General features: G+C 45.5%; 8 protein-coding genes and 1 long non-coding RNA gene across 15 annotated transcripts; 5 read left to right on the forward strand and 4 right to left on the reverse strand.

Moving 5' to 3' along the window:
• Positions 1–7,757: 7,757 nt before the first annotated feature.
• Positions 7,758–24,335, reverse strand: REST (RE1 silencing transcription factor). Of its 2 annotated transcripts, none has more exons than XM_027899930.1 (4): positions 24,296–24,335; positions 22,228–23,138; positions 16,137–16,220; positions 7,758–13,216 (listed from the first exon to the last, which is right to left on the reverse strand). In XM_027899930.1, exons 2-4 carry the CDS (start codon positions 23,126–23,128, stop codon positions 11,511–11,513), a joined length of 2,691 nt encoding a protein of 896 aa, XP_027755731.1. In that variant the 5' UTR covers positions 23,129–23,138; positions 24,296–24,335; the 3' UTR covers positions 7,758–11,510. The 2 variants fall into 2 exon arrangements, with proteins under 2 accessions (XP_027755731.1, XP_027755732.1); XM_027899931.1 differs by having other exon boundaries at positions 11,511–13,216; positions 24,292–24,327.
• A 12,964-nt stretch (positions 24,336–37,299) lies between these two features.
• On the reverse strand, positions 37,300–46,633 carry SARAF (store-operated calcium entry associated regulatory factor). Of its 2 annotated transcripts, none has more exons than XM_027899933.1 (6): positions 46,540–46,633; positions 45,761–45,936; positions 44,129–44,522; positions 41,274–41,382; positions 39,394–39,512; positions 37,300–38,888 (listed from the first exon to the last, which is right to left on the reverse strand). In XM_027899933.1, the coding sequence occupies exons 1-6, from the start codon at positions 46,616–46,618 to the stop codon at positions 38,863–38,865; spliced, it is 903 nt and encodes a 300-aa protein (XP_027755734.1). In that variant the 5' UTR covers positions 46,619–46,633; the 3' UTR covers positions 37,300–38,862. The 2 variants fall into 2 exon arrangements, with proteins under 2 accessions (XP_027755734.1, XP_027755733.1); XM_027899932.1 differs by having other exon boundaries at positions 39,394–39,515.
• Positions 46,634–46,858: 225 nt separating this feature from the next.
• On the forward strand, positions 46,859–52,334 carry LEPROTL1 (leptin receptor overlapping transcript like 1). The gene is made up of 4 exons (XM_027899929.1): positions 46,859–46,950; positions 47,187–47,262; positions 48,589–48,775; positions 49,849–52,334. The coding sequence occupies exons 1-4, from the start codon at positions 46,935–46,937 to the stop codon at positions 49,963–49,965; spliced, it is 396 nt and encodes a 131-aa protein (XP_027755730.1). The 5' UTR covers positions 46,859–46,934; the 3' UTR covers positions 49,966–52,334.
• Positions 52,335–53,810: 1,476 nt separating this feature from the next.
• Positions 53,811–67,653, forward strand: SRP72 (signal recognition particle 72). The gene is made up of 19 exons (XM_027899926.1): positions 53,811–53,963; positions 54,922–55,042; positions 56,841–56,964; positions 57,735–57,878; positions 58,645–58,756; positions 59,794–59,825; positions 60,391–60,515; positions 60,610–60,667; positions 60,849–60,980; positions 61,378–61,506; positions 62,013–62,085; positions 62,639–62,703; positions 63,693–63,788; positions 64,255–64,358; positions 64,948–65,025; positions 65,670–65,807; positions 66,070–66,107; positions 66,422–66,581; positions 67,397–67,653. The coding sequence occupies exons 1-19, from the start codon at positions 53,861–53,863 to the stop codon at positions 67,569–67,571; spliced, it is 2,007 nt and encodes a 668-aa protein (XP_027755727.1). The 5' UTR covers positions 53,811–53,860; the 3' UTR covers positions 67,572–67,653.
• Positions 67,654–69,372: 1,719 nt separating this feature from the next.
• On the forward strand, positions 69,373–75,454 carry ARL9 (ADP ribosylation factor like GTPase 9). 2 transcript variants are annotated; one of them, XM_027899921.1, is made up of 4 exons: positions 69,373–69,558; positions 70,333–70,501; positions 73,018–73,193; positions 74,270–75,454. In XM_027899921.1, the coding sequence occupies exons 2-4, from the start codon at positions 70,486–70,488 to the stop codon at positions 74,447–74,449; spliced, it is 372 nt and encodes a 123-aa protein (XP_027755722.1). In that variant the 5' UTR covers positions 69,373–69,558; positions 70,333–70,485; the 3' UTR covers positions 74,450–75,454. The 2 variants fall into 2 exon arrangements, with proteins under 2 accessions (XP_027755722.1, XP_027755721.1); XM_027899920.1 differs by lacking the exon at positions 69,373–69,558 and adding an exon at positions 69,752–69,933.
• Positions 75,455–75,652: 198 nt separating this feature from the next.
• THEGL (theg spermatid protein like) lies at positions 75,653–83,648 on the forward strand. The gene is made up of 8 exons (XM_027899919.1): positions 75,653–75,704; positions 78,698–78,748; positions 79,735–79,857; positions 80,329–80,442; positions 80,753–80,864; positions 81,980–82,111; positions 82,626–82,801; positions 83,366–83,648. Exons 3-8 carry the CDS (start codon positions 79,784–79,786, stop codon positions 83,478–83,480), a joined length of 723 nt encoding a protein of 240 aa, XP_027755720.1. The 5' UTR covers positions 75,653–75,704; positions 78,698–78,748; positions 79,735–79,783; the 3' UTR covers positions 83,481–83,648.
• A 1,874-nt stretch (positions 83,649–85,522) lies between these two features.
• On the reverse strand, positions 85,523–93,064 carry HOPX (HOP homeobox). Of its 4 annotated transcripts, none has more exons than XM_027899925.1 (3): positions 92,819–93,064; positions 88,156–88,331; positions 85,523–85,774 (listed from the first exon to the last, which is right to left on the reverse strand). In XM_027899925.1, exons 2-3 carry the CDS (start codon positions 88,297–88,299, stop codon positions 85,697–85,699), a joined length of 222 nt encoding a protein of 73 aa, XP_027755726.1. In that variant the 5' UTR covers positions 88,300–88,331; positions 92,819–93,064; the 3' UTR covers positions 85,523–85,696. The 4 variants fall into 4 exon arrangements, with proteins under 4 accessions (XP_027755726.1, XP_027755725.1, XP_027755724.1 ...); XM_027899924.1 differs by lacking the exon at positions 92,819–93,064 and adding an exon at positions 89,850–89,980; XM_027899923.1 differs by lacking the exon at positions 92,819–93,064 and adding an exon at positions 88,622–88,740.
• LOC114065777 lies at positions 88,754–100,433 on the forward strand. The gene is made up of 3 exons (XR_003573046.1): positions 88,754–89,047; positions 91,659–91,825; positions 100,394–100,433. It is a non-coding gene; the product is annotated as an uncharacterized LOC114065777 (long non-coding RNA).
• A 5,892-nt stretch (positions 100,434–106,325) lies between these two features.
• Positions 106,326–110,806, reverse strand: SPINK2 (serine peptidase inhibitor, Kazal type 2). The gene is made up of 4 exons (XM_027899934.1): positions 110,751–110,806; positions 110,383–110,420; positions 109,708–109,817; positions 106,326–106,492 (listed from the first exon to the last, which is right to left on the reverse strand). Exons 1-4 carry the CDS (start codon positions 110,797–110,799, stop codon positions 106,417–106,419), a joined length of 273 nt encoding a protein of 90 aa, XP_027755735.1. The 5' UTR covers positions 110,800–110,806; the 3' UTR covers positions 106,326–106,416.
• Between the last annotated feature and the right edge of the window lie 28,505 nt (positions 110,807–139,311).

The raw sequence follows: 139,311 nt of genomic DNA on the forward strand, positions 1-139,311 counted from the left end.
AGTGGGTTTGTCTGAGGAGATGGGTGGATTTAGCCACCCTCAGAATCAAGGTCTTTGTGAATCCAGATGGGCAGCAGAAGTATGATGGGCTTGGCTTCAGTTCAGTCCTTAGGTGGGAACCTGCACAGACTCTGCAAGCTGCATCCACATATGCGGATTACTTAAAAGTTGTGGATCCCAATCCTTCAGTTACTGCCACAGTTCAGAGGCAGCTACAATCTGCATTTCCTATCCATAGGCAGCAAGTGTTTCCAGAGCTGCCAGAGTTTGGAGGAGTGATGGCATTCTAAATCAGCAGGACCAGTGCTCAAAGTGTAGGTTTGGTGATGTTGATAACCAAGGTGTCTCAGTCACAGCCCAATAGCAACTGCTCAGTCTGTGCATAAACTTTGTGTCTGGATCTCTTGTTTGTCTGCCAGCTGGTTTGCTTTAACATATGGAAGAAAAGACCCTCAAACCAAAAGCTGGATGAGCAGTCCAGCGGCAATTCTGAGTAGCTATCATTGAAGAAATACCAATGATCTCTTCTTGCCTTTCTGAATTGGACTGGCATGGACCTGAGCATGCAAGAGGCCCTGTTCTTTAAAGTCAATTTGAAAATGGCTGTGAACAATTTGAGCTCTCTCAAAAGCTTTGGAAGTTTCCAATCTGTTCCTCTGGAATATTTCAAGGTAGTACAGCAATAACAGCCCTAAAAAGTTCTCAGGCCAAACAGCTGCTAGTTGTCACATTTCCATATTTTTCAAATGGTTCTGGGGACTATTTATGACCAGTGCTTTGCAGCTTGGCATGGAAAACAGACTTTAATTTGGGAACTACTGCACCTAAGACAAACAGGCATGGGCTAGTTTCTCCATTACTTCAGAATGGAGAAATTACTCCATTATTTCCCGTGGAGCTGAAGAGCTTAACAGGGACAGAAGAGCAACTATCACTGTGGTACCCACACAGATGACTGATACTTTCAAGAGAACGATAACTCGATCTCCCTTACCTCTTAAGAAAGACATGCTGAAACACCAACAATCTGTTTTGCTGGTGATCTAAAACTGACCCCATGTAGGCATAAACAAGGTGTGAGCAGACAATATTAGAGCAAGACTGGAGATTTTTTGCCCTGAAGTTAAAGGTTTTTCTAGTAAGGGTTTTCTTGGTCAGACAAACCCCCCAGTCTCCTTATCTGATGCCTTAGCTGATGATTTTCCAACAGCAAGGCTGCATGACTTCTGAAGGCTGTGCAAGGAGTGCAGCAACCTTGCCCCCAAAACAGGGAAAATGGGAGCACATGAACTCTTCAGGGAAGCTGCGCTTTAAGCACTTTTTAGACACACTTTTCCCCTTGAAGATCACAGGGCATACTGATAAGGATGACCTAAAAAGACACTGCAAATGCTTGACCGGTGACCCCACCAGCTGCAGTCTCTTTCTTTCTGAGGTGTTTGGGTGGCTTAGTAGATCAAAACAGCAGGCACACATTTATTGCTGATCAGCAATTACAATGCACACACACAAAAAAAGTCTGATATTCTTATGCACTAAGGTGCTGTTTGGCAAATCCTGTGCAGCAAAACCTGTCTATATACTGGTTAATTCAATATGGTAATATAATCCTTTTTATCTGATTTTTTTTCAGCGCTTCTTCCCCATGCTCAAACACAGGTGACTTGCATGCACTTGCAGCTTTTTAGATCCTCTGATAAAATGCCACTTCCCCTCCTGGAGGTATATTTGTTACTATCAATGCCTGCCAGCCACAGGGAGAAGCAGCATTTGAGTGGGCTTTGGTGGTTGGTTTTGGGGGGTTTTTTGTTTTTGTTTTTGTTTTTTTTTTTTTAATTAGCTGGAATTTTCTCGTGTTGCTCTCCTGTCACACCACCCAACCTCCTGCTATAATCCAGAATACAGCACAGGCTGCGGGTGGCGCTCCCGCCTCGCCACCACGTTCGTCGCTCAGCGCTGTGAGAAGGAACTCCTGAGCGGGAACAGCCTCGTCACAGATCGCTGGAATTTCACCGCTGAAATAACAGACTGGAACAAAACAGCGTCAGCACAATTACACAGGCGGGGGGGGATAAAAAAAATCCCCCAACAGCTGTCGGTTTTCCTCAGGCTCCGCGGTCCCCGTGAACACACTGACTTCATTCTTGCAGAGCTTTGCTGGCGCTGCCCGGCTGGAGACTGGCCGCAGGGTCTCTTGTCTGAGGGGGGCATTGACTCAAACGAGCTCCACAGAAACCTCTTCAGCTGCGCAAGTGTAGCAGAAATACATAATCCCTGCCCTGTGACTGCCTGGCACAGTTGCCGGTGTAGGTTTGCAAGCTTTGCTTCATGGAACACTCTTGGGAAGGAACTGCGTGCAAAAGGCACAATATGATTGCTCCCATCTCCTATAATTACTCTAATCAGTCAGACCTTTTAGGCAAAAAAGCACTGTGACAGCATCGTTGATAATATCCCCCAAATTATCCCCATATTTTCCAACTGATTAGGTTTGGTGTCCAGCCTTAAGAAAGCAGCCTTAAAACTGACAAATCTCAGCTTTAAATTCAGAATGCCTGATCTTTCTGCTGCCTTATATACAGTCTGGGACATCAACTTTTCAACTTGCCCGTAAAATAAAAAAATAAAAAAATCTATTTGTTCTTTCTAGATTCGCCTTGAACCTGACTCTACCCTCCCTATATTTTGATTTAGGATCAGAGCACCTATATTTTTGGACAGTGGAGTAGGAACCAGTTGCAATTATGGGATATGGTGTGAGCAGTTCCTCCCTTTACTGCAGCCACAAAGTTGTAGTTAGGAATTATGGGCAAGGGATTGGTGGCCTGGGAAACATGAACATTTAGTGATGACCCAAGAACCTTCTACAGTGCTCTAGCAGCCAGTGTTCCCCATTGCTATAAACTGTACCTGACGTTATTAAAACTGTAGATGAGGTGTCTATAAGAAAAAAAAAAGAAAAAAATAGTCAAAAGGGTAATTTTGTTAATATGGTGAACAATGAATCTCTAATATTATAAACATGATAGAAATGAGTATTCACATTTCAGTTAATATATGCTGTTGGGTTTACTTTGAAATCAACAGGCCTGTATGAATCAAGTTAACAGTATGAGTGAATCTGTTCTGTGACCTAATTAAAAAGAGCTAATAATCTGATAAGCGCAGAAGAAGTTTGCAAGGATTTTGTAATCAGTCCATCAATTGCCTTTTTGTTTCCTTTAGTGGCTATTCTAAACTAAAGGTTTTATAGTGTTCAGTTTGACTGTAATTAAAATGCTAGTGTATTTCATGTACCCATTTTAGTATCAGAGCAAAGATGTAAGACTACACAGCAGAATACCTTTTTAAACCAAGGGCCTGATTTCCAAATGTGCTGAAAAATTGATGGGAATTAGAACTTCCTAATGTGAGCAGATGGAGGCTTACCACCTTGGAAAAGCAACCCCTACAGGTTTAAATATCAGATTCATGTGCTGCAAATAGTCACTGGCTAGCTCCATGTGCACATAAATGAATACACACCTTAGAGGCATTTACAAGTGGAAATAACTACAGATTAACCACAGAGGTTGAGGCTTGAAATCCAAGCTGTGTAACTTTATCCCTCATCATTTCTCTCTGCTCATTTTCTATTCTACTTCCTTTCTTTTTTCTTTGTTTACTTTTTTTTTTAAGAAAGCCAGAAGTGTTTTCGTTACGTGCATGAAATTCATCAAGAAAAGGGTTTCTCTCAGATTACTGCTGTATTTTCTCTTCCTTGCAAACATTACCACTGACAGCTTTAAATTTTTTTCTTTTTAACATTCAAAAATGCAAACTTGTCTGAAGCATGATACTTACAAGGCCTCAGCAGAAAGTCACCATCTCCAGTAGAAGTCACCATCTTTCCTAGTAGGTCCTGGCACCGCACCAGTCATGTCAGAGGCCTTCAGCCGGACAGACCTTCTGCAGCAGATGTAGCTCTGGAGCTCTCAGGTTGCCGAGAGGACCTGATGCTGCTCCATGAAGCTGGATCTGACAGTCATCCCTTCTGCAGAAGGTGATGACAACAGCCCTGGGACAGCTATTCTCTGTTGTTCATCTTTAAAAGGGAATATTGAAATGCTACTCAGATCTGACCATTGTAGGGGGTTAAAGTGGACACCGGCATCCATAGGGCTCCTGGACGGTCCTCACCCAGTTGGCTTTCTCCCCTGGTCACCTGGCTGCCGGAGCGCTGTCACATCCGAGGATCACGTACATCTGCAGCCACAGTCCCTTCTGCTCGACCCTAACCCTTTGATATCCCCAGTGGGATATGTGGCCAGTGGAGAATGAAGATTAACAGTAGATTATCCTTGTCTAAATAAAGTCACATTGCCACTGAGTGCTGTCATTCTGGACATGCTGGAACTTCAGTGCCAGCTGGAGTCAAAGACAGCCACAAATGGTATCACTGATGTATTTTTCTCAATCTCTTTAGCGGCAGAGCGCAGGCCACAGTTCGCTTTCACTTGGAGAGGTGCCCAGTGCACTTGGAATTGGCTGCCCCAGGGGTGGGAACACAGCCCTACCATCTGCCATGGTCCAATCAAGACTGCACTGGAACAGGGTGAAGCTCCAGAATACCTGCAGTACATCGATGATATCGTCATGAGAGGCAATACAGCAGCAGAAGTTTTTGAGAAAGGGAACGGTCCAAATCCTTCTGAAAGCTAACTTTGCCATAAAAGGGAGGGCTGCATCTCCCTGCCACACTGCAAGCATGGATGTAGTGCCACGAGTGGGAGCCTGTGGGTTGGTCTGCTTTGGCACGCATCTGATGTGCTGACAGCTCACCTCCCCCCAAAAAAATCCAAAACCAAAACCGCAGGTTCTTTTCCCACCCAGTGGCTATTCCCTTTTCAGAGCTGCTCATGGCAGGGGACTCACAGTCTACAAAAATGGCTGCTGCTCTTTCTGGCAAGAGCTGAACAAGTTCCATGCAAGATTTCAAATGTTGCCCGCTGTTAACACTCACAAAATAACCCGTAATGTCAGGAGAGACCCATTGGTCTGGGAGCCTACTGAACCACACAGCTCGAAATTTGTCCACAAACACCCCTCAGCAGCAACTGTCTTCACTGATCGTGTAGCTAAAGTGTTGGGGGTTGCCTAGCATGACATGCTGGATCAGAAACCCATGCCCTGGCAGTGCACTGACATGTCCTGGTGGTTCTTCTACTGACAGAGGAGAATTGTGCCTGTGCAGATCAGCTAGCAGCCTCCTGAAGCACCACGTGGAGTTCTTGACTGCCTGCTGTTGGGGTTGAGTCAGTGGTAACATCCCATGTCACCTATTGGGTGCCATGTTGTGGCTATGGCCGCATCTTTGAATTATTCTGTGCCTCAGGTCTCCAGTCCAGCCTTATCAGGCAGCACCAAATCAAGCAACAGGACAAAAAGCAAGAAAGAAAATAAAAAGCCCTCCAATCATCAGGTTATTTTGGCCAGCTCCAATCAGACTCAGTGCCTGCTTAGTGCCTTTTGGGAAGACTGGAGGAGCATATGACCCCCAGCACAGCAACACGAAAAGCCCCTGGCACTCTGCAGCCACTGCAGGCACTGTCAATGTCCCTGTCCCTGGCACCCCCACCAAGGGACCAGTCACCATCTTCCCGCTCAACTTTTTGCTGCAACTCTCCTTTGGCTGTTTAATGATGGAAACAAACCCAGCAACAAACTCACCTGTCCCCTCACCTCCAGTACAGCCTCAGCTGCAGGTGACAGCAGCTTGAGTGTTCTGACCTGTATAGGGCTAAAGGAGACCATGAAGGCTCCTTGGACCAGCTCGTGGGCAAGGAATGGGTTTGGCCACGTGGCTTGAGCCCAAGGGTGTCGGAGCTACAACATTGTGTTGCCGCAGGTCTGGTGCTTCCAGCAAAGGAGGGAGATGCAGAGAACTCATTTTACCAAGCTTAAAAATACAGTGTGGGTGAGAGAAGGATCCTGTCCTTTTAGATTTACCTCTTCCTACACGTAGCTTATATTGCACATGAACAGTGGTAAAGCCCCTTATGTCAGCATGGCTAATCTTTCAAAACAAACAAGAGACAACCACCAAACCAAAATCAGGAACCTAGCATTTTGCCTCCTTCAGAGCATTAGCAAGGCCTGAATTAAGGCAGCTGAATTAAGGCACAAGCTTGCTCTGTCCCCATATAAGCCATCAGGAAGCCAAGCCATCCTTTTGGGCATCTCCTCCTGGCCTGCAAGGTACCACAGAGCCATCCATGCCTTTGGACTTAGCTACCCAGTTCTGCTAAAAAACAACTTAGCACAAAGCAGATTCTTAGCATGCTTTCAGCCTAGCTGTTTTTATCCTGGTTTTCTATCAGGAAAAAACTAGTAGGCTTTCTGCCAGGGTGCAAGGAACTAGTCAAAGATAAGGATGACCTGACTGTAGGTTTAAGGGAAAATGATTTCTCAGGTTGCCAACCCACTTGTGTTCTCTTGTTTCAGCTAGCTTGTCACCAAAACGCCTTCCTGGGGTCGGGGGGCAGCACTGGTTGGTGGTGCAAAGGGCAGGACCTCCTCTATTGATCCAGTTTGAAATCATTAACTTACACAGCACAGGCAGAGGCACATAGGTACCCAAACCCTGCCATCTCTATGCCATGCTCTTACATCTCCCTTGCGGTCCCTGGGCAGGCTCAGGTATCGCTCCTGTTCCCTGTCCTCACCATAAATTGCTTACATGTTGCCTACAAAAACTTCTAAGGGGAGCCACCCCAAACCCGCCCCTTATCTGAACACCGACAGCCCCTCCCACCCTGCAGCCCCCCAAGGGTATGTCCTGTGGTAGTGGTGCACCCTACTCTTTGCTGCTTAACTAGTAACTGCATGGCTTGGGAACCCAAATTTCCACTAAGATGTCACAGTGCAGGGGGGGTGGGGGGGCTTTGCTTACAGGAAAACATTATAACAGAGAAAACTAAAGCTTCTTATGCTTCTAGGAGCATCCCAAACTGTTCAAAGCTGCAGCAGCTGCATACACAAGTATCCCCTTAAGTTCATCAGATGTTTGCCTTAATCCCTTAGGAATTGTTCTGTGCTAGTACGAGGTAAGAATGACCAAGCCCCAGAAGGTAGCTTAGCATCCAGTTCACGCTTTCTAAAATGGCCAGGCTGGCAGAGAGATGAAATGTCACCCTTGCAGGTTATCCTGGGCTCCACAGCTCTCAACATATTTTCAGTATCTATACAGACAGTACTGCAGCCACAGGGATGATGAGTGAAAAATTTTTATAAACCTCTTGCTAATTCCCCAAGTGACACAGCACCAGAGATCCTTCTGGAATGCAGAAGATATTGCCTCCTCATTACCTCTGAAACTGAAATTTAAATTCCTCAGCTTCCATCAAGTTGCATTCCTTCCCACATGGCAGGGAATATTGCCTTTCACGCCCATTGGGTCCATCTTCCAAAATCACCAGCAGGTTCAGCATTCCACTGCAACCTCATCTGTATGAATGCAACTCCCACCTTGTGCCCTGCCCTCACTGAAATGGAAACAGTACATTGAAAAGGAAAAAGAATGGACTTCTGGAGCCACTGTCCCTGTCTGCAGCCAAGCCTGTGTGTGCACACACCTGGCATCTCTGCACTGGCTACCCCACACCCACCTGGCCTGGCTGGAGGTCTTCAGGAGTTCCACCAATGATGCTCCCACTGCTCCTGCCTCTGTTAACAATGGCTTCCACAGCCATTAATAAGTGGAAGATAGAAGCTGCGGGTTCCTTAATAAAGTTTATTTAATCATAACTATGCTTAGGAAAATACACTTGGAAAGGTTAATATAATGCAATTTAGTTTATACTACATTTTGGACAAAAGACTTCTTATACATGATTTAGGTAAAAACAGGATGTATGATCTGGCTCGTTTTACATCTATTACAAACGTAGAAAAGACTGTCATGCACTACAGTAGAGAGCATGAAAAAAAAATTACCTTTGGTTTATTTCAGAGAATACAAGTATTGCACTGTAAAAGCATCAAACATGGTGCAACTAAACATCATAAACATGTTTCCATGCCAGCTTACAAAAGTTTGTTAGCTAGTGTATTTTTAGAGGGGGAAAAAATTTATGTACACATAAAACAATTCCATTAGCTATTCGGATTCTGTTAATATCGTATGCATGCCACTTATCTACCCAACTGACATTCAAGAAAACTCTTGAATTTGATTTAATACCTTTCAGCTACATTAAATCTGTTGAAATCAATGACATTATCATACCTTAACTGGCCTGTCAGCTGTTAAACATTCTTCTTCTTTAAATTACTAAAGTTCCAGCCTAGATCATCAAAATCCAGAAATAGCAATTACAATACCATGGATTATAAGTGCCTAGCTACCTATTTCTTGGCTGTTTCCCAGGGCAGTTACTTTGAGTGTACAGATTCATATAGCAAAAGCCCAAAACACCACATTATTCAACTGAGGGCTGGCAGTGTAGGAGTATCAGTGTGCTAATCCTTCCAACCACGTATTGGAGGTTAAACACTCATGAAGATACTATTGTCAAAAAACCACAAAAACTCTAGCATTGGCAAAACCAACACAAAATAATTTAAGAATATTGAAAAAAAGACCAAGGAAAAAAGAAAGCGTTGTTTAAAGGGAGATACAGCAATGTAAGACCACCATATATGGTGAGCTACCTGACCTGCACTCCTTCTCAAATACTCAACATTAGCAGTGCTTAACATTTTAGATACACATAATGCATTACATCCTTGCCTCTTTACTGTAACATAATCCCAAAACTTGCAGAGAATTCCAACACAGTTCTGCACCAACATTAGGTATTTCAGGACATTGTTGATGGGTCTCAGATATAAAGAATCAACTTTTCTTCTTAACATGTTAATAATAATTTATTTTCAGTTTGTCATCCTGTGGTAAGAAACACTGCCAAAGAGGAGCCAACTGTTGTCTTCAAAGAGTTCTTGTCAGATCAAGCACTGAAACCTTGACCACTTCACAGAAATGTGCAGCACAGTATTTCAGAGAACCACCTTTGTTCTTATCTCACAGAGAGAGATTTAGAGTCAGTCAACAGCAACATTTTCATTTAAAAACAAACCAGAAAAAAAATTATCAGGCCAGTCCACGAGTTTATCTGAACATAGCTAAAGTCCTTGAAGTCTCTCAGAAGATGGCAGAGGCTCTTCGCAAGGATATGAAGGGAGCTACACCTCTACACGGTACTGGAATTCCCAGTATCTACTCACATCGCTCACAAATGGTGGCAACATTTATATATAAAGAAACACTATTATGAAGAAAAAAAATACATCTAAGACTATTACAACTGGTAGTTTAGGAAAAAAATTCAACTAGGTTTATTTTCTTAAGGTTTAACATAAATATAGTTGCAACTTGATCTTGAGTTGACAATGATTGTCGCAGCCAAGGTAAGCACTGAACACTATCTATGCAAACAAAAACTCACTATACATTATACAAGTTATTTCTGCCGTGAGGGATGCCTTCCCTCTCAAATCTTTGGCCTCCTATTACCAATCTCTCCCAAAAGCAGAAGCAACGTAGCATTGTTGCTCTCTATTCATTCAAGGCAGTGGGTTTCTTTGGAGGGGAAGATGCTGCGGGAACACCCAGTGAACAATGGGGTTTATTTCAGAACTTAAACACTGAGAGTTATTTGCTACAAAGTGCTCTGACAAACACTGTCTGAGCTCTTCAACTCCACTCTCCAAATAACACCCACCTCCAAATTTGCTTTTTTGGAGCTGACAATGAGAGAAGCTGCCCAACTGCTCCCACTGGAAAGGCAGCGAATAACCATCGGAAGAGTGCACAGATTCTCTGCTTCTTCCCACAGGCTTTGCTTCCCTGCTGGTTTGGATTTTGTTTACACTTTACCACGGGTTGGCTACAAGCAGTAAGTATGCAATCTCTCTTGTGTGTGTGTGCTAGAAATGAAATCTGTTTAGACTTAAAAACTCCCAGTATGATGTGTAGACCTGAGATGGCAATCTGATCACTTTACACATTTCTCCCTGCATGGAAGCAGGAGGATGATTTTATTAAATGCAACTTGAATGAATAAGGAGCAGAAATCCCTAGTTTTTTAATGTCAGGTTTGTTGCTTACCAGTTGATTTATCTGTATTTGCTTGATGGGGTTTTTCTGTGTATGAGATGCTAGATTATATCACTGCTACTATTTTAGTTTTTTTAAGCTCATGATGTTTGTCTGCTGTCCACCATAGAAATTAATAGGAAAGGGGAAAAAAAATCATCTGGATGTGCAAAACTCTTTCTACTGAGAGTGATTATTTTCCTGTCCAAATTATTAATCAGAATTTATTACTCTGTATGTGTATTCAAAATACAGGTGGCATTTCCATGATAGAATAAATTCCGTAAGAAAGTGTTTTGAAATTGCATTGGTACACCTTTGCTCAAGGGCTATACGATTTTAAAACCAGTTAAAAATATATAGCCAAGCAGATCAGAATTTCAGCAACTTCATACACAACTAATCACAACCCAGGAAAACAAGAAAAATCTGCAGTAAGAAGCACCACAGGAAACTGCCACAGAAAATTGTCCCATGGTAAGCAACAAGTCTGAATGTTTCCAAATAAAAAAACCTTACATACAAAACCAAACATGCATATATAAAGTGTACATGTTCTGCACAAGCACTATTCCTAAAGGATTAAACTGCATAGGTAAAAATCAAAAACAATGTGCAACATTTTTAAGCCCTTAAAGCACAATCAAAAAAAAAAAAAAAGCAGAAAGTAAAAATAACAAACTTGCTCCCCCACAACAAAGCCAATTACATATCAGTGATTAAGATATTAATCAAGACAGAGGTTCTCCAATTGAAAGTTGGAAGGACTACTCTCAAATTTTGGCTCATCATTCATGCTTAGGGGATCCGAAATGTACGTTCATAATTGTAATTAGCTTAAACAGTTATGTTCATCACTAGCCAACTTTGATTTCTTTTACAAAGTGCTCTTTATGTAATAGAAGCTATATTCCTGGTAGAAAAAAACATCAAGTAGTTTAACACTTTGAACATCAAGACACATCGAAAAGAGCTAAAAAAATGGGGAAGAGGGGACAGAGAGTTGGCTGCTAGAACAAAAAACAGCTAATGCCAGTGGCTCTATAAACACCAAACTTGTGTATTGCCAGCTCCAGTCTTGTTCCTAAAACTCAGTTTATAAAAGAACTGCATATACTAATAGACTAGAAGCTAACACTGAATTTACAGGACACAACCTCATACATCCTACCTGCCTTCTCTAATTAAGAGATCCAATAGTTAATGAGTTCACCATTACACACAAAGTTTTCAAAAATATTTTCAACTTAGGAAAAAAAAAACCAACAATGCAGATACTAAAGGAAACCGTGCTTAAAAAAAAAAAAATCTACAATATCTGTACATAAGCTGTGTAAGATCTTCCAAAAGAAGATTCTCCAAACAACCGCTATTTCTATTCCTGCCCTTTTGCTGCCTTCTCAAGATAATACACATTAACTAGGTGCCGGTTGAGGTGCTTGCTGTATTCACCCTCCTTTTTAAATGAGCGGTCACAAAAAATGCACACATAGTTCTCCCTGGCCACTGTGGTGTCTGGAGCTCCTTGTGATGTCTTTGGACTTGTTTCCTCTTGTACAGAGCGAGCACCATTTAACCCCGAGTCATCACTTCCTTCTGATATGTTGTCACTTATGTCACTGCCTTCATGGCTGTGGATGCCCTCATCCTCATCCATTTCCTGAGATTCATTCACTGCTGTGTTATCCCGAGATAAGGCCAGAGCTACTTTAGGGCTCTGTGTACACCCTTCTGGGGGCACGGGTGCTGGCACAGCATCTCCTGTTGGCTCTGTTGCTGGCAGGCATGTCTTGCTCAGGTCCATCGGGTCTGAGCTGCTCACAGTTTCTGCCACAACGGATTCTTCTGGCTCCTTCTCAGGTGCCATATCCGGTACCACATCCATGAGCACATCCAAGCTTTTTTCAGAAGACACTGCATGGGAAGATTCCTCAGAACAAGTGTCTTCCCCTCTGTCCACCTGTCTCTCCTCCTCTTTTGCACTAATAGTGTCTTCGCTCTCTCCTGCTGCAGCAGGCATTTCTTGGTCCTCCACCTCAGCTTCTGTGTTTGCATCCTGAACTGGCAGACAAAGCTGCTCTGGATCTTGGACGCAGTCTCCTTTGGGATCAGTGCTCTCCCCCTTGAGAGCATGACCACCATTGTTGTTTAATGCCACTGCCACTGTGTCGGTGGGATCTTGCTCCTTCTGGTTACTGCCCTCGGTGTCTGGCTTCACACATCTACCTTCCTCTGTGATAGGATGCTCCTCTGGCATCTCCTTTTCCTTGATCTTTTCCTGATCGACTTTACTGCTTTTTTTACCATGCTTAATTTTCAGAGATTTCTTTTTTCTATTTTTCTTGAGGCAAAAAGTTTGCTTTTTAGGCTCCTCCTCTGGTACAATATCACTTTTTTGAGCTTCCTGGCAGTCTCTGGGTTTAGCTTCCACTTTCTTTTTCTTTTTCGTTACTACTGAGGTATCATTTGCAGGCTCTTGCTTTGAGGAAGTTGCTTCAGTCTCTGCCTTTCTTTTGACCTTCTTTGTTTTACACGTTTTCTCAGTACTTTTCTCAGTTTTAATATCCATCTGCTTGTTTTCTGCAGCTGATTTCCTACTTCTGGTTGTCACCTGACCTGCAGAAACATTGCTTGTTGATTTCTTTTCCTTTGCCGAGTTATCTTTTTTCTCCACCTTCACAGTTTTCTCAGTTTTCTTTGCAGTTGCATCCCCTTTTGTTGGTTCCTTCTCCACTTTGTCATTAACGCTCTCAGAAAAGTCAGCTTCGCTCTTTTTAGTCCGTAGCTTCACCTTTGAAACATCCATGGTGATGTCAGCACAATCGGGATGCCTGGATTTGATGTGATACTGCAGGTTACATTTTTTAGACGCTGCATAATCACAAACAGGACAGAGGAACTGGCGCGGATTGACGTGGAGCTCAACGTGCTTTTTGAAATTGCTGCGGTCAGCCGTTTTGTAGTTACAGTGCGGGCAAATCAGAGGCTTTGGCCCATTGTGAACTTGCCTTGCATGACGAGTTACTTCATGCTGGTTTGAGGCCACATAGCTGCACTGATCACATTTGAATGGCTTCTCACCTAGGGAAGGAAGGACGGAAGGGAACGATGGTGATTATTTAAGTATGGGGGTTGGGGAGCATTCGTTTCCTACTAATACAGATAAAGAAATATGAAACTCAAAAAGGATTAAAAAAAATTATCCATGCGCCTTTAAAATTAAGCAAAGTCAACATAAGAAATCCACAAGTCACAAACACATTCACAGGACACTAAGAACAAAATACAAGAAAAGAAAGAAGGGGGGAGGGTTGGGAGGAAGGGGATCCAAAACCAAACAAGCAGTAACAACGTTACAGGTTCTGGCTAGGCATACATACCGGCAGAGATCTCTCTACAGTAATATTAGCAAATGGAATCCATACCCAACTGGTCCATTGAATGCATTGTAGAAAAATGGAAATGTAACATTTGATGAATAGCAGTTTCACACAAACGTTTCAAAAAAAGTCCAACTTTACACAGATTTAGCATATTTCATGTTTGCATTGAAAAGGAAATGAGGGAAAAGAAGCTAGCAAAAACCTAAGCACATGAAAGGGGTGCCCAGATGATCTTTAACTCTGAAAAAGTTCAAGTTCACTGTTTTGGTGTCTCAAACACATGATGCATTGGCTGCAGGTTACTCCTGGCAAGCTAACCAAATGCAGCCATCATCTTACTACTGAAATCTGCATTTACAGTTGTGCAACAGCTCTTGTAGAAGTGTTCTGCTTAGTGCATGCCGCTGCAGCAGAAGTGGCTTTCCACTTACACAACAAATAGGAAAAACACTTCTAGTGCAACAACTCAAGTTCAGAAATAGTCTGAGAGCATTTGTGAATTCAGCTGAGGAATCTGGGATGCTCCTGAGCTCTGAACCAGCATCTCAAAACTGACCTGCAGAACTCATGCCTGCCACTTCTTCAGTAAGTTGAAAATGCACTCCAGTCCCTTCTGCTCCCAGTACAATAGTGCTTCTCCCACCCCTGCAACCCACTGCTCTGGCACTGCCCATACTCAAGCTGGTCCTCCAGAGCATGACTCAGGAAGCAGATAGCCTACCTGTGGTGCTTGTCCCTGTGTTAACCACATGGCTGATCTGCAACACCCTCAAAAACTCTAGAAAAGGCTGTGCTGCCTCCTTGGCAGGAAGGATGACGACACTTGTTTAAGAGTCCAGATCACTTCATGTCTGCCTAGAGCATCTCTTTATTATTTAAGTAAGACCTGGTTTGTTTCTCTCCCTCCCCACTTTACATCCTTCCTTTTTCCCTCTCACTTCCTGGTGACATTTTCCACAAGTTTAAACTTGATGTGCTTGTTGCTCATCCTGCATCCAAGTATGGAGCCTTACCACCTACACTTCAAGGCACAGTTACACGCAGTGAGGACAAGAACAACCTGTGTCTTATATACCCATGAACAAGCTGTTCTAAGTACACAGACTGCTCAGAGGTAGTTGCAACAAGGTAGCTCAAAGACAGTGTTTGAAAACTTTGTCCATCACCTCTAAATCCAGGGGGTTTACTGCACAAGTGAAAAGGACATGTACCAACATGGCTAAAACAACAGCTGCGAATTAGGGTCTAAACCACTGTCATTCGCTGTCTGAGACAGAAGAAAGCTATGGCACCAGTTCGCCTTAAAAGGCCAGCCTGTGAACTGCAGGAGTACAGAAACTGCCACAGAAAAGGTTCAGCTGCCTGGGCAATGCAGCAAAACACAAAACAGAATTTAGAAGAGCTAGTAATACAACATCCCTGATAGCAAAAATCATGCCCTCCCTCCCAGACCTTTGAGGCAAAGGTCCCAGGCAGATCCCACTCCTTATCTCCTTCAGATTTGAGACTTCCTTGCATAGAACAACAGGAGTGTAATACGTTCATGAAATGGTTTCCAGGTTCAGTATTGACCAAACTGTCTGCAAATTTGGTCTGGCTGAACCAGAGTTTCAGCCAAAAATGCTTTTTGTTTCTGGAAGCAGAACACTGCATTCACAAAATTCTCAAACCAAAACACTGACATGTCATTTTAAAGTTGACTATTTTCAATGGCTCCAAGCCCCCCACTCCACTACAGTTAAAATTGCCTGCATCCTGGTTTCAATTCAAAGCCACATCTATAGTAATTGAAACAATTACTGTTTAGGAGATCTTCACTCCTGTTTGCTAGCATTAGGAATTCACCTAGGTCTGGTCAATTCACATTTCAGCAAACCAAAAGCACAGGCTAAGATCTACCTGAACTCCCCTGCAAGAGTGATAAACAACAACTGTGCTTGTGTCTATGGTGTTCCAACTCAGAAAAATGCTGCAAGAAAATTAGAACACATGTTTGTAACATCACCAGTAATGGGAAATAAAGGCTAGTGAAAATTGCTAATTTGGCTTTTAGTGCCAAAAAATTGAGTCACTTGTGAACAACCTCTGAGTTTGCTTTTTCTCCTCTGTGTCTCCTTGACATAAGCAGACACTAATTTACATCACCCTCAGAACCCCGGATGAGATGAAATCCCAGACATCACAGAGAGGTTTCTCAGCTACTCAAAATTTTCCCAGCTTCACTGATTTGAACTCAGCTATGGAAGCAGACAGAAGACAAGAATTTGTTCCTATAGCATCACTAAGCTGTATTTATTACTAGGTTACTAGGACTATTAGAGTAGCCCTATGAACCTCAGAACACATCTTGGAAAGTAAAAGGGAAAGAAAAAGATATATTCCTGTTATCACTTTTATTAATGACTTAGCATCTCCTTAGCAAGTAGAGACAACCTTCCCCATTAAAAGAGGAGCTAAAACTCTGGCTGTACTGAATGAGATGGCACCTCACACAGAACTGGGCACCTTGCTCTAGGTGAACCAGGTGACCTCCAGAGGTCCTTTCCAACTTCAACCATGCTGTGATACTGCGAACCACCCCCTCTTCCTCAGTCCCGCTGCTGCCGCGCCTTACCAACCTGAGTGGGTGCGCATGTGCCTGGTTAAATGGGTCTTCTGAGAGCTGGAGTAGGGACACATAGCACATTGATAGGGTCGCTCTCCTGCAAAAACAAATGGCAAATTAGTTGCTGAAACACAGCAGATTCCCAAACCTGGTTACCAAGCCACACAGGTGAGGCTGTCAGAGACCTTCAAGTTGTATTTGAGGGCACGTTCTCTCTCAGCAAAGGGACACAGTGAGAACTGTATGCCCGAGCTGGACCAGTACAATGTGTCATGCCCTATGAACGAGAATAATAAAAGGGCAGAATATGAGAGAGGCACATCCTAATGTCCATCTGGGGTCGGCAATGACCTTGGGCAAAAGGTGATGAGGACAGACACCTTAAGAAGCCTTAAGCCACCAGATCTGACTTTCCTACAGGATTTTCTCCCAACACTCAGAAGATGAACAAAAGATACAGATCCTGTAAGAAACCAGGTATGTTCTTGCTTCACATAACACCTTACCTGAAACCTCAGTGTTTAATTTGGATTAAGAAGGGGCATAACCATCCGTTCAGCGAGGACGTGCATTTCCCAGAACACACGCGCAGATAGAGACCAGGTCTCTACTTTCGAAGTTTTACTGGCAGAGTGAAACTAGCTTGCAGCATGGAAAAGCATGATGTCCTGCTCAGTGAAACTATGCTGTTGGCAAAAGCTACCAGAAGTGTAGCAGCAACATTTATTCTGAAGGCTCAAAACCATCTCCCTGAAGAGAGTTATTAGTTTTGGAGAACGAATGGAAACTAATCTGTCATAAATCATATCTCCACAAGAGAGTATTAGCTTGTAATTGTAGCTAAAAAATATATTAGTACAATACTTGAAAATCCTTTTCAAGTGAAGACAAGTTCCAAACAAAGGCAGACAGTTTTAGAATTAACATCTGTTAGGCAGGTCCAGATAAGTAATAGGGCTGTTTGCCCCAATCTACTAGTACAGCCCAGAGATCTAGGCGGCCTCATCTCCACTAGAAGTTGTAAAAACACTTTTTAGTCTCAGGTGGTCACTCTCAACAAGGAGAGAGGAGGGAAACTGAAAAGGGAAAAGGAAGTTACTTGGTTGTAATATTTATTCCAGTCCTAGTCAGAATTACACTACAGCATTTTGCTAGATTTGCTATATATGAAGCATACAACCAAGGTGCTCTACCAATCATGGAGACCTGGACACCAGCAAAAGCCCTGCACACAAACTGGGTGTTCACTTACAGAGGTATAGCTCTATCTGCAGCAGTAAAGACCTGCATCTGCCAGTATGTGATGTGAGGCTCCACTGCTGGCCTGTGCCAAAGCAGCAGCAGAAGAGGTCTCTGTAATGCAGATTAATCCCACATTTCTTCTCCCATAAACATTTAGACTATCGTTCTTGATTAAATCAGCAGTTTAAAGGTAATTTTACCCTAACAACAACTACTTCCCTCCCTTTCCAATTAAAACAAGGTAGGAGACTGGTGCAATACACACAATAAGATTAAGTCATGTATAAGGGAGGGGTAGTCCTTTTGTTATAAAGAAATGGTTTTGTTTTTAAATGGTTCCTTACAATTAGAAAATATGAGGCTAAAGGTCCTGGAATATTCAGTCATGTCTTCTTCCCATTACCTGAAATTTCACTTCTGTAAAGTTACCTACAACATTAGGAATGTGGAAAAGGCTTTGACTTCCATACTCTTTTTTACACAGGGAAGAGCAACAAAACATACTAGATTTAAGTACAATGAACACAACTAATTTAAAATGTGTTATTCCCACTTGAGAATTAAATGCATGCCTACATTGTAAAGGTTGTTTTATAAAATGTTATTCCCCAAAGGATTTGTATTGTAATTTTATAAGCTCATTCATTACACGCAAACAAGCCATCAAAAAAACCTCTCCAAAAGACACTTACAGAATAAGCCCCAAACTAGCAAAAGCTTAAGCACGCACTTAACTTTATGCAAATGAACAGGCAGACTGACATGAGTGAACAATTTAAAGACCATCTTGTTGAGGAAACTATCCAATCTGACCATTCAGGAGACTCTCTGGCAGTCACACTCCCAAGGCCAGACTGCTGGAACTGAAGGCCCTTCACAGCAGGCAGCTCCAGAGAGCCTACCGATGCCCCGTTTGGCTCCCCCCACACCCCACTCTCACAGTCAAACCAGGTTTCTTTACCGGTCCAACCCCAGGTTTCCCATAGGAGAGTCTCAAGATGTCTCGGCAGTAACACAGCAACAGTCCAAGCTGGTGCCTCCAAGGAGGACCCCCAACAACAGAATCTCTGGGCTTTTATAGCCTCACAATCTACCCGCGTGCAAGTCTTGCTTTTCCTCCCAGGTCTTCTGCTCCTGTTGAGTCCTTCCATGCCCGTCCACCTCGGTGGAATCACCCATCTTCTTCGTCTCCTTTGTTATCCAAAAGGTTGGCAAGTTCATGGCTCCTGCTGTGTCTCTCAGTGTCTATTCATCTGGCTGGCCTCACCACTAAAGGGTTGGCTCTGTGGACTCCCACCCTGAGCTCAACCTGCATCTCAAATGGCAGCTTGCAAACCGAACTACCTGCTCCAAACGTATTCCTAAACGATCTCTTTATAAAGCGTTTTTTACAATGCCATTAGAACTTCTATCTGCTTGAAATGAAACTGCTTCCATCAAACTTCCAACACAGTGGCAAGCAAGAAACGTAAAAAAAAACCACAACAAAAAAACACCAAAACAGTCCAAAGCTAGACGCAGAACACCGTGACTGCCTGAAGACTGATGTCTTATTCATAGAGCCCTTCAGATTACTTTCAATGAAGTTTTCTAGAAATTGGTTCTAACCAGTAAAACAGGAGAAAAAGGAAGAGAACAATGCTGCACTGTCTTGCACATAGTACAGCTCCAGGAGCAGCAGCACGTAAATCAAGTCAAAACTTGGTCTAAAAGGTCTAACAAGCACAAACGAGCCCAGGTAGGTCTATCCCTGACACAAAGAGTCCTTTCTGCCCAAACAGCAGAGGGATTGCCCTGAACACCTCCACCACCCACTCCTGGGCAGCAGACAGGCTCTTCCAGATGTAGCTTTCCCAGGTGACAAGCTTATGACCATCTGTAGAGTCCTTGAAACACCCCTTTGCCCAAGGTCCCCCCCATTTGTCAGCAGCCTGCCACACAAGCACTGCCACAAGCTGCAAGCCATCTTGCAGTACAGGGCGGGTTCACGGACACCTGCTTTTCAACAGAGATGCAAGCAACAGGCAAGCAGATAACCTCTGCCTGCCTTCCTGTGGTTCCCAAACATGCAGAGGAGAGGTATTTTTCCCAGCTACTGAAGGTACTAGCATACAGCCCCCTTCCCTGCTCCTGGCCATGTGCTCTGGCGTTTCCACGTGCCCCTATTAAGTCGATTCAGTTCACTAACCAGCAGAAAACCAACCTGGGGAAGAGAAAGGGAGTATTGCTGCCATTTTAGTGAGCTGAATCAACCAGTCCCAGGACACAGGGAGAAAACCGAAACTGCCTTTCTGCAGCAGCAAAGGCAGAGCATTTGATCCTGTGGAACTCCACTCTGTACAGTCAGTGTTTCAGAAAACTGTATGGCTCTAACACAGCAGAATCCAATTATCTGCAAGGAGGCATTTTCCTCCACAAAAAAAAAAAAAATCTGGTGAAGTACAAAAAATAGGACAGAAAGATAAGTATTAATCCAAAATTATTTAAACTTCTTAGAAATCAGGAAACCAAAGCAACAAGCAATTACAACTCTCTTCTTCAACATTCTGAACCCATAAAACAGGAAGAAAATCATGAAAGTATCCTATTCATTTTTTTCCCAATAAATATTTTTCTTAAGTTTTAAATGAAAACTACAATCCAAAGCTATTTTAGTATCATTCAGACAGTTTTTATTAAATTCAGTATTGTTATGTGAACAGTCTGTAAATACTTTTGCCTATAAAATATCTGTATGCAATTTTTCAGGTTTTTTGGGGCAGGGGTTGTTTGGGGGTTTTTTTGTGCACTGTGGTTTTGTTTGTGTTTTTTTAAGGCAACTTATTACACATTAATATCAGCAAAAACTTTTAGCTTGGTGTATAAATATACCTGCCACGAACTTATTCATTCTTCTAATACTTTTCCTTTAGTTTTAACACTCTCCCCCACAAAATCAATGTTACTGGGAAGAGGGCACATTGCTAAATCATTGTACTAACATATTTGAAAGCTTTTTATCAAGTGAGAACTGTCTGAAAGACCTTAACTATGTAGTTATGAAGTAGCAAAGAAACACCTACCAGGGTAGCTCATTTCAGCCTAATTAAAATAACGAAAAGACATGGCAAACCAAAGAACCAGAAACCTTGACTGCATCCCTGTTTTTAAAGGAGAAACGAGGAACTGGATTTTTTAAAAAAATTAATACAGTTCACTGGTAAATTGGTCAAATGCAGTGAAAACAAATCACTTCCTCAGCAAACATGCTTTCATGTTCCTGTAAAACTCAACATGTTAGTTACTGTAAAACCCAACAACTGCTTTTGGAGATCAGAAAGGGGGACCTAATGTCATGTACAAACAGAAGCAGGGATGAATTTAAACCTGACACAAATGTAAACCAGACAGGAACCCAGCACTGGTTCACACGTGGCCACGAGTTCCCCACTTGATTTATTTAGGTTTTTTCCTATTATTTTGCCATTTTTACCTGATCACTTTTGTATTACCTCCTACAACACACACAAAGAAACTTAACTGGAGAATAAGCCACACCATTTTGCTAATACCTCTCACCATCTCTGTTTACTTGTTTAGGAAAAAAATATTTATACAGGACTGATTTTTAGTTGATGGTGTCCTCTGAACAACAACACACAACTATTGTTAAGAGAATAATATGTCTTAAAGTACTAAAAATCCCAGCAGACTCCCCCAGCCCCGGCAAAGCAGATACTAAAGCGAGCTGAGCAACTTCTGCACACTTAAGCTGAAGCCCAGCCCCAAGGCTGCTGGAGTGCTCACCCCTTCCAGACAACTAAATCGAAGACTCCAAACCATTCGTGTCACTGCAGTAACAAATCATGATTTGTTTTGGTCAGCCAACACAGACTACAACAAAGGGGATCCAAGTCAGGTCAGCATGAGGGAGGATGGCTAGCAAGTCTGCCCTGTCTTCAGAAAAGGCCTGACATGGTGGAAATGAAAGCTTCTAAGAAGCTGCAAGGAAGGTCTGAACTGCTCTCCCACTTCCACAAAACGCATCAGGAAGCAAAGCATCTCACGGCCCAAATTGGTCAGATGGCCATGATGTCCCCTCCTAGAAAAGAGTTGGACTTCAGGACTTTCCATGTGAGAGGCCGGTGAGGCTCTCTGATGAAAAGTAAGGTATTTATAAGTCACCTGTGGTCCCAGCTCACAGGACAGCAACAACAGAGAAGCTCCTCTGATTCCACTTGGTATAAACCAGAGAAAAAGGGGGCATCACACTGATCCTTCCAATTCCAAATCAAGGTTGGGTAAGTCAGAAAATCAGACCAAAGACTCCCTCGTAGGTTTCCTATAGGGCAACAGAAGTATGTCTACTTCTGGCTACTGCACTGATGCAGGCCCTGGAAAAAATAAAGCCCCTGTACATAAAAATGAATTAATTCACTACACTTCTTCTGAATTGTAGATGCTGGAGGGCTCTTTTGCACGTGTGTATCAGATCTTTCTCCTCTGTAATTACACCATAGTCAAGCACCTTCTGACCACCAGCTTGTTTTGGTTTTAGAGTAAATCAGTTTTTGGTGTTGTAGACCCTGGCAATCATCACAGGCACATTTTGTCAAGCCCTCTTCAAAAAACTGGCTCATAATTACTAAACAGGATGCTCTTTATCTCCTCTTGGGTACCTGACATTTCCTCAGTCCCCTAGAACTGCAGACTGGAGCTCACACCAAATTCCACAGGTCTATAACCTGGTAGCACCAAGAGAGAGTAAAAAGCTTTAACAGGGTGGAACAAATTTTGCAAAGAGAAGACTCTGCTTGCTCCACTCATCACAGATTTCTCAGTAGTCTTACTGCATTTCAGTCAAGAAAAGATTGAATACTTACCTGTGTGAGTCCGAATATGCTGAATATAATTGTTCTTCCTATCTGAAAAATAGGAGCACTCTGAGCAGGTATACACTTTCCTGGGAAAATGATTTCTTAGGTGTTTCTTCCAGTGATATTCACTGACAGTAGTGTAAGTGCATATGGTACACTTGTAGACTCTCTCATTTTCCCCTGCTTTGTTGTGGTGCTTCAAGTGAGCCAGATAGTGATCATATCTGTTAGTGTTATAGCCACAGCGATCACAACGGATTGGGCCCTTAGAGAAATCCACCTCTTCTGCATTGCAAGAATCAGACTCTTTCACCTGTGCTTGCTTTTCTGCATTTTCTTCCACAAAGAATTTCTTAGCACTGTGAACCCTGATATGATGCACAAACTCCTCTTCAGATTCTGCCTCATACTGGCAAGGCTTGCAACGGAATGGCTTGCTCTTCAAGTTCTTACACTTGTCCTCTGTGCTCTCTGGAGTACCCGGTGCTTCCAATGACACATCTTTGTCCACACTGGGTGCCTTAGGAGGGGAACAAGCAGCCGGACCTTGGCTTTCCACACTAGGAACCTCAAGGGAGCTTAATTCCACACTTTCGGGTGCCTCACGGTCACTCTCCGCAGCCTGGGTATCCTCCATACCATCTCCATCACTATCTGAGAAGTTGCTGTCCCCCACCGTTGTCAGTTCTGCCATCTGTCTCTCTTCTCCAACCAGGTAATCACAGCAGTTGCCATTAACTTCTCCTGTTAAGGCCACATTGGCCAACATAATAAGCTGAGGAGCTGCCAGCTCAGCTTTAGAAAGGTCCTGTAAGTCATACATGTCATTGGACAATGCCATGCCAATACTAGTACTGCCAGGAAAGAGGCTGTTCCCACCAGACTGTCCCAGCACTTGAGTTGCCATGGTAGTAATTCTGTTGGAAAAGAAAAGGAACACCTGTAAGTACCAGAGCGTGAAAAAGCCTCTCTGCTATGTACTGTCCAAGCAGCCCTCCAGGGAACATCAGAACATTAGAGCTTTTTGCTGAGGGCAACGGGAAGCAGAACCCGGGGTCAGGCTGCCACAGAACTCGCTCGGCCTCGGGGAAGGTGGGGGGTTTCGTTCCTTGCCCGGTCAGGGGCTGTTTGGCTCTTCCCAACGTGTGGTGGAGGATTCCACCGTGAGGAGGACGAGTGGAGGGCGCTGACAGCGGGTGCCCAGGGCCCAGGCGGGGCTCTGGGCCGTCGAATGGCCCCGGGCCGGACTGGGCCCAGCGGCTCTCGCCACGCCAGACTCGGGGGGCGGCGAAGGGCCCGTCGGTGGGTGCCGCGGCCGGGCCCCGCCGAGCGCCCCTGTCCGGCCGCCGCCCGCCCGACGGGCCTAAGGCCGCCAACAAAGGGGGGCGGCCCGGCCCTGCCGCGACCTCCCCGCGGCCCGGCGCACATCCGCCGGGGGAGCCGGGCCGGGCCGTGCCCCGCCGCCCTCCCTCCTTCCCTCCCTCCCTCCCTGCCTGCCAGGCATGCGGCCATTTTCTGCCTGCCCACACAAAGCACCCTCCCCGCGCCGCCCCCGGCCCGCCCGCCGCAGCCGCCGGGGGGGGGCCTGGCCGGGCACAGCCGCCCCGCCGCTCCCCGGTGGGGACGCCCGGCTCTCTCCTCCCCCCGCGGCGGGCAGGACAAGGCAGGGCAGCGGCGCCGGGGCGGGGGGAGCGGGCGGGGGGCAGCGCCTCGGTACCGGCAAGGTCACAGCGGCCGCGCCCACCCTGTGCCCCGCGGCGGGAGGGGGGAGTGAGCAGCGCCCCAGGCCTGCGCCCGGGCCCACACCCTGTGGCTGCGTCCGGCCCGGCCCGGCCGGAGGAGGCTTCGCCTTCCGGCGGCTGCGCGGCCCGGCCCGGCCCGGCCCGGCGAGCGCCCCCGCGGCCGGCGCGGCTCCTTAGCCGTGGTGCTGATCCCCCCGCGGCCCGGCCCGCCCGGCCGCCCCCGCCCGCCCGGCCGCCGGCCGCAGATCAGCCCTGGACAGCGCCTCTCGCCCGGCTCCCGGCCCCCCCTGCCCGGCGCCGCCGGGCCCCGCCGCGATCGCTCACTCACCCACCGGCGGCGCGGGGCCGCCCGGCCGCGCTGCTGCTGCGGGGCGGGGCAGGGCGGGCGGGAGGCGCTGCTGGCGGCGGCGGCGGCGGGCGGAGGCGCCCCCGCATTCCAGCACACAGCGCGCAGCGGCGGCACCGCCCCGCCCGCCCCCGGCAGGAGGGGCCGGGCTCAGCGAGGTCACCGGGCAGCGGCGGAGGGCGAGGGGGGAAGGGGCGGCCCGGCGGGGGCGGTCGCGGCACCTGCCCGAGGAGGGGTCTGGTGTCCGGCCCCGCTGCCCTGCGCTGCTTTGTCCTGCTCAGGGGCGATAACGCTGAGATGCCCAGCGCCAGGCGGTGCCCGCGGCATCGCCTTCACGAGGCGTGCCCAGAGAAGGGCGACGACGCTGGTGAAGGGACTGGAGCACAAGTCCTATGAGGAGCGGCTGAGGGAGCTGGGGTTGTTTAGCCTGGGACAAAGGGAGGCTCAGGGGTGATCTTATGACTCTCTACAACTGCCTGAAACGCAGTTGGAGCCAGGCGGAGGTCGGTCTCTTCTCCCAGGCAGCTATTGACAGGACAAGAGGATAGAGTCTTAAACTGCACCAGGAGAGGTTTAGGTTGGACATTAGGAGGAATTTCTTCACAGAAAGGGTGATTAGACATTGGAACAGACTGACCAAGGAGGTCTCAGAGTCACCGTGCCTGAAGGTGTGTGAGGAAAGACTGGATGTGGCACTTAGTGTCATGGTTTAGTTTGGTGGTGTTTGGTCATAGGTTGGACTCAATGATCTCAAAGGTCTTTTCCAACCTCATTGATTCATTGATTCACCCTGCTTCACCGTGGCATGGTCTAGGTGACTAAACTACCCAAATACAAAACATAAAGTGCCTCAGGCAGTCGCAGGACTCCAAACCTCCACAGCTATTCCTAGTTCCAAGACCAGGAAAAACCCCAATGAGTTCCTGTTGTGGAGCCTGGCTGTGCATCTGCTGGCTGTGGCAGGTCCCTGTAATGGAGAGCTCAGGAACAGTAGGCAGTCCTGCTTGTGTGACAATCCCAATCCTAAATGAGGAACTCAGATTTCCTAGTGGTTCTTTCTTTTGGACACTCATGTGGCTCTTCAACATGAATATCTGAAAAATTTCCTTGGCCCTGAAACTCCTCAGGCTGAGCTGATTCATAAATCTCAGACCTTTCAGCAGGTGCCAAATACCTAATGAGGTGACATCACTGGGAGGCTGCGGAAACCCCCCTCCCTGTGTCATCTGGCCAACTTCAAAGAGAGCTGTGCTATACTGGGCAGCAGGTGCAGATGGGCCCAGCCTCCCTGCATGGCAAAGCAGCAATTTCTCCTGAAGTGGGGGAAGCAAATTTTTTTTTTCCTAGGTGCAAAAACAGCTGGAGAATGCAAATTACATCAGGAATTGTTGAAGGACTGTAAAGATACTCTGTTGGTTATTTAAATGAGGTATCTAAAAGAGTATCTCTGATCTGTTCCTTTAACAACCTTTCTGACCTGCACAGCAGAGGTTTGATGTGTATGCTCAATGTGCCTTGCCACCTTCCTTAATAACATGCCTGTGAGGGGTGTCCAGCGAGACCAGAGAGGGCCACAAAGATAATCTCAGAGAGGGCTGGAGCACGTCTCCTATGAAAACAGGCTGAGAGACTTGGGGTCATTCAGCATGAGGAAAAGAGGGCTTTGAGGAGACTTTATAGCACATTCTAGTACCTGAAGGGGGTTTATAAAACAAAGGGAGTGAGTTTTTACACAGGGAGATAGGGACAGGACAAGGGGGAACAGTTTTAAACTAAAACAACAGAAATTTAGATTAGGAAGATATTCTTTACTCAGAGGATGGTGAGACACTGGAACAGGTTGCCCAGAAGAATTGTGCATGCCCCGTCCCTGGAAGTGTTCAAGGCTTGAATGGGGCCCTGAGAAACATGACCTAGTGGGTGGCATCCCTGCCCAAGGCAGGCAAGTTGGAACTGGATGATCTTTAACGTTCCCTTCCAACCCAAGCCTTTCTATAATTCCAGGGTTCTGTGACAGGTGCACACCGTTGCCCTTTATTTTCAAACGCCACCATGGTTCTGTCACAAGTCAGCTCTTTGCATGTTTTTTGCAGTGTCTGGTGAAGACCAGCGGTGATTTGGGCTTTATGCCGGAGGAGTTTTTTAGTGTGAAAGTGGTCCCTTGCAACACTTCAGTGCCATTTTTACCTGAAACATGGTCCTTCAGCTCTCAGAAAGCTGCTGAGTAAAACTTATCAAAGCACATAAATAACCTAAAAACCTAACTTATTTTCAATAAGGTTTCATTTTCTAAGTTGTTTTAAAGAAATTTTGTTGCTTCCCACCTCTTTAAAAAAAAAAAAAAGCCTTTTATATTTTATATTCAGAGAAGTTTCCTCATTGTGTATTTTTTCCCCCAAAGATTCTTTCATTAGCAGTTACAGAAGTGCCAAGAGTGCTTGCAAATCTTGCCAACTGGCCCTACTTCTACTTGGGTTTTTCTGTTTCCCAAGGGCAAGCTTCTTTCTCCAGCCTCCATCTATGCCTGTCATTTTCTTCATCCAGAATTCTGTAATACAGGCATGTAATATTATGAATTTATATATTTATATATCTATTATATTACAGCTTTATTTGAAAGAGGTTGCCCTAAAACCTTAATCTGAGGTGTTTTGCCTAAACATCACACTCTTGCTAAGTCAATGTGTCTTTCCTCCTGCTTCACTGCTCCCAGAATACCCATAGTTTGGAGCTGGGTGCTTGGACCACAGCCATGCTCTGGTATTAATACAGGCTGCAGCTCTGAGCTACTCCTCAGGAAGAGAAACTTGAGCTCATGAGAGGATAGACTCACATCAAAGCTTTGCCTTTCCGAAATATATGGATGCAATTGGCTCAAGCTACTTGGCTCTGAAAAGTAGAATCCAACTGTAGCCCAGCTTCTGTAGGTAGTGACCTTGGTGTTGCCTACCTCTGTTCCTGCAGAACTTGCCTTATTTGCAGACAGCTCTTTGCTCAACATTCCCCTTATGCCGGGCTGACACAAAAGACATGTTCCCTGGTGAAAATCTCCTTTGACCTCTCAGGTGAACATTGCTCCTAAGTCAAGCCTGTGCTGTACATAAACCCCCTTAACTCTAGTGGCTGCCCCATCAGATTTATAGGTTAAAACTCAAGTTACACCACTCCTTAGCTGTGCCAGAAGTCAAGTGCTGTTAGTTCTCCAGTGCTTTCCAAAAAAATTCCCCATGTGCACCCCAAGAAGTGTTAGCAGCACACGGAAGTGGCTACATCAATTATTTTGTGGTCAGGATGCTTTTGAGCAGCTCGCATGTAGATAATTCTGCAGTGAATATGTATCATGAAAGAAATGATCCACATCAAAGTCTGAAAAAAAAACGAAATAGTAAATAAAAACTTCTGCCAAAACAAGAAACTTGACGTTAATACTCAGATGGATTGTTTCCATCCTGCATCAGCTGGGGAGCAGGGAGCTGAAACTGTGTTTTTAATAGAAAGCATACTTTAATATTAACATCCAGCTGTTATAAAAATAAAGGCGCTGCATTTAGAACTGTTAAAGCATTTTAGATGACTTGAGGTTCCTAAGGGAACTTTGGTTCTTTCCTTTGTGTATAATTTCACAATTGGATTTGACATAAGTGCCCTTTTAGGTTCATTGCCTGGAAGCGGGTTTTTTGTGCTGTCTGGTTTTCCTCATAATGTTTTTTTTCTAGTGACCAGAATGCTTAGGCTTTCCTGAAAGCACCACTATTAATGTTATCTTAATAGTATTTTAATCTTTATCACTTCAACAGAGATCTCTTTCACCTTTCAGAAACCAGTCTGACCAGATTTCTCATCTTTTGTACTCTGCAAGTAAGCCAGTTTTCCGTAACTATGTTAATGTTGTAAAAATGTGTTTATGGTTCCAGTGTTCTAAAAAACTTAAATATTAATTGCTTCACTGCCAGGCATAGAGCCTACAAGCTATTGCTTTAACAATACAATGTAGGCTCTGCTGAACTTCTAAAATGCTATTCAGAGCCTCACACCATATATATACTTTGCAGTATTGTGCTCTGAATCTCTTTTGGTGCTGGTGGAGAAAAAGCATTGCTGTCTGGGTAAAAAAAGGTCTTGTTTTGTTTTGCTTCATTTGCTACTTGCAAGACATCTCCTGTTTGAAGATCAGAATGGACCAAAATTTCAAGCTCTATGCAGCATCACTTATATCTCAGAAATTCTGGCTTTAGTACTTTTGAACAAGCTCGTTCTACATCTCATGATGACAGGAATCTAATAAATTATTTTGTTTCAAAGAGTCAGTAAAATTCTCTGACTCATAGCTATGCCACTGTGGCACCTCCTCCCTCTGTGCATGAAGGTTTCCCGTGTGGTGAACAGGATCAGTAGTACAACACATACTAAAATTACTCGTCCAAGAAGTTCCTCTTTGGTGAGCAGCACTGCCCTGTTCTACCTTGCAGGGTCAGTGGAAATGCCATGTTAGCTCTTCTGCCTAGAAATGACTATAACTCGGGGTCAGTTTCAGGGAATACGAGTTCACAGGTGGTTATCCGAACTTAGCTACTCACTCTTTGGTCTTTCAGAAAAGCACACAGAATAGATTGCATTTGTTATGGTGCTGCCTTCTTGGATAGCAGTTGATACTGTGAAGGGGCAAATTTTGGCAAAACTATAATTTTATACAGTACAAAACACCATGCTCAAATAAGGCAAAGGGCAAAGTATTTACTCAAAGTTATTTTTTATACTCACAGGGTATTTTTCTATAAGCAATCAGGCTTAATATTTGTACCTATTTTTACATAGCCTTTTCAAACCATCTTTTGGCTTCTAACACATGGCTGTTACCAACTGCTGTGCCTGTGATTTTATCAAGCAGTAAATCCACCGTTTGGGCTGCCATTGCCGGACCTAATCCACCACAGCCATCTGACTCAAAGCACGAACCTGGCACAAAACACATCCTGTCAAGTCCTGTTTGTTTCATGATGCTCTGAACAGTTAATTTTGCGCCATCAGATTTAACACAGTTCCCATTTATGTGGTTGGATTTCCAAATTGTTTCAGTCCATGGAAGGGAGAGGTGGTAGGTACCGAGTGCTGTGGAAAATGTGCTTTCAAGTTTGCAGCTGGAAGCTGTGCAGTCGGGTGTCAGGGCTAGGCACACAGCACCTAATCCTCTGCAGCAATTCCTGGCTTCTAAAACTAAAGTTGCCTGAGTAACTGTTTGGAGGGGGAGGGTAATGTTGTGCTTGGTATTACAGTGCCACAGCCTAAACAGAGGTGCAGCTGCAGCAACTCGTAAACTGTTTTTAAAAGCCTGTCTGGTATGGGAACACTGGTGTAACTGGATCTGGAGCTGTACACCTTTTGTCTTGGGCGATGGCAGGGTAGGGAATGTTGTGCCTGGTGTTTGACAACAGTTCTCTGGGTGAGCAAGTGTTTTTTAAGCAACAGACCTGTGATCTTTGCCACTGGCTAATAGACAACAACAGGGATTATGTGGGGAGAAGAGATGATATAACGTACAATTACTGGGTATGAGGAAGAGTAAGGGAAGGGCCCCTTTGGAAGGAACATGCAGTTGTGTGGTGGGGCTCAGCTGTTGTGACCACAGTCCTGCTTGCTCTCCCCTTCATTCCCAGGAAGTCAAACTCCATGCTGCATGTCTGCTCTCAATAACTCCTGCTGGGAAGAATCTGGTTTATTCACCTCAAGTTCAGAAATTCCACCTAATTTTCCTAAACATCTCTGGGTTTAAGCCACAGTCCTCTTGCTCCTGCTTCTCACCAGGTTTCCTATGCCCCCTGGCTTGGAAGTGTCACTCAGCCAAACCCATTTGGGATGTTTACCCCATCTTTAATCGAGCTCGCTCTTCCTCGGTTCCCTCCTTCACTGAGTCTTCGCCCTATCTTCTCCAGAACAGCAGCCACTGCCAGATCTCCTACCTGCAGCAAGCACAAGCTCACCCTCTGACAACCAGGCAATATTTAACCCGAGCTGGACTCTCTGAAAGAGTTGTACCTTTCCAGTACCAGGGACAAAAGGGGGTTGAGATTGGACAATAGGAAGGGGAGAGTACTTAAAATCATGCAGTATAACTAAACAACATCCAGCGTTCACTCTAGCCCAGCTCTTCTATGTTTGGTGTTTGCACCAGCGCAACTATTCAGGGGAAAAAAAGTTGAAAACACAGCCTACAGAAACATATAAACCTTTCCACTTCGCCTCCAGGAATAATTGTTCAGTCAACAGAAACATCGTTTCACCAGCCTGAAATAATCCCTTAGAATCAATGAAGTGTTATGAGCATTTTCCGGAGCACACTCTCTGTGCACTCTCCTGGAGTTGTACGGACTTTTCCAGCAGCTCAAGTCTTGGCCACGCTGTGCCTCTGCACACTGGGAAAACTGCACCAGGAAGGACGCACAGTTACCAGATGGACAAGGCCCCCAACAGTGTTCCTTGCCTATCTGTTCCCAGGGTAAGTTATGGGGCTCAGGCATGGTTCCAAGAGAGTTTTCACTGATGCAGCCACACCAATCACTACAACACTGGCTAATGTCCATGTTTAAACGAAGCCTAACGTTTCCTTCAAATATGGAAAATGTACTGCTCTGGGCAGACAAAGCGACTTTTTTACTGCCTCCAGTTTTTTCCTAATGGGAAGCTAGAAAAAAAAATGAACAAACAAAACAAAACAAACAGCCCAAAACCAATAGCTGTCCTTAACAGCTCCTCACCACTGACACCACAGGTAAGTCTCAAATCTGTATTATTAATGTCTCCCCTCTCATTCTTTGCTTTCGTATCTCTCCAGCTCATTGTGAGCTAACAAACCTCTGCTACAAGGTAAGAAAGGAACCGGAAAAACCACTTCCCACCCATCCCTGCAGGGTGATCCCCTCCCCCAGACTTTTGTCTGGGGGACCTGCAGGAAGGGGATTGTATCTTACTTGGGGGCAAAACCGTGCCCAGTATGATGCGTTTCCTCTTCCAGACTGAGCTGAGGTGCTGAGGCACTACTGCAGGATAGGAAAATCACCAGTCCTGTTAACTGTGCCCTTGCCAGCCAGCCTGCTCGGAGGCCTCCTCTGGGACAGATGGTGTTGTCATCTGAACTCAGTGAGCTTCAGTGGCATGGTAAGTTGCTAAGGAAAAATGAGCTGGAAAAGCATATTGAAGAAAAATGCAAGCTCTGTTTCATGCTAATAAAAATTATTTCTTCTCCCTACAGTTCTCACATGGCTTATAGAAGTAGACTTCCTGTCTCAGGTGGAAAGGTGCACTGAGATTTTATTTGTTAAGATCTGTGAGATCTTAAGATCTATCTTCTGTAAATCTGGTTGATATGTGAACACTGTAATATAGGACATGCTGTAATATAGCACAGAGCTCTATCTCTTGAAACACAAATGATTAATTAATAATTGGCTGTTTATTTAGGATGTTCAGTAAAAATGGCTGTCCAGTATGTTGACTGTGCCTTTCTCCTGATTTCAGCCGGAAATCATGCCACTTACTGAGATGAGAGAACATGAAATTCTTAACATCCACATTTCATACATGAACTTTCCTGGAAGACAAGTCATGTTACCTGCCCTTGTCTGGCACTTTGAGAAATTAACACTTGTTTAGCAGACTTGTCTGCAAAGTGTGAAAATGTTTGAATGCAGTAAGGGCAACTGCTTCCTGAAATCATCAGTCTAACAGAAATGCTGAGGACAATTATGATAACGTTATTAGGAAGTTTGGGCTACATTTAAATTTTTTGCCAAGAACATATACTGGGACAGGAACACAAAATATCTGTACTCTTCTCTTCTTCCCCCTATACCAGCAAATGCTTTAGTGCAATTAGAGCTATGCTGTTTGCAGAATTTCAGCAAACCGTACTGGACAAAGTGTTTTTCAGTCAGTGTTACCCTTCTGTGCTAGGAAGCTGTGCCTAGGGTAAGTAGATCCTTTTGCCCGTAGATAATGATGTAAGAGCTATCATACTGCCTTGGAGGAAAGCTCTGCCTACCCCAGTACCCCAACTCTGATGGAGGCCATCAAAACCTTCTGCTTCTGGAATTCAAGTTCTAGGGATTTTTGAGCCAGAAGTCATGTAATGGCTCAGTCACCAATGTGTTGTTTTTACATAAAATCACCCAATCCCCTCCTTTTCATCTTTAGGTTTGGCCTTTAAAACATGCTGCAGTGGGAATTTTCATAAATCAGGCCTGTGTTTTGAGGTGCACCTTGTCTCTGAGCTGGAAAGATTGTGAAGATGTGTGCTTAGGCCATGCATTTGGGAGGAGAGCAAGAGAACAGTCAGGACAGCCTGACCCAGCAGCTGAATTAATACAGGGTCTTCATGAGCCACATGCAGACTAGGGGATGCAGCTCCTTCAGTGTGCTGCAGCCACAGTACACAGTACACCCTTCCACGTGCCGAATGGCTCCACCAGAGCATTCTACATCTCTTTTTAAAGCTCTCTTCTGCTGACTGTTCCATACCCTTGCTTTATTTGTCATTCCAGGGCATAAAACATTCCTGCAGCTCAGCTGTCTACCCGGGCCTCTCCTGACATGTTGTCCAAAGGTCATAAAATACAATCTTCCCTCACCCACAGCCTCTTGGCTTGGAGGACTGCCAAGCTGAGGCTAAGTGGTAGCACTCATTGCTCCATGAGGCCTCTCAGGTGCTTAAGCAAACAAAGACTGGAGAGGAACAGATGCCTCGGTAGCACGTTCAGGCTAGAAACACTCCCTGATTCCTGTCTGGGGCTCCCTGCTCCCTACTCTGCTCTGGTTGAATCCCGTTGGAGATGGTTCATGCTGGGTTTCTCTCTGAGCTGCTGCAGAGAGTTGTGTTTCCCAGCTATATCCAAAGCAGCTTTGCAATGTAGAAGTCAGTATCTACCCAAACACTTTTATTTAGCAGCTGCATTACCTGAGCTAAAGGGAATGTATTAGTATCTTAAGTAAAACTGGATTACCTGAATCAAGTGCGATCTTCCTCTCATCACTTATATTTGCGTTGTTTCAGCTCTATACACATTCCTTAGTTACAGCCTAGTCCCCAACTCCTTGTTAAAAAGGAAATAAATCCTTCCACCTGTTATGGAGGAAAGCATGTAGAATTAACCACCCGAGCTTGCCATGACAGATTCACACTGCACTATGACCCAGAGGGCCTGGCTGGTTTTCTAATAGTCAGATGTGGACACGCGGTTTGCCTTCCTAAGGGAAAGAGCACTTCACTGCTGACAGTAGGTGTCAGCAGCAGATGACAATTTGTGCTGAATGGGTTCTTCTTGACTCAAAGCTAAGACAAGTAAAACTTTCTGAGCTGTTTCATCCTGATTGGAGCTTGATTTTTACTTCGGTTTCAGAAACAGCACAGATCAGTGTTTCTGTCTATTCTGCAACCACATGAATTTCTGCAGTGATCTAACTTCATCTGTTACTGCTACCAATTCTTTGCAAGGTGTGTATCAAACTACAAAGACCCCTGAACAGGCCAGATGAACCTGTTAAGAGTTCTAAGTCTCTCAGTCTTGCCAGAGTGGTGCAGAAAGCACTGATGGAATTATTTAAATCCACATCAATAAAGTACTCCTCCAACTCCTGGAGAAAGAATGTTGATAAAGTAATCCCAGCATGAAGGTCAGCTCTGCAAAATTGTTCCAACTCAGCATTTTATCTACATTCATTATACCTTTTTTTTTTTTCTTTTCTTGTTCCCCCAACCATAATAGTTTTCTGTCCACTAAAGCAGATGCAATGCATTTACAGCTGCTAAATGACAGGAAAATGACCACAGGAGTTGACTGGAAGATGAGTAACTCCCATTACTCTGCAGAAGCAGCAGCAAAAGGTATTTTGGATTGATGGTAATTCCAGTGCTGCCTCAATAAACACATCCCCACACTCTAATTACAAGGACACAGGAGGCATAGAGAGGAAGGCTAACAGGGGCAATGATGTCAGGGCTATGATCTCAAGCCCAAATGTCGGAGGATCCTGCACAATGACATCCAAATAAAGTTGCAGAGCAAAGACTGCACGAGAATCTTGATGCCAGGGAAGTCAAAGCAAATGCAGTAAATGAGCTAAAGTTCCTTGTACACATGGACACAGGGCCAAGTCCCCTTTCTTGTGCTTGACACTAACACTGCAGCATTTTCAGAAGCACCTGGCATCTTTAAACATACATCTATCTACAGGATTTGCAATGGCATGCCTGTGGAGTGCCTGAGCTAGCACATCCTAGGCCAGCTTCCTGGTTATACAAGTCTTAAGTAAGGTAGGGTGCAGAGGATGTTTTCAGGTCTTCTCCTTGCTGCCAATTCACCAGCCCTTAATCTGCTCCAATCACCAGCTGCCAATACTGTACCCGCAACAAAAATGTTTCTCTGACAGAAGGCTAAAAAAACGTGGTTTTTTTTTTTTTTTTCCCACAGACATGCTGCCCACAAAGGTCAGTTCACAGATTGACAGTTTGCTTGCTTGACTTCAACTCCATCTACTCCACCCATTCCCAGCTCAGTGCACTTTTTGCAAGTGCTCATCACTTTCTTACTAAAAGAAACATGGACACTCACCAGGAACAGAGGTAACTACAGGATGGAAGACAGTGGGAGATAAGATATACAGGCCACATAAAGGGAATCAGCTGATTATTGACACTAGCACTGGCAAATCACAGCTGGAACGTGAAGACTACGGCATTCACACACGATATTAAGAAAGCAAGAGAATCTGCTGCAGAGGAAGGTTTCAGCAAAATACAGTGAGTGATAAAGAGCCTCTCCCACGCAGCACTCAACCTTGAACTGCCCCAATAGGTATGGAAGAAGGACCTGACATTATGTTTCATTAGACACAACAGGATTGTCCATTGGTAAAGATTCCACTGCTGTGAGATTTTTTTGATTTTTGTGGTTTTGCTCATATACTTTAGTTCATTGGCAGCTGGGCTATTTCTGTACCACAATCACTGGTTGATAGGGTACTCTGAAAATATTAAGAATACTAATTTGCTTTACTAAGGGGGAAAAATACAGCACTTTTAATAGGTGCTAAATGGACAACTCTTATGTGCAAATGCTGCATTTTGAGCTTTTAGATGGCTATGCAGGCAGGCGTTGCTTGCTACTTTATTCCAGCAGTTTCTCTGTACAACAACTCCTAGTGCCAGAAATTGTGCCACTTGGCTTGATTCCCCTTTGAAACTCAGGGATGTAAAGTGATGATCATAGAAGAATTTTACTTTTAAAAACAACAACCTACCATCTCGCCTTGCTAATAAGTCTAACACACACACACAGCACCGAGAGAAAAGAGCGAGGTGCATAGCAAGGCAGTCTGCAGAACTAGCCAAGATCTGACCTGGGAGCTGAGTCACAAGACAGAACAGCACAGAGAAAAGCTTATCTCTGTGCATCTTTTTTTTTCTTTCATCACATGCTTCAGGGGAAGTCAGCTGTAAAACCAGGAGTTTCGTTCCTGTAATGAGCTGTAGCTTTCTGTGAGGATATAAGCCTTGTCAGAGTATGAGCAGTACTAGTTCCAGATGCCAAATAGAACTGCAATTATCTACTACAGCATTTTACAGTTTAAGCATTTGCATATGCCTTGCAACTATGAAGTTGCTGTGAAGATGCTGCCAAAACCCTGCCCAGGAGCAGAAGAAAGACTAGGACCTTCCAGATCTGATGCTTAGGAAGGAAGCTCAAGGCCTCTCACAAGTATGAGCTCTAAGCTGCCTTCCACAAGTTCTTTTCATTTAGGAGCATCAGCCACATCCCTTATGTTTGACCAAGGAAGCACTAGTAACAGAATTTGCAGGCCTCCGTTTAACCCTACTTTACAACAGCCGAGAAGTAGAACTGGATTTATCTGTACACCAGGTCTCTATCCAGCAGTGACAAATTCTCTGTGCAAGAAGTTGATCTGTCAGCTTAGGCTGTACCAGTGTAGAGTTCTGCTACATCCACAACCGGGAACAGCAGTGATTAGAAATTCTTCTGAAAGGTTCAGCTCATCACCTTATAAAACCAGGAACTCGCTGACGTAACACAGCTTTTCTGCAGACTCAGATCCAAACCCATGATTTACAAGAAAGCATTTCATTCCTTACAGAGTTCAGTATTTTGTTATTGAAATTCTAATCAGTACAACAGCTCTATTCCCAGAATTGTTTTATTTTATTGAAACAACATACAGCTTACCCAGTCTGCGTCTGGGGGTAAAGGATGATATTACACCACACGGGAAGTGGATGGAGATAGACAACTCTGAAAAAACAGAACATGCCATCCCTGCAGGCCTCAGGATAGTGCTTTAAAGACAAAAGTACTCCTTATTCACGTATTTCATTACTTTATCAAAGGCAAGGGCAAAAATATCCTACAGATTCAGAAACTGTAGTCAGTAGTCATCAGGTTCATATATCAAATCCCATTTCATGCAGAATATAAATACATAAATACATATGAAAACATTGTCTAAAACATTTCATAGTGCATTGTAATTTGAAAGCAAACTTCAGCTTCAAACTACCCAGTTAGCAAAAATCCAGTTTCATTGTTAGTTAATTAGTTGACAAAGAGAATATTGACTGTGACAAGTTTCAACCTGAATATACTTAGAAATAAGTAAAAACTCCACATTTAAAATACATTATTTTGCTACCCTTTGTCAAAAAGGTAAGAGATTTACCATATACTACTTTTCATTAAAAGTAGAACTTTCTAATACACCATCAGTAAGGTCTTTCCCTTTTTAGATTCATAACGCAGACTCTTAATGCAGTTATTTTCCCCCAACCCTCAGGCAGCTCTGAGAAGAAAACCACCATTTAACCCTCAAGTTATTGATTTTCATTCGATATTTTCAAAATAACATTTTCACTGCAAGCACTCTTTCATAGCTTTTGTTGACTTCATACAAATTTCTATGTTCTTTGTAGGTTTTGTTTCTTTGTTTATTTTTGGTTTTGTTTTCTTCTTTGATTTTGAGTAAGCCAGACACTGAACTTGGGCGTTATCATATGAGCCACTTCTTTCTGTACTCGCAACTGCTTTCTGATCAGTTATGCTGAAGTCACTTTCTTAGAAACTAATGAGACCCGCTAAATCTCCTTGTGGAGGTGCAACTTGTATCAGCAAAACAGTGCTCTGCTTTTGCTGTAATAGTTTATATCAGTTCCCAGACACGGTACTTTCACAATGCCGAAAACCATGCTTCTCCTGCTCTGCCAGCATACAAAACCTGTGCACACGCACTCTATTAGGATGAGCTCTGGAGAAGACCTGGGGGTCAAGCAGCCCATCCTTCACTCTTGCCCTCCTCCCAGAGTCCTGAGAAATTTCTCTACTTCCTTTTCAGCAATGCCTCTCCCAGGGCAGTGTCAATCACACAAGAACTGTATGATACTTCTTAGAGCCCCCAAAATATCATAGAATAAAACCTCTCTGCTTCCCACTCTCTAACAGCACTTTGTTTTTAAAAAGAATACTGGGTAAAGTTTCCATCCCATTAGACATTCAGTTTTCCTGTTTGCTTAGTATCAAGGCCTGCTGTGCTCTAGAGATTCTACCAGCTCTGCATTAAGAATACTCCCTTCCCTTTGCAATAAGCACCTTTGGTTTACTGTGCCCTGGACAGGTCATCTATCAGGACAGACCATTCACATCAGAAGTTTTCACAGCACTGCCAACATCCACCATTAAGAGCGAAGTCTGTGGCCTCAATGCTGGCAAAATGTCTGGTGTTACCTAAATTTATATTATCTCAGTCTTCCAGAAAAAGGTTCAAATTAGAGAAAAACCATCTTGTCTCTTTTCAGGTTACTTATTTATTTGTCCCTAATTTGTACACAAAATCCCCCAGGTCTGCACAGTCACCTTAAATAAGCTCTAAAACATGGAGCATCCTCAAATCTCCAAATTTTAGCTCCAACAGTCACACAGCACAGATACAAACATATTAATGTTAGTCTCTACACAGTTTTACTCTTTTCCACTAAAGAGAAACTCAGCACTTATCTAAGTAGCTGACTGCACTTAGAGTAAAGTTCACATGAATTCTAAAACAACAAACAAAAGTAGCTTCAAACAGCAACACTCCTTAGGTATCAAGTGGATGCTGGACTACCAAGAAAGAGGTGGAAAAAATATGTCAGAAATTCTGGATCAAATGAAATTAAGCCCAGAACATGCGTAGTAAGCTACTTGTTTAAAAATCTGGTAAGGCTATCATTGCCATAATCCCTCAAGTATAGACAGACGTAGTCACTGTAACATCATTTTTCTTAGCTTGGATGAGCTTATTCTGTATGAGAAGATGCTGATTTGAAATAATGGACATTCCAGCACCTGTGATACCCTACACACAGCAGTGACAATCCACATTTCCACAGAGAAAGAAAGGAACTCTTTGCCCAGTCTTTCATACTTCACATTCCCTTCTGAAGCCTACTATTAATAAAAATAAATACGAGTGCACAGGAAGATTTAGTTCAATGACTCCAATGTAATAACATCAAGGATTTCATCTTCGTTTCGTGCCCCCAAAGCCTGCAAAGAAAAAAAAAGTCAGCTCCACTATAGCCTTTCCACTGAACTCTCTAGTTCTAAAAGGGCTAAAGGTGGCAGGGGAGACAAGGTAAACATATTCACATGAAGCAGAACAGCAACCAACTGTGGGCTGACTGGCCTGAGAACTATTCTTGCAGATTAGAAAACCTGCATTCTACAAAGAACATGTTTATACATGTTTGCTAGAGAAGGGCATGTATAGTGTGCACCAGAAGGGAAAGCCCTAAAACTAATGCACCTTGCCACTGAAGACAAACCCAATATCAGTGGTACCATGCCCACCATACACCTGTGGGGAGTTTCACGCCTCACAATGCTGCCCTACTACCATAGGAAACAGAAATATGGGACATTGTTACATACCCACCTACACCAATGGATAAAATAAAACAAAGAATGTTTGCTGAATCTCAACTAATATCTGCATTTTTTGGTAGGTCAAAGTCTCTTAAGCTTCAGGAGATGCAAAGGTGTTTTGCCTTACCAGAAGCAGTTCTTGTTCCTGAACTGCTCCCTTGTGTGGAATTGCTTGAGTGCCCATTCATAGGAGGTGCAGCTGTGGGATCTGTCCACATGCTGTGATACGGGGAACGTGGCTGTGCTCTGACGTGAAACAGAGGAGAAGGACAGATTTGTTAGTGACCTTATGAAAAATTAAAAATATACCGTTCCAAACGAGACAACTGCAGCTCTGAGGACAACTGTAAGCAAGCAGTTGTTTCAAAGCTGAAAATACCCCCGTTGAACATATTTACATGTTGAGAACAAGGATATCCAGTGTTGTTATATTATCACCTGTAGACTTGCAAAAGGAAATTAAACCTCATTCTTTAGAAAAAGCAATTTTAACAATTGCAAATGAGGAAAGTTTTCCCTCTGGAATTCTGACTTTAGATTCTGTCAGACAAGAAAAGAAATTTGACATCAGAAGCTGAGATGCATTTTGGTAACACCTACATCCCAGCCATGTCAGCCAAGAGAAAACATCTGTTAACTATTTTGAAAAGGTTGTATCAGTAACTCTAACATATAGTGATCTTTGACTCACTGATTTAATTTATTTGCTTCCATGGATATGGGATTTCCTGCTGCTGAAATGGACAAAGAGCTGTCTCACACTTTCCAGCACCAGCATTTTGAGGCACATAATTAAAAAAGAAATCAAATTAAATAACAGTGGACCAAAGACTGTTTTAAAAGAAAAGAAGCCCAAGTTAGGAAGCTTGTTGCACGTATTTGAACTTACTCAGTTAGGTCTCTAATCCTGAACAATCAGATGTGGCTATGGAAATGGGGAGGGGTAGAGATGGTGGAAATCAATGAACTAACCTGTTTCTAGATACTACATAAATACTGTGCTTAAGCACAAGGGTCATGTATTCAAAACTTAAAAAATACCAAGACAATAAAACCTTTAACACATTTTACCTTTGAAGAATTGTAAGCAGACTTAATATAATGCTTCTGTTACTATAAAAAATAACAACAAAAAAACCCCTCCACAACTTTACAATCAAGATGCTTTAACACACACCTATCCATATTATCTTAAACTGTCAATATAAAACAAGGTATATGGCAATATTTAATCTGTTATATTGCCACGTTCCTACAGGAATAGACTCAATACACATGCAGTTATTTGATAAAAAGAGAAAACTGCTTGGGCTCTAAAGATTCCCTGCAGGAGTCACATATTTTCTCCAGTGAAGGCTAAAATGGCACTAAATTGCTACAATGAAACCAATGCATTTTAAAAGTCTAAAAGTGTCTAGCGAGTATGACCAGCAGATGGTTACTCCAGCACAAAACTGCTTTTGAATGCTGTTTATGTTATGTTTTTTCAAAATGCAACTTATGTACGACCCACAAGTCCTCTGGAAAACCATACCTCTTGGATTTCCACACATGAGCCACTGGGAGACTGAAGATTAAAGGCTGTTTAATCTAATCTCACAGACTATCACAGAAGAGCAGCTGCTATACAGACTGACCTTAGCAGAGATGACACTGATGGAAGAGACCTATCTACAGACGGGTTTATGCTCAATATGACTATTTGTGTTTTAAGGCAGTCTGCAGGTAGATTGTTTAAAAGCTCAATTTAAAATTGCAGGCCATCATGCCAGGTCAGGGTAATCAGAAGCAGAATGAAGTACTTCAGTCCTCCCAATTCTTCCCCAGAAATTTGCTTATAATGTCTCTGGTGCTGGGGCTAGAGATAGCTCCTCAAAATTCTTCTAGTGGTAGGATTTTATAGCTTGAATGAACACAGGCCTGAAAGCTTAGAAACAATGTTAACACAGCATATGGCATACCCCCTGAAAGCTTAAATACTTAAAATCTGATAGATGCGTGTTTTACCTGTGACTGCCTGCCAAGTAGCCTAGCAAGCCTCCTGCTCCTAATCCAGTCCAAAATCCTGGTCCTGAATTGGTTCCATGATGGGAATGCATTCCAAAGCTGTTGTCATCTTAAACAAAATGAAAATAGGAAACATCAGTTAGTAGCCTAATCCTCAGGCCAGCTGTTGCAAAAAGATTCTCTCCTGTTAAAAGATAATGGAAAATTAAAAAAGTTCCTCCTAATTCCAGTAGATTCTTGATCAAGCTTAACTTGAGAGGCCTCACATTTCAGAAAGCAGGAAAAAACACAGAAACGAACACCGCTTTGAGAAGTTTTATGTTAAAAATCTACTTCCACTCCATCTCACAGCCCTGACGTTCACAAAACATGGAAAGTCCCTGCCTGCTGATCTATAAACAGACAAGTAAGAGTAAAAATAGAAAAGGAAAGGACGAAAGAATAATCTGAAGGTCACATAGCAGGCCAGAGGTAGATGCAGGAGCAGAAATCAAAGAGGTAAGACTACAAAGTGAGCAAACCACAAAGACATACAGCTTCTAATCTCACTCAGCACAGCTGCACCATTTGAGTCACAGTGGCTCAGTGTAATGGCTAACATTACTTGTATTGTTCCTAGTAATCCTAGTCTGGGATTTGTTATCAAAAGGCATGTTAACTGCAATCACATTGCAAAGTTTTTGTTATGCATGAGTCACCAGCTTCACAAATACCTTGATGAAACTGCAAGCATATCAAGTAGGTTGTGGGGGAAGGAGAGTCATATATTTTTTACATGTGACCTGCTTAACATGAGGTTCTGAGTCAGAACTGAACGTCTTCCATTTAGAAATAAAAAGAGAAAATATAACCCCAAAGTAGAATAATTTTCTGGTCTAGAGAAAAACACAAATGCAAGAATAAGCTCAATCACAGGATTAACACATAAGGAAGTACAAAAAGCAAGGAAGATAACATTAGAGTCTCCCTGAAACATGCCCACCTGAACAAGTGGACCAGAGATGATGTAAGTAGAAGTCATGGAGGGTCTGGTTTGTCTCCAAACTGGTATGAAATAATCAGTCTGCATTGGATTTGATATTGAATTTCATTTTGAATGCATGGAGAGAAATATAAACTCTCATTGGGATGATATATTAGTTATGCTGATTTGAATAAAAAAAAAGTACTTCCTTTACTGGAAAAACAACGATAATTCAGAGATGAACCAACTCATTTGTTCAAAAGCACCGTGACTGAACATTGACTCAGTAAACTGAGTCATTTTTTGCTGAAATATCTAGAGTAAACATTAAGAATCATGTCAAACCACAAACAGAGAGAAAGCAGAATTTAATTAAGATAGGCTGGCTAAACTAGTTTCACAGGACACACTCTGCATGTTAAGAGGATTTAAAATGAGGCAAATTAAATATTAACAGCAATACATGAACATTGCTTTCCATTACTGTCCAGATTTCCAAAGATTAATACCTTCCTGGGAACACATGGACATACACACTCAGAGATGTGCTTTTGCTCTGCTGCCAGAGTATAAGGCAGATATTAAATGCAGTGAAATAGCATAACAATTGGTGCAATTAATCGACAAGTAACAGGACAGAAAAAACCAAAACTAACTCTTCACTGTTCCGCCTGTGCCCAGTATGACAGAGCCTGTCTTATGACCAGGGCTCCACTGACTACCACAGTAATGCCAGTGGCAGTGCCTACACAGGGTCACTTATGCACATGAAGCATACACAGACAGCTCAAAATAACTACAAGGAAACCAGTTGGCAAAGCCAACAGTAATGAAGAAGCAGAATCCCTTTAATTTTTTGGTGCAGGTACATCTATCTGAATGTTTCTGCTGGGCATGCCCTGCACAAGGGTATCCCAAAGAGTTACACTGCACCCTCTGTTGGCCAAGCAGCTTGAGCAAAACTTGAAGAAACCATTAATAAGCATTATTAAAATATAAACTAAGTAAACTTAATCTTTGCTATGTATTTTCTTGCTAAACCCTTTCTCTACCTCACTAAAAAAAAAAAAAGATTACGTAACTTGTGAGAATATAATTCAAGTTTCAGTGCTTGTGAGCAGCTTGCATGTGCACAGGGTTACATCAGTTGGTCAGACACCAGATATGCAATGTTTATGTTCCTTAGACACCGTGACTCCCTAAGGAAGACCACTTATTAAGTGACAAAAGTCATCAATTTTCTGGAAGAAGAAGGACACCCTTTCCTAGCTGCAGCCTTGTCATTGCTTATCTATTGCTTACAACTTCAGATGAACAGCCCCCTCTGAGATTCAGATGATGCACCTCTAATGCCAGTTCACAGGCACTGTTCTCTGTTCTGGGAACCAAATCTTTCAGCCACTGGGACTACACTGAAGCATTTGTTAACCAGAGGGCTTTTATATGATACTCAACTCCATTAACCACTTTGTGAATTAAATCAGTGCTGAAAGATCTTTCTGTAAGGTTTCAAAGCACCTCTTTGGAATGGGTTTGCTTCTGGCTGCATAAGACCATTCTTTCTTCCAGATTACCTATGAAAATTATTCTCCCTGTTATAATCCTCCTAAGTCACAGGGTATGAAAAGAACACTTGTAGAGCATGGGAAGATGGGACTTTCAAAGGGCAGCCTGCTGCACAGCTGCCCTGAAAGCCTGTGGAAAACCAAGTCCTTATTTTCTGTTTTGAACAAAGAACAGAACGCAAAGCTGTCTGCGGGCTCTGCAGCCAATTCGGCAGAGTCAACTGCCAATGCTCTGGTTTTAAGTTGGTCCCACCTGCCCCTACTGCAGATAAAACAGTTCAACCCTGCTTGCTCTTTTGAGTACAGAGAACAGGTCAGAGCCCTACCTGTGAAGCTGGACTTAAAGCCAGGAGGAGGAGGCGCCTGCTGACTCTGCCAGAAAGGCCTTGAGAAACCGTCACTGTCACCGGGACTCTGCTGAGGCTGCTGGTTGCTGAGGAAGAACTTGTATACTCCAAAAGCAAGAGCAAGAAGAACTATTACAACAATGGCTCCAGAACCAGAATCAGAAGAATCTGATTGCCTTGACTGATAATAGCTAGAGCCAAAGCTTCCAGAGCTCTTCACTTTCCTTTCACCTTCCTCAGTCAGCTCTAGCCTGAACAGCAAACTACAAGAGCCTCTCAAGATGTAAGGGTCATCCGGGTAATCATAGCCTTCACAGCTGACTTCTATGTGTCCAAAGCGGTAGGCATTGTCCAAGTCTGCTTTGCACTGCCACTGAAAAAACAAACACAATACAAAGTAAAATCTTCTGCTCCAGAGATTAAAACACCTGTCTGCTTTCCCAAATATTCCCAATGAAATAAAGCTGTGATTGCTAACAAATTATCTAAGGGGCCGCAGGGTAAGAAATTTCTGAGCACTTATTTTGAAAGGGAGTAGGAATTTGATGTTAATTACAGATGATTTTTAAATGCTACAACTTAAAAAAAATTCTGATCTTTCAGAACACTAAAGAGTTACGACTGGAAGATTTTGTTTTTCTTCACTGGATAGGTTTTTCAAATACTCCTTCTTTAGACAATGCAATACTTCTAAAAGCATGCCATACGCTGTGCAACAGCTACTTAACAAATGCCTGTCCTGTCCAAACGTGATGGCAGCTACAAAAACACAACATGTGATCCTGAAATCCAGTGTGCTCGATTCAGTTTACGTCTATGCAGAAACCAAAAGAAATCGGGACAGACATCATTAGGCATTCAGATGCAACACTTAACAATCCTACTGCAGGTTCTGCAGTTGAATTTATGTGGGTTCCTCAGCCTCACATTTCCTTGAGGTTACCTGAACTTACCATCTCTAACTGCAAATGACACATATTTTGGAGAGGAAATTAAAAAAAAAGGAGTAATTTCTAAATTAATAATTCAGGACAGCAGTACCAACTGACAATTCAAATTTGACTGTGTCAGTTTTAACACTCACCTTCAACCTTGATTCCTGGTTATCTACTGACAGGAGCTTAGGTAACAGCTAACAAAACAAAGAGGGGTGATGACTTCCTGACAAGTATTAAGATCTTAGGGTGCAAGAGGAAGTCATGCAAACCCGAAACTTAGTGTTTAAAAGGTAGAGTTGAAGTGAAGCAACTATTTATAATCCCTTTCTACTCTAATAAAAAATGGAAATTCACACAGCAATATCAATTCCAAGAGTACCCTCTTAAGGTTTGCCAGTTTGATTTTATAAACTCAAGCACCATTTTATTTAAAACCAATGAAGGTTTGCTGTGCTGTGTTTTTACATCAGCACCTTCAAGGATATTTCAAACATATACATACAGTAGTTCTAGAAAATGCAAGCCTAGAAGTATTTAGGTTAAGTTTTTGTCGTCAAAGGTCATCTAACAAAAAGCAAGCTGAACTGACACCATAGCTCTTTTCTTCTTCATAAATTACCGAGTGTGGGGCAAGATGATTTCATTAAGAGTTTAACAAGTTTTAAACAGTTACCTGTACATCATAGCCATCCCAACCTTTGTTGTAACACTGAACCACCTCGGGAACGCGGGAACACCCCGCAGTGCCTCCCGTGCACTGCAGCTGCGGGACCGCAGGTGTCCGCCGGGACGTGGTGTACTGCCCTCTGTGGAGAGTGAGCGCCTGCACGTCCCTCAGCAAAACCTTCCCTGAAACGGTGGGGGAGGACAAACGTCAGAACGAAGGCGTTAACAGGGTCGGAAAAGACCTCTCAGATCACTTGAGTCCAGCCTATGACTGAACACCACGTCAACTCGACCACGGCACTAAACGCCACATGCAATCTTTCTTTAAACACCTCCAGGGACGGTGACTCCACTACCTCCCTGGGCAGCTCATTCCAATGTGTAATCACCCTTCCTGCGAAGAAGTTCTTCCTAATGCTTGCCACCACTTGTCCAGGTGCGTTCCCCCGGGCCACAAGGGCCCCCTCTCAGGACAAGACTGGCCATACAGAGGCCGCAGCAGTACCCTGCTTCTTCAGGACGCAGAGCCCCAGCAAGCACCACATGCGCAGAGGGAAACACGGCATTTCCCTCCTTCCCTTCCGAGGGGGCCCTGGGCTACTTCCTCTTAGGCACACAAGCACCCCCGACCGCACAGCGGGATTATTGCTGCGGCACGAGCCGCCTTAAAGGGAGCCCCAACCCAAACGCCTCCCTGGCGCGGGCCCCGGCACAGCCCCTCCTTCCCCCGCGCCGGGCGAGGCGGCAGGGACGGCGCCGAGCCCCGTTTCCCCCCACGGGTCTCACCCTGACGGTCCCAGCCCCGCACGGGGCCCGCGGCAGCGCACAGCAGGAGCACAACAAGGGGGACGGGGGCGGCCGCCATGACAGCACAGCGCTACGTCACCGTCCGCCCCGGCGGGGGGCGTGACATAGAGGACGGGGCGGAGCTTCTCCTTGGGCCCCGCCCGCAGCAGTCCGTGGGGCCAATGGGCGACGAGGGCGCGGCGCTTCCCGCGCGCCTCGCGCAGGGGGCGGAGCCGCCGCCGCCTCGGGACCGTGGGGCGCGCGCCCGTCACACGGGCGGGTCACGTGGGCGGCTCACCGCCCCTTCGCAGCAGCGGCTTCCGGTTCCGCCCGGCGGTTCCGGTTCCCGGCGCGCGCCCCTCCGGTGCCGCGCGGCTCGCGGGACGGGCGGCGCCATGGCCGGCATCAAAGGTGCGCGCGCGGGGCGCGGGGCGGGTGGGGCCGCCGCGGGAACCCCCGTCTTCCCCCTCCGTCCTGTGCCCCCCCCTCCCCCCCGCCCCGTGGGAGCCCCCCGTGGGAGCCCCCCGTGCCCCCGCCGTGCCGAGCGGGCAGGCGGGGCCGCGCTGAGCGGGAACGTCGCGGTCGGTGTTTCGTGCGGCGCGGCGCACTCTTCATCCGCGGTCCTCTTGTTGTTTCTCTCGTTGCAGCCCTCATCAGCCTGTCCTTCGGCGGAGCGGTCGGACTGATGTTCCTGATGCTTGGGTGTGCCCTTCCCCAATACAAGTAACGTGCACTCGCTTCCTGTTCTTTGTGTCTTTTATTTTGTGTCAGTAACCCCAGAGTAGTTTGGATTTCGTACTTAACAGAATCATAGAATCGTTAAGGTTGGGAGGGACCTCTGGAGATCATCTATTCCAATGCCCCTGCCAAGACAATTGTGGATTGAGAAGGCCTCTCTGTGTACGAGGGGTCTTCGGGTTTGCCTTTTTTTTGCTTCCAAAGATTGGGGTGGGAAAAAAGAATATCCAGGATTTAATTCACCTTAAAAGTGATGGCAGTAAAAGTTAAACTACCAGGCCTGACTGCAGACTGCTAGAGGGTGCACTGCCCTGACATGTCCCAGCTATTATCTGTGGCTGACAAACAGGACCTCCTGAGGTAGGCAGCAAGTGTGCGTTTTCCAGGGAAGCACCTGCATTTTCCCTCACTGGTAGCTGGGCTGTCAGTGAGTGCCAGGTGGACCTTTGGCTGTGACCCACGCCGGTAATGTGGCATCTGGAGTAGTTGCAGTTGCTGTCTGCACTTTGGGTATGTCAATTCCTATCCTTTAGTTCTCAGGAGATACAAAGTTAAATGACATTAAATGATTGGTTATTGGTTGTGAATTTCAGTTCTCTACATATATGACTAGAATTCTTATGCCAGCTCTCTTGTATTATAAAACCAGTGGTGGTGACACAAACCCTTAGGAGGGAGATCACTGTGCAGTTGCCCTTCAAACAACGCAGCAAAGTTTTATTGAAACAATGTGCACCTGCGTTTATGTGCCTGAGAAATCTAGTCTGGTGAGCTGCAAGCAAAAAAAGAAAGTGTTGCCAAAATGATGGTGTAGTTTTTGTAGGTGTCTGCTGGTTGCATTCACATTTTTAAAAAAGTGGAAAAAAAATGTCTTGGTTCCCCATGGTGGCTCAGTATTGTCTGAGAACGATGCTCTGTCCCACGTGTGTGCACTGAAAGCCTACAGACAAAATGATGTAAGGGCTCTGCAAAGGTATCTCTGCAATTCGTAAGCACAGCTGACAGGATAAAGTTTGGATTCAAGCTCATCTTGTGAGGTGGCATTAGATTTAGGCTTGCATAGTGAAATCTTGCTTTATGAATACCCTGTTAGTGAACTCTGCTGCCGCTGAAGTCAGCCAAAGCCTCTCACAAACATGGTCTGCTGGATTAATGTCAGGTTGTTCCAAAGCAAAGGATTTGCCTCCTCTGGGTTTGTGTCTGTCTGTCCTGAATGTGGATGCTGGATGGGGAAGATGCCTTGTGTTGATTTTAGGAAAGACAGGAAGTCAATCAAGTTAACTTAAACTCTTCTTCTCCTTTCTTTTTCAGCCAGTACTGGCCACTGTTTGTTCTCTTTTTTTACATCCTGTCTCCTATCCCATACTGCATAGCGAGAAGATTAGTAGATGACACAGATGCTACAAGTAATGCCTGCAAGGAGCTAGCAATATTCCTTACAACAGGCATTGTGGTATCAGCATTTGGGCTACCGATAGTGTTTGCAAGAGCAGCACTGGTTAGTAATATTTCAACCTATGATTGTTTGGTTTTTTTTCCCTAGAAAACTTTGTTCTCAATGTTTGTTTTTTTTACTGAAGGTAAACCTCTCATGCACTAAACAGCTCTTATAACGACATACTTATTACGTTTGCAGTGGAAACAGAATAGGAGTTCTTTTGACAAGAAGAACTAATACAGAAATGGGAGCATGGCAGAGCATGGTGATTGCCAGTTGCTTCATGCAGTCATGGAATAAACCCTATCAGCCTTGTATGCAATGCAGAGAAAATGAGATTAAAAAATACTGTGAAAGCCTAATAGGCAAGTAACCAAATATAAAAGTGTAAAGAATACTTTGAAGGCAGTTTGTTGAATAGTTGGGCTAAAGCAGCATGAATAAACAACAGAAAAAAAACCCCAACCCCCAAAAAAACCAAATGCATTTTTTGCACTCGGTGTAAATTATATTGGTGTTATTTTTTTTAAACTTCTGAGTTCTCATTACATCTTTACCAGTATATAGCTTTTCACTCAAACACTTTAAAAGTTCACCTTGTCTGTGTGAATTTTAAAAAGCAATACCGAGTCAAAAAACATGGAGTGCATTTTCATAAATGCCTTTAGGCAAGAACAGCTCAGACGGTCAGTTTGAGTGCCTCACACCCTTTGACTAATCCACTTACTCTCCCTGGGAAACATCCACCTCTTTCTTTGTTGTTGGCATATCTGCTGGTGTTTTGAAGACCTTAAATGTCTGTTTAAAAAGGTCTTACAGCATGGTTGGCAATATAAGTGGGTTGCAGATGTGCTGTAGCCTGGCTCTACTTTATACACCAAAACAGCTGTGCTTGTTAGCCAACACTTTGAATATGGCTAGAAAAAACTTGTGCTGCTTGGCTGGCTGTGAATTGATCGAATAATTTTGGGTAAACCCAGCCTTCTTGGTGTAACCACAAATAATGAGATACCATCTTCTTGCATCACGGGCATGTTACTGAACTTTGTCTAGAATGGGACAGTAAGATGTTGCCTTTTGTCTTGTCAGTATCCAGTTCAAAACGTGTCTAACTAAATTCCCCTTGTTCACAGATTTACTGGGGCGCATGTGCACTCGTTCTTACAGGGAATACAGTCATCTTTGCCACGATCCTAGGATTTTTCTTGGTCTTTGGCAGCAATGACGACTTCAGCTGGCAGCAGTGGTGAAAGGAAGAGAACTATCACAGGCATCTTGTCATGCAGTGGCCATCCATACAAATGAGAGAATGGGCAATAAAGAGAAGTAGCATAGCAAGCCTCTTGAGTATTCTAGATGCTCTTTTTCGCGTTGTTCGTTCTGAGTGTACTACTGTTGCTGATAGGATTTATATGTTTTTATGAAGTGAAGAGATTGTTGATTTCATTTTTATCTATGGTATGTTTTTAGGTGCTCTCTTGGTTTAAAATTGTTATCCTTCTGTCCAGTGTTTTATGTGAAGCTTTAAATCAGGAACAAGAACATTTAAACATGGTTTCAAAGAAGATTTAAAGTTGGAGTTTTTTGGTTGTGTTTTTATTTTTTTTAATTTATTTAAGCTAAGCATTAGTACTATGTTTCAGTTTTCATTTTTTTTTAAATACCAAGGTTAAATTATATACAAGCTGATTGGAGGTAAGAGATTGTCCACCACCATTGTCAATTTCCAAAGCAACAGATTGTTGCTATATTGTAGCTATATTTTTAGAGGCAAGGCTGGTTGGAAAGTACTGGTTGCAGATTTTCTTCTGCCCATACCTCATACCTGGTTATGAATGTTGATAGCCTTCATTTCAGGAGAAGGCTGAGGAGCAGATAGAGTTATTTGGGAGAAAAGTCCTAAATTTTAACACTGCTAGCCCTTTTACCTGCTTTGTTATTGATTCTGTGGATGTGACATTCAAATGCTCTGTAAATGTATTGATGCTGACATACAAAATTAAAGTGTATTGTAGGGGAAGGGAAAATGATGTTTAAATTCCATTTTTTAAAAAAAAACGTATCTTTTGAACTCTTTCTATTTATAAGTATTGTATGGTTTTGAACTTTTATGTCAACTTTTTACCACAAAGATGGTAAAATGTTCATTTATGGAACTACTGGTCTATGTTGATTTGAAGCATATACAAAGCTATTTCCTCCTCCCCCTTTTTAATTTATTTTATACATAGTATATATATATAATAAAACAGCTTTTAAAATGTAGATTAAAACTTTGTGTTAAACCTGCCTAAGAATGATTCCCCCCCCCCTTTCTTTTTTCCCCCTCACAGTGCAGTTGAGTGACTTTTTCGGAAGTCACTGGCTGAACTGATTTCACTTGACTCTTTTTAAGTTCTTATGCACTATGGGTTGATAAGATTTAATGTTATATCTGTAACTGTAGCTTGTGTTCTGTAAGATTGCACATGTAGCTTCAAATATTTAAGACAAGTTTTATGCATACCTCTCAATTGTCTGGATTTTTCATTTGAAGAAATTGCCATTAGACATTCCATCATGACAGAGCTGATGAGTACCACTTAACTAGGTTTGACTGTACCACGTGCAGTGATGAACTTTACCAAACATACTTCTAAACAGTATTTTTCAATTATTGAAAAAAAAAAGTCTAGGAATCTTAACCATGTGTAATTAAAAGCTGACAATTGCTTAGGTTTTGCTTAACAGTATGAAAAGGCACAGAACTGCCGGTCTTGGCTGTAGAATTTGGTTGCAGATTCAAGTATAAAGCTTGAATATATATATATATATATATAAATATTTGTATATGAATATATGCAAAGTTTGGTAGTAATGGTAGTGACTTGCATGACGTGCTCAAGGGACAGACCGGCACGTGGGGACAGCAGGGGTGTCACTGCCTGTGTGCTCTGCTTTGTTAATGTCCTGTGGGTAAAACGAGCTCAATTTTGCCAGTGCTGGTAGAGGAACAAGTAGGTGCCAAGGCTCTAGTGCAGAAGCCAGTCCATAGCAGATGGTGTTTCAGCCATAAGTGGTTCACCAGACTGCCTGCGATGGTGGCATTGGGAGCTGCAAGAGGGCTGTACGATCACGTCTTTCATCCCCTCTTTCATCCCCTCTGTGCCAGTACAACGGAGGCTGCAGAAAATCTCCCAAACCAGTGGCAAAAGTTGCAGTCCTTTGCAGTCCTTGCGAAGGGGGAATGCTTAGGACCTGTACAAATCTGAACCTGTTACCAACTCCTTTTTCATGGTCAGGAACTGTTTTCTCCTTCACTCCTGCTTCTCCATGTGATGCTACCCTCTGGATCACTGGCCATGGAGCTGACTGTGTATATATTGGTGGTTTTTTTTGTTTTGTTTGTTAATTTCATTATAGCACTACCTTCTTTGCTTGCACACCAAGTACAATCAGTATGGCTCTGATTTGTGAGCTAGACACTTGAGAGGTATAATCCTTCCATATAATATGCACTGAGATAGCATTACCATCCTTCTAGAGGGAAAAAATTTGAGCGGTAAAAATTTTAAATAGCAATCTTGAGTTCTATATGTTTAATCAAAAATACTCTAATAAAAGGAGTCTTTTGTTTAACATATTAATTGTGTTTTCTTTTTCATTTCTTTAACGTGGTTGTCGTTCCTGTGGCAGACATGACACCAGATTGCTCACTAGTCCTTCAGAGTGAGTATTTATGTCATTTACCTGGGGCTGCTCTATAAAGAGAGGCATGAGTGTCCAGGGCTGTACTAGTTGCACTGAGCTGGCTTTGCTGGTTGTATCTCACATCTGGAGTTTTATCTCCGAGTTTGTGTTTATAAGGCCAAATCCTGATATGTTGGTGGAATTATACAAAGTCACAGCCACCTTTACTCACTTATTTATAACTTTACAATTTTTATTTAAAAATAACTCAGCCCTTGTGATATTTGAAATGATTTGTGGCATTTCTGAAATCTGAAAAGTGATGCCAGTCTTTAACAGAATAAAGTAATGGGAATTGGTGGAAAATCTTTTTGAGGTGAACCATCATCTCCTTCCCTTTTCCTGCACACACTCGCTTTGGTCATATCTGTTGATTTTTTTCTTTTTCCTGTTTATTCTAAGAGGGGGGGGAAATTGGTTAAAATATTAACTGCATTTCTTAAAACATTGGAAGAAGAGTAAGGTGCTACAGCTGCACGCAGTTTTTTCATGAAATCAGAATAAATCATAGAATCATAGAAAATGCTGAGTTGGAAAGGATCCACAAGCATGATCAAGTCCAACTCCTGGCCCTGCACAGGACACCCCAAGAATCACATTATGTGCCTGAGGGTGTTGTCCAAATGCTTCTTTGAACTCAGACGGGCTTGGTGCTGTGACCACTTCCAGTGCCCAGCCACGCTCTCGGTGAAAAACCTTTTCTTGATATCCTACCGAAACCTCACCTGACTCAGCTTCAGGCCATTCCCTCAGGTTCTGTCACTGGTCACCACAGAGAAGAGTCAGTGCCTGCCCCTCCTCTTCCCCTCCCAAGGAAGTTGTAGCCTGCAATGAGCTCTCCCCTCAGTCTCCTCCAGGCTGAACACACCAAGTGACCTCAGTCGCTCCTCATACGGCTTCCCCTCAAGGCCCTTCACCATAGTCGTTGCCCTCCTCTGGACGCTCTTTAAGAACTTAATATCTTTCTTACATTGTGGCACCCAAAACTGCACTCACAACTCGAAGGTGAGACCACCCCGGTGCAGAGCAAAGCGGGACAATCCCCTTCCTCGACCGGCTGGCGATGCTTTGCCTGATGTCCCCCAGGACACGGGATGGCCATCCTGGCTGCCAGGGCACAATGCCTCAGATTCAACTTGTCGTCGACCAGGACGCCCAGGACCCTTCCCACTGCTCTCCAGCCTGTCGCTCCCTAACCCGTGGGTACGTTCAGGGTCGATCCCCGAGTGCCCGCTGCCCGGAGCCGGGCGGGAGGCGGGTGGGCTGAGGGGGCTGGGGGCGGGGTTTGGGGCGGGGCTGAGAGGGCTGGGGGCGGGGCGAGATGAGGGCTGTCCGAGGGGGGCGGGGCCTCGCTCTGTTGTTCCGGTTCCGGCGCAGCCACCGCCCCCTCGACGTGTGTGTGGCCCCGGTGCCAAGATGGCGGCGGCGGGGCCGGCGGCGGCGGCGGGGCTGTGGAGCGAGGTGAACCGCTGCGGGCAGAACGGAGACTTCGCCCGCGCCCTCAAGTCCGTCAACAAGAGTGAGTGCGGGCCGTAGTGCCGCCCCGCGGATCCGCGGTCCTTGCCCGGGCGGGCTCGGCCTGGTGCAGGGGCGCTGCCGTGTGGCGGGGAACGGGGCTCCGTGCCGGGAGCAGGGCAGCGGGCAAAGGCCCCAGCGGGTCCAACTGTGCTGGGGGAGAGGCGAGAGGGGCTGCCGTGGCCAGCAGGTCCTTCTGTTGCATCGCACGCATCCCTTGGTGTGACCCAAAACCTCGGAGCTGCTCGTGGTGTTTCCTTCTGTCTTCATCGTGGGAGAAAGGAGTGCTTTTCCCCCCGGGAACTGGAGGAGCGGTGCACTTATGGACTGACTGGCTTGGAAGCGCCAACTTGCTCGGGGCCGAGAGTCCACTTTGGGTTGTGTTTTTCTGACGGTTTGGCTTCCAAAACGGGATTGCTGTATAAGGCACTTAACGATGAAAAGTTCTGTCTTTGCTGCTTGTGCAGAGTAGGGACTCCTCTCCTCTCCTGGCAGAGCTGGGATCACATGAAAAAATCAAATAGCAAAACCTGTGCCTCTTTCCTAGTTCTATTTCCCTGTATTCCAGTGGCAGAAAGTGTTGGTGCATAAAGTGACTCCCTGTCTAGAGCCACACTGTTCCTCTGTACCAGCTGTTGGCCTTTCTCTGCGTGCTTTACGTGGCACTCAGGCCTTGGCACTGTGCTCTACCTGGAAGTGAAATGCCAGTGAAAGGTTTGTCCAGTCCCCTTGGTGCAAGCTCTGTTCCAGGCATGTTAGCACAGTGGTCACTGCGGGTAATTTCTGCATTTATGCTGAATTCTTTTATGGACCAAAGTAAGCCATGCCAGGACCCTTTTCAGACTGACCTGACCGCTCTCTGGGGTGGGTTTTTGCAGCTGTAACAACACGTGGCTCTTGCAAAGCCTTGGTATGTTTGATAGTGAGTTGGATCATTGTGTTGAAACTGGTTTCTCCTCCAGTACTGCAGATCAGCAAAGACGACGTGACTGCGCTTCAGTGTAAAGTAGTGTGTCTTATCCAGAATGGGAACTTCAAGGAAGCCCTCAGCATAATCAATACCCACACTAAAGTGTTAACCAGGTGAGTTGTGTTTTGCTGGGCTCTACAAAACGTGATATCCTAAGTCCTTGAGAAGTTGCCACAGCTTCAGTGGAGGGGACTGATAAGGCAGCAAAATGAAGTGCAGGAGGTGCTCAGAGACACTGGGATTGGTCTTCTCAGTGAAACTCTGATTTATTGTGGGTCTGGATGAGTTTGAGGCAGTCTAAGATCTTGCTCTCACTGTTGAAGGGATTGTCCCTGATGTAGCTCAGCCACCTCCATGTGCTGCTGCTGCTGCTGCCTGTTGGTGTGGCTGAGTATCACAGCTGATACAAGGGAAGGGGACAAATCTCAGTGGGATTGAGGAGAGAAGGGAGAAGCCTTTGCCAGTGGCAGTGAACTGTTGGCTTTGCTTGGCTGTCTCACCATACTTCTCCTGGGGGTCCTTATCCAGGACCTTATCCTTTGCCAGCCTGAATGTACTGCCTCAGCCTTTGTGGTGGTGCAGCCCTTTGCAAATCCTCTCAAAATCCGGACCTTGGAGACAACTTGTGTCTGAGGACAAGTCAAGCTTTCCATTTGAGTCATTAAGAAGACTGATTTTTTTTCCTAATAAGGATGCTCTTTTTGCAATGACTAGGGTGAAAATTTCTACCCAAGAACTGCCTGGCAGCAAAATTTTTGTATTTCAGATGCTGCTTTTATAAAGGAACTTCCCAGGAAAGTGTATTGAAGTATCACTGTGATGAAACATAACACTGTTTATGTTCACATCTGAATAATTACCTTATTTGCTAATTCCTTCTTTCCTGGGACAGAAGGGGTTTAACTCAAGCTGTTTTAGCTTAGTTTTTAATTATATGGTAAGGAGGAGGAATATCTTCTTTAAATCCAACTGGCTTCAGAATTCTTCCTATGATTTCTTTAGCCTCACTCTGTTCTGTGTCTGTCTTTGTCCTGCAGAGCAGGGAAAGTGGTGGTTCCTTCTCTGCCTTGAAGTTGTCCCGTCCTGCGCTGAAGGTGGCCCACTGCTTTTCTTTAATTCTGAATACCACTGATTTGTTTTCAAACTTCCTTAATACTTGGTTGAATCAAGATCATTTTAAATAGGCAAAGAAAAGCTGGTAGCAAGTGGCCCCAGGCATGAACTAAAGGAATCACTAATTAATTTTCCTTTGGCTTAAGTGGTAACCCAGGGAGTAGGTGGAACATAGCATTCAAGGCTCTGCTTTTTTGAGAATGCTTCCCTGCTGGTGTGAGCTTGCTTTGAAGCCCGTTTTATGTTAGCAAACCTTTTTGCTGCAGTTCTGCTGCTCTGATGTTTCAGAATAGGTTAATGTTATGTTTGTCTTCATATCAGAATGTAAGAGGGATTTTGTATTTTATACCTTTTCCTTCCTCTCTCTGTGTGAGTAAATTGTCTTTAGAAATTAGCAGTAACGAGCTTTTGTTGTAATGATACACCTTCTCCTTAAGAAGGAGTCATGGAATGAAGTTTGGTATTGTTCCACCTTTTAAGCATTTGATTAGCATAATCAGTAGGAGGTGGGGGGCGGAGAGGACTTGGAATGCTGTTTGTCTGGAGACACCATTAAAAAGGAACTTCTTTTTAGGTGAAGTTTTGATATGCTTTCTCTGTTGAACACTAAGTAGGTTTAAGGTATTTTCAGTGCTCAGCAGATACATAATTCAGTAATCTGGGATCATGTGTTTGGATTTTGGGTTATGTAGCAGTCTGTGACTAATTAGGGCTGATTAAACAAGTGTGCTTATGTGGGTGAATGCTTTTGAATGCAAACTACAGTGCATGCTGTCAGCCTTTGTCTTGTCCTTGCAGTGACATTATTGCCTTTGAGAAGGCCTACTGTGAATACAGGTTGAATCGTATTGAAAGTGCTCTCAAGACCATTCAGAGTGCCAGTCAGCAGACAGACAAGCTGAAGGAGCTTTATGGACAAGTGGTAATTACAAGCTTTTCTTCCTGGTGGGAGTTTCATAAGCTGGATGCCTTGTCGCTCCTCTAACGGGGGGCAAGTATGGGGACAGAATTTCCTTCTCTGCCTTGAAGGTAAGGACAGGAGGTACAGTTCCAACTGCTCAAACTTCTGTGGAGCTTCAGTTGCCTATTGCTGGAGGCAGAGTCATCGTTTTATCCCCACTAAACCAAAGCTATTTGTGACTCCCACTCCCTCCCTGGGTCTGGCCTGGTGTTTGCCATATGGCTGAGGATGCAAGAGATCGGATGGGATTTGTTTGTGGTTGAGCCATTTGTCCAGAAATGGTGTGTGGGGCCTGACATCTTAGCCGTTAAAAGTGAAGCAGGAAAGAAGTTATGTTTTTTCTCTCATTTCTCCCTGGTTGATCAGATCAGTTTTGTGAAGAATTCTCTCAGCTGCATGAAAGACCATTCATTTAATTTCTTTCTTAGAGAGGCGATCTAAGTTGGAAGAAGGCTGTTTGAGGACAAAACTGTGTAAACTGCTGCTTTTAAAGAAGCTGTTTTAGGAGTAAGAGCTGTGTCATTTTTTGCAGGTATCTGGTGTCATTGCTTGAGTCCTTGCAAATATAATCTATATAGTTTGCCCTTAAAGGTAGATGAAATATTAGTAATGTTCAGCATATCGTATGATGCTCTGCTGCCCCTGTCCATGGGGAGGGAGGAAGGAGGCTGTAGTTACCAGCATGCCCAGGAAAATGCTGTTCCGAAGGCTAATCCCTTCCCCTTTCTCAGTTGTACAGACTGGAGCGTTACGATGATTGTCTGGCTGCATACAGGGATCTCATCCGCAACTCCCAGGATGAGTATGAGGAAGAGAGAAAAACGAACCTCTCTGCTGTTGTGGCAGCACAAAGCACATGGGAGAAGGTGGTGCCAGTAAGTGAGCGTGTGTGTCCATGTGTGTGAGAGTGAGAGCCAAGGAATAAAGGATATGGAATTGTAGATATTGAACAGGACAGAAATGTGTTTCTCTCTTAATGACTTCTGAGTGTACTGAAGATCACCTAGTATATTTTCCTGTATGGAGTAATAAATGCTGTTATTGTTCATGAGTTATACTTCACCTTTCATCTCTAGGAGACTTGTAGATGTTACAGCAGAGCAGAAAGTAGATCTCTCTGAGCCTGCATTGGGCAGAACACCTGTGGGTGACTAGAACCTTTTTTCTCATTACCTTCTTGCCCAGGGTAAAAGCTAACTAACTGCTTGGATCACCCAGCCATGCTTGGGAATATTTCTGTTAATGAACAGTGCATATTGTAATGTTCACATTTGTTTGGAAATCTTTGTCCTTCAAGGTGTACATAGCATGCTCAGCTTTCTGTTCAGCACTGTACATCCACTTTCTAACTCCGTAGAGCAGCAGTTCTGCCCTCTTGGCAGCAGTCTAAGCAATCCCCAAGTTCAGGCTGGAGTTTTGTTGCTGCCTCGTCAGTTACCTCTGATTTTGTACAGTGTGAGGCAAGGTCCTTTACACTGAGACTTACTTGCCAGGTGTGTGCCCTGTTAAAATTGCCTCTTAAATTTATTTTACAAGGCTTAGTTTAAGTGTACATGAAAACTATAATTTTTGTCCATTGCTTGTCAGATCTGTACAGATCAGTTGGCGCTTATCGAATGTTACATTTTCTTTTCATTGTAGGAGGATTTGGGCCTTCGAGAAGCTACCTACGAGCTGTGTTATAACAGTGCATGTGCATTGATTGGGCAAGGAAAGTTGAATGAAGCAATGAAAAAACTACAGAAAGCAGAAGGTAAAAACGTGGTGAGGTTAGAGGGAAAGTTTGTGTGATAGGAGTAGTTGCTCTCTGTAGACACAAATCAGAGGAAAATAGGTTTTGAAAATTTGAAAACTGCCTAGCATCAGGATTTGTTGTAAGTTCCTGACACAACTGGTATTTTTGTAGAACTGTTCCTCTGCATCTCTTTTCCAGAGCTGTGCAGCATGTACCATCTCCTGGCTGTCATGCAGCCCCCTGATTTGTGTTCAATAACTTTGTGCAGTGTTTTAAAGTAGGAAGTAGATATGAGTAATCTTTTAAGCGTTAGATGTCTTATCTATTCTAACTCCTGATTTTGTTGTTATGAATGTGTATTTAAACATATGCTATAAAAATTAAAAATACTTCATGGTACGAATTAGGTATGAAATTAATATAAGCAAATAAATGAGCTATTTTTGGAAAGAGGATTTTTTTTCTATGGGGTGGAAGAGGGATTTTATGTGTTAAAACAAAAGGGGTGAGAACTAGGGAGGACTAGTTTCAGTCTGATCTAGTTGCTCTTGCAGATAAGTAGGTCAGTTCTGTCCCAATTTTGATGAAGAACCTATATGTTTTGACAGTCATCCTTTGGAGAGCAAACAAGTGATGTTCTGGTGAAGTATATGAGAAAGTTAAGCGACTAGTATGGGTTCTGAAAACTAACAGAATTGCTGCCCCATAAAGGGTGATATAATCTCAATATTGCAGGCTTGCAGCATTTAACTCCTAAGATGGTGTGCAGTTTTAGCTGAGTGATCTGTATGGAAAGGATCAGGAGCCAAGTGTAAGGAAATTTGCTCATGAGAGAAAACAAGCGTATCACTTTGCTCTCGGAAGGCAGTTCTAGGAGGGACAGTATCTCATGCTCAGTCCCATCCATCATCAGACTTGCAGTCTGCTGTGTTCTTGTAGTGCTCCAGAAGTTTCAGCAATACATGATAATAGTTATCTATTCCTCCATGCTTCTAGCCTTTCTTTCCCCCCTAAAGCCTTCTAAATTGTGGTTTTCAATTTGTTTTTCCTTCTAGAGCTGTGCCGCCAATCGCTGTCAGAAGACTCTGTAAGTTCTTCATGTTCTGGAGAGTGTTTGCTTTGCATCATGTGGTCACAAAGTGCAGAGAGCCACTGGAGAGACAGTGCTCCTCTGCTGGTACCAGCTTGTTAGGCTGGGGCAGAAATCATGAGTGTTGCAGAAAGGTAGCAATCACTGCAAGATGTTTGTAGCTGTGTTCCTTGCAGAGTAGCCTGTGCTGGTGCAGGTAGGATGGGTACAGGTTGTCTGAAACCTCGCTGTAACCTATTCCTGCTATGGATGAACTCCTGCTGAGTGGGTGGTGAGAAACAGGAAATTTGTAATCCGTCACTGGTTTGAGCAGAGGGGCTGATTAAGTGCACAAGTTAGGAGTATTTTCATGTTCTCACAGGAGTAGGTGAAGTTTTTTCTCCTGGTTTAACCCACATATGCTTCTGTTTGTGCTGTGGCTACAACCTTCATCTGCAGTAGCTGAAGTACTTTGCTGCTAATGCTGCCCAAGAGAGCTCATAGACATTTCCCAGCAGACAGAAGCCAGGGTAAGAGAGGTGAGATAGCAGCTTTTTTACTTTTTACTTTGATTTGTCTTCAGGATGTGACAGAGGAAGACATTGAGGCTGAACTGGCCATTATTCATGGTCAGATGGCTTATATCATGCAACTGCAGGGTCGTACAGAGGATGCTTTACAGCTCTACAATCAAATAATCAAGTTGAAGTAAGGAGTTTTTTTAAAAACAAATGCTCAACCTCCCATCTGTAGAGGGACCACTGATTAATAACAGTTTGCTTTCTGCTTTTCTTATTTTCAGGCCAACAGATGTAGGACTCCTTGCTGTCATTGCAAATAACATCATCACAATTAACAAGGTATAGAATTACCTTGCTGCTTTCGATGCAGTTACTCAGCTTGCTTCTCTGCTTCTGTGGAGAGAAGGGAAATAACCAGGAAAGATTTTTTTCCCTAAATAGTAGTTAAATTGCAGACCCAGGGACCTTTTCTTCTTCAAGGAATATAGTGAAATCTTCTCATGATGTGCAATTTCCCCAGGACCAAAATGTCTTTGACTCAAAGAAAAAGGTGAAGCTGACCAATGCAGAAGGTGTTGAGCATAAACTCTCCAAGAAACAGCTCCAGGCAATTGAATTCAACAAAGCCTTGCTGGCAATGTACACTAACCAGGTAGGGGAAACTGATCAGCAGTAAGTAGCTACAGATTTACTCCACGGGAGTTTGACTGGGCAAAAATGGAGATGCAGCTGTTCTCTGTCAGAAGGCAAGACCACTTGGTTTAGGCACATAACTGAGCAGAAAAATAAAATCATCCCTAAAAGCACATCTGGGTGACTGCTTAGTGACTTGAGTATTGCTGCAGGGAGAACTGTGTGGAGACTACTAGAAGGTAAAAGGAAAAAGAGTGGTCTTAGATGCATCTGAAGTGCCACTAGGAGGACTTGTTCTTGGCTCTTTGTACTCCTTTCAGGGAAGTCATCTCAAGCATATCTGAGGTACTGCTGGTATGTTAGCCCTGTGTTAGATGCTTGCAGAGGTTGAGATATGCTCTCTTCCCACTCCTCAGGCAGATCAGTGCCGCAAGCTGTCAGCAAGCCTGCAGTCGCAGAGCCCCGAGCATCTGCTCCCTGTGCTTATCCAGGCAGCCCAGCTGTGTCGCGAGAAGCAGCACGCAAAGGCTGTGGCGCTTCTGCAGGTAGGTTAAAAGGAAGTTTTGCCAAGCTCCATTTAAACTTGTGCTTTGTGTTCTCCTTTGCTGTTTTCCTTTAGTTTGTTTTGTTTAAATTTCCAGGGGTATCTGACTGCTTATTTTGGTTTAGTGCTGTTGGAAGGCCTTCACACCCAACTCAACAATGCTGCTTTTAAAGGGAAATAGTTCCCTTACGCTTCTGATTTTTATGTTTAAGAAGCTGTAGTACCCTTCTTCTAGGGTAAGCAGTAGTCTTAGCTGCTCTGCTTACAAGCAGTTTGCAACACCCTCCTTTTTGGAGGGAATGAGTGGCTTGGGACAGAAAACTGAAAGGACAATGGCTTACTGGCATGCTTCGGGGCCCTCTTCTGCTGTGTGCTGAAGCCTGCCTGTGCTGGAAAGCTTCCCTTGGTTCTTGCCAGCTTGCTGTGACTGAGCATGAGATATGATTCACCAAAGCAACAGCCTCATGCCCACACACAAGTTGAATTGTTCATTTTTCTGACTCTCAGGACTTTGCAGACCAGCACCCTGCTAATGCAGCTGAGATCAAGCTGACGATGGCCCAGCTAAAAATTGCTCAAGGTATTAATTGTCCTCCTTTGTTGGGAAGTGTCTGTATATGATAATGCTAAAATGAAAAACAGACTTCAGGGTAATCTTTGCTGCAGTCACTGTTGTGACAGAGGTGTGGAGCAGAGATGCTTTCAGTCAGGTAATATATATACATGGCTCTGGCAGGATAGTGCTTACAGCTTAATGGCTGGATATGCAGGCTCCACAGACCTCTGCCAGAGATGCCCACAGTCTTTGTGAATAATAGGGGGCAGGAATCTCTTCTGGAGCAGGATAGTCTTGGGAGCAATATGGGGCTCCCTAATGGTACCATTCCTGCCTACAGTCAAGCAGCACAGAGTTGCACCTGGAAGAAAAGACCCTGCTTGCAAAATTCATCCTGAACCCTTGTGGAATGTGGCAAGGGCAGAAATGTCCACTGTGTGGAGGCCTGTCCTTAACTCTGGAAGGGGGGAGATGATCTGAAAAGGGGAAATTGTTCTGTGTTCATTGGCTCGAAGTTCTCTGTGGGGATGAAGTGATGCCATGCCACTGAGTGTGTTCTTCCCTGTCTCTCTTCTAGGCAGTGTCACCAAAGCCTGCATGATCCTGAGGAGCATAGAAGAACTGCAGCACAAGCCTGGTATGGTAAGCAAAACTCAGTCTGAACTGTGAGGTTTTTCCCTTGTAGGACACCTTTGCACTGCCTGCTCCCTTTTGCCTCTTCCCTGTGCTTTTCACTTGACCTGAGCGTTTGCAGGGATTTTGAGCCCATCTTCCTTGTGTTGGAGAAAGGTGGGATTAGAACTTGCATCAGGTGGCCTGAATTTAGCCAAAGAAGTACTCTGCCTGTCAGCAGGGATGCTCTCTGCCTATGTTCCCACTCCCTCATAGTCTCTGAGACCTGCATGTTGCCTGGATTTACTTGCAAAACATGACTGGAGCAACTCCTTCCCTGGTATGTACTGTGAAGCAGCTTTAGGACAATAGGCCTTAGGAAGAAAGTGCCATATGTTTCATCCCCACAGCACCACTCCAATATGCATGCATATCCACACCTGGTATCCAGGAAAGCCTGATGACCTTGTAAGTGCTCACGTGCTCAGCATAAGTGTCTTGAGCAGGGGGTGGATCTGACAGCCGTGGGTGTGCTCCAATTGCAAGGGCGAATGATCAGAGTAATTTGTAGGGGCAGTCAACAATAGCAGCTCCTTGCCCTGGATCACCTCTAGTTGTGCCTGGGATGTAGGCAGACAGATTGTGTCTGTATTGTCTCTTCAATGCTGATTTCTTTTTTCATGGCTCTTGGGGTAGAGAACAGAGGAAGAAAAAGGGTTTCTAATGAAACTGTGTCCAGTGGTAAGCAAATAAAGTGGCAAGACAAGAAAGTTTGTTCAGTGGATGCAGTCGTAGGCTTGTACCATAGGAGAAAGATGGTAGCGACATTTTTCGGGGGAGGGACCTGAGTAGGAAGATCTTGGCCTCGGTATCCTGCCTGTTACCACAGGATTTTTTTAGCGACAGAGCAGAAAGTTCACATTGACTCTACTTTTGGGAAATCCCATCATTTAACTGCTGACCCCATGGCTTTAGACAACTTGCGTGAAGATCTGTATACTGCTCTTGAATGTTTGCAGGTGTCTGCGTTGGTGACAATGTACAGTCATGAAGAGGATATTGACAGTGCAATCGAGGTCTTCACACAGGCTATCCAGTGGTATCAGCAATTCCAGGCAAGTCAGACCAGAGGAGCTAATGTGCAAGGATGTGTCCCAGTTTTTTTCTAACTAGTCCAACTCAGGTTTTCATGTTGGTGCATAGCCCAGCAGCTATGCAGTTGGAGTTACAGAGACCTGTGAGCTCATGTTTTGTGAACATTTGTTTTATCACTGTTACATTATTTTAGATGTTTTGCAAACAGGGAGCAGCAGCTCCTGTCAGATTAGGGGAGTGGTGGCAATGGATGCCCAAATGCAGCAATCAGAACTTCCCCCTGATGAGACAGCATGGTGGAGCAGCAAGCTGCCTTGCCCCATGCAGTTCTGCCTCACATCCCAGAGTGCAAAGGCAGTCTATTTTGTGCATTATAGGATGCTAACTCAGTTCTCCTTGGCCAGGTCTCAGGGACATTAAAGCCAGCTAGAGCTGGGCTCTATGCTGTGATAATAAGGAACTAATTATGGCTGCTATGTCTTTCAGCCAAAGTCTCCTGTCCATTTGTCACTGATAAGGGAAGCTGCCAACTTCAAACTAAAGCATGGCAGGAAGAAGGAAGCAATCAGCGACTTGGAGGAGCTATGGAAGTGAGTTGGGTGGTTGCTGAGCAGCAGGTCTCAACCCAGAGTCCTCTACAAGCTGTCTGGTGGCAGACAGTATCTGACACAATTTTTGTTGACTGGTAACCATCCTTTAGAGTTGCTTCTGCAGAGGGGCTTCAATGCAAAGCCATATTTTGGAAGGAGGAGAGAGAATTAAGTTGATCTATAGTTGATGTTCACTTGAAAACCTGGTAGACTTGTCCCAGAGGCCTCTTGTGTACAGCAAAGACTGCTTTGGGGACTGAGATGCATAATTTTTTCTCGCGCTTCATAGACGTGGATGTTTACAGTTTAGTTTTTATTGTGCACTTGATGGGATTTTGCGGGGGGAGAAGGAACTGTTAATTTGCCTTTGCTACTGGGTTTTTCATCTTTCATTGCCTGCTTCATGACACTGTGGGGTTGTCTGCACCTCCCTTTGTCCATACCAGTGATGTTTGGTGATGTGCCGTGGAGGAGACCACAGGCAACTGTGCTGCAGCAGCAAGCTCTTGTGTGGTAATACCAGTCTTTGGGATGAGTAACATTGGTCACTCAGTCCTTTTCTGTTTTGTCTTTTTTTTCCCCTGCAAAGACAAAACCCAAAAGATGTGCATACTCTGGCTCAGCTCATCTCTGCCTATTCCCTGGTTGACCCTGAAAAAGCAAAAGTGTATCCTTTTGATGGTGGTATCAGACCAAAGAAAGAGGCATTTGGGTACTGCTCCCTTGAATTTTCAGCTCTGTGGGGACTTCAGACTCACTCTCACCTGAGAAAAGGCAAGGAACATCTCCAGAACAGCAGCATATCCAGGTCAAGTTGTCTGGAGCTACATTATTCCCTAATTGGCTTGATTACGGTGAGATCTCGGGCCCCTTTTGTCTTTGGCCACCTTCTCTTTGAGAATTGATAACTAAACACTCAGTGGAACAAAAAATAGGAACACCTTTATCTTTTCTGTTGGAATCTTAAACCTGTGGCAGTAATGCAGGACTGTGCCTGATAAAATATGACTTAGGTCTCACTCACCCAAAATAGGGTTCACACACTGCTTTTGTCACTTGAGCTGCATTCATGGGAAGTTGTTCCTTCTGTCCCCATATTAAAGAGGGAAAAATGAAGCAGATGGCAATTAAGCAGCTCATCCCAACTTGTGTAAGAACCTGGTGAGAGAGACAGAACTAGCCCAGTAGGCCTATCTGGTGTCTGCATTGTTAACAGACAGAATTTATTCAAGCTCAAGTTGCCTCTGGCTGTCTGGAAAAACATGGGTATTTATGCTTGCTGGTTTGCATCCCTGAACTCTTCCCTTGCAGTCTTAGCAAACACTTGCCTTCCTCAGACACCATGTCACTGAAAGTCGACGTTGATGCGCTGGAGAACTCCCATGGAGCAACCTATGTGCGGAAGAAAGCTGGGAAGCTCACTGGAGACAGCCAGCAGAAGGAGCAAGGGTAAACCAGGCTGCTATAGCTCTGATGCATCCTTCTTTGGGGTGGCACAAGAACCAGACCTGGTGTGGTATGGGCATAGCTGTGGAAGGCAGACTGGTGAAAAGGGAGCCTTGTTGTTTAACTGCGAGAAGTTTCATGTAGCAGCAGACCAAGTTCTTTGAGGGATAGTAATGGTTTAGCTTTTTCCAGAGCTAGTTTTTAGTTGACTTGTCTGCTCTGTCCATGCCGTGTCACAATGTCTGTTCCCGTTCTTGCTTTTCAGACAAGGGGAAGTGAAGAAGAAGAAGAAAAAAAAGAAGGGTAAGTTGCATTTCCTAGCTGTTGACATAGCACAGCTCCAGAGAGCCATCCAGATTGTTTCTTCAAATAGCCAGACTCCAGCTCCTCAGGAGCTAGAGCCCCTTGTTAGGACTGGGTCCCTGTGAACACAGATCTTCGTGATCGCTTGTTTGGATGGGGCATTTTTTCACAGAAGTGAGAGCAACACCCTGATAGGATGATGTGGGTTGCTGGGTCCTTTGCACTGCCTGGCTGCATCCCATGCATGTTCCTTGGTGATGCCTGACTAGTGTGTTGACTCCAGTCTCATTCTCTGACACTGGATGTTCTTGCAGGAAAGCTGCCTAAGAACTACGACCCCAAGGTGACTCCCGACCCTGAGCGGTGGCTTCCAATGCGGGAGCGTTCCTACTATCGTGGACGGAAGAAGGGCAAGAAGAAGGAGCAGGTTGGCAAGGGGACTCAGGGTTCAACCACAGCTGGCTCCTCTGAACTGTAAGTACCTATTTTGCAAGGCTTGATGCGGGGAATCACTCTTGGGCTGCTGGGAGGGCTGGGTTTGTGCTGTTTTGCTGCAGCTCCTTCCCCACACCAACTGCGGGTAGCACAAGTGAAATTGTATTTTGCTGCTTCAACCTGCTACCAGCTGCTCTCCCCAAAAATCCCTAGAGGTTGCTGAAAACCAAAGTGATATGATAGGCATATTTGAAGGTGCCATGGTGCAAATAAAATTCCCATAGTTCTTTAATGTGCTGTATCTAGCTTTGATGATAAGATGAATTTTGCATGCTTTCTCTTGAGCTGTTTGCTTTCAAGTCTTTTGGCAGCTGGAGAACCAGTAGCCATGATTTGAGAAAACACTGTACTTCCTTCTAAGTTGACGCATTATTTGAAATTATTTGGAATCAGGGATTACCTTTATCTGTGGACAGCAAAATGGTGACTTACTAGCATCCGAGAGAGAAAGGACGCTGGGTTTCCATTGCCTAAGATTGGGGGCCTGAAAGGCTTCTGTGTTGCATGAGCTGTCACATATTCAAAAGTTAGCCTTACTTTTGTTGTTGAGGACTTAAACTATTAGTGAACATCAACTAGAAGGTGACTGCCTTGTCTTTGAGACATGTTCCCATTATCCATCATCCCCTTTGTATGTTCAAGCTTATTTAAGATTTTGCATGAGTGGCTTCCCCACACATAATGCTGTGTTATGGGGCAGCTGTATATTTCACTGTCAGCTTCCTGCATTAGAACCAAATCTTGCAAGGGGTTGTGAACCCACGTGGTATTTCCTTCTCTTGTTTTCCCTGCAGGGATGCCAGTAGAACTGCCAGCAGCCCACCTACCTCCCCTCGGCCTGGCAGCGCTGCAGCTGTATCGGCTACAAGTAATGTCATCCCTCCCAGGCACCAAAAACCCGCTGGTGCTGCAGCCACCAAGAAGAAACAGCAGCAGAAGAAAAAGAAAGGGGCTAAAGGAGGGTGGTAAATAGCAGGATGTGTAACCTCTCTCCTTCAGTAGGTGATGCTGGTTGCAAAATAAAGATCAAAAGAAAGTGCTGGTGAAAGACTCTTGGCATTGGGATCTCTGTCCTGCCTGTCACAGTGGTCTGGGAGGAGGTGGGCTGGTATAGGTGCCGTGATGTCTTTGTCCACCAACCAGGTTCCCTTGCTCACATTTGCCCCCATCATGCCTTGGATTGTTGCCAAACTCAAATGTAGCCCCTACGAAGAAATCTGTCCAAGTTGCCTAACATTTGAGAGATGTGGGATAATTCAAGTTGTTCTTGAAATGTAGTTTTATGCTCCTCCTGCATATGTTAGGTTAGGCCTTCAGCAGATTTATCTGATAACGCATCTGATGGTGTGTGATGAAAGCACTGTGTTTTATGTCTTGTCCCAGTCAGTCGTTGACCTGCAGAGAGCGCAGGCACAATGCATCTTGGAAAGCATCACTGGTGCTAGATCACATAGGAGAAGATAATCTGAAGGGGGATAATGAGGCTGTTAAAGAGAAAGCATGGAGAAGTGTGTGGCAGCTGACTCGGTGTCCTGTTTTCTGCAAGTCACCTGTCTTATTCTAATGGACTTGGCAAAACAAGGGGGAGCTCAAGGTGCGCTTCTTCCTCCTTTGGGTTCAACCATAGGTTTCCCATAGTAGAGTCCTAGGTGTTGGGTTTATAAAAATAAATAATTTGAATGGTACGGCAGCGGGTCAGCTCAAGCTGGTTGACTCTGGAGAGGGACCCAGAACAAAGAAATCCCCAAGCAATTATACCTTTGAGACTTACGCACCTGCCCTACGTGCACCTTGCATGTGCCTCTTGGTCAATGGGTATTTTTGGTCTGGATCTTTAACACCTTAGTGAGGTATTTCTCTGTGTCCACGCAGGAAGGCTGTTAGGGGTTCTTGTGAAGTTGCAGCTTCTGCTGATGGTTGTTGTCTCCTGTTTTGTGCTTCTGGTACACCTCCTTGCTGGAAAAGCATGCAAAACTAAAAAAGCTGATTTAGGATAAACATTTATCAACAATGAAAAAAAGTGTATTATCAATATGCTTCTTGTCCTAAAGACAGAACAACAATGTACCAGCTACTAGAAAAATTACTAAGAAGACTAACTCCATTCCAGCTGAAAAGGTATCTAGGTGTAAGTTCACAGCTTGTGGCCCTAGGCCTCAGCAAATCCAGCTAAGCAAGTAAAGCTAAGCAAACAGCATACTAAATCACATAGAATTATAACTCTCTGTAACTTGTTCTGCCAAAAACTTATTCACGCTTAACAATTAGCTCTCAACACCTGTCTTGAAACTTCTGGTTTCATCTGAACATAGCCAAAACATTTTTCCAGACATAGACTGTCAAGGTGCAAGAAATATCACCTCAGAGAGAGCTATCAGAGGTCAGCCCAAAAAGGCAAAGGCTTCTGTTTCTGAAAGGATTTAAAGCAAAGGCCTGAAAAGGCAGAGGGCGAGGGAAATGTTACTGTGGCTTGGTAGTTTTTATTCCCTTTACGCTTTATTCCCCTTTACACTGGGAGTATCTGTAAGGGGGGCTGAAAGTGTGTTGTCTGAGTTAAAAGAATGAGCATAGAGAAAACAGCAATTTGAATGGCTGCCAGAGTCATTTGCTGCCAAGTGAGTGCTGAACAAAGAGTATTGTTTTTAAATTACTTCCCTGGGCGATGTGCCTCTTGTTAGCAAGCAGCTGGTGCCTACAGGAGAGAAAGCACTGTCCTACAGCATTCCAGTTTCTGCAGGGTGGTTAGGAGAGGAGATACTGGAGGAGAATGCAGCTCTGTTCAAAAGGCGCTATTCTCCTCTGGTGGAACCTGGCTGAAACTGGCCTGATGGAAACGCTGACTTGTGGCACTGCTGGAGCCCTGCCTGTCCCGGGTGCCTGGACGGTGCGCTGACTGCTGCGCCAGAGATGGGCGCGCAGGCAGAGGCAGGCTGGGAACAAATCCCGTGGGACTGGGGTAAGGAGAGGGCAGCAGCAGCCGTGGGGGAAGCGTGGCCTCCCTCTGACAGCCAAAAGCCACCCGTGTCACGGGTCGCTGCTTCATCGCCGCTCGCGTGTGCCCAGCCCGGCCCTGGGAGCGCGGCGCTCGGGGCTGCTGGGGGCGCTGTCCGTGCGCGGCAGGGGTGCGCGGTGCCCGCGGTGCCGTGCCCGGCGCGGTGTCGGTGCACAGAGCGGGCCGGCGATGGGCTCCCGCCTGCGGATGGCCGCGCTCTGCGGGGCGGCGCTGGCCCTGGCGGGCGGCGCGGCCGTGGCCCTCCGGGCCTGGGCCCGCCAGCGGAGCCGCACCGCGCTGCTCGCCCCCAAGTCTGCCGCCGCTGCCACCGCCGATCAGGTACCGGGGCCGGGTCGGGGCACCAGGCGAGGCTGGGGGGTCGGGGAGCACCCACTGGGATGCCTGGGGCCTCCGGCGGGGCCAGCGGGCCCTCAGCCCTGCCGCTCCCCGCAGCGCGGCGGTGCCCTGGGCCGCGGCGGGGCGGCCGGGCCGGGGCCGCTCTCCCCGCTTTCCTCCCCAGCAGCGTCCGTGGCCAGCGGGTGTTCCAGGGCTCCCCCGTCGCCGCGGCCGAGCCCTTGTGCCTCAGGAGCCCGGCGGGCATCTTCCCCCTCCTCACCGCCAAGTGGCCTTTGCTGTGACCTCCAGGCCCCTTGTTCAGCCTCCTTCTTTCCCCTAGCCCCGCTTAGCTTGGCATTTGTCCCGGCTGCCCGGATAACGGTGTTGCCTTTCGCTTTGCAGGGAAAAGGATACAGTAAGCAGATCCTGGTGCTGGGCCTGGATGGGGCTGGGAAGACTAGCGTTCTCCACTCCCTGGCAACTAACCACGTCAAGCGCAGCGTGGCTCCCACCGAGGGCTTCAATGCCATCTGCATCAACACCGAGGAGTCCCAGATGGAGTTTCTGGAGAGTGAGTGAACCTGTTTTAGTGTGGAACATAAAATAAGTTCTATTTTGTGCCCTAGGCATCAGGCACATATTTTAAAAGCTCCACGTTCCTGCATGCCTGCTCCAATAATGCAGAATTATGATTATTTTCACTTTGGGGATCCTGTTTTCCTTCCCAGCCTCTTTGAAGGACATAGTGGTGTTAGGTCAGTTTTCATTCAGCCCTGCCTACCGGGGAGCTCTGCTCTCAGAGAGAGAAGGGTAACAAGCCTGATTGGCTGAAACCAGCCCAAAGGAGAGGTTTCCCCTGTAAGGCCTGTGTTGTGGCCCATAGCTGTCATACAGCTTCTCCTTGGTGCTCATGCCTGGCCAGGGGCAAGAGCCACAGAGGAATAAGTAATAAAGAAGAGAGGGGGAAGAGAAAAGCTTTGTATGCTTTTTGTTCAAAAGCCTCATAAGTGGTGTTTTCTAGTCTTTAACAGCTTTTGAAGATCTGTAGCATTTTGCTAAAATTTCTATATAGTCCTTTGCGCTGATTTTGGATGTATTGTCCATACCTGCAAAGGGCATCTCCCGTGATGCTTTTGGGATGTCATAACTGTTCAAGGTGCAGCTAGCTAATGGGAAAGGTGGAGGCCATGAAGTTAGGGCAGTCCCTGGTACAGAGAGGTTGACATCCCAGCCTTATCAGTGCCTGCTTTCTGTGGAGGAAGAAGCTGCCCATTGCTTCTGCTGTTTCTGCACTGTACTGTACCAGTGCTCGACTGTCTCAGTTGGCAGCTAGCCCATAGATGCCTCTGTACCTTTGTCAGCAGGCCTAAAGGAGTTGTGCTATTCCCAGGTAAGTTTTTGCGGTGTGAGGATGAGACTGTTAAGGCAGAGTTTCATTCCCAGTCTTGATAGCACAGGAGTCTCTGCAGTGGCTTGGGGAAATCATCTCTGTAGATATGCATGCAGTCTGTGCCCCTCACCTATTACGTAAGAGGGTGCTTCCTACTGGGATGTGCTTTGCCTGTCTGAGCCCAGAGAAACCCACAGTATCTCTTTTCCTGCCTGGGGGTGGTCTGGGCCCAGCACTGCACACCTCACAGCAGAACCTGTTGTTTCTGAGTCATCCTTCCCTCTCTGGTCCAGGTTGGTAGTGACTGAGATGTGATGGCTGCGATCTGACCCATGGGAAATGCAATGTCTCAGGCCAGTTTCAGCCAGGTAAATCCGTGCATGGCTCTCTAATCTGGTTACTTAGTCTGTACCATCGCCTAGTCCTGGGGTTAGCAGCCTATGCTGTGATCACATGGCACAAGTTGATCAGCAAACAGCAGGGGTTTTATTTTGCTGGCTTAGACAGATAGAAAACTGTTCTATTTTTTTCTTTGTACCATCATACAGATAAATGGGTGGTATTTTGTCTCTGCAAAGGACAGGAGCTCCTTGCTTCTGCTCAGTTCCTACTGGTTTGGGAAAAGAAAATGTGAGGTTGCTGACCCCTGGGTTATGCTATGCATGAATGTACTTAACAAAGGGAGCAGTGCTGAGCCCCCACAGTATCACAGTACAGAATCAGAGGCTTCTGTCCCAAGTGTTATGGGTCTGTCACAGCCTTTTGGCTTCTTTCCACAGTGGCAGACTTGCAGTTCTGCCTGCAGATACACCGGGGTGCTTGAAGAAGAGGCAGGCATGCCCTAGCGGGAAATGTTACTTCCCTTTCCATATTCTTGAAACTGCTGAACCTTTTTGACTTTTAAGTGAAATTGCTTTGAAAGAGAACAAAGTCACGGAGGGCAGTAAAAGATGGTGGACTAGTAAGGCAGGAGACAATTATATGGAACCCCAGATATATTGCTTTGAGAACTTGCTGCTTTTGAGAGAATCACCCATGCCTTTTGAGCACCTCAGTACTCTTTGAGCAAGTGGTCCTGCAATATAGCTGGAGAAGACTTGGAGACCTGAAAATACATCTGAAATACTTAATATACTGTTAGTTATTGAACTCTTTTCCCCAGATGGAAACAACAATCTCAAACAACTTGCTGCCACAGAATTGTTGTAAGGTGGACAGCTTTCCTCTGTACCAGAGAAGAGCTCAGGTAGAAATGTATCCTGTGCGAAGAATAATCGGGTTGCGTGAAGAGTCTGCTGGGGCTTGATTTTTCTCTCTTCCTAAGCACCTCTGGTTATTGACAGTATTAAAGCTATGGGAGTTTTGAACTGGTTCTCAGTGTCATACAAATATGAGAGAGCCTCATATACAGAGAGAGCCTCTCAAATATGAGAGCCTTCCCCACATCAGAGCTAAACTTCTCTGGAAATTGTAGACCTGCTTTGTCGTAAGATGAGATGGGCATGTGGAGGTGGGTTATATGGGGACATTCTCACATGGTGTTTATGGACACTGAACCTCCTTCTACTCTCCCTTGAGAGCAATAACCAACAGGCAGAAAGCAAATATAAAGCAACTGAACCCAACTGAACTGCACCTCTGGGAGCAGTGTTGCTTGAATCATTTGGTGAATCCTGTGCTGCTGTCTTCTCTTCCAGTCGGGGGCGGTGAATCTCTGCGTACCTACTGGAAGATGTACTTGCCCAAAGTGCTGTTGCTAGTCTATGTTGTGGACTCGGCTGATCATGCCCGACTGCCTGTGGCGAAACAGCTGCTTCATCAGCTGATCCAGAACAACTCCACCCTGCCCGTGGTGATTCTGGCCAACAAGCAGGTAAGAGTTCCCTGCTGCTAGCTGAGCTTGGGCTGGCAGCAGCTCTGGAAACAGCAAAAAAACCTTTCAGAGGAGGCTTTGTGCCTTTAAGGAGACCGCATGGCTGGGAGTTGTTCTGACACACCTGTTGACCACAAAGCAAAATAATCTGAGGCTGAGTTTTGGATCTGCAAGGTGCAAGTCCTGTGCTTGGTAAAGATGCAATCAGAGCTGTGGGTGGAAACTGCTGCACAGGTTAGAGAGCTGCAAGGGAGACCACAATCAGATCTGGAGTTAGGTTTCTGTTCTGAGTATCTGCCTAGAAGTGCCACTCTACGTAGCAGCAGCTAAAGAGTGAAGTACCATTGTTTGCCTCCAGGTTGTCCAGTTGATTGCTCCTAAGGCTGCTGCTGAAATCTGAGAGAAGGAGCAGCTTTCTTCACAAGGCAGTGCTTCCTCCTAAGATCTTTGTGAAAGTGTTGATGATTGGTACTGTACCTGGAACAGAACTGAGCCTCTGGAACAGGCCGATGACAGAACAGCCCAAGGCTTTTAATCACAGATTTTCTTTTACCACGGCTGTGTGCTCAGTTTGGTGTACATTGTTACCTCCTAAATTTCTAGGAAGTGAGGCATGTTACTAGTCATTTGTGTTACTCTTGAACACAAGTGCAGGCCTGGGCTTCATCAAACTCAAATGCACCAGAAAAGGTGGTGACTAAGAAGATAGGTAGGGCACGACTGTTGTACATTTGCCCTGGTCTTATAACTCTGATGGACACTTGGGGTCTTGGACCAGCCAGGCTTTTGTTTGCCTTTACAGGTGGTCTTACACAGTTATCAGAAACACTGGAATTAGTATAGAAATAAAAAAAGAACTGTACCCATATTTCTTTGTGAAGAACTTAGGTTAGGAATAAACTCTTTTCCCCAAAGCATTTTAGGGCATGAGAACTTGACCTCAAAGATGGTATGTAAGAATAGTGCCCCAGGGCCTTTGAGACCCTTCCCCTCCCTGGACAAAAGCAGCAGCTTAAAATGGGAATGGTGCTGCCACCTCTTGCAACTAACAGGCCTGTTTTATTTTTGTGTATCAGGACCTTGAAGGCGCATATTGCATCACTGATATCCACGATGCTCTGGCACTGTCTGATATTGGGGATGAGAGGAAGATGTTCTTGATTGGTACCCACGTGGCAGAAGATGGCTCTGAGATCTCCTCCAGCATGAAGGATGCCAAGGAGCTGATAGCGCAGCTGGTTTTGGAAACACAGTGACAGCTCTTTTCCTACAAGGTGGTGTTTGCGGCTGAGGGAGAGCAGGTGTTACTGTACGGTCAGTTTGCCATTGGCAACTGAAATGTACAGATATGTTTTCCTTGTGGGTGTGGAATTCCTCTGAAAGTGATGTCTAGTTGGTAAGAAAATCTAATTTATATAGTGGTTTGAAAATACATTTGAGAAGTAGTCTATTTTTAGCATGTTTGTAGGGGGAAATTAGTCTCTCAGGCAGCAGAGTTCAGGGGATATATGGCTTAGATGGGCTAGATAGCTTCATGCCAGGTGGGAATCAAGCACTGACGTCAGTGGAACAAAGTTGTACCCAGTGAATTTAACCTGGCTTGATGTCTCAGGCTTAAACTGAAATATGTTTACTTCACAGATTTTATAGAATCCTGTTAACAGGTGTTCTGTTAAAAATGAGGCCTCACTTCTTGTCAGTGTCAGAAATTGAAAGTGCTGGGACTGGTATTTTTTACAGTGACAATTCCTGTTGCTGTATTGGAACTGGCTGTTAAGGGAGTGGCAAATTGGTAATCTCTGGAAATTGGGTTGGTTACTGCTTGTTTAGTGGGTTAGAACAAGAAAATGAAAGCAGTAATACATTAAGTGTTTCTTTGCCTACAGGCAAAAAACCAAAACGGTGTAATTTGAGGTAGTGACTGGAAGCATTTAAGTTAAATTGGCACCAAAGCTGGGAGATTCCTTCATCAGGCTGAGCGGCTTATTTCAGCTTAGTCCGGGACGTCCTCGAGCAAGCAAGCAGTCTTAAGTGTGAAAACGCTGTTGTGTCTTGAAAGAGGTCTCTGTTAGCACAGCAGGCGGGGACGGTGATGAGCTGCTGATGAGTGTCACTCTCCCAGTGTCCTCCTAATTATACTCGAAGGAGGGACCCGTGAGGAGTCCTGTAAAGGACCTGTTTTGCAACCGCGTCTATTGTACGAGGCTTCTGTAGTTTTGTCCTTTGTAACAGATGCATAAAGCAGAAAAATTCCACTCTAACCCGTGGTCCGGGCTTCATTTACCCGAACAGCTGGGCTGCGGGGCACTCTCGAGGCGTCTCTGGGTGAGCCGCCGTGGAAACAGGCCTTGTCACCTTATCCCCATCGGTACGGGCAGGGGCCCGGCCGCTGCCGCCCTGGCCCCCGTGCCTGTGTGCGCCCCGGGCCCGCCGGGAGCCGTGCGGGGCGGGCGGAGCCGTTGGGGCGGGCGGGGCGGGGCCGGGCCATGGCGGCGGCCGGGCCCATCCGAGGTGCGTGGGGCCCGGGGCCCGCGGGGTGGGCGGGGGCGGCCCCTCCGCTCCGGCAGCTGCTCCGCCGAGCCCCGGCCCCGCCCCGTCCGCCCCAACGGGCCGCGGTGGGGCTCGGAGGGAGGGAGGGCCCCCGGGCACGGAGAGGCTGTGGTGCCGGCAGGCCCCTGGCACCGCAGCTGGGAGTGCTGGATGCCGGGCCCGATCCGTGGCCAGCGTTGCCCTCGGGGCACGTGGATGCCTGAAATCGCCCCTGGTTTCCCCACGGTGCGACTCTTTGACTGTCACTGGCTTTCCTGTCATCCCATACCACACCCCCACACTTGCCACCTTAAAATACGGTGGTTGTTTTCTGTCGGCACCAAGTCCTAGTTTAATCCAGCTGCTCTTCTCCCGAAGCTCTGAAAACCTCACCCCTCCCCCGGAGGCTACTGAAGTCAGTAATAAGGGGTAGCTACGCTGAATCAGGTGGGAGCCTGCGGGTTGGTGGCCACTGGCGCCCAGGAGGAGGATGCTGATGAGTGAATGTGGTGTTGGGGATGCTCTGTACTTCAGCCTTGAGGGCTGCCAGCATCCCCCGGTGATGGGCATCCACTGGTGAGCACTTCATGTGCAAGGTGCATTGCCAGGCAGCTACACCGGGAAGGGACCAGGGAAAAACAACACAAATACCTGCTGAGCAATTGTATTCTAAGGAGATGCACAAACTTCATCTGCCATATCATTATTTCATGCTAAAGAGCAGGCGGCCCAGACCACAGGTATTACCAAGTTTTTAAATTCACGTGTTCTTGTCTTTGCAGTTTCTTCTTATTCATCTGTACACACCAGGTAAGAAACCCTCCCAGCCTCAGCCCCCTGGCTGGGTGTTGAGACTGCCCCGTGTCTCATGGGAGGGCTCAGTTGGGAACTTACATCGCACAGTGAGTCGATATATTGGATGCCACAGTGGTAAACACTGAGAGGAAATGATGCCTGGTTTTCCCCTTCCCTCAGCTTTTCATGACAAACATCTGACCATCCTGCTTCTTAAAAATGGAAGCTGTGACTGTTTGATTTACAAGGAATTGATCTCAAAGGGAGTTGATCTCCCTTAAGCAATGAGTCTGTAAGAGCTCAGGCAGCAGAGGGGAGGTGTTTCTTTGTCTGGCTGCAGCAAGGCCTCGTTTTCCTTACTGGGAAGCATGAGCAGGACCAAACAACAAAGCGCTCCCCCAGTGCTGTCTCATTGTCAGTGAGGTGGCTTAACTCCTTCAAGTTGCAGAGCTGCTGCAGGTGCATCCTATATGGGGATGCCTGTCTGTCTAGAGATTTTGCCATGATAAAAAAGTCAAAAGTACTATTTTTTTTTATTAACTGGGGAAAAAAAAGATTTAATACTTAATGATTGTCGAGATGAGGGACCTGATTTGAATAGACGTGCGACTCGTTCATTGGCTGGGTCGTGATGCGAGCCTTGCACAGCAGTGTCCAAGCCAGCAGTGCAGGGCACTAGGGCCGTGTGCACACTGTGCTAGATTTGGCTCTGGCCGTGTTGTGGGTATGTGCCAGCAGCAGAGGAAAAGCAGCAAGCCTGCTTGCAGAGATAGTGCTAGCTCTGTGGTGCAGCTAGGCTGGGGGAGACCTCTGCCTGCTAATCCTTCACCCCCTTGCAACTTAGCAAGGAAAAGCTGCTGGGGAACTGGTTTTTGGCTCCTGAAATGATGTCTACCTTCCTGACTCTGTCCCATTTTGAACTAGTGGCAGGGGGCCAAAGGCCTACAGGCACAGTTCCCTGTGTGGGATCTCAGTGGGAGCTGTGTTTCCAGTGCTGTGGCTGGCAATTGGGTGTGACAGGGAGATAAATCAGCAGGCATCTTGCATGGAGCGTGTGGTGAAGATGCTGTAACAGCAGCCTGCCATTGTTAGGATCTCTGGTGCTGAGTGCTCTGGCAAGCATTTGCTGGGACTTGGCGTCTCACTAAAGGTATTAGCCTCATCAGAGAAACCACAGGTGTGTCCCCAAAGCACAGACTGTTTTCTACCAGCAAATCTCTCTCTCTCTCTTGGTGTCCTTGCTTTTCTCTAGGTCTGTGCTACCTTATTGAAGGGTGATACTGAGGAGGGAAGCAGTGCCCCAGGATTTCACTTTCTGTGCTTTTTCCATGATAGGGCATTTCCACAGCTGCCTGCACAGTGTGGTTGTTCACCAGCTGGCTGGGGGCAGGCAGTTGCAGCCCCAGTGGGTGGGTATGGGCTTGGTCTGTGACATCCAAGTGTTGTACAACACACTTGTGGCACTGGGTCATCTTGTTGTTCTCTCTGTACCAAGGCTCATAAAGCACAGGCACTTCCCAGCCACTGGGATTTCAGGCCTAGTACTCTTGATCAGCAGGAACAGCAGTGATATCTGATCTTTCTGAAAAGTTTTGGTCTGTTGTATATTCAATAAAAACATTTTCAGAGCTGCTCCTAGGCCAGAGACCATGTATGTTCCTGTGTCTCTAAGCATCTAGCACCTCTGTGCTAAATGGACTGAAATAAAATATGCTTCTAAAGCCATGTGGCAACAGTGCTGTCTCCATGATGCCTTTTAGTAAACCACAACAGTGTTGATAACAGGTATTTTTGTTCATGTGGACTCCCGTAGACTGGGAGATCATCCCTCTCCTACCTGCAGAGGTTTCATGGCATGTTATTAACCACAAAATTTCCTTCCCACTCTACCTGCCGTGTCCCAAAGGGACCTTGCAGTGAAGGCAGAATTGCAAATTTGTTTCTCTACAATCCAAGAGAAAGCACAAAAATTCATGGGCTGGTGAGTTCCCCAGATTGAATGAATGGAAAGTACTTGAAGAGAGAGATCCTTAAATGCCCTCTCTTAAGGGAATGGAGACAAAAGCACAGGGGTTTTAGAGTGTGTTATATGGCTTTGAGTACAGCAGCGGCTTCTTTATGCTTTGTTTGTTTAACTGTATGTTTAACGGCATTTTTGTCCTTTCCTGCAATTTTGACAGGATACATGTACTTGCAGAACCTAAGCAAGTGGCTTATGAAAGCAGTCCCAGGTAAGCAGGTGCTCAAACAGCCCTTGCTCAGGGGCTGGGGACTGATGGGGCTCAGGCAGATCAGACCCTTGGCCATTGTCTTGGTACTGCTTTCCTCTCTGTCTCCAGAAAAGCAGACTGAGAAATTCAGTGCTTGAAGGGCTCACTCCATCTTGCCCTTTCTTGCGTTCAGTCAAAAAAGCGGGCTTGACTTGCATCTTGCCTTTGTTGCCCCATCTGAGCTGCCTAACTGAGATGCTGCAGGGTAGGATGGTGCTGTGGTGCAAGGTGACTGGATCTCACTGGAGCCACAGGTTGCTGTATCCTGGAGGACGCAGTCCAGCTTTAGTAACAGAGTTGCTGTCTGCATGATGTGGTCAAGCTATAGCTTGGCAAGCTAGGGCAACAGTCTCTTGATAACGTCTCTTCTCTACTGTCTGGATGGATCTCAAAAAAGGCTTGACAAGCCCATTGCCCTGCTGTTCCCTATCCTGACTATTAAACCCCCTCCCACCATGGCTGTTCTCTCACTGGTGGATGAGCAACTCCAAATCAGCCCTGGGCACAGGAGAGTAACCACTAACATGCTGTAAAACCTCACCCACTTTCCATGGCACACCCTACTGTAACATTATTACTATTTTTACTGTCATACCTGTGGTGTAGTTAGGTGGTAATAGTGAGGCAAAAAAAATGGAATCATGAAACTCCCTCAGGGGTTTCGGAGATATAATGAAATGACCCTTTCTGCACATCCTCCAGTGACTAAAACCAGACATAACTTGAAGGTTCTTTTGTTTTTGAGTTGACAACCACCACCTGGAGAGTGTTAGGAAGTTCAGTGCCACAGAAGGTGAATGCTCAGGGGATAGTAGTGGCACTTTAAAGCTGTGGGGAGCCATAGGGAACGTGTGTGTTCCATCCTAGGAAGGGAAGGATAACGCCAGCAAACACATTTCACCCCTGTGCATATTACTAAAATTTCACACCCTTTCTGTTCTTTCTAGTCTTGAGTGGGGAAACCAAGACACCATCTGGCCCCTGTCATGGGGGGCTATGACAGCTCGACCATCTTCAAGAATAACATTACTGTCCAAGTCCAGGATAGACTTTTGCAAGCACCAGCGAAGGTCAGTGATGCGGTACCACAGCCTGGGGAAGAAGGCAGCTCAGAGTGTGCTCTCCAGTCAGGAGAGACATGCTGTCTCTCAGGGGAAGGGAAGATGCCATCTCCTCTGCTGTCACCACTGCCTCACAGGGAGCTCCACTGTGGGCATTGAGACTCACCAGGTTGTTTTGTGCTTGGAACAGAGGCTGCCTATAGCGGGGAAGGAAGTGCTATGGGAGCATAGTCACCCTGAGTGCTTGACTTCCAAAAGGGTTAAGAACCGGGGTGCTAAGTTTTGGTGCCCTTTTACTTCCTCATACCCACTGCCTGGCTGTGGGAAGGACTTCTGCAACAAATGGTTGCTGATCTGATGATGTGGTTCCCATCAACGACCATAGGAGCTTGCCTTGATCTCAGTCTTGATCATGTTCTCTGTCAGTTGCCTTTTGCTAACTCTTCTGTGCTGTTCCTCAAAATCCTTCTTCTTGTACAGCTACAGATCAGTGATCGGTGGGCGGCCCCCGCTAGTGAAGTTTGCCTACCCTTCTGAGCGGCTGCTGAAGTTGTCTGAACCTAAAAAAGTCCACCCGGCCTTCCTGCAACAAAGGTGAGAGGCTAGAAAGCCTGTAGGGTGCTACAGGTAGGCCCTTGGGCCTTGTGGCATCAGTGCAGCTTCAAAATAATAAATGCAGGAACAGAGGATGGGTATAACAGAGGGCAAAATGCAGAGCAGGGTCTGTGGTGGGATTAGAACTTCTGGAACCTTTCCTGGGATGAGTTCTACACTGGAAATGGCCACAAGACAAAGCTGCCTTCCACTGCAGCAAATATGAGGCTTAAATGCCCCAGCTGCAGCCTGGTTAAACCAGAGCAGGGGAGTATTTGTGAGTGGTGGTGCCGTGACTCTCTGCTTCCAGATCCCCCGAGTGGCCCGTGTCACTATCCGCGCTGACCTACAATGCCTCCCCACGGATCCTCGCGCTTGCCCGGCCAAAGTCACTGCACCCACAGTTCATTCCGCCCAGAGAGGTGAGGAGGTGGTTGAGTGAGATTTGGAAGGAATAGTGATGCAGCAAACTTTCCTGAGTTTTTACATCCTGTATCCTGCCCCTGGATGTGCCCAGTGTGTGCTACGGAGGGGAGAAACTGTCTGGTTCTGCTGGGATTTATGATACTGAGAGAAACTGCCTTCTCAGAGTGAGATACTGTCTTTACAAATGTCCGTGCTGAGAGAAGGAAAACAGCCAGGCTGGAGCAGCCTAGTATAGCAGGAGAGCCAAGGGAGGCATCTGGGCTGCATCCCCTGATAAAGCAGCCTGGGAAACTGGCGAAACCTGATGGGAATGGCCTGTTTAACTCTTAGGGAGTACAGTCATGTTTGTATTTGGGCAGCTTTGCTCCTATCTATGTATATAGGGGGCATGAGATTGCAAACAATATGCATATTTTAACAGTGTTGTACTAGAAGCCTAATTTAGAGACCTATTTCTGAACTTGTTTCTTTTAGGTGGGTCATCGGTTTGGCAGGGGTGAAAGGGCTTGGAGCAATCTCACATTACACTCATTTCTGTGGCAAAGGCTAGTCTGCATGGATGCAGTCTCTGGGGTTGGGAAATGGGAGGCTGCACTAGAGCAGGATTTGGCAACAGGAACCCTGTGAAAAATAGAAAAGAAGTCCTATGCTGGAGCAGCAATCACTTTTTCCATAGGAATGCAGTTAACTGTACCAGCACTTTTACCCTGAAATCTATGTCTCTCTACTTAGCAGGGAAATAATTTGATTCAGCCAGGAAGATGAACATGAAAAACATGGAAGAAATTTTTCTGCTACAGGGAGAAATTTACTTGACTACACAGGCTCTCATTACTGGTGTTCCTCTCCCGGCTATGAATAGGCAACAGTGGGGAAAAGAAGTGATAGTGCCTATGACATACAAATCCCTATAGCACTGAAATTACCTTATAGTTCAGGTGAAAAATGAACAGTGGGTGCTGGGGAAGTAAGAGTGCTCCTTCTTGTGACCATGTCTGCAGAGGAAGGGTGCTGAGGTGCTCATCCTCGTGGAGGAAGGAGTGTGTCCCTGTGGGATGCTGTGGACAAGTTCTGTATCTGCACATCCTTCCTCTATTCTGAACCCATGCAGGTGCCAACACAGGTTCCAACTGCTGCAACCTTGGCCAATGCATCTCCACGGATAGAGCGCCTGGCAGAGCCCTGTGTCAGGCAGATGACCTGCTGCTATAAGCACAGCTATCCTGAATCTGTCATTCGTCCGGTAAGGCAGCATCACCCGAGACCCTGTATGGAAGGGACACTTGGCAGAGGAGAGGGCATGGGTGCTCAGTCCCTTGTGGCTCTCTTCATGGCAGCCCTGAATGTGCTGCTCTCTATAAGGCTAATGAACCTGAACTGTAAAGCAGGACTCATCCTCCATTCAGAGCATGAACTGACTCCCACAGATGTCCCCAGAGAATGGCAGAGCTGAGCCTAGCCTGCAGTTGTGGGGATGGGGAGAGGGGGACAAGTGTCTAACCAGGATCTCCAATGCTGTGGGGTGGGTTGGACAAAGGGCTGTGGGTAAGGGGAGGCTGGAGGGCAGGTTGTGGGAATGGCCAGGCAGAGATTTCTGCTTCTACAGTTTGCCTGGTGCCAAACACATCTGAGGACAGATCGTCCCATCTACTTGTAGTCAGTGGCTGTGAACCTGGGTACACTGAGTTAGTGGAGGCTGGCCACCCATGAATGCCAGGAGCACCTCTAAGGACCTTTTACTCCTAATTCTTCCACAGGTTTCCAAGTCAGCTCAGCAGGCAGTTGCGAGCCCTCGGACCATTGAGCTGGCTAGGCCAAAGAAACTCCATTCTAAGTATGAGGCCCCACGGAATCCTGAGTGGCCAGTGTCAGAGGCTGCCAAGCGTGCGGTGGCTACACCAAGGATTGTGGAACTGGCCCAGCCTGGCAAAAGGTAGGTGCTGCTTCTCTGTCATGAGGAAATTATCAGCTGCCAGCCCATTTTCTGCAGGCCATAGCACCTTGCTGATTTGCGTTTGGCCAGTGAGATTAAGCCACTGTTCTTCCACTTCCAAAATGCATGTATTTTCTCTGTCTGGATGTGATAATGCTACATGGGTTGTGCATTTTTGAGGTGGAAGGAGAGTCAAAAGAGAAGAAATAGGAACTTTCTAATTCCAGCAGGAATTACTGGTTGGGACTTCTTATTAATTACTATCATAAAAATCACCCAACTGGCACAGGGCACAGTGTAGCACATTCTTGCTGCCCAGCACGACGCAGCTGGCCTCAGCCCGGCCTGCAGGAAGTGCTGGATAGGATGTTTCACTGAGGGTGGGGGAATGCCTGGCTGTAGTGACTGCCAGACACGTCCCTCTCCTGGTGACAGCAGTGGAGGCATGACTCCTTTTGTCCTCCCTTGACAGGGAGGGGCAGGGTGCAGGTGGAGGTGTGTCAGCTGGCAGGCAGCTGGCCCTGCTCTATTCGGGACTGACCATCCCCACTCTCTCTCCTCCAGGCCTCCTATGGGCTTGGCTCAATTCAACATAGATGCATTCAGAGTGAAGGAGACTGCTATGAAGGCAATTTGTTCTGATCGGATCCGAGAACTAGCTCGCCCAATTCAGCGCTAAGCTCCCTCAGAAATGCACCTGCCAGCGGCCCCCATCACCCCTTGGAACATCACTCTCTCTGGGATGTGCTGTGGGTAAAAAATCTACATGAACACAGTGCAGAGGCAGCACTCAACAGAAACACTTTCTGGGAATTCAAATAAAATGGTCACTCCTTATGAATAGTCATCAGGGGAAATGAACAGAATTTGACCTAATGTGGGAAGCCTCTCTCCCTACGAGAGGTTATGTCTGCAGTTTCTCTCCTTATTGTTTTGCTGTAATAGTTGAAGAAGTAATGAATCAACTACTGGGGGAAGGCAGCACAGCACCTATTCTTTCACACAAGAAAGTATGGCAAACCAAACACAACAGCATGCAATAGGGTGATGCAACACAACTCCTGAACTTGGGTTTAAAAATTTATGCTAAAGTTTGAAGAACTTCTTACTGATGCTCAAAGTTTTGTTCTTGTGACAGAAGTAGAGACACAAAAGGCTGCAATGTATGTTGAGTTGGATTGGATTTGGGGCCTGTTTTCTCGAATGCCTGGAGAACAGGCAGATCCAACCTTTTCCTTTGCATGCATCTTTGATACACATGCATCTGGGTAAAATCTGTGCAGTTCAGATACTCAGTTGTGTGACCCTGAGCAAAATAAGGGAGTTCTGCATTGGGGTTTTTTGAGCCTAACTCAAAAAAGCAGAGCTCCCCTCAGTGTAAGAGACAAAGCACATTGCAAAGGCTAAGAAGAAAACAGATATTGATGCCAGACTCTGCAGAACAAATTCTGAGCTCCAGTCGGGTCTGAGAGTGAGTCAGTTTAGCAGCTGGATTGCAGGGGAACAACACAGCCTTTGCAGGACATGGCACAGGGAGAATGCTTTTATCTGTTTCCTACAAGTTTACTGTGCTTTGCACTGGCAGCCCAACTGCTGGCGATGGGCAGGAGATACTGAGGCAAGAGAGATGCTCACCAGTAAGGGATAAAAGCCACAAATGAAAGCCTGTGGCAGTTGCAGAGTCAATGTATTTTAATCTTCCCTGTGTTAAGCTGATTCTCCTCCCAAAGAAGTAGAGGCAGGTGACCACAAACCAGAAGGAGATTAATCAGAGGATCCATTAATCAATTCAGTAATCCACTAAGCAGAGAACTTCTGAACCCTTTTGAACAAGGTAAGGTCACTGGGAAATGATGCTGGTTATTTTTAGACCATGCATTGTCCTGTACCAGGATGGATGAGAGCTTGGGTTTTGTGCAAGAGCCCGAGCACAACTGTATTCGTCAGGCCTGAGAACGGCCAAGAGGAGGCTGGAGTCTGCCCCCTACACCCCTCACCCTGTGGGGGAATCCCAGCACCACAAGACTCTGCCACCTCGGGGCTTAGGTGTGTGGGGGTGTATGAGCTGCTGTGCAGGGACCCATAGGTGTCCTAGAAGATGAGGTTGCCTATGTCTGCGGGCTGTCTGTGTGGAAAGAGGGAAAACCCACAGTGGCCACTGAGGCCATCTTGGAGAAATGGTGCCCTGCCAGTGGAAGGAGTTTGCCTTCTGCCATTAGGGCAGGGAACACAAGTGGGGACATAACACAGCTCCTCTCATCAAAAAACATTGGGTTCTTTATTACTGCATTGGGACAAAAAACCCAAACCAACCCATTCTTTCTCTTTGTTGACCTTTAACAGAAAGTTAAGAAAAGGCATTCAAGTGGAGCTTGGCTTGGTCTGATTATGGTGTAGGCACTCGCTTTGCCAATATCCAGAGCTGACTCCAGCATCTTGAGCTAAACAAGGTCACCTGAACAACACATCTGGTTTTCCAGGTGCCCTGCTTTCTGGATTATCTCTGCCTTAAAGCTAGTACACATACTTTGCTCTGGGGATTATAAGGAAAAGGAATCTTTATTTCTTCCTTCTATATTTGAACATGTTTCATGGTAGCTTTTCTGCAAGCCTGGGACAAGAGCATGAGACTGCCTTGTCCTGTGGAGCTGCTGTTAATGGGTTGGAATCAGTAGGCAGGTTACCAGCCATCAAAAGCTGTATACACACACACACACACACATATATATATAATGTTCTATTTTTGGTTATGTACATGTTAAATAAAACTTATGTTAAATAGCAGAGTATTACTTTGTATCGCAAAACCTATTGCAACAGAAGAACCCCAGCAAAACCCACTCTGAAGAGCTTCACCATCATTTATAGGAGGCATGGGGATCAGAGCAGCATCCTCTAGTCCCTGACAGATCCACTTTCTGAGGGCAGCCCTTCAGACTTCCTCCACTCCGCCAGGCGCTGCTTGAACCATTTCTGGAGAAAAAGAACAGAGCAGGGGTTGAGTGCACTGGGCTGAGCAAACCCTCCAGATAACTTTTGTTAAGGTGCAGATGTGATCAGCACGCTGGGACCGGGCAAAGGAAACTCATGCTACTGCTTCTTGTAGCAGGGCACTGTACTGTTCCCAGGCAGCACAGACAGTCACTCCTGACCAAATGGTCTTGTTAAACTATATGTGCACCTCTTTCAAACTAATTTCTCTTGCTCACTTCAGACTTTGACAGCATGGATGACTTCTTATTTTACTGCGGTGAGTCCAAGGTTTTCTTGCAAACAGAGTAAGAGACTGGCTGAGGAGCTGGATGATGTCTGTTTAAATGATTGGAGCAGTGAAACAATCACTCATAGGTCCAAAACTGACAGGAATCAAAAGCTGAACTCCTTCAGAAAGGGTGAGAGGGACAGCACAGTGGCTCAACAAATTTAAGAATAGATTTTAAAAATTGTTTAAAAATTATCTTAGTCTTTAAGCAATATGCACGTCTATGCTCTTCTTTAGTAACTTTGCATCTGTAAGTCAACTTCAAGAGCTGCTGATGCCATTTCAACACAGCCACAATTTAAAATATTAGAGAAAATGCATCTGGCTAAAGCCACACTACCTAAGAAGAAAAGTAAGAAAAGAGATATAACTCATGTGCCGGAAACACAGCTCAGCCTTTTGTTTGGCAATGTGCCTGTGATTCCTTTTGTTGCAGCTCATCTTGTTGCTATATTTGTTCATGACTATTTTTGAAGCTATTATGGCCCATAGTGATACAACCACAGTGCTCTGTACAAGTGTCTCTTGCACTCATATTGCGTTGGACCACATCCAGTCAGATGATCGACAGCCAAGCTTCCTCCCAAAAATTTCACTTTCTGTCCTAAACCATCATCTCCGGTTGACTCAGTACCTCTTTGCATCTCATTTTTACTGAATTTTTTATTAAAATGGCTGCTATTTCTAGCTGATAAAGCACTCCAGATGTCAGGAGCAGTGATTCTCTGTGTTATGCGCAATGCAGGCACTTTGCAGCTCACCGTCCCAATCTTGATCTTGTCCCTAATGTGACCTTCATCTCCAGATTTCTAGGAGCACCCTGGATTTGTGGAAAAAGAGGGCTATCAGGGAAGATTTTAAGATACCTACAGAGGTGTCCTGGGCATATATGGCCTGGTTTTACGACTTGCTTTAGGAAAAAAAAAAAATGGAACAGTGCCATTTCTAAGTAGAAAAAGATATTTTAGGGGTACTTAGGGCAGCCTCCTTGCTGCCTCAGATAAACAGTGATACCTATCACCAAAGCACAGTAGAGGAAGTGTCCCCTTTTCCGCTCCAGCCAAGGACTATCAGTGCAATGGATGCTGTACCAGCATCCTTCCCTGGGACAGGCTAAATGCTGACATTGCTTGCTTGGCTCTTATATCCCTTTGGCTTTGCTGAGGGAAAGCCAGGCTTGGCAGCTCTCTGCAAACTGCTGCTAACTTTCCACTGTGTTGGATTTCTTTTCTATACCCATCAATGCTGCTATGAGCCTAGTAGCTTATAAAACACCTTTATCAAAATGAGCTGCACCACAACCTGAAGGAATTGGGAAGGAGCTGTTTGTTTCTGAAGCTTGTGGTAATCTGCAGGTAGGCAGATGGAGCACAGAGCTTGGTGGAATTCCCAGACAGTGGCAACCTGTCCCTGTGAAGGGTTATTTGGAGGCCTCTGTGTCTCCTGGAAAGGCTCACAGACTTGCCTGGCATCTGGGCTTGGGGACGCTGAGGTATCTAATTGCAGTGAGATGGAGTGTGCTCAGCCTGAGCATGTCCCACAGCACATCCTGCAGGCATTGCATCTATCCAGTATCTGTTTTAAAATGACTATAGTTTCTTCAGACCATAAAGTCAGCAGTGGTTTGAGCACCCAAACTACCAGAAATGGGTTGGAAGAACAGTATGCATGGGTTGTATAATCAGGGGCAGGAACGTAAGGGGTGGAGGGAGCATGTGGGTTACAGGGATGTGCTGTGTTGCAGTTAGAGCTCTGCGGGCGCAGTTGGGACTAGAGGTGTGGTGGGGGTTACAGAGGTGCAGAGGAAATTGTGGGTGCAGCATGGGGTACAGTGAGCAACATGCAGGGTGCACAGTGGTGCAGGGAATGCAAGCAGGGAGCACATGGGACACAGAGGAGTGTAGAGCGTGTGGGAGGAGCATGAGAGGTGCAGTGGCTGCTGCAGGAAGAAGCCTGTGAGGGGACAGACAGGTGCAGATGTATGATAGAGAGACCAGGACAGGCAGGAGATGTGGGGAGCGTGTATGGGGCGGAGAGGCATGCAGGGGGAGCAGGGCTAGAGCCAAGGGAGGGATGGGGGCCATACACTCACCAGGGTCTGCTCCTCAGAGAGCCCAGTCTCAGCTGCGATGAGACACAGCGTGGTGGGGTCAGGATGCTTGTTCACCTTGCAGAAGTTGTACTCCAGGATCTCCAGTTGCTCCTCAGTGAGAGTCACTGGCTTTTCCGTGGCCATCTCCTCCTGGGGCAGGTCTATGGGGCCAGGCACTGCAGAGAGGGGCCAGTGTCATTGCTTAAGCTGGAAGTGGTCAGTGGGGCCACACTTTGCTGAGTCCCAGTTTTACCATGCCTGTCCCCACCAGCTCCCCCCTTCAGCAATGGCCTCTGGCTGCGGCAGGGCACAACTCCCTTCCCAAAGACATGCCACAACTGCCTTCCCAAAGACATGCCACGGAGCTCAGCTGGGAGTGCCAACTCCCCAGCCTCCCAGCAACTCCTGCCTCGGTTTCCTTACTACGGTGACCGCACGCCAACAGTGCCCAGCTGAACTGTCTCACCATTCTTAGCTGGCAGGAAACTGCAGGCTGCTCAGCACTCTCCTGGTGCTGTATTTATAGCCAGCGTGTCTCCCATGGGGACGATTCATGTTTACAGCCGTATTTAGGCCTGGGCGGCACTTGGGAGTGATGTCACAGCAATGGGAATGTTCAGGGGGGTAATTTAAAGACATTAGTTAAAAAACATTATTTATCCTCTGGGTGAAGGGACAATATCTGGCATCCAGCCTAGGGGGTTGGTTTTTTTCCCCCCCTACTTTCCAGTGATCAGGCAAGTTTGTGCAAGGGAATCACAAACCAGAGAATGCAGAATCTTTTAGGAGCATGGTCTTTGATCCAGCAATCACCCTATTTCCCCTCCTGATCAGTGTTCTGGTTCTCTTCTGGCAGTATGGCCAGACAAGACACAAAGCTGGTGATGAGTGGGTGAGCTGCTTATTTTTTACTAATATTTAATGTTATCATGCATGGGCATAAACAGTTAGTCCTACTACTCCTGAGCATCACTGAACTATTTGTTTGGTTTTTGGTGTATAAGTGAAGAGTCAGTCCTCAGAGGACTGCACCCCATGCATATCTGTTGCCCAAGCACTCACTGGCTTTGGCTGTGGTCAGTGCTAGGTGTTCCCAGCAATGGCAGAAACAAGAAGCCCATATTGTCCTCCAGAGTAATGTTTGTCCCACTTGTGCTTTGCATAAATCTCTGGAAGGCTTAGCCCAAAATCACAAGCAAAACAAGTAAGTGCACCTTGGGTAAGTCCCACACCTCTCTTCTGCTGGGCTTCAGGTTTGCTCCGGTGTGGCAGGGGGTCGAGCTTGCCAATTCAGTTAACTAAGACACCAGGCGTTGCCCCCACAAAGCATGCAGAAGTCCCTTGATGCTGAATCATTTTGGTGTTTTCGAAACCAGGCTGTGGGGTGTTGGTGGGGGAGGAGCTGGATGCAAAAATGTGGCCTTTCTTGATCTGCTCTCCTGCTGTCCAAGTTGCCTGGCCCATCTCTATCAGGTGGACTGGTTGGTATTGCTGGCTCTTCAGTACTGCCAGAAGCCCTTGGCCCACCTTGGGACTCCCCTGGGCCATCCACTGCAGACTTGCCCTCCCTCCACACTGCAGTCCAGTCTCTCCTTTCCTTTGATTCTGGGATATAACCCAGGCACCTCCATCACGCTGCACCCCTACCGAATAGCTTTAAACCCAAGCACTTTCTTGGCTGACTGATAACTCACCTGGGTACCCTGGGATACTGAATGCCCCAGGGCTTTCACTTGCTGACAGAACTTCTAGGATGTAGCTCAGCTTCAAAACTGTTTTGCAGCTTTCAAAGAGCCTGCTCTGCTGTTCATGAGAGTCCGGAGAGACCCTCTTCTTTGAGCTTTACCTCATAAAGCAAAGGCCCTCCTGAACCTAGTGTGCAGAAGGCACTTTGACTAACAAAAGAATCCTTTGGTATTTGAGTAGGGGCTTATAAATAGACCAGGGCTGGTTGTGAAACAGCCCACTCTGCTTGAGTCACACTTGGCAAACACTGATTGTAACATAGTGGTTGCGAAAGGTTGCAGCACCTCTGAATGTGATGGAGTGCTGGTAGACAGTATCATCCACTAGCCCTGGATGGACTGGGGAAAGACCAGCTTTAACCCCAGGTGCTGCAAGCTGAGCTGGCCTTGTCTACAGAGAGTTGCAGCTGCCTGGGCTTTCTTGGGGCCAGCTCAGTTCAGAGGCATCCATACAGGAAGGGAGCAGCCAAAATTCAGTTCCTCAAGCATTTGAGGTAGTGGAGGTCTGCTGAATGCTGCTCACCTACTTTGGACATTTGGGGTCCTCTGGAAAAGATGCAGGGGTAGAAGGAGGTCCCCTGGACTTGAGGTGTTGCTCTCCAACACCATGGCTGCCATGCTCTCCATGAGGTCGAAGTGCAGATGAGGCCAAGCTCAAGCCACAAGTCCTGCCTCTCCTCCTTGATCAGCACTCCACTGAGCCATCTGCCCTTCTCCTAGAAAGCCCAGCCACCACAGGGCTCCTCATTACCTCTGGATCACACATCTAGCTTGGGCCACCAGCAGCAACATGTCTTGGTGGTTCATAAATCATTGTTTGCAGCCTGCTGCATTAATATACATTAATGTGAGTGCATTGATTTGCATAGGGAGCATGTGCTTCAACTTTCATGTTTCACCTGCACAGCTGTTTCTGTTTATCTCCAGGTTCCTGAGGCATTTCGCCGTAGGACACAGTATCTTCTACCTGCTGGCAGCCCAGGGTGCTCCAACATGCACAGTGTTATGTCCAATGGCTTTTCCTTGTCTCCCCTCTAACCCTGCTCTGGAGGGACAACAATTCCTACCTCTCAAGGTTGTGAGATGGCTTTCAGGAAAAGACTAAAACCCTGGGGCTCCCGGAGGACTGCAGGTCTCCCCACATCGTGGTCCCTATGCAACATGCAGCATCCAGCATTTAGCACCTTTTGGGTGCTAAAAACTGGGGATATACAACTGGACTTGAAGGCACCAGGAGTGCCTAAATGCCCTGATTGGCCCAACCTGGACCACTTTTCACTTGCCTTCTATTTAAATGGAGGCTCAGTTAGGCCTAGACCTGCAGCCTGGCCTTCAGGCTGCCTAGCCCCCCTCCCCTGTACAGGAAAGGTACAAATGTCTTGCTTACACTTCTTTAAGCCTGGCAGAAAGATAGAGACTCATAGCTGTTTGGCTCAGCTGCTGAAAATCACTGCTGCTCACTGCTTTTTTCTGCCTGACGTTTTGAGGACATTGGAAAAAAAATTTTTTTCAGTGCAAAGGATGTTAACCATCTATCTGGCTTTCAGAAAGGCTGTGGGGCTGCAGTTGTCATTCAGCTCTGTGAGCAGTCCCCTGAGAGCTGTGTGTCAGGGGTTTACTCACACAGGCAGAAATGACAATGCCAGATGCACTGTCACAGTGAAACCACCACAGCTTTGGTGACACCTGCTCTGTCCTAAGTGTCAAACTAAAAACCCCTGGGAAATTCACACTTGGCTCTGACTATCTTGGTTTTAGGTGGAGCAGTGTTAGAGCAGAAGCTTGCAAGAGGTTCAGTGGTTGCCTGTGCTGTGGGTGGCTCCACCCAGCCTTGCTGTGTACATGACAGCACCTGGTGCTCTTAGTGTGGCTGATAGGGCATTGAAGTGGACCTCCAGAGCCATTTTGGAGTGAGCAGACAAAAGGTAATGGCCAATGGACACAAGTTGCAGCAAGAGAAAGTCTTACTGGATATAGATATATTGTACTGCCCGTGTCCTGTGGTTGCATCCAGCTCCTCAGGGACACCCCGAGTTACTAGCAGGACTGCTAGCTCTGGCCTGAAATGGAGAGGACATCCCTCTGTCTCCCAGCATGCTTGCCCAGCACTGCTAGTGCAGTCAGCATTTACTATCCTGGCAGAAATGTGCTGCTTTTCCAGAAAAGACATGATCTCTGTTTGCTCAGCTTTGCTTTTTTGAACAGTAGTCACAATAGCTGGCTGGCTGTGTAACTTTCTAACGATTTACTGCACCCAAAGCCCCTGAAAATCTCTCTGAGCAGTAGCTCCTGCCAAGCTTATGGGGTCCCCCTAGGCCCTGTAGGGCTTCTTGACCCCACTGTCAGGGCTGGGATGCAACTGGAGGCATCTGCATCTGGTTTTAGCTTGCAGCTATTTCCTGCCACTGCAGGGATCAAAATAGCAGTTCTCAATGCAAACGAGCCCTCTTATTCTGCCCTGCTCTGCTGCAGAGCCATGTCTTGTCCTGAGTTTTGCTTGGCCTCCTGCTGTGGTGTGGCTGTGGATAACATCAGCCAGCATGGTGCACAGGATAAGGTGGGACAGAGGCTTTAAAAATAAACCGGACCCTGCCATAAATAAGGAAAAACCACCTGTCATGCATCCGGTAAACTACCGGTTGAGCCTTTTAGAAGATAATATCGGACGGGAACAAAGCAAACACGAGCACAGCAGCTGCTGCAGCAGAGGCAGGTCCCCGTGGTAGCTCCCACTTGGGGTCTCTGTCTGCCTGTGCGCCCCTTGCCCTACCCCGGGCATGAAGCTTTCTCACCCAGCCCGGCTGGGTGCAGCTCCAACCTCAGCAGCACTCACAGGTCAGCTCCTCCCTCCATCCCCCACCTCCCCATCCCCAACAGCAAATCCACTCCAGCACCCCCAGCTCAAAACATATGCTTACCTGGAGCTGGCAGGGGCCAGAAGGGTGTAAAAGAAGAACCCCGCAGGTCCTTGGGTGACTGCTTAAGTATCTGCGTGTGTGTGTGACAGGCGGGGACCTGAAAAACCTGCCGCAAATCACAGGAGCTCCCGGGATCCACAGCCACTCTCTGGGCTGGTAATTCAGGTTTGGCATCCACTCTCCTTGGCAGGGCTCAACGCATGGTTGTACGCGCTGCGGGGCTCTCGGACGGGTGGCACTGGGAGCCGTCGGGGCTCGTCCCGCCACTCTCTGGGCTGATGGACACCGTCCTGAGGGCCCCGGGCGAGGGCTGCTGGGGCTGTTTCCTGCAGGGGTACAGGAAGGGTTGAAGGCGGGGTGCGGCGGAAACCGCGCTGAGCTGTTCGTTCATCTGCACTCCCTGTCCTGCTTGGCCAGGCTGGATCCCGCTCCCCTGCCGCGGGGGGCCCCGCTCCTGGCGTTGCTGATGGAGTACGCCGGCACTCACTCCTTTGAAGGGCTGGCTTCTCATCTCACTTCAGTCTGTTGCAAATGATGTGTCCAGGTTTAACATTCCTGACTCTGCTGTCGCTTTGGTCAGCCATGTGATCCGGCTGGGTATAGGGGCAGGACTGGTCTTGGATCTGACCTGCTGCTGCAGCCCAAGTGCCCTCAAGAGGCACGGAACAGGAGCCTGGCTGGGGATGGGGAGGAGGGTAGAGCATCCTCTTCTGCCAAAGACCTATCCTCTCCTTGGTTAAAGTGCCCAGGAGCCTGCAGTTCCCACTGAGGTGGTCTGGAAGCAATAGATAGCATCTTAAAGAGTCAGCTTGTGGGGTGGGGTGCGATGGGGAGGGGCTGATTTTCCCTCAGCTTATAGACAGCTGGAAGGGGATGCTGGAAAAATCAGAGAGGCTGGAGAAAGGGCTCCTGAAAAATTGAGTATGGTTTGCAGTGGCTGAGATTATCTGCCAGAGCAAAATGCAAACTGGCACAGAATGCAAAAAGCTGTGAGCTGGCTGGAGCCGGGGCCAAGGAGCCCTGCCCCTGGAGAGAAGTGGCTGGACAAACACAAGAAATCTGCCATATGTTTAGCAATGAGCCAAAACCATCCCAAAGAGGTTTTTATTGTTGGGGGAACCATGGGCCAAGGCAAGGGAATTGCAAAGAGATCTGTGCTGAAGGGCAGGCAGACCTGTGCCAATTTTCATGGCAGGATGACATTTATGAAAAAAGAGTGCTTTTGCTACAGGGATAGCTTCACTGCCTGATAAACCAAGTGGTCCTGTTCAGTGGCTGACAGAGGTTTTTTGGAGAAGACTTGATCCTGCATGCCTTGGGCAGGCACCTGGCCAAGGGATTATGTCCTGTTTATCGCAGGTGTTAAGCAACAGGAGCATGGGTAGCAATGTGTGCGGACAGACAGGTTAGAAGATGTGTCCAACGGGATGGCTCCAGCAGCCATCAGGGTGCATTCAGGGAGGCTGGAGCAGACCCCTGCAGCAGAACTCAGCCTTGGATTTCAAACCCAGTGTGGGAAAATCCAGGCAGAGTTCCCAAACTGCATACTGTCACGTGCTTGCGGGGAGCTCTGGTGGGTATCGCAACTTACCTGCCCCATGCCCATGCTCTGCTCTGGCATCTGCTCTTGGCTAACCTTGGAGACAGGACAGATGGGAAGATACTCTTCCCAGAAACATTTTCCTATGTTTATATGCTGGGGTTTTTTTTTCCATGCATGTGCCCCAAGCATTGCAAAATGTGAGTAACCTGGCCTGCAGGAACAGGATGGGCTCCTCTCTTCCCTTGTTTATTACTGTCAACAGAAAAAAAGTCTTTAATGTGGAAAAACCCTTTTCCCTTAGCCTGTGAACCCAGCCCAGACTTGTGCTGGGAGCACTGGCAGTGACGTGTTTCAGGCTGAGACACACCTCTGAAATGGTTTCAGAGGTTCTAGGAGTCCTGAAGTGGTGACAGCACGAAAGTCACGTCATGAATCTACCCACATGTGGCTGGCACATGCAATGCTTTTCTGATCTTTTCTGAAATCTTTTAGGCCCTATTTCTCCTCCTGGAAGGGGGTCAAAGTACTGCTGGAGTTTATGCCTTACCTAGTATGAAGACATCCTGTCCCCAGAGGATGTCCCTTTGTCAGCAGAACTAGATTAAATAGAAACAAAATGCAGGGTGCACCCAGGCCCATCACAGAGATTTTTTTCCCGACAGGGGAAGAAGTACAGTTGTTGTGATGTGCATTTGACAGTCTTGCAAGATACTATGGCATTGCAGGGAGGAGTTGACAGCTGCAGCCTGCATTCAGCACCCTGTTCCTCTGGACCCCTCTTGCAGAGGCTTGAATATCATCCATGTTGCTCCATGGCAACATGTTGGCTGCAGTCACTTTGCGGGGAGCATTGGACACATAGCTCATGACTATCCAAATGTTGTCCCCCTAACGCTGCATGGAGACAGAATGGAAAAAAAGATGAAGAGTGGAGGGGGAAAGCAACTTGTCAAGCCATCAGGATAGAATGGGATATAATTTAGCTTTTCTGACTTGTTCATATTGGCTCCTTTTCATGCCTCTGTCTCTCTCTTGAATTTTGCCATGTTTTCTTTCCTGAAAATGAGGCTTAGTACCAGCATCTCTTGTCTGGGTATTAAGCAGAGATTTTTTTTCTTTTTCCAACTGTGTGAATTAAAAAATATGTGCTTTCCAGAGACTCCACCCATACCCAACTGTCAGAGAGCAAAACCTTCCTTTCTCCCTCTGAACACACTAATGCAAAGTAGAACTTCAAAAGCCATCTTCTGTTTTGTTTTTCAGTGGTTTTTTTTTTTCCTGGTATGCTGGGGTTTTCTGGCTACTAATCCAAAAAATGTGGCTGGAAACAAGGCTTTACTGAATATTTTGGCTTCCGTTCAGTCAGAGAAGAGTTTCCTAACCAGGAAGCTTACAGGACAACTCTTGCAGTAAATCAGATGAGACTTCTACCTGCATACTCCACTTGCCCCAGAACAGTGTAAGGAATCGGTTGCTCTTCAGGGTGCAGCTAACAATTGCCTTTGATATCACAAAACACAAGAACCTGACTGAATCATTGATTTTTGATCAGTTTTTCCCTAGGAGAACAGCAACACTAGCTGCAGCCAAAGAGCCAGCAGCACACAGTGCTCACTCAGACTATGCCTCGGACAGGAGGAAGGGGAGGTGGGTATAGGTGGCCCCTTGCTGTTGGGGCAGGGCTACCTGCTGCCCACCTGGGCTCAACAACTGCCTCTCCTGCATCCTCTTTCATGCATTTTCCTTTGTTTTTTTAGTGGACAGGTTCAGCCTGTCTCTCCTCCGCATTAGAACGGATCCAGGCCAGACAGATACTAATCAGATGTGACTTCCAGTAAGATCCCTGCCTTTACTTTGTATGTGGGATACAGTCCTGTGGATGGAAACTGCAATGTTTTATTATTCTTCCAGTTGTTCCAATACTTCTCAGAGAACAGTGTCATCTCATTGGTATTTCCATGTGCAATCTCTGCCTGGGGTACAGTCTTCCTCCCTACTCTCCCTCTTACTAACCAGATTGTTTTGAAGTGACTAAACCAGGAGCCGATACATGCAGTTCCTTGCCAGGAGGATTTTCAACAGCACTGCCATTGCCTGTGGGCAGAGCATGCCCCAGCATGCAGAGACAGCTGGCAGGGCATCCCACGTGTGAGCTGCCTGACATGCCCAGCCCAGGGAAACATTGGGCTCTGGCACTGGGGAGAGGCAGGGAGGAGGACAGAGTAGACATGCAGAACTGCTTTCTACCCTGGAAGTGCCAGAGGTATGCGAAAGGGAGCGAGTGCCCTTCCACAGACTTGGATGGCCATGTGCTTTCAAGGGAGCAAGTCAGGGAGGCAACTCATAGGTTGAGATAAAAACAGTTTAACAGTTGAAACAAAGTTGAATGTAATAATGATAATAAAATACAACTGCAACTAATAAATAAAGAGTTATATTTATAATAATAATAAGAAAGACAAGTGATGCACAATACTACTGCTCATCATGTGTTGACCAATGCCCAGTATTCTGAAATCTGTTCTATTCTGAATCTCTAGGCTGAAGCTGCCTGGTTTTGGAAGTCCTGACTCAAATACTTCAGCAGTCAAATACTTCAAGGTCAAGGGAGGAACTTTATCCTTCCCCAAAGCAGGGATGAGCTCTCCCCAAACACTTGCCTGCCACCAACACAGCCCTCTCAGTTGCAAGCAGGCATGCTATCCCGAAGCCCTGCTTCAAGGCTCTTATTGGGGTGAGCACAGATGCTGACAATCCCTGGCTGTCATGGAGCCCAGACACTTTTCTCAGCCTTCACCATGAGGGACAAGGACCACGTTTTCCCCTCTGCTGCCCCGTGCCAGGCAGCCCATGGGTGCTATGAGGGGTAGCCAGGGAGTCTCTGGCTGCAGGGGGTGCTTGGCCCTTGCACCCACCTTGCAGCAGCAGTGCCATGCAGCCAGCCCTGTGCTTTCTGTCAGACCAGTTTGAGTGGGTGGGAGAGGGCCTTGGTGGATGCCTACTGAGAGGTGACCCTGGTGCCACCAGCTGCTGGGGCATTGCCACAGGTAATGAGCAGGATGGGTCATCTCCATGTGATACACACCACACCCCCTGTGGCACCTGTGGTACCCCATAGCACGGGCAGGTGACCAGGATGACTTGCAGAGTGACAGTGAACAGGGAATGGGATGTAATGGAGAGAGGCCTTCTTCTCCAGCTGCTCTGTTGGGTGTCAGGGAGTGGCTTCAGGGGCCCTATGCAATAAACTTTAAAAATGTTTTCCACTTTAAGAGCCTGGTTGCTAAAGAGGGTTCCTGGGAAGCCGGCACTGACAAAGGTGTCACAGCTACCTGGGTGCCAGCTGCCAACAGTCTTCTCTACACAGTTGGCCATGGGGATGGTGGGTGAACACAACAGAGGCACTTACAGCTGGCTTCTTCATTGCTCTGACAGCCTCACCACACCAGGGAATGGGTCACCCACAGTGGAACATGCCCTGCTCCTGGGACTTCCACCATGCTCCAACTTTGGGGGCTGGGGCACTCCGCTTTCAGAGGGTCGGTATGTGTCTAGTGTGTCTAGCAGGGAAGCTCCGGGAGGGAGGAGAATGCTCCTTGCCATCTCTCAGGATACACCACAGGCTGGTGGCTGGGGATGCTTTCCAGGGAGCAGAGTGCAGTGCAGTGCTGCACAGGCCAGCAGCTGGAGAGTGCTCAACCCATGGGAGAGCCCAGCAGGCTCAAACAAGCACAAACATCCTAACAAACCTGAGCTAACAAAGCTGTGCCTGTGCCGCTGCTTAAGGAAGTTCTTGTTGCAGAACTTCTTCTTAAGGAATTCCTTCTACTTAAGGAATTCTTTTTGCAGTATGTGTTTTTGCTCCTTGTCCTGCTGGAGGGAAGTGGTTTGGGGGACACCAGAGGCTGGAGGTGCCAGTTCCAATCAGCAGTGAGATCAGGTTCTGGAGGCTGCTAAGCTGAGGCTGCCTTCTGGCACTGGTGGGAGATTGCCTTTATGTTACTCCAAGTGTCTATGTACCTGTCTCATGACTGGCTGGTACTACACACAACCAGTGTGTCTGGCTTCTCTGGGTGGGTTTTTCTCCTTTCTTCAAAAACTTTCTCATCTCGGGCCTAGTCCTAGCTAATATGATCTTCTCCAGAGAGGGCTTTATGTAGGGCTGTGTCTCCTGTTTCTTAAGCTTCTTGAACTCTGTCAGGCTTGGTGTTGTGACTGCTTCCCTGTTCCAGTACCCAATCACCCTCTGGGTGAAGAACCTTTTCTAATATCCAACCTAAACCTCCCCTGACACAACTTCAGGCCATTCCTTTGAGTTCTGCCACTTGTCACCACAGAGAAAAGAACAGTGTTTGCCCCCAGTCTTCCCCTCACTAGGAAGGTTTAGACTGAAATGAAGTCTCCTGTCAGTCTTCTCCAGGCTGAACAGACCAAGAGCCCTCAGCTGCTCCTCATACAGTTTCCCCTCAAGGCTCTTCACCATCTGTTGCCCTCCTTTGAACGCTCTCTAAGAGCTTAATATCTTTCTTATATTGTGGTGCCCAAAACCATACCCAATATTCAAGGTGAGGCCTCACCAGGGCAGAGCAGAGCAGGACAATCACCTCCTTTAACCAGCTTGTGACACTTTGCCTGATGCCCCCCAGGACATGGTTGGCCCTCCTGGCTGCCAGGACACTGCTGACTTATATTCAACTTGTCGTCTATCAGGACCCCCAGGCCCCTTTCTGTGGCACTTCTTTCCAGCATCTCATTCCCCAGTCTGGATGTACATCCAGGATTGCCCCATCCCAGATGTAGAATCCAGCACTTCCCCTTGTTGAACTTCAAAGAGGTAATTGCCCACCTCTTTAATTTGTTGAGGTTTCTCTGCAGGGCCACCCTGCCTTTGAGGGAGTCAACAGCTCCTCCCAGTTTTGTGTCATCTGCAAACTTGCTTAGTATCCTTTCCAGTCCTGTGTCCAAGTAATTTATGAAGATGTTGAAGAGCACAGGGCCAGAGATGGAGCCATGTGGAACCTCACTAGTGACAGGTCACCAGTGTAATGTTCCCCCATTCACTATTACCCTCTGTGTTTGACCCGTGAGCCAGTTGTTCACCCACCACAAGAAGAGTTTATCCAGCTGTGTGCTGAACATTTTGTCCAGATGGATCCTGTGTATATTTCACGCTGGTGTAGAGCTCAAAAGTGAACTCTGGAGCTTGGCCGCATTTATCCTGGTATTCACAGCAACATGCTTCCCAATCCTCTTGGGACTCAGAAATTCTTTGCACAGCTAGAGAGCAAACCCACATGCCTGAGGAAGAGTTGTGCCACATCATTATTTCCTGTGATCACCAGGGTCCTCCCAAGGGAACTTGTCCATCTGAGAACTGCTGATCTTTTTCTGTGTCATGGCTTAACCCCAGCCTGCAACTATGTACCATGAAGCTACTTGCTCAGTTCCTCTCCTGCTAGGATGGGGAGGAGAATTCTAAAAAAGTTAGAAAATCCTGGGTTTAGACAGGAACAGTTTAATAATTTAAACAAAGTAAAACATAATAATTATAATAAAATATAACAATGCAACTAATAAATCAATAGTAGTAATAATAGTTGTAACGAAAGAAACCCAAACAAGAAAGACAAGTGATGCATAGTACAATTGCTCACCACATGTTGATGCCCATCCCGTTCCCTGGTAACACCCCCACCATCCTTTCTGGCAAGTGCTCCATTTATGTACTAGGCAGGATACTCTATGGTATGGAATAGCCCTTCGGCCGGTTCAGGTCAGCTGTCCTGACCACACTCCCTCCCAGCTCCCTGTGCACCTGCTTGCTGGCAGAGCATGGGAAACTGAGAAGTCCTTGGCTTAGGGGAAGCACTACTGAGCATCAACTAAAACATCTGTCGGTTTGTTGTCAACATTATTCTCATACTGAATCCAAAACACGCCACTGTGCCAGTTACTAAGAACAAAATGAACTCCAGGATATCCTGACACGCAGTTCTGATATGTGTAGCTGATAAATACATCCCTTTTTTCAGGGATGACTGCAGGACCTTCCAGGACACAAAGGGAAACCCAAAGATTCGTGATCTGTCTGTATTAGCCTGCTGTTGCTCTGGAAATCTTGGTGACCTGGGGGTAGGATCACACAAGTGGCTATGTACTCTGCCTGGAGAGACCTGATGTGAGCTAGGAACTGCTCACAGTGTGCTGGTTTGTGTCAGATGAGGTTCAGTCCTGCCATTTCTGAAGACCTGGGGGCATTCTTGAGTCTCTGAGAGTGCACTATCTGTTCTGAATAAAGTAATCTTACTTGTCCCTAATGGCTGACTGTTGACCCTAAGCACATATTTTGTGAAGTTTGCACCCAAGAAACTTAAATGCAAGAGATGGGAAACTAAGCAGAAGGTTCAGAGGCATTTTTCTGCCGTTTATGTACACACAGCACTCTGGATAACTTAGGTGCTTTCTCATAAACAGTCAGAACTGTGATAGTGGTTCTGGTGGTTCTGATAACACCCAGCTTTGGGCAGTGCAGATACTGGTTGCAAATACACTAGCCTCTTGCTATTACAAACTAGTGAAGTGGAAATGACCTCTCAAGGTCTCTAGTCCAACCTCCTGCTCCAAGCAGGGCCTTCTAGATCCGGTTGCTTAGGACTGTGAGCAGCAGAATTGTTGAACATCTCGAAGAGTGTTGGATCTAGAACCTCCATGGGTCCCTGGTCTATTATTCCTCACGGGAAAAACATTTTTACTAGTAATTAATAAAATTTTGCATGCATACGAAATCCCCATTCTAGCACATTATTACTTATGTGTGGGTTTTTTGCTTACTGGTGCATGGCAGAGCCTAAAGGCGGTGTTTATCAGGGGACAATAAATGCTGCTTTCCCTCTTCATTCATTTCAGAGTTAAAAATTTCCTTTGTCTCTTCTGATTACTTTTTTAAAGGGTATCCTTATTCTTCTGTGTCGGAGTGGAGGAAGCCCCCCAGATATTCAGGTTTTTCCTCTCTTTGGACTCAATCACATAGCAACAGATGCTCCTAGGAGTTTACAGACACATATGCCCAGAGTTTAGGAAACCTTTACCTTGGCTGATCCGTGCAGATGACTTGCTTACTACCTTCTCCTATTTGCCATGAATAATATCTAGCTCCCAACTGACAACCATATATACAGTCAAGTTTTAAACTTTGATTATGGTTGCAAATCCCTACATTCTACTGGAAAATTTAGCTGCTTAGGGCATGTATGGGAGCACTGTTTGACATGATAAAAACTGGCTGGAGGGCAGGGCCCAGTGAGTGGTGGTGAATGGTGCTACATCCAGTTGGTGGTCGGTCACTAGTGGAGTTTCCCAAGGCTCAAGTGTTGGAGCCAGTCCTGTTTAATATCTTTATCAATGACCTGGACAAGGGGATCAAGTGCACCCTCAGTTCAGGGGCAAGTTGATAGTTGGAGACAGCACCAAGGACACAACCTGTATTTTGCTCGATTGTCAGAATTTGAATTTAGGAACATGGCTTAATGTTCCTAACTTGGCAGTGTTAGGTTTATGGTTGATGATCTTAAAGGTCTTTTCCAACCTAAATGATTCTCTGAGTTTTAGTAGATGAACCTAATCACTGATATGACTTCTTATTCACAACTATTCCGCTACACTTTATGCATTCTAGCTGTATTTATGTCTCCTAGCATAAGCTCAGGGAAAGTAGAAACAGCATGGGGCAAGCACATCCATAAATTTACAGAATACCACCTAAACCATAAAAAAAAATTCCCCTAAAAAGCTATGAATCTTATGTAAATGCAAAGTTAATTTTTTTAGTAATTCACAGAGAGAAACAAGCTATTTGCAGTTTCCCAGTGCTTACCAGGAGGTAAAAGTGTGCATGCAGATAGCTATTGTAAAGCAACCCCAAAGCTTCCTAGAGAACCCACTCCTCTCTTTGACAGATGCTCTTCAAATGGAGATGAATAAAGAGGGCTCACTTCAGGTGTCCATTTACAGACATCTGCAGCTTGCTGGATATCCAAAATATTTGAAGAGGACTGACAGATACGAAAAAGGACTTTCAGGAAACCCAGGCCCTGCCAGGGCAGCAGTTTGGGGCTTGCTGTAATATCCCACAGAATGCACAGTGACACTGGATATTGCCAGACAGGTTAAACTTCTCAACCCTATTCTCTGCTCCAGAACGCTTCACAATAGGTTTTTTAGCCTCTTTGCCTCAGTAACTGGGAAAGACAAAACAGATTAGCTTATGTAGGAATAGTTTTAGGTCAACTCTAAACACTTTTGCACCTCATGTCAGGAAGAAGTATTCAGAACTGCTGAAAAGGTAAAATAAAACACATGTACCAGATTCTTACATAATTTCTCACCAGTTGACAAAAAAACTCTTAAAAGGGTTAATTTTTCCTCAGTGTAAAAGATGAGACACAGTCACAGAGGAAAGTTATTTTTTGAGGCTATCTAGCTAAGAATGCCCTGTCCAGAAACCCATGCTGCTTCTATAAATGTTTCAGGTTTTAGAAAATGAATCAGCAGCTACATGACCAGCTCAGAAATCATAAAGCTAAGACAGAACACAATGCAATTCCACACATGGCAGTGAATGCCACAAGTTCATCTGTGAGTCATCTGCCCACAGAATAAAGTTGTTACAAAATTGAGTACTATAGAGTCTCCTTCAGTAAACATATTTGGATTCAATGATCAGGAAAAAGCAAGTTAACTCTGCCAAGTAAATGAGATTGATTGTGTATTAGTGACATTAATAATACAGATAAAAAGAAACAGCTCCTAACAGAACGTTTATGCGCACAAACCAAACTGATTTATAAAACGCTTTTCCTACACCCCCTACTGAGAACACAAAATGAGATTTAAAAGAAAACAAATGCTGCCACCTAGGGAGCAAGGTGGAAATCCGCAAATTCAAGCTCTTCGGACTGTCTCCCACAGGATTCGGGTCACGGCTCTCCCTTCTGCTTTTGGTCATGTTCCTGTGTCACCTAGGACAAATGGAGCAGCGCTGGGTGAGCACTGGCTGACGCTGCACTGGTATCCAGAGGAAGAGAGAAGTGTCTCCTGGGTGACTGCTAGTTGGTGGTAGCACCATTGGATGACGTGTTCTTCAATTCACAAGGGTTTTCAGTAGCTAACAATATCTTTTGAGCCTTAAACGTTTCAGTGGAAGCACGGTGGGTTTGACACGTCTCTGTGATACACAAGACAACTTCAGGATTCCCTGTCTTGAAAGACTCTGCCTGCAATAAAGGAGAGATACTTTTTTCCTTGTTGAAACTAGATATCACCTCTGATGGAGAAAGCCTGCATATCCTTCATAGAATGCCTGAAACAAAGGGGCTGAGCACTTCCAAATTACTCACAGCTAAGCTGGGAGCTGAAGCCCAGCTGCCCCAGAAAAGACACACATGGTATCTGCTGGGCAACAGTATGCGAAGTCCAGGAACTTTTTTTTAACATGTGTTTCCTGGCCAAATGTAAAAAAAAAATTCCACAGAAGGGAGAGTTGGGAGTTTAATCAATTAAAAAAAACTCTTCTTGTAGTTCAACCAGGGAAAAAAACATTCACCTGTACATTTTATTAGCAAAAGCCAGTAAGACATCTTCTGACCTTCTTTTGACCTGTAGGGGTGACTGCACATTCTCCTCTCAGTCAGATCAGGACTGTGCTGATCCTGTCAAGCTAAAAAATATAATAAAATCCTAATCAATCAAAATATTATCCAACAACCTGAGCTCAAACAGGAAAGAGATCCTTTCTTGTTTCACAGTCATGCCATTCAGCTAGTATAAATCCTTATTAGCTCCATGCATGTGTGATAAGCTTGCAAGAAAGCTTGCCATAAGGTTGTTGATGTCTAAAGGTTTCAGTAACATCCTTCCATGTTGCTGAATTATGTTATGAAGCTGTTATCATTATGTTATGTTAATATTATGTTATTATTATGAAGTTGTGTCAGGGGAGATTTAGGTTGGATATTAGAAAAAGGTTCTTCCCCCAGAGGGTGGTTGGGCACTGGAACAGGCTTCCCAGGGAAATGGTCACAGCACCAAGACTGACAGAGTTCAAGAAGTATTTGGACAATGCTCTCAGCCACATGGTGTGACTCTTGGGGATGGTCCTGTGCAGGGCTTATGGCTGGACTTTGATGATCCTTGTGGGTCCCTTCCAACTCAGGATATTCTATGATTCTACTGATTTTAGCTAGTAAATTTTAATGCCACGAGTAGATGCCAGTCAGCACTTTGACATAGGAATTTTAGTGTATATGATAAATCAAGAGTGGTGGTGACCAAATGCTGGTGTGTAGTCCTGTACTAGTCAATTATAATTTCAAAGAGGCTGGAACTTTTTCAAATCCTGTGCTGTATAACAGTCTCTCTGTTAAAGAGAAATGTACTTCTTTGCTACAGCTGGAAATGCATGTTTAAACAGTTTGAACCCACTGTAGTCAGTGATTCAAGATCCACAAGTTGTCTCTCCCTTTTTGCCACTTAATTTTACTGCTCTGTTATCCAGATGACTTCCTACCTCACCTGTATATAAAAGGGACCTCTAACAGCACTACTGAAGGCAATCAGATTAAGCCATGAGTGAGTACTCTTCATACTGTTAAGCCTTGTACTAAGGCTTCATAGGAAGGCTTAGAGTCCTAGTCTAGAAGTGTGAGTCCTACTCTTCATATGAATAAGATGAACATTGTCCTAAATGTAATTTACAGTTTTTAACTTAAAACAAACAAAAAAAATGAGCCCATCATACTGAAATTCACCATCTTTTTGAGCTATAAAGGTTCATAAACACCCGACTGGTGTACATTATTGTTATGTTTCTGGTTTTTTGCTTCCAGACCTCCTGTTGTGTCACACGACATTCCTCTGTCAAGCGATTAGCCCTCGCTTGAGGAAGATGAAAGCAAGCATGTGCTGGAAGGTAAGGGTAGCTTTGACCCTTTAAAGGAACTGTAAGACAAAAGCATTGTTGTTTTTCAAAACCGAAGTCACTGACCTGAGAACGTTCCTCAGGCACAAAGTGTGCTGTACATCGCTGCCTGTGCTGCTGCTGCCCAGCAAAGCCTGACACAGCCATTGTCTGGGGCCAGCAGTAGAGCAGGTGCTGCTTGGCTTGGATCAAAGGTAGAAGCCACCTGTGCACTACCAAGCAGCACAGGGCAACCCAAATGTAGTTAATTTCAATCAACATGCAGAAAACAGAAAGGAAAAAGCCTAAGAAAGGCCATGTGCTCATATCCATAATAAATACAAGGAAAGGATCAAATCTCAGGACATGCACATCCTCCCAGTGAGACATTCCACCAGACTCACTCTGGAGTGCACACTTTTACGTGAGTCTTGAGCTTTCCAATTTTGCTTTGATGTTTGCTACAGGAAGTGGCTCTTGGATGCCAGCCGGGGCAGTGACACTATTGCCTCATGGAGCAGAGCCCAGAGGGATGGGGACCTGGATGGTAGTGCATGTCCCCTGCCCATGCCTCCAGCATTCCAAAAGAGCCCTTACTTGCAGCAGGAGCAGAGGGTGCCCAGGTTGCTGCCCTCCACCTGGAGGACCTGCAGGTAGGGAGCCAGGGACAGAGGTTTGGTACATGTCAGGTCGCCATCACCGGTTTGGTAGCTGCCACAGGAAACCCCCTCCAGTGGCTCCTCAGGGGTTGTTGGCACCTATGGGCTCAGAACATCCAAGAAACAAAGAGCACCATCTTTGACAGAGGTGCTAGGGCCTCCCTGATCCCACGTGGCACTGTGGGAATGTCGCTGGGTACCCGTTCACTTCTTCCTCCGAACAACTGACCTACTGGCATAGAGTCGGGAAATCTCTTTCTTATGATCCATCTTTCAGAAGAAAATAAATTTGGGTTCCAGTTATAACTGTACTATGGCTATGTTTATAGACACTAGTTTAATACAGTAACAATACTTTAAATGTGCAAGCTTGTTTATTAAGACAGACTACATAGAAGGTACATTTAAAGAATTGTTTCCATTTGGACCATCTGTATCTCTCTCATTTCCTTGAAAATCGGCCATCTGCCATGTCGCAAGATCCCATTTGGAAAATTTCGACATTCTTGTTTTCTTCCCTGCAAGCAGAAGAAAAATATTTTAGAAGAGAAACACTATACTTGACAGACAGATTTTATATAGTGGACTCACCCATGTCTTTCTATGTGTTCAGTTAAAAGCAGTGATGCATTTAATTGCATCACTTGTGGCAAGATTACCACAAAGTAACCATGATGCAAAGATTTATGAATCACATACACAGAGCGAGTAACCTACCAGAGGCAGCCTCACATCTGGCTTTGTTACCTATAAAAACTTGATAAAACCATCTGCAAATCTTAGAGCTAACAAACCACATAACAAATCTCACCATGAGGACTAATATGTCCATTACAAAGCACTAATGCAATTTAAACCTCACAGTCTCTGAGGTGGGAGCAGTTCTAATGCTTATAAAATTTTCCCCTTTCACATGGGAATTCAGTAAGGGCTTGCATCCTGATGCATCTCAGCATCTGAGGCTTCATTTGAATGTAAGGAACTTTTAGCCAAGTATCCCTTAGATTGGAAACTTTTTTTTTTTTAATTTTATTTTTTATTTTGGAGTGTTCCATGTACAAATTTCACCTTTGTTCCAGGTGTTTCATATTATCATGGATCAGTCACAGCAACCTCTTCTGCAGTACTCATAATGCACATGGAGCTCTCCAAGTGCCCACACAGTCTTGCATGGCTGAAAGAGCCCATGGACAGTACTGTCTTAGCCATCAAAGAAGTGCAACTCCCTCTAAAAAGTCCTTTAATGGGCTTAAGTATGGGCTAGAACTAACCTGCAAGTTGTCTGTTCTGAATCTTCTGAGTTAACTGAGACGTGAGGTTTTGTAATTTAGTACTGGATGTGCCCATATAGCTGTTTCTTTATCACCACATTACATTATTTCAGCAACTGGTCGTGCAGCTGGTTAAGAAGGGCAGAAAGATCCCTTTGTTCTCCCCTCCTAAGGAGTGTAACAGACTGTACCTTAGACTGCTTGGAGTGAAATGACCAATGCTTATGACTATGAACTGTTTTTCAAAGCTGAAATTCTTCCAGTAAGGCAAAGTGTTTTATCTGTGTTGTGTTCATGCCAAGTCAAGCACTTTAGAACAATAACTCCACACTGAACTAGAAGGTCCTTAAATATGCCAGCTACTAACCTACTAAAGAAAAAAATATCAGGAAAGTATCTGACCATGCTGTGTCACTTCAGACCAAAATGTATGTTTCTGAGCATGTAAGAAGACAGCAAAAAATATGCTAAGATAAAATTCTATCTTGTGTGTGTATTTGGATTAAATCCCATGTGTCAAACAAAACATATACGTCTTATACTAAAAAGACATGAGCCCTATCACAAATTTCTTAAGAAATCACTTAGAGAGCTGAAATAAACAGCATATTTGGCTGGAAAAGTCTTTGTTCTGTGTGCAATGCTGTATTCAGAGATCTGCCATGCACCCATCTGGAACTGAGGGATTGTGCCTAAAAAAATGAAACATCCTAGAAATGTAAGGCTGAATCTTGAAGCCCATCCTTCTGCTCTGAAAGGATCAAAGATACTGTTTAGGTCATTAGATGTTCTTCTGTCTATACCTCCACAATATGGATTTGCACTCTCTGTGGGCAATACTTGGCACTTCTCTTTGTCTTTTATTGTACTGATTTCACTTCATTTCTCCATATCCCCCGGAATTTTGATGCTGTCCTGCTCAGATCATGGTATCCATGCCATTTTGCAATTTTTATTGTCTTGTTTCCAATGTCCGTTTTAATTACAAAAATACTTAATTATATGCTACACCTAAAGGATAACTCACTTAATAGCTCTTTCCAGTTTGACTGTAAAATGCTGATTGCTGCTTTTGAACCACAGCATTTCAAACTTCTGTGACTTCATCCATTAACAATTTCAGCTGAATAACTATTTGTCTGTTTATGTGAATGACAAGTGGAGATATGTAAAATGTTTTATTAATACAATGCAGCAGCACTTCTGTTTCCTCCTACATTGTTTGGACAGTTATCTTGCCAAAAAGTGAAATCTCATGGATTTGATCGTATTATTTCTGACAAATCTGTATCAACTTTGCTTACTTTCTCTTTTACCTCTGGTTACGTACAAAGCCAATCACTTAATAACTTACTCCAACATCATTCTAGGCTGCAATATGTAATATGCCTAAAACTCTTTTCTCCCCTTTTCACAGATTTTACTGTGCGTGAACTGTGATTCCTTGTTTTCTTTTTTTTTTTTTTTTTTTTTTTTTTTTTTTTTTTTTTTTTTTTTTTTTTTTTTTTTTTTTTTTTTTTTTTTTTTTTTTTTTTTTTTTTTTTTTTTTTTTTTTTTTTTTTTTTTTTTTTTTTTTTTTTTTTTTTTTTTTTTTTTTTTTTTTTTTTTTTTTTTTTTCTGTTTTGCTTATGTTCCCTTGGTCATTTGAATTTTGTAAATTATCTGGTCACAATTAATTTTTCCTCTGCCTCAAAGCCAGAAACACATTTCAACCTTCCCTTTCTTGAGATCATTCTGTTAATAATTTTGTAATCTGTAATTTCATTAATATAGATTGCCTTTCCCCATTAAAATTCTATTCACAAGCATTTCCTTTCAGTTTGTACTGAAAGAATACTCTTTAAAGGTTTCCAGTCAATAGTAATGGGAGGTAACAATGCTCATTACATACTGATTTTCTATGGTCTCAATTTCTTTTTAAAAATTATTAAAGAATAAAATACCTTCTATCACAATCTTTTTCTTGATTTTTAGGCAACCTGTAAGATATTGTTGCAAAATAGTATTTTCTCCTAACACTTGGCATTCTTACTCTTCTCTATGAAAGTAAAGACTGGAGACTGGACCTTAAATGTAAACTTTCTGTTTTAAAAGCTGCATTTTGGTTGGGATCTTTCATGTTTTCTGATGGAGAGTGTGGAAGAGTATGGCATTATATTTAATGGCAATATGGCACTGTAGGAACATAACAGGCAACCTCCTCTAAGACGCTTCTCCTTAGGAATTACAAAAGAGAATATTCAGTACTCCCAGCTAACTGAATCCATTCAAAGCTATTTACAGGTATCATTAGAAAATATTTTGCAAGGGATTTGCAGTTGAGAGGACATTGCTGAAACTGCAGTGCAACTGTGCAAATGACCCAAAACCAGTAAAGGATCTATCAGTTAGCTGGAATGTCAGTGTGAATATTCTGTTTGAATATAGGGAAGGGAAGGATAAAATGTCAATTAGGTGACTACCTGTTTGAAAGGCAGAGCACACACTCGTTTCCGTAGGTTTCTCCATCAGTGCCACAAACTGGATGGAAGTCCCTTGGGCATCCAGACAAATGATACTTGGAGCAGTCCGGCTAGGGAAGACAGGTACAAAAGAGGTCTAAGATACACCATTTCAAACAGGTTTCTGCTCAGCTTCTGAAGAATACTAGCATGTTCATGCACAAGGGAAAAAAAAGTGTCCTACAGGAGCTGACACGGCGTTTTAAAGTGTCACGGTATCTTTCACACTTCTATAGGACTTTAGGAATTGAGGCTTGGCTCCTGCTACCTGGCACGGCTTGAGCTGTGGTGTTAGGACATATGCATGCCCCACAGCCCAGCCCGTCCGACCTCCGAACGGCAGCGGGACACACGGACAGCGCGTCCCCATGAAGGGCAACTGCAGATGGAGCTGGTAAGGGACGGGAAATCACCGCCTGGTGCGCTGCAGCCCGAGCAGGCGGTGCCAGCACCTCCCGGGTCCTCTAGCTGTGGGGAGAGACCCCTGCTCAGCTCCGGGGCTCCGGAGCCAGGGCAGGTACAAATTCCCCACCGCCAGTCCCGGGGCTCTGGGAAAGGGGCAGCCGGCACCGGGAGGGCGGGCTGGGGGCAGTGAGGACCGTCCTTCCCGGGGACGACGGTGCGGGCGGCACTCACCGGGTAGCTGGCCGCGGCACCGGGACACGAGAGGAGCCCTGTGGGGAGAAACTGGCGTTAACGGAGCCCGGCCCCGCACGGATCCCCCCCGACCTCCGCGGGACCAGCCGCTGCCCGACCCCGCACCCCTCGACCCGCCGCTGTCCGGTCCCGCTCCCATCCCCGACCAGCCGCTGTCCAGCACCGTCCGGTGCCGGTTCTCCACCCTGCTGACGCCCACCCCCGGCTTAGATGCCGGCCAGGGCACGGTACCAGTTCAGGCTTCTCTTTCCCTGGGACGACCCTAGCCGGGCACTGTACAGTCCTGCGTCCCACCTCCGCGGTACCGGCTCGCCCCTCCCTTCCCCCCGACCGCCACCGCCCGGTACCGGCGAGGAGCACGGGCAGCAGCACCAGGACCGTCAGCGGCAGCGCCATGTCGCGAACTGAGGGTGGGGGGGGGGGGGGGGGGTCGGCGGGGCCGGCCCGGGGCGCAACGGCCTTGCCGCGGGGCCTGCACGGGCGGGAGCGGGCGGCACGGGAGCGGGGAGGAGTCGGGAGCGGGGCACGGACATGGACACGGACACGGACACGGACACGGACACGGACACGGACACGGACACGGCTGGGATGCTACGGCGGGGGGCGCGGCGGCTGAGGACTGCAGGAACTTTCCCAAGGAACGTGCTCGCGGGGATGAAAGGCTTTATTACCGTCAGGGCTGCGCGGGGTGGGCAGCGCAGTTAGTGGTGGTAGCCCGGACTGTGATTTTCAGCATTCCCCAGGCTTCCCTGCTCGACTTCCAGCTCGCTAGAGCTGCGCGTTAGTGCAGAGCGTCCCGGGTGACTCGGAGAAGTTGGAAGTACGCATGGAGTGCCATACGGCTACTTAGGTCGTAGCCCTTTGTCTCCTCAAGAAGGTACATGAAGTGGCTTGGGCAGAACTATGAGTGCCTTCCTGCCAAGAGGAAGAGAAAAATTATTAGAATCATAGAATCAACTGAGTTGGAAAGGACCTCTGAGATTATCAAGTCCAACCCTTGATCCACTACCGCCGTGGTTACTAGACTATGGCACTAAGTGCCACATCCAGTCTCATCTTTAAAACCTCCAGGGATGGAAAATCCACTACTTCCCTGGCCAGCCCATTCCAATGCCTGATTACCCTCTCTGTAAAGAATTTCCTCCTAATATCTCACCTAAACCTGTGCTGGCAGAGCTTAAGACCGTGCCCTCTTGTCTTACTGATAGCTGCCTGGGAGAAGAGACCAACCCCTTCCTGGCTACAACCTCCTTTCAGGTAGCTGTAGAGAGTGATGAGGTCTCCCCTGAGCATCCTCTTCTCCAAGCTAAACAACCCCAGCTCCCTCAGCCTCTCCTTATAGGACTTGTGTTCAAGTCACTTCATCAGCCTCGTTGCTCTTCTCTGGACCTGCTCCAGCACCTCAATATCCTTCCTGCCCTGGAGGGGCCCAGATCTGGACACAGTAAATAATACAGACCCAGCAATAAAACCAGCCTGCCTACCTCCAAAGGCATGAGAGCACAGGTTGGTGAGGGCTGGAAAGTCTTGGTACACCATTGCGCTAGCATGGCTCAGTGTCTTAGCAGCACTGCTTTCCAAAGAGTACCTCATCTGTTGGTCCCTGGTAGGAGTGGTTAGCTTTGCAGAGCCCAGAAGTTGGCTTTACACAGGGTCTGGCACTGCAAATATTTTTATGCAGTTTACTAAAGTATATGGTATGGACTTCTTGTAAAATGGCCTATGCCTCTGTATATGAGCTGGGGTTAGACCTGTAAAGTGTTTTGGTAGATCCCATATAGGTACATACACACATCCTTCTTGTGTCTGTGTCAGCCTCTGAGTCCTTCTAAGCATGGCTTTTCTTGTCCTGCGTGTTTCTGACAGTGTGCCCTGCCCACATGGCATCACTGGGAGGTTATTTTATTATCTGCTTAATATGTTCTCACTCCTCCAGGTAACCCCTGTAAACTGTTTGCAGTGTTAAATTTTCATTCAGTGCACACCTCTGAGATTACAACTCATTACTACTTTTGCTTCATGCAAAAGCCTCTGGCTTGACTATTTTGAGCAAGATGCCCAACCAGAACATCTTGTAGCTGGTGAAGCATGTAGAGGGGTATTTCTCTCTGCTTGATCTCCTTCTCTAGCTTTTCCTAAGTTTTTGCCCCAGGTTTGCCTGCTGAGCCATATGAGATGAGGGCATCTTTTTTGTTATCACGTTATTGGTGGGGTGTTTGCTGAATTTGCCATCCTGGGGGAACCTTTAGGTCCCAGAGAAATTTCCTTGGAAGAGGGAGCATGAGGGGGTTAAATATTGAAGAGTTAGGCTGTAGTGAGTCTTCTGGTTTCTTGAAGGTGTGATTTTTTGAAGGAAGGGGTGCCAGCTGAAGGTGAAGAAAGCACAAACAAGGGTAAGAGTTATTTCTTAAGTTGTTAATTTCTGAAGTTCATGTCACTAAATAGTTAAGTGCAAAGCTCCTGCACAGAAAAAAAACCCTGAACATAACAAACCAAGAAAGAGTTCAGTGTGACTGTTGGTAGCAAAGATGAGCTTTCTCCTGTATAATTCCAGCACAGCAAGCACAAAATGGGTGTGTACTGTCATCATGTCACCTCAGAGAACACCTGCTCCTAAAAAATATTCTCCACATTAATGTATTTTCCAGGGAGTTAATTATATGGTCATCAGTATGTTGCACTTGATCTCAAATAAATGGTACAATTTGGTTTAACATCACTCAAGTTGTTTCTCTGTGACAGTAACATGAACTCAGCCATGTGTTCTGTCCCAGATGCTTCCTCCTGATGTGGCAGAGAAAACAGGGAAAATAACCCACAGCTGCTCTATTAACTCTCAGTGTCACAATTGTATTTGAAACTGGTCCAGTCCAGTCCAGTCTCCTCAGTTCTGAAAAAATTTTATTTCACTTATTTAAATTTTTCTACTAAATTTTCTACTGAGGGTATTTAATTTTGCCTTATTTGAATAAAATTTTAGAGACAAGTCTTTAGAGAAGGAAAAATTATAGAAATAAGATTTTAAACAGAAGAAAAGATAACTTAAAACTTTTTTCTTCTGGCAAGATTGAGGGCTATTAAAAGATACTAATTTTCTTTCATAAATTATTGAGAACTGAAGGCAAAGAAGAGGATAATTACACAGAGGGCTTCTAAATAGCTTTTGTATCCTGTTAACACATTTCTGATATGAATGCTGAGTCACTGGAAAGGAAAATTGCAGAATTATTTGCATATCTTCTAGAAGTTATCTTTTTGTTAACATCAGGTAGCTGATTAATAAACATGGAAGATAATAATGATCCTAGCATATGGGCTGCAGGGAACAGTGCGTAATTAGAAGTTACATCCCTGCAGAAAAGGTTTGTTTCTGTCTTATGCTTAATGGAATAACTCTCTGTGCTAGGAAGCTGGAATTTATTTGAACTTCAGTCCCTTTTCAAAGTAAGTGTATATGACTCCCTGAAAGAAAAAAGTTCCTTTAGTGAGTTTATATGTACTTCATATTCTTCTGCTACCCAGCAGTTAGTTACTAACAAAGTTGTGACCCAAAGCATTGAGATTTTGTGACTGAAAGATGCTAAGGGCAGCTGAGTTGAGTAAAGGCAGGTTTCACACCAGAGGTGCATGCCTGTGTCCTTTGGAGTAAAGAAGTGCTACAAGGGAGGGTCTATGTTTGGCTTGGAGAACCAAGGGTATAGCTCAGAGCCTCTGGTTCATCTACGAAGAAAATAATTCTATAGGAAGGAGTGACTGTATTTGCCACTGCTTTCAGCAGGACTAGCCTTTAGTCTGGCTGTGCCTTGGAAGAAACAAAATAAAACAAACTGCTGGGCCAAAGTGTTGGGATTGAAAACCCTCTGGTGCTCCTTGGCCTTGCTGCTGCTCCAGTGAGTGCTGGCCAGGTGCTTCTGAGATGTACCTGCTGCAAAGATTGGCCACTCATTGTGACCACCCTAGTGATGGTGGCAGGAAGGTCCTCAGTGTTTATCCTCAGCCACTCGCCACTGTCCTGCCTGCTGGAGATGCCTGATTGCTTGGGTCTGCTTGTGAAAGCGTTTCCTCTCTTAAATTTGTGCAAATTAGCTAGTGAGCAAAAATCTGCTAAAAATCCCCAAGTACCCCACCTAGATTGGACTGAAGTGGCAAACTCTAACACAAGGTCATGGTATGGGTGGCCCAGACTCATTTCAGGATGTTCCCTATCTCCCAAAACCAGGCTAAGCAAAACAGGAATTATTTTTATACAGTCAGTAATGAGTAGGTCTTAAAAAATAGCCAGTGATTAATGCAAACATCAACAAACTGTGGAAAAATAATATGTGCTTGAATGTGGCATGGATTCAATATCAATAAAAGCTTTTAGACAAAGAATGATAAATGCCAGTATAGAGTCATAGAATGTTTTGGGCCGGAAGACATCTTTAAAGGTCATCTAGTCCAAATCCACTGCAATGAACATCTTCAACAAGATCAGGTTGGTCAAAGCTCCATCCAACCTGACCTTGAATGTTGCCAGGAATGGGGTATCCTCTTGTGAGAGTGGAGTAGAGTGGGAAAATCACGTTCCCTCGACCTGCCAGCCACACTTCTTTTGACTTGCCCAGAATTTGGTTGCCTTTCTGGGCTACAAGTGCACATCCAGCTTTTCGTCCACCAGTACCCCCAAGCCCTTCTCCACAGAGCTGTGCTCTCTATCTCTTCATCCCTATCTGGTGTTTATTTTTAAGTAACTGAGTCTCTTTGTGGAAATCTGAACTCGCCCCCTCCTCTTGGTGTGTCTTGCAAAGAAAATGTGTTGAAGACTTGTGGACTGTGACATCATTGGCGATTTCCAAGACTCAGCTAGACAAGGTCACAACTCTGTTGATGCACTGTTGGCAGTAGTTCTATTCTGAGTGAGAGGAGGGGCTAGAGACCCAGAGGTCCCTTCCAGATATCACTACTATGACTCTGTGTCCCTGTCCCTGAAATCCATTCAGAGCTTTCACTTGCTGATTCGTATTGTGTTTGCTTATGTTGTCTATCCTCCTGAAATCAGTAGGCATCAGACACTGGAAGGATGGAGACTTCTGGATATGCAGCTTAACACAGCTATCAAAAGTGTATTTGGTGGTGCCATTTATTCCTGTTATTTGAAATAACAGGAATATTTTATTGGGAGAGAGAGATTGGCTGGCATACGTGTGCCAGGATGGATGTGCTAAAGCTGAAGGGACAACAGGTTGTTATTTGTCGAGTCCTCAGGAACATGTCAGTGAGACACTGGCAATGTCTGGGAGTGCAGAAACGCCTTCATTGCAGTAAAAAGGGCTTCAATATGTTCCTTACTCTTCTACCACATGGAAAAATTGAGTGGTGATCAGGGGAACCTTAGGAGCATTCTCTATTGTTCTCAGATTCATGGAAAGCCTTTGAATTAGTGGATTAACAACTACTTTGTGCCTCTCTCAGCACCTCACGGAGTAAGACCAATGAGCCTAATCAAAACCCAAATTATTTCAGGAAAATGGGACAAGTGGAGAACTGTTTTGTACCATTTAGTGAAAAGAGGTCTCTTTGCAAACAGAAAGTCAGGCTACTTATGGATTTTCTCAAGCACAATAGCAGCATGGGCTTAGGTGGCAGGGCAGGCTGGGAATGAGGTATGAGCCACCAGGTCTCAGCATAAAATTAGTTCACAATCTCAAAAAGAAAGCTGATCTATTGCCTCATCTGCTTTTTTAAAATGGATATAGGGATAAGTCCAGCTACCAGATGAATTGGGAGTAAGGCACTGGATTTCCTCCTACCTTAAACTGTAGGATTCCACCAGGTGGAATATCCTTTTCGCCACAGGCTGTGGTGAATGCTAAAGGTTTAAAATTGGAAGAAAATTGGAAAAAAAACCCAAGAGCTGCAGGGTAAGAAACCATAAGCGGCCTTAATAGCATGGAAATTCCCACTTGAACAGGTTCCTGCAGGCTGCTGTAGGCAGCAAGATGGCACAGGAGAAGTCTGGCTATGCATTTGCTCCAATTTTCTCTTCTCTTGGCCATCGTTGATGGTCTCTCTTGGAGGGTGGAGGCTGGTGAGAGTGTTGCTACACATAACCTGCAGTTAATGTCCTCTTGCAGCCCCAGGTTGTGTGAAGGAGGATGTTTACATCCACTGAAGCAGCAGGACAGTGCAACTGGCTTGCCTGTGCTGCTGCAGGCAGTCTCTAAGGGCACGGTGCTGTACTTGTGCCATGTACATGTAAGTGAGTCTCTTGCCATAAGTACAGGAGCCTGTCTCTCCACCTGAGTAATTGCAGGGGTAAAACCAAGCAACACCCTGGAAGGAACATAACGCAGGAGAAACAAAAATGCTTCTGAGTTGCTTTTCAGCACATCAGCTTGTGGTGGGTGGCACTTCTAGAAGCTTCTTTTCTAAGGAACTGGAGGGACCCTGCTTCTGGTGAGACTGGGAACACCCTATAAATTGTTTGGCACTTGCTAGTTGGCTGATTCTGCCAACTTGAACTTGCACAGCAGCAGGACAGAGATGGACAGAGGGAAAAGAGCTGATTTTTCAAATGTTTTAGTATCCCTGACAATGATTCCTGCAGAGGAGAAGTCAGCAGCACTGAACAGACTAATAAGCTTTTGGTATAAGTCTGGGTTTGTTGTGTAGGGCGAGCTGTTTCCAGTTGACATGCTGCCTCCCTGGCCAGATCGTGAGCTGTGGCATCACTTCTAATTTTGGTAGACTCCTCCAGGCTTTTTCCGTAAAGGCTGGGTTCAAAGGTTCATAGAAAGATGTGGAGGAAGCTCCTCATCACACTCCCTCACCATCCTGTCAGTGGCATTCCCACCCCCACACCACTAAGAGATTGCTCTGGGGGTCCTATCTGTCACACACAGAACATGAATCATTCATTTCAGCTGCGCTCCTACATTTGTAATCCCACGTAGTCCAAAAGACAGGATCCAGGCCTCAGGGATTCAATTATGTACACTGTGCTCAGTCTTTCCTTCCTTGATCCCTCGGCACCCATTCATTTTGCTCCATCCTGCACTGTTCTCTGCTGTGTCAGTCACAGACGGGCAATTTATCCTCTCCTGTTTCCCACATGAACCCCATCTATCATCTGCCGGTCTTTGAAATTAATTTACTGGCTGGCCAACTGCCCACTTTGTGTCCCTGGCTCCTTCCCACCTGGTGTAATGTGGGGGGTGCTCCCTGGAGGGGGGTGAGCCTCTCACAGTGTACCCACACGCTCCTGGGGGATCTGCTCATACCGTCAGTCACCATCACAGCACAAAGCAGCAGCTTTCTGCCTGGCAGAGAAATGTGTCTGTATTGCTGTGATGCTCAGAGTTGAACAAGGGCTCTAGTGGTCCCTGGAGCCTCCAGAAAGCTCCTGAAGGGTGTCCTGATGCGCAGAAATCAACATGTTTTCTTCCTCTCTCTCCTACAGAAGTTCTTTTCTGCTGCTGTTTTCAACTCGACTAAGCACATCTGTCTATCTGATGTGTCATGGACAGGTTTGCAGGTGCTGGCTTTGACTTCTGCTGTCTGTCTGTGTGCTAGTTCAAATGACACATGGCAGAGCTGGGCCACCGTCCTGCTGGAGGGGAAATGCACTTCATCTTAGTGATTTGTCCTGGGATCTTAAGCACTTTGGTGGGAGGTGTTTGGTCCCAGTGGCATTTCTTATGTGAAAAGTTTTCTCAAGGAGCAGAAACTTTCAAGACAGGCTGTAAAACCTTCTTCTAACTGCTTAAGCTGTTAAAGGAGACAAGGTTAAGGGAACCTACACAGAAGGCTGCTCATCTTTTTCTGGGTGCTAAGGTTAAACCCCATAGATGACTTGCAGCTATAGAGCAACGTCAGCAGAAACTGTTTTCAACTGTGAAATGACAGAGAGAGTGTCCATGGGAGCAAAGCTGCTACTGAATCAGCACAGTGCTTTAAAATGAATTGATCCAGCAATGTTTGTCTTATTTCCCAGCGGGAAGACACTTCAAAAAGCCAAAGGCACCTTCTTTAATGGCCACCTATTTATCACAGAGTGGTTTCAGCCATGGCAGTGCCCATCCAAATCTGCTTCTACAAACAGCCTCACACCCTCTTCTGTCTCTTCACCCTGCAGGAAAAGGCTCTGTGAATGGTGTGGTAACTTGAGAAAAGCCTAATCCAGGTAAAAGCTGTGTGGTCCCATCTCTGTTCCAGCAGAGCTTCTGTCCAGCTTCTGGTGCCCTTGGGTTTGCAGGACAAGGACGTTGCTTCTAATCCATGCCAGGGGGAAAGGGATGGATGGTAGCTATCAACAGGGAAGAGGGAGGGCAGGTGGAAGGAAGGACAGGTAGTGGGTTTAGCATCTCCTTTTTCTGGGTGCCCTGTCTATGCAGTGCTGTGCCCTGAGCATGTTTCATGGCAGCATGTGCTGCGGCTCTCTCTGACCCCATAAGTGAACGTTTCCTGGAAGACTCGCTCAATGTACTTTATGGTCTCCAGGAGCGAGGATAAACTGCAGGTCAGTGCAAGAGGTAAGGGTGCAAGAGCAACAGTTCCTGACCAAATTAATTAATTCCCTGAGACGTCAGGATTTGGCCACAGCTGGTTAACGAGGCAGGGCTGGTTGGAGGTGTGAGGATAGTTTTCCCCTTTCCTGCTCTGGCTCAAGGAGTCTACAGGCTTGTCCTTGTACCACGCGATGGCAGCCTTGCACACGGTAAGTGCTCTGTCTTGCCTGCTTGCATGACTGGATTTGTTAGCAGCATTTTTTTAGGGTGAAGAGCTCAATGGACCATTTATGCTGTCAGCTGGATAATATTGTACTGTAATGTAGTGGTTTCATCCCACAGCATCATCAGTGCACAATCTCTTCCTCTCCTTGCTGTGCTGGAGACATCTATAATTCAGTGTGAAACTGCCCATTCCCTTGGGCTCGGTGCTTCAACACACATAGTCAGCACTGCAGGAGTGACAGGGCTGTGCAGGAATGAGGACATGAGGATGTCTGGGGCATGAGACCTCACACAGCCATTCAGATCCCTGCCTGCCAATCCCAGAGGCTTCCAGGAGCTGTGAACGAGGACTGGTAGCAGGTAGCAAGGGCTATTCCTAGCTAATTCCCTTCCCTTTTCTCCTGCTGATTCACACAGGATTTTTCTGCTCTGTATTGTGTCTTCGAGCCCCATTTTGGAGGGCTGAGATCTCTTCTGCTCACGATTTTGTGCTGGTGCTCAAGGGGAGGAAGGGGACAGGTGGTATTTATTTTGATTGAGCTGCAGTGTTGTGTTTGGCAGGGCTTTCCAGCAGCAATGCCTGAGCAGGTTGTGGGCATACTCGGGAGTGAGTCACCAAGAAGTAATAACAGTAGGAAGAGGAGAACAGAAATGCTTCAAGAGCTGTTGAGCTTTTCCTATTGGGAACCATACAGAAGGGCAAGGTTTACTTGGAGTGACAGAAAGCGTCTAAACTGAAAGGTCAACTGAGGTAATCTGGGGACATGGATCAGCTGTGGTCTCTGTCTCAATCCTCATGTGTCCCTGTCACCAGATGATGTGGAGACTTCCTGGCAGATGCATATGATGTTGACAGGAGAACTTTCTACCTGTCAGCTTCTCTAGCCACCAAGAATCTCATCAGACTGATGTGGCTGTCCTAAGGGACATTTGCTTCAGTATGAGCTGACTTCTAGAAATGATCCAAACACCTCATATTTAAACAGAGAAGCACATCCTCCTGTAATAAAAGCACTTGAAAGGAGATGAAACTTTGCTATAATTAGTTTACACTTTTCTGAGCTCCAGCAGAAAGGATGTGTGTGATTTGGCATATTGGTTTTCCACTTAACTGTGGCTTTCACTGCTGTTTCTGATCATTGATGAATCTATGGAATTGTAATCAGTTAGAAAAAATTTCTTTCTCTGCATTTTGACAAATACAAGACTACTACTGTGTTTTTCCCTTTGCAATTTATCCTGGCCAGGTTGCCTAAATAAGGGAGCCCTGTTCCCTCCATGTTTGTTGTGGCTCTGATATGTGTGCCACACTGAGGCCTGGTACCCTCTGGGTACACTGAAATTACCGTGGGATTCTGCAAATCACAATTTTCCTACATTTAGAGACCTGGTTGCTTGCAGGTGTTAACCCCATGACAATGACCATAAGTAGAAAGATTTGCTGGTGGTTTTCCTTTTTGGTTTATCACACAGAGGGGATCCTTTGCTTCAAATGCAGGGCTTGGAGCTATGAGATAAGTTTGTTGTAGGAACCAAGTGTAGTGTAGTAATTAATTAGAGGATAGTACTAATGGGAAGCTTGGGAATGAAATACAGTTGCTGATGGCAGAGTTTTCAAGCACAAGGGACAAAGAAGTTGTGGCCTCTTACTTATGTATTTGCTATTACTTTACCATGGAGCTTTTCCTGCTGGTGAGTGGCACTGTGCAAGTTCCTCATCCTGTTGTGTTGGTCCAGAATGGGATGCTCTCTGTTTTAACTGTGATTCCCATTTGTTGTGTGCACATTATCAGGTTTATCTGTCAGACTCTGGAAGCAAACTGGTGACTGATGCTGAGGTTGCCCCTGAGGGCTGTGATTACACTGCCTGCAGGAGACCTGGCCTGTGGAGTAGCTCACTTGGGTGCATCCAGCATGTGGGAACCCTTCTTTCTGTGAATAGGTGTGTGGAGAAGTGCAGAGCTGAAGCTAAGGAGCCTAGATTACACCATTCCTCAGCTATAATGTTCTGACCTCTTAAAAAGCTGTTTTACTTTGGGTCAAGCTGGCCGTGTTGGGGTGGTCAGGGTTACTGACATTCCTCTAGAACCCTGTGCTGGAGAAGGTTTGGGAATGGTGGTGTTAGCTGATGACACCATGGGTAGCTCTAAAAGTGGCAATGGAAAGGTGTCAGGGATATGTCCTAACCACCCAGCTCTGACTTTCTTTGGTTGTTCCCAGCTCTGAGTCTGAGCAGGTGGTGATGAGAGGCTGCAAAGCCATGGGGAGCAAGCCAAGAAGGGCTGGAGGGAAGTCCCAAGCTCTGCTATGCTCCCAGAATGGTTTTGGAGAGGAAAGGCCTCTTGTTGATGCCTCTCAGAGTGATCTTTGTGGGTGAACTGGATGTGCAGCAATACTCAAAGGTTAACTGATGCTTCACTCTCCTCAGTTGTCTCTTTTGTTCCTTCTCCTTCATTGTTCTGCATGCCTATTTAAAAGGTGAATGCATGGACACCTCTGCAGCTTCCAGGAGACAACAGCAAGTCTCTTCCATGGGCAGCTGGGGACCAGAAAAGTGCAGAACTGGAAAATAAAGTAGCAGAAAGTGCAGTGGGGATGTGGGACCACTGTTCAGAGCAGCTTAGGCATTGGTTTAAGTCTCCCAAAATGCAGTAGGGGTTAGAAGGAGAATGCTTATACTCTGTGCTCATTTGGTGGCAAATCTGGAGATTGCACCCAACCAAGAGCATTGCTGAGAATTACAGCTTTGCCCAGAAGTTTTGAAGAAATCAGAAATTTTTGCTCTGAAGTGCAGCCTCAGCCTTGTGGCTAGTAGAGATTCTAGTGACTGCCATCAGGACAGAGCTTGCAAACCCCCTGTGGGAATCCTACAAAACCTACCACAACCAGGAGCCAAAGAAGTTGCCTTGGAAACTGTGATGAAGCTCAAGTTGCAGGGAGCTCCTGCCAGGCTAATTGGAGTTGCAATGTTAATACGAGTCCCACTGCTGGTGTTGGGTAGAGCTCAGCAATCCTATGGATGCTCATCCTAAGCCACATCCTGTTGTAGTGTGATGCTAGACAGCTTTTCAGTTGCAGGTCTGCACACCTTTGGGAGCTTGAAGAGGGGCAGGCTTCATATCAAAGTACTTTCTCCCCAGGAAAAGAGTGAGGTGAGTCAACTGTGCCTGTTCCTTGGTTATATTATTCTCTAAGAAAGATGAGTGAACAGAGCAGGTACATTTGCAGCAGAGGAGGAAAGGCATTCTGCATGGAGTGGGAGAGGAGATGGACTGGAAGACCAAGCAGCAGATAAATTGCCTAAGGGACAAAAGAGAAGTTACTCACTTTTTTTTTTTTTTTTTTTTCTACTCTTGCCATGGGCTAATTAAGGAATCTATGTAATATTGGAAACCTCTGAGTGTTTAATGGAAAAGCAGCTAATTAATTAACATTACAAATCATAACCATTAAGGAATTAATCTTTCATGAACTTAATTAGGAATGGTGAGTGAACGGGTACATGGAAGGATGACTTTTAGAATATGAATTATGGTTGTTTCTTTCCGAATCACTGCTAGTTAATGAAGACACAGAGCAATATTACTGAGCAAACAATGCAGAAGGGAACGAGGCTGTGTAATGATCCCAGCTAGGAGTGGTAATTGATTCATTTGTGGGGAAATGCTATTTGGCTTGATCATTCTGTTGCTAGAGATGACCATTTGCTTATGGCAATAAAGGTCTAAATTGCCGTTTCCTGTCTGCCTGGAAGGCAAAACTCCTGACTGGTTGAGCCTTCCTGTCTAGTTCCTAGGGCTGGTTGTGGTTACTGCCCAGGGGCCTCGGGAATTCTCTCATCACAAGGTAATATGATGTAAATGGGAAATGCAGTTTTCAAAAGAGGAAAGAGGGCTACAGTGCTTTGTGAGGGCTGTAGAGAAAGAGATTGGCAGGTCTGAGAGAAGTGCAGGCTGGACCATGAGACTTCTCTATGTGGCATTTTCCTAAGCAGTGTATGCTGCTCTGTCTGGATTCAAAAACTCCAGGTGATGGTTACCAAAGGGTGCAGATCCACCTGGGAATTTCAGACTATTAAAAATGTGTCTCTCGTTTTGTTCCTGTATTGGGGATCAGCTTTCCACTATCTGAGACCCTTCTACTCCCTTCTGCTAAACAGGTCTTTCCTGCACCAGGGTGGTGTTGACTGTTGGCAATGGATGGTCCCAGTGCTGCCAGGCAGAGCTCTAAGTGAGCAAAAAAAAAAAAACCCAAATGCGTTTTGGAGAGCTTTCTGCCTTAGTTAATCAGCTCTGTTTCCTGTTCATTGCTCATTCGGGGATCGTTCTGCTAATAATTGTTCTTCAGCTTGGCAGTCAAACAGACACAATGAGGCTAAGGACTCAATTTGGAAGGGGGAAGAGACAGACCTTACCGGGATTTACCGAGGGAGCACATGCCAGTGAAGTTACACTAATAGCAAAAGCAGGGAACATTGACTCTCTATTTTTGTCTCTGGGATGGGTGTTGGACATAAGGTTCCTTCAGTGACTGGAAAACAAAAAAATGGAACAAAAGCTAATGAACACCCTCCTTTCTTAAAATATGACTGCATGGTTGGATACACATTGCTATGATAACACAGTTTTTCTGGCAGCACTTGATAGATTTCTCTTTCATGTCTCACCTCATTTTAAAAAATGTAATTAGGTTGTTTTTTCTGGATACAGAAAACAACCTATGTCAGAGGATAACACAGTCAAAGAATAAAGTATGCTTATGGGCACCACTCTTCACTGAACATTCCTTTTTGATACTGTGCACTTGGAGTTAGGCTGCATGTCTGCAGACATCTATTTGCATTCTCCCCTTCCTGCGAAGTAGGAAATGTATTTTTTAGATGGAAGTGGTAGGGGGCACAGGAAATTTTCAGGGTTTTGGTGTTCCAGGCTCTCTTTGAAGGTCCCGGTCCCTAGCCCGTCCCCAGTCTTTGGGATGGGGGGACTTGGTGTGCAGTTCTGGTGCAGTGCAGTAAGATATCGGGGAAGAGATAGTAGAACCAACCCTTTGGTTGATGGGTGGTGAAGTGGAAAGAAGAGAAGCTAGTCATGGACTCTGATTAGCAGAAATCACTCTAATTCAGTGCAGGAAGTCCAGCATAGACAAAAGAATGGGCTCTTATAGATCAGGAATTAGACACCTTGCAGACTGAGCATTTTGATTACCTCTGACAATAAGCCCATCTGTAAAATTCAGACTTGCTTCTGGCATGAGTGCTGCACCTATTTCCCCACAGCACTTGCATCTTTCCTAGAGCACCGTTTGGCCATGGAGAAGCATACAGTAGCCCTTGGCTATCTGTGTGATGACCTGGATGATGGCTGGGATCCAGCCAAGTGCCAACACAACATGCAAGCAGGAGTCCTGTGTGGAATGAAGCAGCACTAATTTGTTCATGCTGGGGTAACTGGCCCTTCAGTAAGGGAAGGCTTCACACTTTTGCAGAGAAGGCTGCAAAAGGTTTTGATTCATTCAAATAATTAAATAATTAAATAAATAAATAAATATAAGAGAGTTACATTAACATGAGGTCTGGGCGCCTACAATGCCTTTGTGAATTTGGGCTTTAGATATTAGCCAGAATTGAATGTTCATATGATTTGGAGGGATAGACCAGCCCAGTGTACTCTTTATGAATTTTACTAAAAGAAAAAGTGAGCAAGTATGTGCTTATCAAGCACATTATTAGGCTAATTTACTACAGTTTCATGAAACTAATTAAAGAAGAACAAGACAAGGATGAAAATAAGGTCATGATTAAGACTGAATCAATAAATCACTGTATTCAGAAATTTAATGCAACAAGTAATTTAACTGAATTATGATATTATGATTTTGGCATCAGAAAGAATTACTTTTTGTGTAAATCCTGTTCAGGGGTAGATAAAGGAGACTCAGCTCCATTTGAACCAAAGCATACAATTAATATCCTCTAGTGGATTAGTGCATTGACTTTGCTTGGGAGGACCTGAGAACTTAATCCATCATGGGCAGAAGTCTCTGTAGGATCTAGGCACCAGGTCTGCTCTTGGTCCCTCAGCTGGTGGTGTTGCTCAGGGCAGGGTGCTCTCTGCCCGATATGCCTCCCATAAGGAAGGAAACAACATGATTGTCCAGAGCATTTCCATCCATGACAGTTCTGTTCAACACACTGGAATATCTCTGTGCTTATATGGTTTTATTTTGGTCCTTATTTCCCTCTTCCAAGACCATGCAAATATAAAAGGGTTCACACCATTCGTACAAAGGCACTAAACAAGTCAATCTGAGCTGCAGTTTTGAGCAGTGGTCTTTTTTGATCACCTATATTTACTGACAAACTGGGAGATGCTAATACTGAGGAAGAAGAAATTGGGCCTGCCAGGGTCTTTTTGTCAAAGGAAAGGTGAAGATATATTGAGGGATTCCTTGATGACTTCAAATGTTGTTGCAGAAACCAATAAATCATTTTAAGATGTGAAGCTTTTTCTGGAAGTTTAGGAAATATTGCTTGCTTCACAGTGAGTTAGGAGCAGGATTTAAAAAACTCTTGTGTACTCTATGATGAAATGAAGTGTATTGAATTCATATAGGTTTAATATTTCTTTAAATACTGAACAGTATATTCCAAAATTGCCAAACTAACAGAAAAAAAAAGGCAGACTAATGGAAACAATTCCCCCATAAATAAATAAGCAACTGCTACAAAAAACCCCTTTCTCTGTTGAACATCCTTTTAGTTTGATTTCAGAAGTTTAGGAATGAAAAATGCCATAAAATGAAATGAATATACATTCCAGGGCTGATATCTAATCTCTCAATATCTTCACTGTGGTCTAGTTTCTACTGGACTGTTTCAAAATATTAACTCTCACAGTAAGGAGCATTGCTTGTGAAATTTCAACTGTTTTAAAAATAGGCTAAATTTATCTTTAGGTATTTGACTCTTTCATGACATTGTCTTCTATCAGCTGTCCCAGTCCAGGAGAAGTCAAGGGTGACTAGTGGGGTGTACTTCCCCTTTAGACACTTCTGGGTTTGCTACTGCTTGTGTCCTTCTATATTCTCTTATTGCATTAATTAAATTTTATGTGGGAAAGATAATATGTTAACAGTAATAAAGCCCTGATGATCTGGCCAATTCCTCTAGCAGTCAAGTGTTAATGTTAAGTGTTTCTCTTCATTAAGAGGTCTTCAAGAATTGCAGTGTTGTAGATTAGTGTTCCAGAGCACTTGAGATTGTGCCCTTAAGGCAAATTTCATGGTGAAATGAGTGAAAATTGAGTACTTCTAGGAAATGGCAACTTTAAATAGTCATGCCCTACTCCTAGTGACTACCTACTCTGGCTTCATCATTTGCAGACTGACACTGTGGAGGAAGGTTCTCACTGGCCTGTATGCTGGCAAGAGGACTGAGAGGAGAGAAGTGTGAAGTTGTGGTGCTGACAGCTGAGAAGCATAGGAGGAATGTGAAAACAAGACAAATTTGAACAGTAGCCAGTGCTGTATGGAAGAGAACTGGAAACAGTTTTGTTTCTAGGCCAGTGTTGTTCAGCAATGGAATCTGTTTGCAGCTGACTCACCTTAAAATACGATTTTTGTCCCAGCAGAAAACTAGCTATTCATTTAATTTTTCAGCCAAAATATCTAAATGCTATCACAGAAGAAGCTCTGACCTTCTCCAGAGTTATTTCTGCCTACATCATGCATGTATGTGGAGCATCAAAACAACTGAGGCTTGCACTACCATCCCCATTTGGAAACATCCCTACAGCTCACTGGGAGGCTCGGTTTGCCTTTTTCCTTTTCATTCCTCTGCCTTCTACTCCCACAATATCATTCACTTGTTGCTGCCGACCACACACATAATACTAAATTCCCCTAAAAGGCAGACAGCCACATACTGTTCAGGGGAGCCCTTCCCATGCCAAACATCCCTTGCCATTTTGTGGGTGACAAGCCCTTTATTCTAGTCTCCAGGGTATCTTCCTGGGCATGAAGGAGATGAATATAGGCAATGGGATTCTGACAGAGCATGGTTCAGCAAGGTCTTTTCAAGGTCATGCTACTACAGCAGGAAAGACACAATCATTTGGGTGAAACAAGCCACAAAGAAATAATGAGCTTTAACCCCACATGTCCCTTTTTGTCAGTGTGGTAAGGTTATCAAAAAGAATGCTTCAAATTAGTGCCAGTGCATGACTTTTAATGGAGCCCTGACCTCTCTCAGATAGAAGGAATTTAAAATCTATTGACTTTCAAGGCAGGATCTGGTGAGAGATGAAGAGTGGCTTCAGATTTTTTTTTTGGCCCAGTATATTGAAAGAAGAAGTTTAAAGCATGATCATCAGCCTTGTTAAATTACTGGGCTGTCTGATGTATCTGATACTGATGCCACTGCTTCTAACACTATTACTCTCAAGGGGTCAGCAGTGTGATTTATTAGCTTGCAGCAACTCAGAGATTTAATCTGGCACTGCTAAATTCCAAACTCAAGCACACCTTCAGAGAGGTGAAATCACCTGGGAAAATGTGAAACTGTCTAAAATAATTTGCTATTAATTGTCTCTTACTCTTGGGATTTCTCAGACTTCTTTTTAACCCCATGGAATTGAAATAGACCCCCCCCAAAAAAAAAGAAAAAAAAAGAAAGGAATACAAAAAGACAAATTAAGGCCCATGATCTAGTGCTTTAAGAAAAATTACACTCCTGGGTGAAATTGCAACTTTCAAGGAGCAGTGGAATCTGTAAATACTATTGCATTACGTGTATGCTGATCTGAGCACCAGCCCTTAAATTATAAATAGCTCCTTTGATTTCAGCAGAATTACTGAAATTATTCTAGTTATAAGTGAGATCATAAACACAGAGATGCTTTATGGTTTGTCACCTATGTTTCTTATTAGTATGAGGTAGATCTCTGAAATAACATGACCCAGAAGAAGAAATATTTGTTGTTCCCAACTGTTTGTTTCCATTTATTCTTCCTCTGCAGGCAAATGTGCTAATAAGACAGAAATAAAAGCAGTGATCAAACTAATAAGTTTGATAAGTGCCATGTTAATGCATCAGAACAGAGGACATGCTCCTATGTCTAAGTTTATGGAGAACAAAAGTGGCTGCAAACTAATCCTTCAGTCGAACTCACTTTAGTTAGGCTCCATGTGTGGGTGGGGTTTTTCCCTTTAAGCAGAAGTATGACAGTCCCTTGCTCTTACAAATCCTGCTTCTCAGGAGCTCATGGAGGAGGATGGCATCACAGTGCTGTCCTACAAACAGGGGCATGGAGGCAGAAAAAGAACAAGTGAGGGGATTTTGGCAGTCACAGATACTGATGCCATGTAAAGGAGCATGTGGCTTTACTCCAGTGGTTCTCTTCTGATTCTTGCAGTTTGCAGGAGCTGACATGATTTTTTAACAACTCCTCTTGCTCTGCTGGACATTCATCTAGTGTAGGCCAGGGCACAGATTCCTCTATTTTGTGCTTTGCCAGCTCTCTAAGCTCTGTATCCAGCTGTCATCCCCAGGGCTTTTCCACCCAGGACTGCCTGTGGTATGAGGGCTCTCATACCTCAGCTTCTGCATGGTGTGAAAGCTAGTTCTCTCCTTTTACTTCTCTACTGGGCACAGCTGACTGTTGACTTGCAGCCAACAGCCATCCAAGGAGTCCTCTGCCCATTGCCATGGGTCTCAGCTCACCAGATTGTCAGCAGTAAGTCCCATCCACAGTCAAGCCCTGTCCTTTGGTAATCCCTGTGAAAGCCAGGGAGATGAGGGAGAGTGCACCAACAAAGATTCCTGTGAGGAAACAAAGCTTGTGCTCGATGTGCAGGCAAGGTGCTGATATACATGTGTCCTGACAGATGGTCTGACTTGAAATACTCTCTTCAAATTCCATTAAGCCCTAGGATGGCAGCGGGCAGCTAGCAGCCGTGAGGAAGTAAGTGGTTTCTTATTAACCAACCCCCATGCTTCCCAACCCCTGCGAACAGCAGCTGGTGAAGTGTCTTTTCCGGATGTCAGTTATCCGTCCATCTGGCAGGTACTTTCGAGCCTGCCAAGATGAGAATAAATAGAAGGACTTTTAGGGAAAAAAATGGCAGACCTCCACTGCAGACCCCATATATGCTGTTTTTAGGGGTCCTGGTGGCTTTTTCTTGAAAGCCATAGATGTTTTAGTATTGACACGGATGAGAGTTTTCTTAAAAAAAACCTATTTTTTTTCAAAAGAAATTTTTGAGGCTGTTTTCTTGCCTCATTTTTAAAGAGAATGAGTCTGGGTAAAAGGTTTAATCTGATTTTCTTTTTTTTCACCAGAGAAATAAAGACTGATTCAGTGGTGCCAGATTAGGATCAGAGTGACTGAGATTTTTTCATTTAGAGCCCTAAAATGAAGTTTAAAGGAAACTGAATTTTGGTTTTGTGGGTTTTGAGCAATGCTGTAATCAGACTCTTGTACAAGCACCAGCAATTGCAGTGTTAACAGAGGAAGAAGCACCATAGTAGAGACACTTTTAGAGCTCTTCTCTGCCCACGTCTTTCAGGCCTCATCTAGAAGAGCATCTTTTCAGGTGTAGATCTGGTCTCAAGCAGACCATGGTTAGATTTGGCAGTAGTGGGCCAGTTAGACTGAGTGTTGGCAGGTAATTCAGTGGGGTGAGAAGGGTACTGCCTTGAGATCTTGGTGCTGACTGTGGATTTAGGCATTTCATTTCCACCTAAGCACTGCAATACATGCATGCTTAGATCCATTGCTCGGTGTAATTGTTTGTGTCTTTGTTTTGATTAATTTGTCCAGATCGAGGTATCTCCAGTTCCATGCTCTATCCCTGTGCTAGCGGTCTGACACTGGAGAGATGAGCACACTTTATCTCATTCTGAGATGGGCACTTTTAAGTCAGGTGAGATGACTCCCCTCTCATATGCAGTCCCACGCTCAGAGGGGAGCCATGAATTACTAAAGATGTTACAGCAATAATATAATTATTATATATTATATAAATATAAATATTATATAATCAGATAATTATAGTGGAAAGACAACTCGAACTACCTTGTGAGCACTGGCATTTCTAGGTGGCTTTTAAAGTGGATATTCTCTATAATAATGCAAACTGGGAACTGACCAGTACTGATTTACATGGCTGATAAAGTGCAGGGAAACAGCCAAGTTTTACCCTTTGGGCAAAAAAATACGTTGGTATTTCCTGGTTCAAGTGGGCACATACTGATGAAAAGTTGGAAAAACCGTGAGAAAGAGCAGCAGGGAGTTGGAAGTTTGAAGCTTAACAAGATGAAGGTCTAGTCCACTCCAAGGATTAGTAAAAACTAGCCTGGAGTCTGGAAGATCAGTTCAGATGTAGGTGTCCTTGTTTAAAGGCTAGGACAAGAAATCCCACTGCTTCTGGCTGTTATCTCTGATCTCCAGATTGGTCGACATAGTGTATAGTGAATTCTTTACAATGTATGGTTATTCTTACTGTGGTGGTAGTTCCAGGGTGCAAAGCTAATCCTGTGGGCTGAAATTCTAGAGAATGTGATTTCTCTCAGTTGCCATGAAAATAATTGGCTGAATGATTTTTGTTTTCCAAAGTGGGCAAACTGGGCAAACTGGGCTTGTTGACAGCAAGTGCTAAAATAGGGTATGTCCTGCAAACACATGAGTTTGTACACTTCCACATCTTTCAATCAAATATGGCTGTAAGATGTTCTATCCTTGTGATCCGTGTCAATCGTATCCATATCCCACAAAGCTTGAGGGTCTTTGTGGAGCAGGTAACACTGCAGTGTAAGGTGAGATGTGTTTTCAGCACTTGTAGTATCGTGGAGTGTCTTTTTGTCTCATAAGAACAGGTGAATTAGCTGACCTCATGCTCACCTTTAGTAGTGTTTCTTTTTTGCTTTAAGTATCTCACTCATAGTATTTTATTTATCCTCCATCTGTATGGAATAGCCCTCATCTCCTTAGAGTCCCTGATACATATGTGCCTTCTGGAACCCCATTGTATTTATCAGGAGCTCTTTTTCTACTTGGGATACCTGTGCAGCTGTTGTGCTGCTGTCTGCTGTCTGAAAAGAGAAACCCTCCAGACAGAGAAGGCAAGTCACCAGCTTATTTATTTATTTTCAGTATAATCTTCTAGAGGCTGAAGGCATAGCAGGGAGGAGGAGATCCAGCTCTGCAGACTGCTTGTGAATTGCTGCCTGTGTCGGCGGCACGGGGCCAGCCGGGTTGCCCTTTGGCAGTGTGGGACTGTGAGATGGATTGGACGGCATGTGGTCTCTGTGCTCGAGTGCCCGGGGAGCTGGCTCGGAGGAGTAATGGAGCACGCTCCCAGGCACGCGCTCTCCTTCCATTGATTCAGCAAGCTGTTTGCTCCCGTCTGTCAGAGCTGCCTGCGCAGCCCCTGCCAGGACGGCATGAATGAAACTCTGGTAATTACTACAGCATGACTTCACTAGAACCATATTGCTAGGGTTCAGCAGCAGCTCATTAATTAAATAGTTGCCATGGTGACGGTTGCCCTGGTAGCATGAAATCCTTTCTCCTGCGTTCCCCCTCCTCCTCTCCGCTTTGCAGGGTTTCTCATTCATATTCTTGTGTTTTACATGAATGAAGCCAGAGGGAATCACGGGGCTAGGCGAAGAGATACTTGAGGAAAAATGATGCCTGTTCCCCCACCATGCCTGTCACCTCGTGGTCATGAACAATCACTCAGTCCTGTCCCCATGTTTTTCTTTTCTTGGGTAAATGAAGTCTGCCTCTTATCCATCCTGATTTTTTTCACTGGTTGCTTTCAGGTCAAATTCTGATTATACTGAGCACGTGAGTTATTCTGGGGTCCTAGCACCGGCTCCTCTGATTGCCAGTAGTGCGAGGGAAGGACTGAGTACTTCAGTTGCAGCCCAACTGCAGAGATTTGGCAGTCTTCCAGAGCTGAGCTTTTGCCCATGTGGGTTTTCTGTGCTTGATTAAATCACAATATTTCCTCTGGCTCTGAAGCCAGAAAGGACCATTAACTCTTCTAGACTGGCCACCTGCATAGTACAGAACTGAAGCCTGAAAGCTTCTGGCTGAGCTGTGATTTCCTTGTCAGAAGATGTCTCATCTTTGTATAAATATTGCTAGTGATGGAGTACACTGTGCACTGTGTCAGGCTGTCCAGGTGTTTAAGCACCCCTCACTGTTAAGAATCTGCCTCCCCAGCATGCATGGTGAGTCTTGTTTGGCATTGCTTCTCTCTTTCACAGTCTTTGATTGCCTGTGGGTCCTTTCTTACAGCATTTAGCAGCTTCCTTCTTCACAGAGAACTTGGATCCTTTCTGGTCCCCATGGATGCAGCTGGATGGGTGATGATTTGCCCTGAACTCACCATTCTGCCCACCTCTCACTGTAGATATTTAGAGAAGAAATACATCCTCAGTGGATAGCAAGACCTGCCTGTATTCATTTTGTAAGAATGTTTTTCTAGTTCAGAGTATTCCAAGTAATAATAGGGGTGTGTTTCAGTGTCCAAGAGAAATGTTTTCATAGCACAAAATTGAGAGCATGTGGTTTGTCAGGCTGTGAGGAAGTACAGCCTTCTGGGACAGTGTCAGAGGAACATACAGGTTACAGAGCTCAAACTGACCTTGCCCATAAAGCTGTTGGGAGTGGTCACTAGTGCATGCTGTGTTTTGAGCCATGTCATTTGGAACGGCACAGTTGATATGGACCAAAATCATACCTGTTTTGTATGAATGGTTAGGTTGTTTGGATGATTGGGGTTCTGGAATTCATCTTTCTCCCTGCCTGTTTTATATAACTGTCTAGACATTACATTAGAATCAGGATAAAATTTAGTCCATGGGATGGACTGTCCCTTGTTCGCCTGCTAGCAGGCTTCCCCCCAACTCTCTCTGAAGTGCCTGGCAATGGCAATGCTCTGATGGAGGTTTCTCAAGCAGATGGAGTTAGGGTTTGAGCAAAATTGAAAATTCACGTGTTCCTGACTTGTCCCTACCCAGAAATGTGAAAAATGACCAGATCTATAACATCAGCTGTGGGTTTTTTCCAGCCTTATATGTTCTGTCTGACTGCATGCCCTTTTGGAAATGCGTAAAACCTGTCTGCAAGTGCCATAAGAACTGGGACACCAGGCAGGGGACGGGACCTGCCTCCCTGGTAGCTCACAGCTGTCATGCGTGACCCTGTGATGGTGTTGCTATAGGGATTATTGAGCACAGATACAAAGACAAGCAGAGCCAAACTTTATCCTCCACTGTATGCTCCACTGACAAAACGCTTTCAGCCCATCTGAGGGTAAAAGAAGAGGGACCCCAGTTGTCTCACTGCCTGTAAGTTACTGCGTGAGTAACTAGGAAATGCTTGACTCTATGCAGAAAAACTTCCTGTACTAGAGAGGGGAAACCTGACACTGTTCTGGCCTGTCCCTTTGTGGGTTGTCACTTGGTTTCTCACTGTGGTTTTCCTTCCCCTTCAGTTTTCTGCACTAATTTTGTAATAACAGTTAGCGCTGGATTTCATAACACAGACATACAACATGCAATTAGAAATTGCTTTGTGTGAAATAAAGTAGCTCTGAGTCATATCCAGACAAGTGAATTATCTGTGATTATTCAGCCAAGAAGGGAGACAGTGGTAAGCAGAGGAATGTGCACACCAAGGGCTACACATTATTATTAACATTTGCATACTATTTGTAAGCATAAGGAGGATAACAAAGCCATATACTATGGCAGGGTTAGGCTTATTGGGATGTCTGTGTGTAAATATCCATGTGATCAAGTCCTCATGGGGAGGAACAGGTGATTTTCCTCTGATCTTGAGACTTGTGCATCTAAAAGATAGGCCACTCGCCTTGCTAAGTCTTTCTCTGTTTCTAAAAAAAGAAAAAAAAAGGAAGGTAATACATGGCAGATACAAGTATCTTTTAGAATTCTAAATTTATGTGAAGAAAATCTTGTATATGAGGACTTAGCATAAAGGGGAACAAAGGTTTCTTCAAAGGGAGATGGAAGAAAATAGATTTCCAGCACTGCCCTTGTTTGATGTACCTAGTAGATCTTCTTCTTTTTGTCCCTTGGCAAAGAAAGGTGACATTATGAAAGGGCCCTTGGCTGTGCAGAAACAGCTGGGAAACCTTTGGGAGTGAAAAAGTTGCTGGCTTTGTGAAACAAGGTGGTTTTTGCAGTGGCCTCCTAATATGTTTGTTATTTATTGCCAGGTAGGCAACTTAGGGTCTGGGACTGCAGTCAGGGGCACGGGCTGAGGGCAGTTTGCATTTCCTGAGTGGCAATGGATCAGCCAGTGAGAGAGACAGCGACAGTGGGGGGGGGTGTGGGGGGGATAATGTGGGCAGGGAGTGTGCTGGCTGCTGCTTCTATTTTTTTTGAAGGTTCACATTGAAACTAGAGGTATTTCTGCAAGGCGAGAGTTAGATACTGGGAAGGGACTGACAGCACTCTCTGAAAAGCATCTTCACAGTCCTCAGTGCATCACTTCAAATGCCCCAAAGAAGCTTGTTTTCCATCCATTGCAGAGAATCAGTTGACCCTTCCCCAGCCAGTCACAAATGCCTCCATCTGTAAAATGACAGTGAAAAATGCTTAATCTTCCAAGATGAATCTAACAGATGCTTCTCCCAGGAAATGAACTAAAGGTTGCAGCTTTGCTTGAGCGATTGTGAGTCAGGTATGAGTCATTTCTCCCTTGAAGGGCATCTGGATGTGCTTTGCTGATAAACACACAAAGAGCACAAAGCCTGGGGTGAAAGGTTATCACAGGAAGGAGAAACTAGAAAAAAACAAAAACCACAAAAAACCTCAGAGATATACCAGTGTACCCAGAACCTTCCTCTGTGGCCTGCAGGATGCATTAGCTGTGGGTTTTAAAGACATTGTTTCCCAACTTCCACTGCATACTAACTTATAAAAAGCAGTCAGGAGCCTTCTGTTATAATGGAATTTGGGTATTTCTATTATATCTATTGTTTCTGTGGCTTCTGATTGCTGCAAGTGCATTGAGCCCAGGGAACTGGGAATTGTGGATAAAGTACAACTTCAGCTATTTTTCCACAATAAAGCAAGGTGATCTGAGTACAGATTAAAGCCAGTGTAATAGCACAGAGTATATGACACCCACAGTAATTGATCTGTATGAAAAAATAGTCATTTACAGGGAATAACGTGGTACGGGCAGGCTTTCCAGAATGATCATAAATGAATGAAGTCAGTGTAGAAATTGTTGTCGAAAATTACCTGCCCTTGTGCTGTGCAGATCAGAATAAGGGATCGCAGTATTTCTGCTTGGGTTTTAAAAAAATCACAGAAAGAGGCACTGGAGTATGAAGAATTGGGTGTAAAACTAGTTTCTGGGAGCAAACCACAACTGGCTTTAGATGGTCCTGTTAACTCAGTGGTAATCCTTGCTCCCATGGAACATCAGAGCTAGGAAAGCTGACTGCAGCGCATCGAATTAGCATTAATTGTGCTTCATCTGATGGAGCTAATCCTAGCCAAGTGCAGCTAGACACTGATTTTCATATATTGCTGTTCTGACCATTTTACTATCAAGCTGTTTCTTAGTGACGTACATTTTATTCATGGCACAAGGCCTGTGAAAAGCAGCCTAGCATCCTGCCTTAGGAAACCAGTGGAGCATCGTCTGTAGGACGAGCTCATATCTTTTACCAGGCTGACAAATACGTCAGGGAGGGGGCAGACATGCTTGCCAGCACACAAGTCCATTCCCAGGTCAGGAATGGAAGCTGCTTCTTCCAAGTAGAGGCAGGTCAGGAGCAATTATGCTGGGTTCAATTTAATTATGCTAATCAAGCAAGCAATTAGAGGGATAAGGATGCTGACTTGCAGGGACAAAGAAGTAGCTAGCCTTTTTGAGAAAATAGAGAGGCTAGTAATTAGCTTAGTTTGGGCTGGGGAAAGAAGGTGGGGAAGACTGATATAAAAACCTCTCATTGTGTCTATGGCTTTAGACATTATGAGGGTTATGATTTTTTGATTTTAGGCTTATCAAGAGCTTACACTTTGTCATGTGGCAGGATATACTGGTGGAGATGCAGTTTCTTATGGCTGCTGCCTGTTTCAAGCTGATGCTGGCAGATGCATGGAGTATCAGTGTTCCTTATTTCTTTGTGTTACAGGAGATCCCCTCCCTCTCCCCAGGTTGACAGAAAAAACTCTAGCTCATCTTTGGGAGCAGCCAAGCTGTGTTTTTTGTGCATGGAGGTGTAAAACAGAGCTCTGTATTTCAAGTCTGTCATCATGACAACCAGGGGCTTGTCAGGTTTGGACCATCTCAAACTGCCGTGCATACCCTTGACCTGAGCAAACACAATACCTCCTGCATCAGCTGCTCACAAACTGTCTTTCACCCGTGGCTTTGGGCCTGGCACAGGCATGGGTTCAAAACTGTCCAGAGAACGACAGTCCAGAATGTGACCAAGATTGAGAGGTTTGCTCCTGTAGTCCTGTGCCATGGCAGAGATGAGAAAAGCCAGCCCTTTGTGGGTGGTAAATCTGCATAGCCAGGATGAAGCAATAGCACAGAGAAGAGTTTGTTGCGGCTCAAGCATCTCTTCCAAAAGTGTTCTTAACTTGAATGAGTCTTAACTTGAAGAGCTGAAGCGTGTCTCTTGAAAGTAATTATAACTACGTCAGTTACCATGACCGGAAAAACACAAGGGAAGAGCAATAGCTATTGCATGATAAAGGACATATTTTTGTTCCTTCCTCACATCTGAAAGAGAAGCAGCAGACTTGAAGGGTAAATCCAAACTGCTCGGTATTGAAATAGCAGTGTACCGCTGAGGTAATCTCCGAAAGAAAAGGTGTTTGATACCTGTGACATAGAGGAGGGGAGAGGGAAGTGTAAGGGGATCTCTCTGAAGGGAGACAGATTTCAGTGTGTCCTTCTGGGACACAAGAGAGCTGTAATGACTGCAGCTTTCCCTGCCTGGAAGGAAAAAGCACCTACAGGCTAGGCCAGCAGTGATAATGTGTAAGCCTGCTCTGTTTTCTCCTCCAGACCTTGCTGTCACAGAGTGGCTTTGACAAAACAGAAGCAAGGCAGACTGGAAAACTTCCTCAGAAATAGAAAAGTCAAGAAGTATTCTACTCAAAAAAAGGCTTTCCAAGGCTGGTGACGTACTTCATGATGGTGAATAATCAACCTCAACAGCAGAAGGGGAAAAAAAACAACAAAACTATCTGCTCTTCCCTCTGGCAGCCTCCAGTGCCTTGGGAGACGGCTCTGCTGACTCATTCAGAAAGCAGTTTTCAAAACATGACTCCTTCTCTTGTATCTAGACAGCTCCTTTCCCTGGGAACAGCAGCCCACCTGCCCCAGCCAGCAAAGGCAGGGTAGGAAACCTGCCCTCCTCTTGCTCTTGACTGGGCACTGGTTCGGGTCTCTCGGAACAGGCAACCTCCACTCTTTAGTCTGCACTTCATTCTTAAAAGCCCAACTGCAAAAAAAGCTGGGGTCTGATTTTTGGAAGTTGCTCCAATTTGATGTTCATTTCCTGTGCTCTGTGGTAGCAAGCCATGTAAAATAGTAAATAAATAGATATAAAAAAAAAAAAATCATGAAGCAGAAGAGATTGCTGGTTCAGATTTTTTCCTGTTAAATATTTGGTACCCCATAAATGAGGATAGGAACATGGTGCAAGGTAAATACAACTCCCAGCTTTAAATGTACAAATTCTGTCTCAGGATGGCCCCAAGGTAGCTGGAAAGACATCCCAGGGAAGAAGTGGGTCTGTGCTTGTCCCACAGCAGGCTGTATATGCAGATGTACTCCTGGCTGCTGTGGGAGGAATAATGCAGACAGCATGGCATGTTGGATGGCCCTTTCTGCATGAATGAATTAGGAGTCCCTTATGCATTTCCTAGCCAGAGGACATTACTATGTTGGTCTTGCAGGTGCTAAGGAGTTTTTTTGCTTGGCAACAGATCAGGGAAAGCTACCGAGGCAATCAGAGTAGCAAGATGGCTGTGTTGGAGGCCAGCCCAAATAGGGCTGCATTTCCTTGGAGAGCTCACTTTGGTACCAGAACTCTTTCCACAGGGGACTTTTAGTGCTGGCACCACTGCAACCTTCCCCCAAGCCATAACTGTGGTGGCTGTGTGGGAAAAAGCAGAATTTTGTTTACATAGCTCTTGGCAGGGCTCACTTGGTCCTGAAGAAGAGATCTGTGCTAGAGAGAGAAGCAAACTCTTCAAATATTTCCCCACAGATTGCTATGACTTTGGCACGGCTGGAGTCAAGCTAGCACCAATAGCATCCTTCTTTGAGCCACCTCACAGCGGTGAAACTGAGAGGAGCTGCTTGGTGGCAACTTGGGTGAAAGGGAGGATACAGCGACTGTTCCTCATCCGATCTGAGTGGCACAAGCAGGCTCTTGGACCTCAGTTCTCAGTGTGACCAAACGTGTGAAGCATTTTATCCCTAGTCTGCTTCCCAGGAAGTCAATTATTCTTCCCCACTTTGCAGGGGGCAGGTAGCACATGCAGTTTCTGCGAACAAAGGGCTGGTGAGAGAAGAGGACCTGGGGCCTGGGCATCTGTTTCGCAGGAGGTTGGGTCAGATCTGCAGGGTGTGACAGGCTCATCTGCCTTCCTGGTTGATGACAGCTGACAGCTGTGGAAGACAGAGGGAGAGAGGGAGGCTTGATGTGAAAAGAAAGGGAGCTGGAATTGCAAAAACACACTGATGATGGTTTTGCTAGTAGAATTCCAATTCCAAATATACATGTGATGAATTAAAACCTGAAATGGTGTTTAGCAAACGCTGCTTGCCAGGCCAAATTAGCAGCCTTATTTGTTGCCAGTGGCAGCTCTTTAAAACTCTTAAAGATGAGCTCCTTTTAAAATGTGGCATAAATAGGATGTTTTCTCAACAGTAGCATTTCCTCGCTTGAGCATCGCAGTAATTTTTGTACCCTTTGGTCTCCCACAGCTGGTACACCAAAAGAAAACGACAGCACAAAACCCAGCCAAGCTCCTTGGAAATGTAAATAGACCGGAACCACTGGTGTCCTCTTAACACAGCATCAATCACTGCTGGGTACTGGAAGTGGCAACACATTCGTTACAGTCCAGGCAGCAGATGGAGAAGGTGTAAGACCTGGTAGCACTGTTTTGGAGGTGTGCATG

Source organism: Empidonax traillii, unplaced genomic scaffold, assembly GCF_003031625.1.
Source record: "Empidonax traillii isolate 1590-97213 ecotype Southwest subspecies unplaced genomic scaffold, ASM303162v1 scaffold695:size336133, whole genome shotgun sequence".
Classification (NCBI taxonomy): domain Eukaryota; kingdom Metazoa; phylum Chordata; class Aves; order Passeriformes; family Tyrannidae; genus Empidonax; species Empidonax traillii.

Excerpts from the sequence above, each read along its gene's own strand:
- SRP72 (XM_027899926.1), top strand. The coding sequence starts at position 53,861 with ATGGCGGCGGCGGGGCCGGCGGCGGCGGCGGGGCTGTGGAGCGAGGTG. Across the intron at positions 58,757-59,793 it reads AAAACTACAGAAAGCAGAAG|AGCTGTGCCGCCAATCGCTG; the intron begins GTAAAAACGTGG and ends TTTTCCTTCTAG. Across the intron at positions 61,507-62,012 it reads AGGCTGTGGCGCTTCTGCAG|GACTTTGCAGACCAGCACCC; the intron begins GTAGGTTAAAAG and ends TCTGACTCTCAG.
- SPINK2 (XM_027899934.1), bottom strand. The coding sequence starts at position 110,799 with ATGGCGCTGCCGCTGACGGTCCTGGTGCTGCTGCCCGTGCTCCTCGCC. Across the intron at positions 110,421-110,750 it reads GCTGCCCGTGCTCCTCGCCG|GGCTCCTCTCGTGTCCCGGT; the intron begins GTACCGGGCGGT and ends TTCTCCCCACAG. Across the intron at positions 109,818-110,382 it reads GTGCCGCGGCCAGCTACCCG|CCGGACTGCTCCAAGTATCA; the intron begins GTGAGTGCCGCC and ends TGTCTTCCCTAG.
- ARL9 (XM_027899920.1), top strand. The coding sequence starts at position 69,784 with ATGGGCTCCCGCCTGCGGATGGCCGCGCTCTGCGGGGCGGCGCTGGCC. Across the intron at positions 70,502-73,017 it reads CCAGATGGAGTTTCTGGAGA|TCGGGGGCGGTGAATCTCTG; the intron begins GTGAGTGAACCT and ends CTTCTCTTCCAG. Across the intron at positions 73,194-74,269 it reads TGATTCTGGCCAACAAGCAG|GACCTTGAAGGCGCATATTG; the intron begins GTAAGAGTTCCC and ends TTTGTGTATCAG.
- HOPX (XM_027899922.1), bottom strand. The coding sequence starts at position 88,624 with ATGGTGAGACAGTTCAGCTGGGCACTGTTGGCGTGCGGTCACCGTA. Across the intron at positions 88,332-88,578 it reads GTTGGCGTGCGGTCACCGTA|TGCCTGGCCCCATAGACCTG; the intron begins GTAAGGAAACCG and ends CCCTCTCTGCAG. Across the intron at positions 85,775-88,155 it reads TCTCTGAGGAGCAGACCCTG|AAATGGTTCAAGCAGCGCCT; the intron begins GTGAGTGTATGG and ends CTTTTTCTCCAG.
- SARAF (XM_027899932.1), bottom strand. The coding sequence starts at position 46,618 with ATGGCGGCCGCCCCCGTCCCCCTTGTTGTGCTCCTGCTGTGCGCTGCC. Across the intron at positions 44,523-45,760 it reads GGGATGGCTATGATGTACAG|TGGCAGTGCAAAGCAGACTT; the intron begins GTAACTGTTTAA and ends TTGTTTTTTCAG. Across the intron at positions 38,889-39,393 it reads AGGAACAAGAACTGCTTCTG|GCTTTGGGGGCACGAAACGA; the intron begins GTAAGGCAAAAC and ends TTTTCTTTGCAG.
- LEPROTL1 (XM_027899929.1), top strand. Across the intron at positions 47,263-48,588 it reads TGTGCCCTTCCCCAATACAA|CCAGTACTGGCCACTGTTTG; the intron begins GTAACGTGCACT and ends TTTCTTTTTCAG. Across the intron at positions 48,776-49,848 it reads TGTTTGCAAGAGCAGCACTG|ATTTACTGGGGCGCATGTGC; the intron begins GTTAGTAATATT and ends CCTTGTTCACAG.
- REST (XM_027899930.1), bottom strand. The coding sequence starts at position 23,128 with ATGGCAACTCAAGTGCTGGGACAGTCTGGTGGGAACAGCCTCTTTCCT. Across the intron at positions 16,221-22,227 it reads GCATATTCGGACTCACACAG|GAGAGCGACCCTATCAATGT; the intron begins GTAAGTATTCAA and ends TTGTTTTTGCAG. Across the intron at positions 13,217-16,136 it reads GCACATGCGCACCCACTCAG|GTGAGAAGCCATTCAAATGT; the intron begins GTTGGTAAGGCG and ends TTCCTTCCCTAG.
- THEGL (XM_027899919.1), top strand. The coding sequence starts at position 79,784 with ATGACAGCTCGACCATCTTCAAGAATAACATTACTGTCCAAGTCCAGG. Across the intron at positions 80,443-80,752 it reads CCGGCCTTCCTGCAACAAAG|ATCCCCCGAGTGGCCCGTGT; the intron begins GTGAGAGGCTAG and ends CTCTGCTTCCAG. Across the intron at positions 82,802-83,365 it reads CTGGCCCAGCCTGGCAAAAG|GCCTCCTATGGGCTTGGCTC; the intron begins GTAGGTGCTGCT and ends TCTCTCCTCCAG.